A 111859-nucleotide genomic window follows, 5' to 3' on the forward strand; every position below is an offset into this window, starting at 1 on the left:
TTTTCATCTCTCTATAAAGAACTATTTAAATCATTAGAACGATCAAAAGTGATGCATTTCAAAATTAGGTGAATTATCAGTTTGGTATTTAAAAATGTAATTCATTGTCACATGAGTTTTTGAAAGTATTTAAAACTTCAAAAACATTCTTAAAAGTGTAATTTGTCTATTATTTTAGTTTAATTAAAAGACTTTCATTAAAGTTAACCCTTGTGCCTATGCGCCATACATGATAATTGATGATACACACTTGAATGACAAGTTTCATTCCAATGCATATGTGATAAGTAATAGTATACATGTGACAATCCAAGTTAATGACCAAAATGACAATAACTAAATCATTATATGTCATCCATGTGTATATTATTGGCTACCACATATGCACTAGATTACTACATGTCATCCAGACTATAGTGTCAACCGTCATGTAGGCACAAATATTAACTTTAATAAAAATATTTTAATAATAAGATTGAAGCAACAAACAAATTAAACTTTTAAGGATCTTTTTGAAATTTTAATACTTATATGGACATAAGTGACAATGAATTATACTTTTAGGATAAAAATGACGATCGACTCTTTTAAAATTAGAGGAATAAAACATGAATAATTTTTTTTAAAGAGATTAAAACCAAACTTCAAAATTTTTATAAGGATAAAAAAGAAATTTTACCTTATATTTAATAAGTATAATATTTAATACTATTTTGCAGTCGATCTAATTACTTATAATATAATAACTATGATTTTTTAAATATAACGTGTTTATTAATTTAAATAAAATGTAATTACTATAAAGGATACCTATATGTGTGTGTGATATTATAAATATATAAAAAATTAAATACATATTAATACAATATTATAAAAATATAAATTAAAGATATTGTGCAGAAAACTTTAAATACATATTTAATATAATATTATTATAAATATATAAACATATATAATAGTATGTCTTTTAATTTAATTACTTAATAATTTGACTACATATTATTATATTTAATAAACATAGTATTTAGTTTTATTGGGCAATCAATTTTACCTATAATATATTTATTAAATTTAATAAATGTTATTTAGTGTTTGTGAAAAGTCTTCGAAAATGCACCATACATAATTCAGCCTTCATTTCTTGTGTGTTTGTTTGTTATTTTATACTCATAAAAGAATAATAGTCTAAGTTGTGCAGGGACATTTTTTGTCAAATTTGAATAGCTTGAGATTTAATTTTCATAAATCTTTTGGATCACAAGTCTTCTCGAGCAGTACAACAAGCTTCTGATGGTTTAAATCTTCCTTTTAAATTTTCTTTTGACCTTTTGAAACACTGACTTTACTAAAGCAAATGGGAAGTGGGTGGGATTGATGTTATATTATGAATGCTATCATATTTATTACCTTCCTTTTATGCAACATTATATATAGGTTATTTTGGTATTACTATCATATTTATAACCTTCCTTTTATGCAACATTATATATATATATATATATATATATATATATATATATATATATATATATATATATATGTTATTTTTGGCATTACATTTCAGTTATTTTTTAATTTCTTTTATTATTTAAAAAACTCATTTGATTATTCAGTGAATAAATTTTTTTAAATAATTTTTATCATTTTTTGGAACACTACTTTAAATAGAGTTTTTTAAAATATTAACTTTTAGTTTTTTATATTTTTTTTTCTTTTTTTTATCCTTAATGTATGTATCAATTTTAGACTTGCTCTTTTGTTATTATATTTTTTATTTTTTTTATGTTACGATATTTATTTTAATCATTATACTATTTATAATATTTAATTTATTATTTTAACACTATATTTTATCTATTATTTTTTGAATAATTTTATATTAGATAATTTATTTTAACTATTACACTAATTAACATAATAAAATTATAATATTTAGTTAAGTGTATTTTCTTATATTATTTTAAACTTGATTAATATATTTTAAGATATAATATAAAATTAATAGTAGAATACTTAATATGAAAGAAATGTAACATAAAATAATAGAATAGAAATATGTTTATTTTTGTTAATTTATACTTTTTAACTAGTTTAACAATTAATTTTATTGAAAATTTTTAATTTAATAAATTAATTTTTCAATTTTCAATTTTTAAGCTTTCGGTTAATTTTTTACTTTCCGTTAACTTTTCTTTACTTTTCATTAACTTTTCCGTTAGTTTTATCTAGAATGTAATTTAAACGTTGTATGTAGATTTGGTACCCCTGGTACCTGATTAGTGATATATATATTTATCTGCTTGATCAATGATATATATTTATCTGCTCAGATAAAAAAAATTACTACTGTCATGTTTGGTATCTTATTTGAAATGCACATAGGCCTTTTTTTTTTTTTTTGTCAAAGTAAAAATAGACTAAAAATTGTAAACAGTAGCTTTGTCATTGACATGATTTTTCATGCCCTAAACATTTTACCAAGAATGTTCTGTGTTTTTATTCTCAAAAAATTTTATTTAGTCAAGAATAGATTTGACTCTTTATATTCTCATCCTCACAAGAGGTGAAAGGTGAAAGATATTTGAGTTCGTTTAGAAGAAACAGTTTAAGATTTTAAAATTTATCCTTATCCACATCAAATTTTATCAAGTTTGAATAAATTAGAGAAAATCCGTCACATTTTCTTAATTTTAATTTATTTATAAAATTTTAAATAAATCATATATTAAATATTTTTTATATTTTGATTCAAATAATATAAAACACTAATAAATAACAAACAAATTAAAAATAAAAAATACTTTTAGTTAAATGTATTGTTTGAGATAGTAGATTTTTGTCACAATTTCTCAAATAAGTAATTAGTGAGTTTAAATTCAATTCAATTTTAATGTAAATTTACTGTATTACTTTCTAACAATACATTGTTTACTTTTTTCAGAAAATCATACTTATCAAAAAGTCGTCGTATAATTAAAAAGCTTGAAGAAAATTTATAGTATACAATTAAATAACATAATAAAACAAAATAACACAATGGTTCCTAGAATTGTAATAATAGTCAAATTGGTTCCTATAATTAAAAATTGTCTTCTAACTTTTTAAATTTCACAAGTATTGTCACTAATTTTTTTTTCACATGATCCTAAATTTATATAATTTTGAGAATTTTGTCCAAACGTTCGTTGACTATCCTTTACTTTCAAAATTATGTGTATTTTCAATTAAATCTTTAAAAAATGATAAAAGTGTTGGAGGTGAGGTTTAAACCCTATATCCAATTAAATCATTTGACTTTTTTAAATTTATATTTAATATATATATATATATATATATATATATATCATTATTGTATTTGTTAATTATATTTTTGGTTCTTCAAGTATATATGTTTATATTTATTATATAAAAAATAAATATTTAAGATGATAAAAACTATTCATTAAATATTTTATTTGAATTATATAAATTTATAAATTATACATACTCATTTATTAAATCATATAAAATTTTTATTAGTTAAATTATATAATATATTATAAATTTATATATTAAATATCTTTATCTCTGAATAACTACATGCAAATAAAAGGGTGAAACATGCATAAATAATTTATAAATAATAAATAGTTTTTATAAGAATAAATAAATTTGAATAATTAAGATCAAAATATTTAATATATAAATCTATCATCTTTATTTTTAATATTTTTTCACACAAATATAAACATACGCTTAAGGAATCACCAACATGTCATTGGTCCGAAAGAAACTAAGTCAAGATCTCTTTAAGTAATATCTCAGGTTTAAATCTTGCGAATTAAAAAAATACAATTAGTAGAAAAGATCACATTAAAAGTGTGAGAATAAGTCAAATGTGTTAGATTGAGATTATTGTTGATAAATTAAATTTAATGAATATTTCATATGAATAACATAATTAATGACAAAAAGCACACTTAGGACAATCAAAATCATGATTAACAAACGTAATAATGATATATATAATATATTTTTACATGTAAAGTAAACAAACCAATGATTTAGAGGCTTTGGTGACAATCAAGAAGAAACGGTCAAGGATTCAAATTTTACCTCCAACATATTTTATCTTTCTAAAGGTTTTTTTTTCTTTTTTACTGAAATATACTCATTGCATTTCTATATCAAGAAGAACTTCAATACACATGATGGAATATACTCAAAAGTATGGTGACTAATAGATAAATATATTGTCCTGGTTAAAGAATCAGCAACGTAATTTGTTTCTCTTCTAATAAAACTTAACTGAAAGTTTGGATAGTAAGAAGTAACTAAGACTAAGCCTACATGCCAATTAATTTGACTCACCATTGCAATTGAAAGGATTAAATTAGTTTGCAATTTGTAATTATCTTTTAAAAAATGTTATTTTATTTATTTTAGAGACTAATTTGACTCTTGTTACAATGTCAAAAACTATGATTGATAATGCTTTACACTATTTTATTAAATAATTTTAGAGACTAATTTCACTGAGAAGTATACAATTTTGTGGAATGATTTGGTGATACCTCGCATCATTGTTTTATATTAGATTAGATTTATGTACCTATTGAACCTAAGCTATGAACCAGACTATATATAATTAGTGACTAAAGAAAAATCACATTAGGTTTACTTGGTTAAAAAAAAAAAAAGAGTTTATTCTCACTCACCCGCACACATAAAATTTTGAATTGACTATTCATATGCATTAACAAGTAAGGTAGTGGAGGATATAAGGTTCTTAATTATGAATTTGCTAGGTGATGAGAACGTGGCTTTTATAAAGTTCCTATGGGTTCAAGACAACAACATTGTTTAATGGTTGTAGTACTTCCTTTTCCTGTTAGAGCTGAGTATTAATTCAATGTTATCCTTATATTTCAAAATGCCTTATCTTTTCTGTGCAAAGTGAACTTAGGCAGAGTTGAGATAAAGGAACCATGATTGTACGATTTGTGGGGAAGGCAACAATGTATTTACAATATATTTGGTGGTGGTGCTGGCTTGTTAAGTCTTTGGTCTCTATGGTCCCTTATGCTATTGACCTAGTAGCTTTTTGCTGTTCCAATTCTAAGGAGTGGTGGACCAAGTGTCTCCTAGGATCTGGTGACAAATTGTTTTTTGATAACATGGAGAATTCGAAGGAACAAAAATGTATGGGTTGTTTGAAAATAGGGAGCAATTGCATGAGTTTGTTTTAGTTATTTCCATTTTTTTCTTCTCTTTTTTTGGCCTAGGGGATATTCGAGTAAGAGGTTAATCTCTTGAAATATTAATATCTATTTACCAAGTTAATGTTTCTTAATAAATATTTCTTCATACTCAGATTAGAAACCAAATTCTTAACTACATATTTATAATAAATACATCTTTGTTTTTACTTTAGTAGCTGTATCCTAAAATGGACAGTGGCTCTGGAGATATTATAATTTAGTTATCTTCACATAATAGTATATGTATATGCAGGGGGTAGTTTGACTCCTGTGTTTTATTTTATGTTGATTTTTATATGTAGTGCATGTGCTTTCTAATTAATTTTATAATTTGATTAATAAATATTACGATATATGATTCCTAAGTAAAAAAAAAACCACCATTCACACTTTTGAAGTCTAAAGTATTGTATAAAAAATTCAATTGATATCTATCTCAAATATGTAGAGACAATTAATGTTTAAAGAAATTGAAATGATAATAATCAATGGGCTTGTTTTCATGCAGTAAATTATCGAAGAAGGTGTCACGTGGAATTGGCATTCACATGCAATAGCTACCAAATTCATGTGTGTTGCTAGGAAAGGTTAGCAACTCAAGCCCCTTGAATTAAAGTTTATTAATGAAAAAGGCGTAGGGCATGTGATATAAAGGTTACAACACACGAGAATTAAGGAAAGTGCTTAATATTGCTTTTACTTGAATTTGTAATAATGATGCACTACCAGTAAATAAGACCAAACACGCAGAAAGCTAGCTAGCTAGCTGGAAGAAACAAAACCACACCGAAGAATACAAAGAACCTTTTCTTTCCCTATTTTGATAAAGAAGAAGATGGAAGAAAGGAAAAAGAAGCAAGTTAACATGTATTGGCCCAACATGTCGTGGTCATGACCATCCCATGGAAATGCATAAGGTGATCTTAATTATACTACCATGATCTAACATTGATCCTCTCATTGGATGCAATCATGGGATATTTTCAAGTATATATAAAATATATAAATAGATATTTTATATTATCAACTAAATATAAATCACGGGTAATCTAAATATAATTTTAATTATACTACATGATAATCTATAATTAAAAGATATAGCTAGAATTAAAAATATTTTTTGCCTAAAAGATGAATGATAAAAAATATATGCTATTAGTGCATTTTATTTAAATTTGAATAAATATTAAAATAGTTCACTTGACTAATAAAGTGAGTGCATAATAGATCGATATGGTACATAATTCAGGTAAACCATCTTATAAACAGCACATCAACTAATTAAAACATCTATGAATTATGATGTAAATTACTAAGAGCTATCTTTCATGTGCCAGTATAGAATTTGGAACTCTCAGTTCTCATTACGTATTTGGAGGGGACCAAGTCGACATCTCACTTAAATTTTCATTTCAAGACTGATAATCAGCTCAAGAACTCGTCCAAGAAGACAAGACAAAATGCCAACCTATATCACCTCACTCAGGCACTAAAAAGTGTTACTTAAAATTTTCTTTTTGAGTGCATGATGATGATGATGATGGTTTTCACTTAATTTGCATGGTCAACATTTTAGTCTGCCAATCATATCATATGTTTTTACATCTTACTAGTACTTGTACGTAAGAAAGAATGTGAATAATGTTGTAATTTATAAAAATAATTAATAAATAAAACTTGAATTTTCCATTAAATAACAAGTTCTGTTTAAGGTAGGTTGACGAACCAGTAAATTACTAAAAACTATAGTGAAGTTATATTAAAAATCATAGAAGTGTGTTGATAACACGTTTTTTATATACATGTAAAACAATAACACTTTCGTAACACTTGTCCTAAATATAATTTTTTATCCCTACATATGCATAAAAATTAAGTTTTCGCTATTGTTATTAACATCAGAGAAGACTTTCTAGCGGTATAAAATCGCTATAAAAACTTTCTAACGTTGACATATTGCTAAAAAAATTGTGTACGTAGGAACTAGAACTTACAGTTTTCTCATGTAGAAATTAGAACTTAAGATAGAGACAACTATAGGATCCAACTGTCCAAGAAGTGAATGGTTTAACCATTTTAAAAACTATATTGTTTGATCTATAATTAGTAATTTTATAATTTTTTAGCTTAAAAATTAGTTTTAAGTTAAAAAATTTAGTAATGCATTATTGGATTTTGTGATTTGGAATAAAAAGAAAGAAAATTTCCTAAAATTAACTTATTTAAAATATTTTTAATTATTTTCTTCATTGAATAAAAATACACTTTATTTTTAGAACTTTCCTAGCTAGAACTGTACGTAACTTTTTTAAAAAAAGAAAAGAAATTTTTAAAATAAATTAAGCAAAGTACTATATATCATAATATAGAATGAAGGGCCTTATTTTAAGAACAAAATGATTATTCTTAATAGGTTAATATATTATATTAAAAAAAACAATAAGAAGTAAATAATTATTCTAATTAATAGGTTAATGCATGACTACCATCGTCGTTGGCAAGGAGTGGTCTTGGCTCATCTCCAAAGCAAAATATAATCCTTAATTGGTAATTCTCCAAATCGTCCCAAACCTTTTCATTTCTTCAATGCCACAAACCCCAAAGGATCAAGATGAAATTAAATTACCCCGAAGAAGATGCATTCACGTGTAGATTTGTTATCAACAAGAGTTTTTTTTTTCTTTTCTTTTATTAATAAATATTAATTGTTAATTTATTATTATTTTTTTTTGTTAGCAAGATGTTTGCGTTTATATACCTTCACAGCATTGTTACAGCCAAAGAAAGTGTGCCAAGTGTGTTACAAACAAAAGTACATGTAGTAGGAGCATTAGTATGGGACTTATTTATGCCTACAAAATGTACCTTGTTTTTGAAGTCCATTGCAAACAAGTCTACGACAACATCAAAAATCTGACTCGTAGAAGACAAGTCAATCTAGTCACTCATTCTTAAATTTGAACGTCCCAAATCTATGTTAGCCCGCATTTTCATAAATGTTTCTAACTTTATTTATGTTGTTCTTCTTAATTAAATGAGATAACCATTTATCTTCACTTTAAGATAAAAATTAAACTAGTTATAATTAAAAAAAAAGTGTATAAAACTGAGTAAACTTTTAATTTTTATTAAAAAACATTTATCTTCGCTTGTGAATTTGCTTAGATTATTATTATAAATATAAATAAAATCTATTATGGCATGCTGGAACCCAGATTCAAAGCCCAACATTTACAGTCCAGAGCTCAAACCTGATTTTACGTAGCCTGTCCTCAGATTTTCTTTCCTTCTTCGTTAGATAAAAATTAAAATTTTAATATAGATTGTAGGTTTATAATAACATTATGTAATAATATATTACATTAGTAAACCATTTTATTAGTATAAAATAAATTTATATTATTAGTATATTAAATATTATTAATATATTACATTATATTGATATGTTTATATTTTTATATTAGCAATGCCAACTTTGTTAAATAAAAGTTACATGATAATATATATTGGTTTTTAAAGTTACGCGGTCTTAAAAAAATAGATTAAAAGCAATTTTAGAAGAGAAGGGATAACTTTATGGAGATAAGTAAAAGAGAAGGCAAGATAGCTTTATATATGGAGATGCAAATTTTGACACCAACATTATAATTAGGAGTAAATCTGGAACTTTTTATTAGTCACATTTGTGAATACAAATTCTTCTAGAACTTTTGACATGAATATCGTTCAAGATGCAACCAAAGAATTGTGATACAAATTATATAATATATTGCAGTTTATTTTATTAGTTCATCGATCGATCTCTTTCAAAACTTTTAAATGAAGAGATGTCAAGTGAAGTATGGTCTGAAAATAAAGTCTCTAATGGTCAATTGAAAAGGGTAAAGAGGAAACAACAAGACTTAATGTTGAGACAAAGGAATGCATATACCTTAGTTAAGCAAGAAATGAAATTTGGCTTCAAACTATGAGATCATGCAAAGAAGAAAATTGTTCCAAGCAGTGGTATTTTACAACAACAACAAAAATGTGACTGGTGTCTGTTTTAATACTGATATTTTTTTACTATATCTATTATTTTTATGACTAGTATTATTTGTCCATATATAAATAATTTCACCAAGATTAGATACCTAAATTATTAAATGGGACAGATGTCTTAGTGATTCGTTGGTTCTTCATGCAATCAATCAACTCACCATAAGTACATAAAGCTACCAGGCATCATCTAACTTATTTCTGCAAATTGACAATGTCTTTAGAGGGAATCGGTCAACAAAATAAATTATCTAGAGACGTTTCATCCAATTCATCATTAAACAAAAAGAAAAGATTTCAAAGATTTTCACCGATTATAAAAGCATGTCTCACCAACTATTGTTACACATATCCATTTTCAATAAATAAAAAATATTTTACAAAGTTTTTCAATGTTTGTTTGATTTATTTTTATCGTATTTCATATTTTACAATGAAGAAAATTTATTTCCAACAATTTTTTTTTCAATCGAAATCTGTTCTACACTCTTTTTTTTTTCTTTCAAGTTTATCATTGCAAAATATTATAAATACAAAATATAATCAAATATGTGCAACACAGATATCATATCTACAACTCTTTGTATTCCTAACTCTGTTTCTACAATATCTATGCAATTTCACAACAAATTCTACTAATATTTTTTTAAGGGCGGTCTCAATTAAAAAGAATTTGGTGAGTTTTAAGTAAATTTGAAACAAAAATAAAATAACACAATTGTGAGATGAAAACAAACAAATAATACTGTAAAGGATAAAAAGTACATTTTAAGTAGACACCTCACCCAAGTACAACACAGATATCATATCTACAACTCTTTGTATTCCTAACTCTGTTTCTACAATATCTATGCAATTTCACAACAAATTCTACTAATATTTTTTTAAGGGCGGTCTCAATTAAAAAGAATTTGGTGAGTTTTAAGTAAATTTGAAACAAAAATAAAATAACACAATTGTGAGATGAAAACAAACAAATAATACTGTAAAGGATAAAAAGTACATTTTAAGTAGACACCTCACCCAAGTACATGACACTATCCTTAAGCTTTTATGAACCAATTCAATTTATTGATGTCATTATGATAATGAAAATGATAATATTTTTTCTCTGACTGGTCACAGACTTGTAAATTCAGAATCTTTGAATCCTTCTTACGTGAGACATAACATACCATTAAAAACACCAAAATAATATTTTAACTTGGAATTCAAAATTCACCAGTAATCAGACTTTTTCATAGGCATAACAACTTTGCCAAAAGAAAAGACACAGTCAGTCACATAAGAAAGAGCAAGGTTTTGCTGACGTATTTGGCCACGCCAACACATTGTTTTCTTCTGATGAAACTTGTGAAAGAATCCATGATAAGAATAATGGCGAGTTTTACGTTGGCTGTCAAAAAGCCTAACACAACCCAAATCGTTTGACTACAGAGAAGTAAGAGGTAAGAACAAAAAACCATGTGAAGATCAAAAGAAATAAAGAAACATTGCTTATCAGAGCTATAAATAGTTTGAAATTTCTGCTTGATGATAAAATCCAAATAGAGTTTCAAATCAAGAGCCAGCTGTGCTCTTTAAGAATCAATCAAATGAAAGGGTAATGGCACAAGCAACAAGTTTAACGTTATCAAGCAAGGTTTAGCTCAGGTGAAAATATAAATTTCTCAACTACACAAGCAAGTTGATCCACCCAACTACAACAAAGGGGCTACAAAAGTAGTGTGTGTAAAGAGAGGAAAAAAAAGAAGGAAAAAGAAACAGAGTTTTGCAAGTTTATCACTCAAACAAGCATATGAGTGTGCCGGTACTGGCTGAAAAAGACCAATAGTCCATTTTTTATATGGGTTGAGGTTTCAAAACTACCAAACATACAATGCTTTTAGTATTGGTTTAGGACTTAAAAATTAAAATGCAGTTCTCTTATGCCTTTTACTAACCTTGATAGCAAGGTTATTAATAGCATATTCATTCCTTTGTTTCATGATGGAGAGATTAGCATAAACTGCAAAGATTCTAAGATTGAATTCAGACTTACTTTTCACTTTGCTATACTAGCCTTGATTTCTAGGCAGAGACAATCACAATCTCACTCAGTATACATGGAAAAATACTCAACAACATATACTCACTTTCTCTTCCATCTCACTTTTAATACATTTTCTTATCCCTTTCTTCTTTTCCTATAACATCACCAATCACACCTATCATTTTCTCTATCTACCTTTCTTCTTCCTATCTCTCTCTCTCTCTCTCTCTCTCTCGCTCTTCTTTGCACCTCAATCCAGCCCATTTTGGGGGGACATTTATCATTGCTCTTCGGTCAAGCCAAATGTCTTCAATGATCAGCAATTTACAGTTAACTGCTAAATGTCTTCAATGATCAGCAATTTACAGTTAACTGCTAAAGCATATTTCATAGCCTTTAATAGAGGAGCTCCTTGTACAGTGGATAGATAAACAAGGAGTAACTCTTTCTACTCTTTTTTTTTTGCAGAAGAAAAATGCTACCAACACACTTCCTAATACTCTTTTAAAGGCACTCCTTACTATTAGGCAAAACTTATATAGAATTCACTAAATGATGTGGAACATGCTTATCTTGAATAATTCCTTGTTTGCAAATATTATTTCAAAATTCACATAGCTACATTTCTATGGTATACTTAATGATCTATAATTCTACATACTTTCTTTTAACTTCCAATGTATGGTTTTTGGATCTCCAAACTCAATTACTTATTGAGACATATACCTTAAAAGTATATATTTTATGAGCAACAATATCTAAGCTATAAAAGGTGGTCAAAACATACCTAAAGAATTTCGGTGGCATAATTATTCTGCATATACAACTTGAGATTTGAGAATATTGGTCATCTCTATATTAGAAAATAATTATCTACTTAAAAAAAACTATAGAAACAGGTGAATCAAGAACCTTTAAAATCTTCCCAAAATTCATATACAAGTACAGATGTCTAAGAGTAATGAAACTGTACAGTAGACTTTATAAAGTAAAATGCCTATATATGGGTGACAAGAAGCACGTGCCTGCAAATAGCACTAAAGATCTAATCAACATGACCGGTTTGTAACTTCAATCTACATGCCCCATCGAAGAAACTAATTTCTGTTGCTGATCAGATCAGACCATGCATGGAAAATCTCAAGTTCCAATATGATAGTGATTCAAATTCAGAGTCACACAAGAAGTTTGAATTCTATCGAATGCAGGATATACCACGACATATTACTAACCAGATGATAAATAATAATATACACACAGCTGCATCAATAGCTAGGACAATGCGTACTTGGCGCCACCATTTCTTACGAATGTTTTGAGGGGCTGATCTCATCCTCATTGAACCCATATCCTTTTGCAAAGAGACTGATGCACCTGCACCACCTTGGCTTACACCATCCAGATTGCCTGAATCGACCCTTGCTCCTCTATCTGTAGATTTCCGATGCTCCTCCAACTCAACGTCTCTCATAGCAATCACATGATCTTTTACTTTCTTCTTATCTGGCTTGTTAGATTTTCCCAATAACGGGGCTTTTGTTGAACTAGCACCTTCAATTTGTCCATTCAAATTACTTGGTGACGGAGACAGATCCACTTGAAAAGACAAGGAAGTTTCATCTCTCCAATTACTACTACCATGTGAAACACTCTCCAATGAAGTGATCAGGCCGCGGATGACAGGAACCAGTTTTTCCTGAATGTAAATTGAATTCATGTTTGGCAAAATTCCTCTTGAACCTTTTCTAGACAGCTTTTTAAACTCGTCTCTAACATGCTCCAGAAACTGAAGAACAACCGGGTTACCAAGACCTTTATCAACAATTGTGAAGTAAACATACCCATCTTCCATAAAAAAACCAAAAGTCCTTTTACCTATTGTCTCAAAATACCACCTGTGGAAAGGAGGAGCCCTCTCCAAGCACAAGGCTGCGACATTCTCATCTTCTTGGTCTCCACCACTATACACATACATGACATTGTTACCCTTAGAAACACAGCAGTAATAAACTTTATTTTGAATTGAATCCATCGAAAATCAGTAAACAATAACCCTGATCAGATTTCAACCAAACTCCTCTACAATACCAGGCCAAAAAATCAGAAAAAGTTACATCAAATTTGCTTTTCTCTTGTTCTGTATCTCAAATGTTAACTTCACTTCACTGAATACCAATATCCCTTTATTGTAAAATCGAGCCGAAGTCTTCATCATGTTTCATCCCAACTGAAGAACATAGCAGTCAAGATTTGGCAAAGGAAGAATCCGATAACCCTCAAGGAAAGAGACAAAAACCAAGCAAAGTGCAAGGAATTCTGCAGCTATGAAGTAAAAAACCTGCAGGGAACACCAAAACGAATCTTCAGCACCTGATTAGTGAGATGAACACGGATCTTCTTTTATTCAAGGAATAACTGCCGGTAAAGCAATAAAACTCAATCAACAAAACAAAACCCATCAATTAAATTCTCAGATAACCCCATTAAATCTTTGAACCGAAGAATATCACAAAGTCTACCACACCAATAATCCAAACACAAAAATGAATAAAAATAAAGGGAGAAACTTTAAATCTACTCTGACAAAAACAGAGGTTTTGTACCTTAAAGGGTATCTGGATTATCTCAGAACAACATCTGAAAAGAGGGTTAAAAAAAAAACTCAAAATCTCCAACTGAAGTCAAAGATCCACAGCATAAGAAAGTTGAAAATTTCAAAAGAATAATAATAAAATGGGCAACCCTATTTGTTTGGCCAAAAATGGGGTTATAAATCAAGCTGAACTAGCACCAGTTCCAATTAGTTTTTATGAAAGTGTTACAAAATTTTAAGCTTTTTTCCAAAATTGAAAGCATGGAAAGAACATGCCTGATGGTGGTGCGTGCATGTGTGGTTGTTAGGGATGAGATGAGATTGATTCAAAAGAGAAGTGAGAGAAAGAAAGAAGAAGAAATTAGAGAAAGACGAAAATGCCACGGACAGGGCAGGCACAACACAACACAAACCGTGTAATGTGGGTGAATCTTAACATGCAATGTTTTCTGCTTTTGGTTTTACTTTGAAAATTTATTTATATACAGTGTATTGGTAGCTGGCAATGAATGATAATATATTGATATTCTTTTTGGATTTGGTTTCCATAACAACAGTTTATTCAAAATTTAATAATTTAAACTGGACGAAGATTAGCGTGGACCACTTTTATAAACCATAAGATTCATCACATTCACACAGCCATGTCGGAGAGGGAGGGAGGGTTCAGCGAAGAAGGAAGAAAGACAGTTTTTATGTGGGAAGGTGCACAATAAAATTATACATCTAAATTAATCTCAAGACTGATGATAGTGCTCTTCCTAAATATAATGTTTGTTTTGGTCCCATGTATCTCTCTCTGTGGTCATGATTTTAGTTACTTTTAATCAATGATTATTTATTAAAATTCTATGTATCTTCAATAAAGAATTTCAAATTAAGATTCAACATCTCTAAACTAGAAGTTTAACCCCAATCTCAATAGCCTTGAGCTCAAGCATGGTGATCTAGCAAGGAAGAAGGTTGATTGAGCCTCCCACAGTGATCTCTAAGCACACCGCCCCAACCAGTCAGCTGCATCACAATTCAACTTAAGAAGACCCTCTTAGGGAGAATTCAATGCATCAATGAATATAGCCACAAGAAGAGTTGGAGGGAGAAGAAAGAATTCAAACAAATGCAAATTTTCAAATCAAAAGATAAGGTTCATGTATGGTGGGAATTGAAATTTTATCACTAAGATTTGGATGATTTCAATGTAACGTAGAAGATTGCATTCTACTAAATAAAAATTATTTGAATAGATGTATTGAAAGTTATTTTTGTTTCAACTTTCAAAAAAATTTATTTATTATAGTTGGTGACAATCTTTGTTATAAATAGGAAAAAAAAATAGTGGAGAAACAACACACATGTAGACATAGTGTGTGAGAAGAGAACCTATAAAACAAGATCACTTTGTTGAGATAAATATATCTTTATGTGAGAATATTATCATTTCTTTTAACCATTGAATGAAAAATATTTGGGTTTATAGAGTGATACATTGTTTGCGATGAGTTACAATCTTATAATCATTTTTATGATAGTAAAATATAATACATTTTTAAACGATTCCGTGGACTTAGATAAGAGATATCAAATCATGTTAAATTCTTGTATTGTTATTAATTTTTTATGATGTAATATTTGTTATTAACTCACCAATAATAAATAAACTTTTAGTTGCTATTGTTTATTTACACAGTTTGTTTTGAATCAGTTTATTTACACATTTAGAAAACCAAAATTAAGAGTTATAATGCAACAATATTGGTTATGCTTAATTTTAATTTACACTTATTGATATTGAGTCGTTTATTTAAACTTATTTAAAAAATATTTTTTAAATAAAATGAGCATTTTTTTTAGTTTTCTAAAGTGTTTGTCTAAATTATTTTTATTTAAAATAAACAGTTTTCTACTATTTTTTAAACAAACAAATCTTGTTTGCATCTTTAAAAATTGCTTTTATAAAAATCATTTTTTTAATTTTTTTAAAACAAACAGGCCTAGTTATGTTGTGCGTTTTATTTTCATTATTTTTAAGTTTAAATATATTTTGGTGATGTGATAATAATTAACACCCTTTTTAATTGATATTTATTTTACGATTTTTTAAAATTAATTATGAAAAAATAATTTTGAAATGAGAAGTTTTAGATAATGTATATATACTTAAATATATTATTTGTCAAGAATGAAAAATTAAAATAAATAAATATTAATCCAATGTTTTTCCATTAAATAAAAGAGTCTTCCTAATTAGTACCCTTAGTGTATTACTTAAGGAATTATAAAGAGAAAGTGCTTAATATAAACGTGAGTTTTCCTTCATCTGCACTTTGAAATTATAACTTTATAATTTCTTCCTTTGTGGTGTCTAGCATGACATAGAAAGAATGAAAGATAGGTGGTCATAAGTAGTGTGTTGGTTAAGCTGTCTAATTCTTTCCTTATTCTTCTTGAAAAAATTATAAATTATACCTCAATTAAAGTACTCAACAGCCATTGAAGCCTAAATCATTGACATAGACTTCAATTAAAAAATGAATGAACGCACTTAAAGGAAAAAAATTAAAGGAAAAAAATCATCGCAAAAAATTTTGCTTTATAATTAATGTGTATAATGATAATCCTACCTTGAAACATAGTGCAACATGAAAGAAAATACAAAATATTGTATACTATTGATGAAGACATAATATTATATGATGAATATATTGTGAAGATGGTTTATAATTAGGGTTTAAAGAATAATAAGATACGATGAAAATAAGATTTTAGATAGGATTTAAAGAACAACAATAATAAGATGAAAAATAAGATTAACAAATATGAGTATAAAATAAGTGTTTATCTTGTTAATGATTTTTTTTTTTGTATTTCTTGACAACTATCTTAATTCCTAAATGATATTTTATTGAAAAACATATTCTTATTCTAGAAGTATATCTCCAAAATTATAAATCATAGTTCTAGAGTTACATTTTTAGAATAAATATATGTAATTCCGGAAATACATTTTCAAAAATCAAAAGGGGTGTACATCTTTAAGGAAAAATTGTATAATGGATAGTTGAGAGGTAGAAAGGGGTATTGGATTGTACTTAGGAAACAAGTATGTAAATAAAAAGAGCCTTACTGAAATTTAAAGGCCGTGTAGCGTTGAAAAGGCATTGAAGCAAATAGACTATTACTAGTTGCGGCCCCACTATTTATTAATGCACTCCATTTTTTATTTTTCTTCCAAAATAACCCCAAAAATAGACTCCTCTAATTCCCTATCCCTTTGTCAATCTGCAACGAAATCATTGAAGGAGAAGGCTTTTCTACCATCGATCCCAACAGCCATCAGTAACAGGGTAATGGGTATGCTATCTTCCTTGCAAATGATTCGAATTTCTAACATTCGGGAAAAATTGTCTCTTACATGTATGTAGGCTTAGATTGGTTAATTGTTATTAGTATTATTGCAGTTTTGTTTTTAATTGGATTGCTCATTTATTTATTGAAAAGTGATTTTGAAAACATGTGTGAGAACATTACCTCATTTTGCTGCTACAGAATGCTAAGTCTGCAAGCGTGGTTTGGTTGGTTGTTTTGTTTCATTACTAAAGATTTCTTCTTCTTGTATTCATTAATCACTCTTATAATAACCAATTAATACAGAGAAAAAAGTTGTACCGTTTTGTTTTGTTCATATATTTTAGATTGATTACTGAAAATCATATCCTATATTGTTATATTTTCAGTAATCAGTAGTAATACAGAATGAGTGCAAGCAGTTTGGTAGCAGAGGCAGTATGGAAGGAAATTGAGTCTACACACTCAGGTAAGTAACTTCATTACTTTCTATCGCTTTGAACTAAAGGTTTTAAATTATGGTCGCGGTTGTGGTTTCGTAGCAACCCTAGATAGATGTTACAGAAAATTGAGTATAAATGCTGCTAATGTGGTCTCAATTGCACTAATGCAGTTGTGAAAATCCAATAAACCTTTATGTGTGTTGTGGTTGCAATTGTGGTTTTGTAGCAATCCTGGATGTTACCGAAAAGTGCATACAAATGCTGCTAATGCAGCCACAATTGCAATCACAATGTGGTTGCAGAAACCCAATGTTCCTTCATGTTCTGGTTGCAATTATGGGTGTGGCCTGTTTTTTAAAACCTTGCTTTAAATTATTGACTCATGACCCAAGACCCTCTTACTTTCATGTCACAGTGAATGATGATCAACTTTGGACGTAAGTCAATTGATTCCTATTCCCTTGTGTTTGTTTCCTAATCATTATTATCATGCATTGTGTTTCAATTGAAGTTCTGTGTTTTGGTCTCCGTGCAAAATGAAACCAGTTTGCATTTCTTGTTTGGCAAGAACTTTGAGGGAGCCACTAGAATTGTCGACCAAAGAGGTGTTAGCAAGATATCTGCTCACCCCAGTGGAAGGTTTATCTTTCAGGTTTCACCTTTTGATCTCTCTTCCATTGCATTGAATAGGTGGAATGTTGCTTAAAAATCTGATATATGATTTCAAAAATCATTTTTTACCACCCTGGCTCAGAAAAGAGATATAGGAAGATAAAAAGGGATAAATCTGATGGTTGATGTTAGTACATGGGAAGGGAGAAATATCGAAAGATGCAAGATGGTTGTAAAATTTTAGCTGTGAAAAAATTTAGAGTTGAGATTATTTATATAAGCTAAAAGTTGACATTTTTAAAAAACATATAAAATTTTTAGGGTTTGCATTACAACATTGAGAGGGTAAAAGGTTGTTGGACAACTTTGGTTGTCCTCTTTGATTCTAGGAGAATATTTGAGATAAATGTATATGAAAAAGATAAGAAGAGATCATTGGATACAGTGCCAATTATTTGATGTTCAAATAATGAATGCTTTGACTTTTGAGAATCTAAGGAACCATTCATTTGCTTGATGTGGATTATGTTTTCATTCTCCACTTGTTTAGGTTACAGGGGAATCCCGAAGAAAAGACCAGTATCTGTGTTTTCCTGAAAATTTTTGCGCTTGTTATTCGTTCTTCTATGATGTTGTCAACAGAGGAGAACAACTTTGTGTAAGGCTACATACTTGTTTCATCATATTCAGTTGATTATTAACATTCTTATTACTCTAGTACTCAAGTATAAAATGTGCACTGTGTGGGTTTGCTCCAGTGTAAACATCAACTAGCTGCAAGACTTGCTGCATCTTTGGGATCTTATGTTGAAGTTAAGGTGTCTGATGAGGAGCTAGCTGTGCTACTGTCCAAAGTATAGCCCTTGCTATGAAGAACAATTTGTAATTTTTTTAGTATTGGTTTTATGGAGCAAAGAACATATCATTCTTAGATTTAGTTAACAGTGAAGATCTCAGGTCAAATAACATAAAGAAAATAATGCTTTTCGCTAATTTAACTTTTTGTCATCAACTCATCATCAATATTATTATTAGTTTTTTAATAAAGGAAATTCTAACAGGTTTAAATTATATAGGAAGAATTTGAACCAGCAAACTGAGCATTATCAACAAGGACAAGAATAAAAAATAAAATTAATTCAAATAAACACATCTTAAGACTAATTAAAGTAAAGTAAAACAAATTAGAGCAAACTAAAATAAACTATATGTGGGATGTAAATAAAATAGACACATGTCCTAATAAACTATCCTACATGGGAAATTAGAATTGGAGAATAGACTTTTGTTGGTTGGAGATGGAAGTGAAATTGGAGGCGCAGGTTTTATAGTTGTGAGGAAGATGAGTTGCATCAGTTACGGCTTATTTGATCTGGGGCAACATTGACCAGAGAAGTACCAGATTCTTGGACTTGGAATAAAACTGCAGATGGGAAATTTTCGGTAGCATCAACATATGTTTTGGTTAGTGAAGGCATGACTGTTAATACATATCAGCATGAGTTCATATCAAATAGCTTTTGGAAATGTGTTCTTCCTTCCAAAGTTCTGGTTTTTTAATGGAAGCTTTTGTGGGGAAGACTACCAACTTGTGAGGCTTTACAAAATAGAGGAGGGGTGTTTCTTGAACGACCTGGTTGTGAGTTCGATCTTGACACTTTAAATCACATTTTTGTGCAGTGTCAGTTTTCTCAGCAGGTTTGGAATTCTATTTTTTATGGTTCAAATTAATTTGGTGCAACATCATTACATTCAATTTGAATCTTTGTTTAGAGGAAAGAAGCTGCGAAGGGTTAGATTACTTGTATGGCATGCTACATGTTGGTGTTTATGGTTGTATCGAAATTCTGTAATTTTCAAGGATAATTTCTTTCCTGATGTGCAGAATGTGGTTTATCATATTCAGAGAATTTCTTGGACCTGGATGAAATATAAGGGACATGGTTCTAGTTCTCTTTCTTTTGCAAATTGGTGTACAAGTCCTTTATTATGCTTTTAGCATTTGCTAAGCTGGTGGATTGTACTGTTTTTCTTTTTTTTTTAGATGCTTTACCTTGTAATTTGCTGTTATTGGGAATCACACATCGTGCACTATTAATAAAATTCTTGATTTGACTTTAAAAAAAAAACTATCCTACATAAAACAAAAACAAACTAAAATAAAAATAAACTAAAAAGTAACAACAGACCCTATGCGTGAGTTTTGAATTTAAATACACTTTATAAACTTTATTGAAGACAAGGCCAGTGCAAAAAACATATTTTCCGGAAAAAGATTATGAATGATAGTAGATACCACCTGATAGACCCTCTTCCAGTCACATTCGGTATATGACAAGAGATGCTGAGATGCTGAAGCTCATAATGTCCAATGTCAGGAGCCTCTTTGGTTAACTTTTTCTTAGATAGAGAACAATTTATCCATAAAAAGTGAGTTCGGATGGACAAAAGTAAAAACAGATGAAACACTAAAGCCCATTTGTGTGGATGCTTTAACATAATATGGATTTTTTTTTTGGACTCTATTAAGATTTTAAAAAATTATTTTTAAAGATTATGATTATTTTTATTGGACATTTACCATAATTTGAATTTTAATGAATTAACATAAAAGATTTAAAAAGATTTAGATTTATAATATTTGAAAAAATTATGTGAATTTTTAAAGCATTCAAGTTAGAAAAAAAAAATAAAATGATAAGATTTGAATAAAATAAATATAAAATCAATAAAGAGAATAGTGAAGGTAAGTATTGTTTGACTAGAACATTTGCAGTTGCAGGTCATTCCTAAATTCCAATGACCCGAATGTTTGCAAGATTTATTGGAAATTATTATTAAGAGTTTTAGACTAAATATAAATATAAATGATAATATTTGTTTTAATAAAGTATAAAAGGTTAAAATTAGTAAAATAAAATATTTCAGAAAGAGAGTGAGCATCAACGTGGTGCTTGGTGCACTTTTTCTGGTATTTGATGATTCGAAAATGATCATTACTCCTGTATTTATTATGCCTGTATCTTAGAGAGGAGTATTTTTCGCTGGATTGAGGAAAAATATTTAGCTATATCGGGCCCTCGCAAGTAAAATGTTTTGCACATGCTTCTTATTTGGTTGCAAAGAAAACTAAGAAAATTGCCAAGCATAATTGCATAACGAGGGGGGTGCACGAGTTCTTCGTAATAAAAGTGCCGTTTAATCAGGGCTAATGTTAATCCATATGCTTCATGACGAAACTGAAATGATAAACATTGATTCAAAACCTGCCTCAAAATTAACATACTATCACAGAAAGATTGAGCTATAGTTGACGAAACTGATAACACAATCCTACAGCGAACTCAATCTAACTAAACAATTGCCTGGGACTTGTTAAGGATCACTCCCTCATATTTCACCTGGAACCACTTCATAGCATCCTCCTTTGTGACACGGTGCTGAATTCCAACCCGGGACTTGCACCTGCGGCGACGTCCAACACGATAGCCAGGACGCTCCAGAACAACAAAGAAATCCATTCCATAAATACCAGTTGAAGGATCATACCTGAAGCAGAGTCAATTGGTCAACGAACTAATGTGTAAATTGAAATCTTCATAATCAAAGAAATTGAAAACATAATCAAATATATATGAAGGGAAATTACACAAAAGTAAGTTGACATTACAAGGGAATGAATCCAAGAGGGAAAGACTTGACAATGTCATTTAAAGACAACATGTAATTTGCAAAACCAGTTAATCAATTATACATAACATCACGCCTAAAAACTAATTAAGAAATCAACCTAACTAATGCAATTCCTGCTTTCTCAAAATCATCAAGCCATAGAAAACATATTTCATATAAGCACCAAAGTCCAAAACAACAAAAGGAAAATTCTTAAACTCCCATTATTTATAAACCAGTTAGCATTTGGTTCAAGTCAAAACTGGAATACAACATAAAGGGGAAGAGATATGTTATGTCATATCCAAAATTTTGAAAATGCATTGTGCACACCACAACCCATATCAAATAATCAGCTTCCCTTAAGTCCTAAAATGTTTACCTCAGGCAAAAGTCAAAACACCAGCATAAAAATCCAAGAGTTCTTCAACTTACTTGATTCCCAAATCGATATGCTCCTGAATACCAAAGCCGAAGCAACCAGTATCACTGAAATTCCTTCTGAGAAGTTCATATTCCTTAACCTTCAAACCACTCTCCAAAAGTTGCATTGCCTTGTCACCTCTGACAGTGACATAGCATGCAATCTTCTCATTTCTTCTAATCCCAAAGGAACGAACAGTGTACCTTGCTGTCAAAACCAAGCAGAGGAAAAACAATTCTTACCAATCAAGAGTGAAAAACAGCCAAATATATCCAACATACAATAACCATTACTATAAACTAGTGGTAAAGCAAGTAGTACAATTTAAAATTCTTCAAACAGAGCAATAGACAATGCTTTCCGTATTCTGGACTTGCATACAAGGTTTAAATTAAATTAAGCAGGAAAAAAGCCATACAATCAAGATATATCAGAATCCTCATTTTCAGATCTTCCATGAACCTCTGAATCAAGTTTCTGAAGAAAAATCAACATTTAAATGCACTTTCATTAAGCCCACCACTACTGTGACTATAACCACAGAACAGGTACACTTAATCATTATAATCTATGAAGCACCGACACGGACACGGACACTGGACACGTGGACACCTGTAATGTCCAAAATATAGAACGTAGTTCGGGTGTAGTTCGGGTGTCGGACACTGACACGGACGCGTGTCGGACACCGGACACGGCAAGGGGCTGGGGTGTCCATGCTTCATAGATTATAAGTAGCAAAAAATTCAAAACTCAAACTACCATTTCCACCCTATTACCAGACCTTTGAGTGTTGACAATGCAATTAAGAAAACAAAACGATCTTTCCATTGAAAACCCTAAAATAAACTACCCTAAACCTTGGGGATTCTTCAAAATCACTTCACCAGCAATCTATATTTTAAGAAAGTGATAGAATCACAAAAATGATCAACAAAACCAATGAACACAGATGTGAGATCTATGGCCATTACCAGCATCACTGAACTACCCATTTAGAAAATTATTGAGAACTAACCTTTGGAAAACACTGGGGTTTGGCCACTAAGTTGTTCCAACACCTGCAAGAAGAAAAACAGAAATTAAAAATTAAAAAAAAAAAAGCGGGAGCAATGAGTGAAGTGAACCTTGGCGGCTCTGGTGAGACGATCTCCACTCTCGCCAACAGAGATATTGAGAACGAGCTTCTGCACTTTTATCTCCCTCATTGGGTTCGAAAGTTTCTTCTCTGAAGCCTGAAATCAAGTTCAATCCAATTCATAACAAAACAATAAATTAAGAAAACAAAATGTAAAGATAATTAGAGTTTGTGAAAAGAGTTAATTTTTTAATTTCGGAAGGAAAGGGAGAAGGGTTTACCATTGTTGCAGCGGCAGTGTGAAAAGAAGAAGTGCTAATGACAAACCCTAATCAAACAAAGAGAGGTGAGGGAGTTTATGATTATAAAGGAGAACCAAAACCGTTGATGGGCTTTTGTGCACACCCTGTCAATATGGTTGCAAAGGGCCCAATAAGTTTTGGAAATATCATTTCCCTTTCTTTCTAAGTCCATTCCCCTTTTATTTTATTTCTAACCAAAATATCCTTACCTTAGGTTTGGAAGATGTCAAGAGAATTTGAATTGTCTAGAATTTGATTTCCTTCATTTTTCAAATGTTTTGTTATAAAATCAATTCAAATTTCTTAAATTTTAAATTCTTTATTTGGATAAGACAATTCAATTTTTTTTATATGCAAAATTTCATTTTTATATTCTAAATAGATGAAATTTTGATATTAAACTTTTAGAAAATAAACACTATCTAATTTTCAAATATTCAATTAAAAAATATTTTTAAATGCTTAACAATTTAAAAATAGAAATATTGATAAATTTTGACAAAGGTTTTTTTTTCGACTAGCCACAACCAACGATATTTTTAGGCCGACATCAATCAAGATTATTTTTTTACTGACATTGGCCAAAATTATTTTTTATCCAACGTTGACTATGGTTTTTTGACCAACATTGGTTAGAACTATTTTTAATCAACATCGGCTAGTATTTTTTTGGCCGATGTGTGCTAGCATTTTTTTGCCAATGTCAAAAAAATTATTTTGGCCAACATTGATTAGGATTTTTTTTTTTCTAATATCAGTCAAAACTATTTTTTTCGATATTGACTAAGGTTTTTAGGCTATCGTTGGTTAGGATTTTGCGGTCGAGATTGACCATGACTATTTTTTAGGTGACATTGGTTATAATTTTTTTTGTCAACATCAATCATAACTATTTTTTAGTCGACATTAACTAGGATTGTTTGGGTCAACATTGACCATATCTATTTTTTAGCCAAGAAAACAAAAATTACTTCATAAACTTTGCTGAATGAGAGTAGATGCCACCTATAGACCCTCCTCTTCCGGTCACATTCAGTATATGACAAGAGAAGCTGAGATGCTAAGGTTCATAATGTCCAATGTCAGGAGCCTCTTTGGTTGACTTTTTCTTACATTATCCATAAAAAAGTGTGTTCGAATGGGCAAAAGTAAAAACAGATGAAGCACTAAAAGCCATTTGTGGTGGATGCTTTAATATTGTTTGGATTTTTTTTAAAATCTTTTATGAAAGAACTTGTAGTAGCTGTCACAATATCTTTGGACGAGATTCTAAAGAACTAAATAATTTCCGAAGTGGAAGTGAGTATTTATTTTTTGACTGAAACATTTGCAGTTGCAGGTTATTCCTAATTTCCAATGAACTGAATGTATGCAAGTTTTATTGGGAATCATTATTCAGAGTTTTAGACTAAATATAAATATAAATAATAATATAACTTGTTTTAATAAAGTGCAAAAGGTTGAAAATAGTAAAATAAAATATTTCAGAAAGAGAGTGAGCATCTACGTGGTGCTTGGTGCACTTTTTCTGGTATTTTATGATTAGAAAATTATCATAATTCCTGTATTTGTTATGCATGTATCTTAGAAATTTTTTCTTCAAAAAAGAAGACGAAACTTTCAATTTCTTTTTTCCTTAACTGTTGTTAACTTCTCTCTCCATCTTTAAATTTATTATTTCTTCTTCCATGGGCTGTTATCAACTTTGCACATTAGTCGTTAAAAGGATCTGATTTTAGCAGCATAATTTTAAGCATCTCAATTAAAATATATATTTTTAATTTCTTAAAAAATATTCTAAGAGCACTAGTTAACAATACCCTTAGCTTCAGATAATAAAGAGTGAAGGGTAGGTGGGATGATAAAGTTGTCTTGCTGTTATATGAGATGACATAAAACTTTTAGGTCAGTGTGATGTACCATGTAGCGTAAAGCACAGTAAATATATTGGATACTAATTACAATAAGTTACATTTTTGAGTGAAAGGGCTAGAATTATAAATGATGCACCACTAACTTAGTTGGGTGCAGATAAAATGACATCTAGACTTAACCTTGTAATTTAGGTGAATGAAACATTAGCGGATACCGGCAAAGTATGCCAAAGGTCCAACAAAAGCAGCATTGATGTAAGTTGCAGGCTCAGAATGACTGTAATCACTGCGGTCATCTGGAAATCCGTCATTTTGGTTTGGACCTCCGACTATGGCTCCAACCAATATGTTAGGATTAGGATTCATCGAATGGAAAAATGGGTTGAAACCTCCATCACACCCTATGCTTTGTGGATGAGCTGCTATTGAAGGCAAGGAAGATCCTCTGTGGTGAATTCTCTTGGGAAAGTATGGACCATAGCCTACCATGTAAGACATTCTTATTGGGTTTGCACCTAATATGTAGTCAACCTGAAATTTTACAATATTTTTTTTTTTTGTCAACCATGGAATAGACAATATTCAGCTTACAGTGGTACAAGTAATGAGACTTACCTGTCTCTTAGCAATGCTCCTTAAGGTGTTTGGAGTGACCAAGACATTGCCGCAGTTAAATGTGTGCTTTTTAGCTGACATATACTTTGAATAGGTTGTGAGCAAGAATGTTATAGATGTCACATACTGGAGGTTGCTTTCAGGAAGCTTGTACATGAGTCCCCCTGCCCATAAATAAAAGTACCACATACAATTAGTGCCTTTTATAATACTTTAAAGCACTTCAAAGTAAATTTATTGATCGTGGATGCAAATATTTGTCATGTTTTCTTGTATATCAGTAATGCATGACTTTGATTGACCCAGCTGTGTTTTGAAAATTCAGTAGTGATGTTGCCTTTACCTTGTGTATATTGTGTACTTGAAGAGGGAGAGTTGGGAAGGATCTTGCACATAAAATTCTCAGCTTCTTGCTTGTATTGATCAAAATTCTTATCACCATTCAGCAATGCTCTCTGTAGTAGCAATAAACAAATAAACCCACTGAGTCAGATTAACATCATGCAAACAACTTGACTCTTAATATTTTTCAATGCTGGCACATGAACAATATGATAGATATACCCTGGAGAGAAGGACGTGTGCACCAGCATATTTGTTGTCCCAGCTGAAGATATCTGGTTGATCATCAGCTCCCAAGGACTTCACCAAATTATAGTAGGAAACAGCATTTGTTGCTCTGAAAAGCCATGCAGCTCCCCACAACAGCTCATCCTGAAAATTAATTAAGCTTATTAAGACAACACATTATATTTTAGTAAATAGTCTTATGCATTGTTATTTTCCCCTCAACACTAGAAAACACATAGTAGAAAATGGATTTTACCTTGAAACCGGAATATGAGCAATAAAATGGGCAAACAGCTGATCCAAGTGAATGACTATAAGAACCTTGATACTGCAAAGCAAAGTGGTAGACCTGTTGGGCAGTTCTTAACAACTTGTTAGAGTATGTTGGGTCAAGCCTTCTGAAAACAATAGATGCAGCAGCAAGTGCAGCAGCGGTTTCAGCAGCCACATCAGAGCCAGGGTTATTGGGAGAGACCCAATAGACAGTTCTGACAGTGTCCATGTCCTCTGGCCTCTCCCAGCATTTGTGGTCCACATTTGGGTCTCCAACACCAACATAGAGCCTACCAGGTGTGGATGTGGCACACTTTAGGAGGTAGTCTGTGGCCCAACGAATTGCAGCTCTTGCCTCTTTTATTTGGGGTCCCATTCTCTTCCCATATTCAATTGTGGCCCATGACAGCATGCTGGTGGTGTAGGCCATTGGAAAGTTGAATTTCACATTGTCTCCTGCATCATAGTACCCTCCACTTAAATCCACCTGCCATACAAAGTTTCGATATGTTGTATGTAAGACACTTCCTTGTTCAATTGGATGGAATGTAAGTGATGATTTCTTTTATAAAAAGTTTTAGAATTTTTTTTTTATCTGTAAAAATCAAACATAGATATGAAATTTATAATAACTCACATATCATGTTGAAATGAATAACAAAACATCATGATAAGTAACATCATAAATAAATGTTAAGATAATAATTAGAAGTATGATATATTGTCCATATAAGAAATTTTATAATATCAACTAATTAGAAATTCTTTTGGATATAACTTTTTGAAGTAATTATAAAAGTCAATAATTTCAATTATATTGAATATTCACATATAATGGAATTAACATTAAATTCTAATAATTATTGACTAATTTCTTAGTACACCTTTGACAAGATAATTATAACCATGTGACTCACTTAGACACTATTGAGAATTTGAGAAATTCACCACAAGGTTAAAAAAAAACAAGTGAGAAGATAGTTTTTGTTTGCCTCACCCAATTAATCAACTGATTTCATTCAAGCATTTTAGTGTTTATGACTTACTTATATAGCATTAGTTGATAAAATAGACTCAATAAACTTCTAATCAAACAAAAAGAAGAAGAAGAAAAAGACTAAGTGCATGCTTGAAAAAACATTGAATGGAATGTAACGAACGTTCATTCTAAAGCTTTCCTCATATAGCGTGGCCTTGGAAAGCATGAAATCGTTGACGGACGTTGAAATGCTTTATACAAACAAGCTTTAAAGAAACTAGCATCAAAGCAGAGTAGAAGAGTTTATAAAGGAACAAGGAGATGCCCTTTTACTAAAACCTTAATTAAAATTTCACTACTAAAACCTACAAGTAGTACCAAATTCAGCAAAAGCAAGACCATTCTAATGGCCCCTTTCACCATGCATAAACTGAACCAACAAAGAAGATAAGCACGAATATGAAAACTATACTAAATACAAATACTCTTAATTCACTTAGATAAAGAAAAATGGTTAAGATGGTATGCTCCCTCATTTTGTTGAGTTAAAGCAAACAAACATAACAAGAAAAAAAAATGAAAAATGATAAAATTAAGAAATGAAAGGGAGAAAAAGAGATTGTTACATTGGCAAGGCGACCATCAAAGAGACCAGAATTGGATCTCCATTTGATTTGTTGGTCAGAAGGAAGCCTTCCTGACCTCTGCCCTTGGAAAAACAATAAGGATTTAGCCAATGCTTCTCTGTAGTTTGGGTTGCATTGAACATTGCCCACAAACAACAATGTGATGAGGAACAATAAGAAGACCAAGGAATTTCCCATGCTCACTTTTTGTTACTTTTTTGCAATAAAGTGCTTTGCTATGGAATTTGTTGGTTGAAGCAAATGAGTTATATGCTGCCCTTTTTATAATAAGCTAAGGAGAGAATCAATCACTTGGCGTAATTCAAGGCTTTTCAATGATCAAACTAAAGAGACATATATAATATAATAAAATAATAACACTGTTTTATTGACTTTCTTAACCGTTTCAATTGGGAATTTGAAAAATCTTTTGCATGGAGATTTTAAAAGGGCGAGTAAGATGCAAGCATTGTTGCCACATTTACTATAAGACAGTTTGAAACGGTTTTTGTAACTATCCCTGTATTGTCACAAATTTTGTCGTGCTTTATTGGGGTTGGGTCATTAATCTTTGTTTTTGAAGTTATGATAACAAAATTTTAGCTGAAAATTGAATGAATATCTAGTAAATTTTAATTATTCAAGGCTAACTATCATTTCCCTCTTTGTGTTGTTTTCTTCCTTTTGGATTGAAGAAACAAAAGAGAATCAGCTATTTGGTTTTGCTCACGTGATTTATTATAATGGTATTGGTATAGATGCACGCACAAAATAGTGTAACGGGAATGCTTAAGAGTACAAAAACTAGTTTCGTGTTTTGTTGTCAAAATTCGTATCAAAATGTAGTTCGTAAAAAATTACAATGTTTTTGCTAAAGAATTTAAAAACCTTGAGTGTAAACTTTTTATATATAATATCAACTAATTAAAAACTGCAATGTGTGTTTGGTTTTATGTTGCTTACGTCGTCTTTAATGTAGATCCGATCCATTTTAAAGCTAGTTTCATTAAGTTTCACTTTGATGAATATTGGACAGAAATTTAAATGAGATTCAAAACATGTTATAAATATAATTTTTAAAGTAAGTATCATAAAAGTTAAACAATGACATTGAAAATAATAAGTGAAATAATTCATTTTTAATAAATATTAAAAATAAATTTCTAAAGACTTCTAATGATTAAAATTTATTAGCATTAAATATTTAGTGTTAAAAATAGAATGCATTAATTACAATAACAAAGACTTTTCAATGAGTCATTAAACAATACATGTAGATTATGAAAAGTCTCCCATTTAAAAAACACATTAAATAATTGTTGAAAATAAAATACATTAATCTATAACTATTAATAAAAGTAATTATTATATACACATTTTTTATTCTTAAATTACCCTTTAATATATATAATTGTTTTTATTTTCTTCATAAATTTTTAAGATATAATTGCTATCACTTCCTATAAAAAATTGCTACCGGTGCTTTCTTTAAGTCCTTTTTTTAAGATAGAGGCAAGAAGTATTTCTTTTTTAACTAGTTATAATAATAAAGACTTTTCAATTATCTACTAAACATTTTATCTCTCCACCCCAAAATGATGTTTAAGGTTTTTTTGTTACATATCAAGAAAGTAAGTATTAGAAGAGAATTACTATTTATTAGGGAATAATTTTAGTAAAACATCTTTGTTCTATTTTTAAATAGATATATTATTAAGTATTTGAAGACCAAAACATTTATTAGAGAATAAAATTAAAATAAATGTTTGAATATCTCATTAAAAGTGAAAATATTATTCAATTTAATTTTTTTAAAGACTAAAACTCCAGTCAATTACACAAAAACGTCCTTTTTTATTTTATAAAAGCTTAATAAAACCAAAATAACAATACTAACAGTAAAATACCACTTGCCAAGTACTGTACCTTTTAGCATTACTTTTGAAAAATAAAATACAAAGATGAAGAAACCATTATATCACACCTTAACCATGATAGGGCCACATAACAACGTAGGGCCATTAGTTTCAAAGTTTTCAAAACAGACATGACCTAATCCTCTCATTATGTTCCTCATGTGATTAGCTCATGCTCCATCATAACAAACGCATGTGTCCTCAAATGGCTAAAACCTGTTTGGGAAAACAGTTTCTAAAAGTTTAAGTCAATCCCAAAAATTAAAAGACCAAAGTCCCTAATATTCCTCTCATCGGTTTAATGTTTTTCTCTTTTTTTTTTTTTTTTGTCAAAATTGACATGAAAAGAAGAGGCGTGAATGGCGCCATTTGGAGGGTTACACCAAAATGGGCCTCGAATCGCGCTAAGCAAACGGCGCCGAATTATGGATCCAAAAGGGATTAATTAGCATAATCACATTATCTAATTTCTTGCTTTTGTGTTTTGCTTTCAAATGTTATTGTGCTTTACTTGGTATTACCCAAACCCTATCTTCTTTCTTCCTATCCTTTTGGACCAAGACTTTGAATCTCCTCTTTCCACGATTTTAAGTTACTTAGTTCAATAAATATTTTGTGGGGCATGAATAAAAATAAAAAGCAACCCTTGCAAAATGGGATGAACCATCTCCCAGACCAATATGTAGGTAGTTTAAAAAATATGTTGTATTTTGTACCAAAGAAGCATTGTACTTCATGCATATTACTTAAATTCTTCATCACTAATCCTATATTTTAGTGGCTTACAAGGAAATAAGTTTTGAATAATAACTTCTATCAAAATCAATATTTCTTCGTTAAAGAATTTTGAAGTATAAATTAATTTGTAATACTTTGAAGGAAAAAAAACGAAAGCTAGTTTGTAATAAAAACGAAGCTAATTCATATTAAAAAGGGAAATCCTTAACATACTTCTGAATATTTTAACTTTGATAAGAACTTCTGTTTTAGATTTTTTTTTTCCCGTTTTTGATATAACGCTTTCAGTCCACGTTTAAAAAAAAAAAAAAAAAAACCTTCAAATCTCTGCAAAAAATTGTTAAGTAAACCTTCTAGTCAAATTAGATGTAAAGCAATGTACATACTTCAATCAAAGAATAAAAACAAATATTTAAGTTAAAAGCGATTGGCATACAGACAACAAATAGATAAAGGGAATTTGATGTAGTTTTCAAAATTCAAACATAGATGTGACTTGTGAGTTAAAATTTGAAAATTAATTTCGTTTTCAATTTATAAAAGACTTGAAATTAGAGAGTATTGCATACGTTTTTGGGAACAGAAACGTGTATTTTGTTCATTCACAAGACAAGATTGAGTATTGATGCATGAATATTGTGAAAATGATGTCTCCTACGTACTAACAAAAATCAAAAACTGTTATCAAGAGTTGAATATATGCGTGTAATTCGGATATCCCATGCATCTGGGCAAAGTGGGTCGTGCAGGGAGATTGCATAAAGAAAGGCTTTTGAGTTTGCTTTCACCAGTGTTCTACGCTAACATTTCTTCGCCATAAAAATATATAGGTGATTGATGGTAATAATGTTATAAAGAATAATTGTTTTTATTGAAAAGATACTTCACACTTAAACATACCCGCAACACTATAATGATCTTCTAAATATTTTATACATCAATTATGTTCTTTGATAGATGTGAAAAGAAATGTTGTAAGATAAGTTTGATATTTTGCGAGGTTAAGGTATATTATTAAGTAATACTCGCGAGTAATTTCTTGTTTTAATCCTTTAATTTAGAAATTAAGGAGAATCTTGGAGGACTTTATTCCTTTATCCCTTAACACGAGAGATATGGTTGTGATATTTATTGGCTTTTAAAAGAATCAGGCATTTGGACCAGCGTTTACTTTCTGCTTCACTTTTGGGAGTAATCAATCAGGCTTCACAGGAGCTACTTCAGGGAGTAATCAGCTCTCATTTTCTGCTCCATAGTTTGGTTAAGGAAACCTGAACTTCATATAGTGCAGGTTCCTTTGTAGTAGTAGCATACACAACCTTCTTAATTGCTAGACATCTGCATAGAAAAAGACGTAACAGATGCGTAAGTTTATTTAGTTCATCTTAACTGAATGCTCACTATACATTTTAACAACCACCTCCTATGTCCAAATACTTTACGATTGATCACAATCCTGAGCTATTTTGGAACTATCCCAGGTTTAGGAATGGATTTTTTGTAAATATTAAAAAAACTGTAAGCATTTTCAAATACCAATACATAAATCTTTCAGTTATAATCCAAGGTCCAAACATAATTCAAGTCAAGGCAGAGTTCAATCGAAAAGAATAAAAAATTGTAAGATTGAATCAGGAACATGAATAGAAAAAGAAAATTTAAATGGAAAACTGAATCGAACCCAAATCAGGAACTCTGGTAAGCAAGATTAATCATTGCCAGCAGGTTCAGCAAAAGTTGAATAGAAGTCATGGTTGGGAAGCTATGGAAGTTGAGGACATACAGCTGTGGAGGGCTGGAGGCTGATAAACCCTACCAAATGCACAAAATGAAATGTGGATAGAGAAATCAGAGTTATTTGGGGATAAGTTATTTTAAATGCTCTGAAAAATCATCACCCCGCCTTACAAATTACCTTTTGTCAAAACTGCTTAAGATAATTTTGAAATTTTAGAACAATCTGATAGGCATGACCACAAAAGAGCGTCAAACTGGATATGAGAAAAGGTAAATGCAGCAACTAAAAGAGAAAAAATGGCTTGAAATATATGACATGCAGTAAAAAGATTCATTAGGAAGATCTAACATAACTACGCAATTTGTTAGATAGAACATAACATAAAGTAGAAAACATGGTATAGTACCCCACAAAGAGAGAGAGAGACCTGAATCTCTTAGAGCCGTGCAGTTGCTCTTCCACTGTTATATGGGTCTGCAATACTAGACAAAGTTGGATTATCTTCACTTTCACTTTTTCGGTTGGCTGCATTTTGATTTGTAGCTTTTGTGCAAAGGTAAGATAATGACTGCAGCCATGAAACCAGTGTGGGTTTGCGGACAACATCATCAGAATCAGCCACTTGTGAATATAACTCATTTAAAACAATGTTTTGTGCATCTCGTGGTAATTTAGTTATCAGCTGTGCCAACAGTTTCATCAAGTCGGGCAAGACCTAAAAAGTAGTAAAAGAGGCTTGCATAGTCAAGTTTTTAAAGACTATTTAATGCATATGGAATGATACAGTTTCCAAAACATCAATTTTAAGCACTTACACATTAAATGGATTATACTTTTTAACAGACAGCCCAACTTAAAGGCACATACCATCTTTGGGTTTTGGAAGGTATATATTGCTTAACATTAAATGATGTTGCAAAAATCATGGTACAATTCAAAGCAGTCGATCATAATTAACAACTTACTTGTATATCAATGAGGAAAACTAAGCGTAAAAGCAAGTCCAATAATTTCTTGCTTGGTTCTGGCTCTCCTTGCCACTTCTTCCACGCATCAGCCTCATTAGTGAAAACTTCAGAACAGAGCTGGTTGGCTTTTTCAACAAGACTGTGAACGCAATAAAAAATGGCAGGGCTTCCAGCAGGAAGATGTTGGACCATTCCTACAACCCCAGAAGCCATACCCTCAAAAGGAGTAATGCCAGGATATCCCTATATTCACATGACACAATAATATAAAAATGCATTCAAAACCATCAGTCTCAGATTTAGGATTGAGGTTTTTAGCATAACCAAGTACCAATAAGGATCTTTGCATGTAATGGAAAACAAGTTGCTCCTTCAATGAAACTTCATCGTTCTTTTCAGAATCCTTCCCCATAGTCATAAATGCCATGAACACAGAATGAGAGGCTCGGGCTACTTTTCCATTAGGGTGTTCCATATATCTAGTTTAGTTAAAGAAGGAAAAAAAAATTGTGCATGATAATGAGGCCAGGAACTGGAAAATATTATTGCATGCATGTTTGGATTAGCTTATCTCATGTACAAAATAGATCATAAATAAAATAGTTGGAGCAAAAACCAAGCAAAACCAAAAATTACTTATTTCATATAGGATACAAGAACATAGTTGGAGCTACCATGTTTCTGAACACAAGGCTGGGCAAACATTCAATGGAAGTTGGAATCACTCGTAGGTAAAACAAAATGCGAGCCGTTTGCACTTCATCCTTCGACCATAAGTAATTGGTTTTCTGGTCTAGAAGACATACACAATCTAAAAAATACAAAACAATAAAAAAATAAAAGAGCAATTCACATTGAACCACATAAATCACACCTGGGCTGCTTGTCAAGTCGGCATAAGAGGGCATGGAGTTCACAAAAGAAGTACAAGCATCCTCGTTCTTAATACCCGCAACCACCTTGCGAATGGTCTCCATATACTCTGGCAAGCGAACATGGCGAAAATACTCCACGCAAGAAAACGAAACTAGTATCTTCAACAAGACGTCCATCTGTATTTCTTGAGCAAAATTGGAGTTCAACTTGTGTTTTGTCACAGCCAACGCAAATACCACAACCATGAGGAAAGCAGATTCTGCAAGTTTTTCCAAACCCTCAAGCAACTCATCCTTCTTGCCCTTAAGCATCACAGCCACTCGCCTATGTCCAAAGTAGACATCCCGACAATATTCCCACATAAGATTCTCCACCACATTCTTACTTTCCTCATCAGCCAAAACATATTGACTGCACAACACCCCTGTCACACCTCCTGCTTCCTTGAACAGTACACCATCCAGATGTTCCCTGATCTCCCTAAGTTCCACTCCACCCGAATCACATGAACTCTCAAACACCGATCGATACAAACGTGGCAACGGAAATATCTCAGTCAACAACGCCAAACCAAGACAGACAAACAAAGACGAATGCCCTGAAAATGCAACAGTCCGGGCCAACCCTATCGACACACACTGAAGCAATATCCTATCTTCTTCAGCACCATTGCTCTCTTTATCGTCATAACCAAACCTCAACCTCCTCGAAACCAAATCACCAACTATACCTTCGATCCTACCAACCACACAATCCTTTATCCTCATTCCAGACACAAGCTCTGACGACCTCACACCGCGTCTCTCCAAAGCCCGCAACACTCCAACCCCAGCCATGAAAACCACAAACAACGAAGCATGACTCTTCTCCTTAAAACTCCCGAAACCTTCTTGGACCAAAACACGATTCTTATCCGAATACCCGAAACCAATCAAATTGGACACAACCCAATCAAACAGGTAAAGCACCATGAGTCCATGAGCAACACACCCGTCTCCCTTCCCCCAAATTCGAAACAACAAATCCAACATCTCCACGCAACAAACAGTGACGGAACACGACAGAGCGTAACCAATTCCAGCGAGAACACGCGGCAGTTCACCGAGCAATTTACCCTTCTCCGCCGCCAACAGTACTTTCAGCATCATGTCCAGACAGCGCGTCTTGGTCTTTTCAGAAACGGAAGGCACGAAGGAAAACGCGCCCAAGAGAAGAACACCTTCGGGGAAAAAGGTATCATCTGGATGGAAGTGCGAGAGAATCTCGACCGCGGAATCGATTATATTGGAATTAGGGTTTGGGGATTTTCGGAGCCACGTGTAGAGGAGTGTGAAGAGGGGAGGGAAGGAGGAGGTGGGAGAAGATTGGAGAAGGGTGAGGAGGAGCTTTGCTTGGGGTTCTGCCACGTGGAGGGAGGATTGGGAATTGACTAGGGTTTGAAGGTGCTGCTGCTGCTGGGATTGGAGAGAGTCTCGGAGTGCGGTCCATGCTTGAACGATGGCTCGCGCGGTGGGTTTTGTGATGGTGGCGGCGGCGGCGGCGGCGTTAATGCCGCACCTAATGCTTAGCCATTCTTCGAGGAACGGTGTCTCAGTTTGCCTTGACATGGTTGTTAGTGAATTTGGTTGTGCTATTTACTAATAATAATACATTTGATTTTGATATGATTTCAGTTGCTTCCGATAATTTTGAAGTGAAACTCTGCGAATCGGAGAGTGAAAATGGCGCGTACCTGTGGCGGTTGTTGCTGTCTTGACTGTAAGTAGAATAGAAAGGGACTACGGAGGAGCAAAGTGAAAGAGACGAAACAGAATGAACAAGTTCTCAAGCAATTCCCTTCCAAGTTCTGACTTTAGTTTAGAATTGTGAAATATAGTGATATATATCAATCTTATTAGTTATTAGAGCAAAGGCTACGGTGGAGCACTCAATGGTCTATTATTATGTACCATAATTTTTAATAGTGGGATGAATTTAATTATTATAGGTCTTTTCACATTGCATCATCAATTCCTTATATTTATATTTGTTCTTTATTATAGGAGATGATTTTCAACGATGGAGTTTCATTTTTAATTTTCTTTCTCACTCTCCATTGCCTCCAATCCAATGACGACCAGACCTTTTGTTAATGGCTTCAATCTGAAAAGTGTGTGAAGAATCATTGTCATGAGGTAACATGACGTGAAAGACTTAAGGCTCTCACCGACAACATGGCGCATATCACCTACATAGAGGAAGCGTTTTGGGATCTCGCCTGTGACCACACTGACAATATAATTCAGTTCTCAGATCTCAATGGTTTTGTTTCCAGAACTAAACAACGGATGCTAGATCTGAAGGGAGGGAAACTCTTACTGTGTTGAAAGAAAGACTAAGGGTATGGAGCGCGTCAGTGACGAGATTCCTGTAGGTGGCGTCGTTGAGGTAGATTGGGCACATGATCTTGTTTTCATTGGAAACCTCAAGGGTGTTTTCACCGTTTTCGTCGTCCTGGTAGACTTTGATGATCCAAGCTTGAAAAAAATGATAATTCTTCAAACAATCCTAAATGGTAAACCCAACTTCCACACAAATATACTTAACTTATCTAGCAAATAACACTTTTAGAGAGGAAGATGTTTCAAATTACTTAAGGTTATTACTCTTGAAAGTTGTTTAACTTTAGGTTTGATTGCAAATGGGTCAATAATTCAGAATGCATAGTTTGACACAAGTATAATTTTGGTTTTTAATTCTATTGTTGAAAAAAGTATGGTTCAATCCAAGACGTGAGGATCTCATACCAATAGAAGTTGCATTTAATTTATTTTATTATTATTATCATCATCTTGAGTTTGTTTTGAATGTGCTAGTGTCTCTTGTGATTTGTTGATAGCAGTATCAACAACCAACAAGTAGAATGATGAGTTTCATATGAGCATGTGGATCTGGAGGTGGAGGAGGATAAGAAGAATAAGATTAGGAGGAGAAAGAATAATTCAATATGTAAGGTGTATGGTATAAATGTGTGGACCAAATAAATTCTAACATTAATAAAAAAAAATGGTTCATAATAGACCATTGAGTGGTCCACTGTAGTCTTTGCCAGTTATTAGTGCTTTTTTAAAATTTATTTGAACAAAAAATTATATATAAACATATTTTTAATTCAACATATGTTGCAATTTGGGCAAAATTCAATCTCTATCTACAATGAAGTGGACAAAAAGTGTAGAAATTTCTTGTGGGGGGACACAAATTGATGCAATCCTCCTAAGGAGAGGACCCATCGCTAGAGCCATGGCTAGGAGACTCTAGGAAGATTGGGTTAGGAATACACGAAAATGCTCTAGGGTTCTCATGAACCTTAGGATAGATCTTGGGCCCATGGACTAAGTATGAATCCACTTATCTTTGTCTATATTAGATTAGAGTTTAATTATTTTTGGGGTCTTGTATTTAGGGCTCTATAATGTAGAGAGGATGCCCCTCAAGTTTAAGGTATCCTAGTAATGTAAGATTTTTTAACTCTTGTATTTTAAGGCATTTAGACTAAATTTTTTTGTATTAGGGATAGTTTTATAATTTCACATGCATTAAGTGTACTATTTGATGTTGTGTTGGGTGGAAGATGTCAAATCCAATTAAATCTCAGATGAGCCTAAAGGAGAGGTGAACATTTGCTTGCTACACCCCATTGTCACATCATGTAGTCACACTTCATGCATATCCTTCATGTTTTACATGTCTCATAACACCAAAGCACACTTGGTTAAGAATCTTGGATTTGATCTTGGATTAGTGGGCTAAATCATAACTGAAATTCACTAATCATAATTAGTGAAATTTTAGCTTCACAGATACAAATTCAAGTGAAATTTGAATTTTATTCAAATTTCTCTCTAATTTTGTGTGATACTTAGGCTATAAATAGAGATCTTGTGTGCACATTTTGCAACTTTGATGATTTAAGAAATTAGACTTCAAAGTTTAGACCTCATTTTTCCTCTTCTCTCTCTCAAAATTTTGTTCCCCTCTCTCCTTCTTCCTCCACTCATCTTTTCCTACCTTCAAGCTCTTATTCATAATTTCCTATGGTAGTAAGTTTGTTCTTGACTCATCTTCTCCTTGAAGTAGCGTCTTCAATCATCGTTCCTCCTCTATTCCACTGTCATTGATCTTCAAGAAGTAAATGACTCCATTGATGAAAAAGATCTAAAGCTTACAAGCTTTACATAGAGCTACATTACAGATGATCATAGGAAAATTCACACTATGGCTTGGAAGCGGATTTGTCAGCCCAAGTGTAATGGGGGTTTGGGTCTGCAAACATCCAAGGAAGCTAATCAAGCCTACTTAATGAAAGGTGGTTGGGAGTTATCCAGCAGGAAGAATGATCTCTGGGTGCAAATTATTCGATCAAAATATAGGTGTGGTAACTCTACCATTCCTAACATGGATTTGAATAGGACAGGTTCTAACTTGTGGAGTGGGTTATGTAACACTTAGCCTCAAGTACATAATCAATTAGATTGGAATATACGAGATGGAGCTTTGGTTAATTTCTGGAATAGCTCGTGGGTACCTGGAGTTAGGAGTCTACTGAATGTGACTATAGGTACTGTCCCTCTATTCGAGCCATTCCTCCTCCCAATGTGATAAGAGGGGAGGATCAGTTATGTTGGAAAGGAAATGCTAATGGACAATTCTCTGTAGCTTCAGCTTATGAGTCCATTACTGAGCCTTTGCTTGTTGAGATTTGGAAGTGGAGGGGCCCTGAAAGGATCAAAATCCTACTTTGGAAATTTGCATCCAATGCATTATTAACGAATGAGAGAAGAGTTAATAGACGTATAGCTTCTGATCCATCTTGTCCTCGGTGTGGACAGAATGTTGAGAATGATGATCATGTCTTCAGATGGAATGGAAACAGTAAAGCTATTTGGTACTTAGATTCAAGGAGATCAGCAGCAGGTGGGGTCTTTAGAAATTAGGTTGGTGCGATTGTCTTTGCTTTCGCTGCTAATATTGTTTTCTGCTCTTTGATGCTGGCTGAGTTATGGACAATTTATATTGGTATTTCTATTGCTTGGACTAAAGGATTTCGTAAGTTTATAGTCGAATCAGATTCCAAGTTAGCCATGTATATCTTGATTAAAGGGTGTACTCCACCATCATCCTTGCTTTAGTATAGTCCAGTGCATTCAATCTTTTGTTGCAAATGGTGTTCTGAGTTGGAAGCATGTCTTGAGGGAGGGGAGCCAAGTAGCAGATAAGTTGGCTAACCATGGAATGTCTCTTGTTGAGAATCTTAGAGATTATGATTCTGTTTTACTTTTCCAGCAGCTGTTATAGCTGATGTAAATTCTACGATTTTCCCGAGAGGGTATTAGTCTAGTGCTTGGGGCGGTTGGCCCTTGCATTCACACAAAAAAAACAAAAAGCCTTTGTACTTTTATATGGATAAAATTTCTTATGTTTCCAAAAATCCCCCTACCCACAAAAATATACATACATATATATATATATATAAGAATTCTAACTGTATATAGTTTATGATGTAAAAATATGAAATTATCAATGATACAGGTATTTACTTTATATCAAATAAAGTAATAGTTGAAATTAGTAATTGATCTTCACAAAACTTTAATATAGATGAAAATTTAAAGCATTAAGGCTCTTTATTTTTATATTAGAGCCTTCAAGGGCTCTAATATCGTTCTATATATTTTATCAGCGGTCTCTTGAATCATATCTAATTTAATTATTTATCACATCAATATGACGTCACCAACTTGTTTTTTGTTAAAAACAGGCTCCATAAAGCTATCAAACAATAAACTACTAAGATTTATGATGTTTTAAATTTTTTCTAAAGTATTGACAAATATATAAAAAGAAAAGTTATAGGATCGATTACATTACACAGTAGTTTCTCGCGTGATAAAACATTCCAACACATTTCTCCTATAAACAATAATATTTAGCTGACAGCAGTTTCAAACTAAGCAAGTTACAATATTATTGTTGTTTACATTTTGTTCTGTAAAATTAGGGGAGTACAATAATGATACAAGATTACATCGTACCCTTAGGCTTAAAGGGGCGTAACTAGTTTGTGTCAGTTGCCAAAATGTCATAAAAACCTCTTTTAGCTTTTAAGCACTATGACAACCTATATAACTTCACAGTTTATATGTGTGTGTGTGTGTGTGGTGGCCTTCTCTTTGTGGCAAAGCTAGCCTTATCAGTTCTCCGAAAAAATAGGCTAGCCTTACCAAAGTATTCACTGAATCAGCATATGCAATTCATGAAGGATTAAAGGATCATTCTTTGAACATGACACGTTTTAGTGGTCACACCGCGACCTGCATTTTATGCGTAACACATTAATGCTAAGATCACCATTTGCATAAATCTAAAGCCATAATAATAAAATAAAAAAATAATAGATGCTAGAGCAACAGTCATTACATTTTTACAAATGTTTAGCTTCATAACCTTAAAGCAATCCAATCATTGAATGATTGAAACATAGTAACATACAGTTGAATTGGTTACAATGAACATAAATTGATTATAAGTCTGTTTGCAATCAGAAGGTGCAGGAAAATAGCAGAACTATGTACCTTAAAAACATAATGTTCTCGATTTTTTTTTAAGAAATAAATCTTCAAGATATATAACCAAGATTTTATTTTTTAATGTAAAAGTAAATGAGTCTAGTTTGAACAGATACAAATATAAATAGTTAGACAATCGACATGCAAATAGACCCAGAAGCCTGAAACGATAAGGTTAGCACCCCAACTATATACATACATTAAATCAATACATCATACAGTATTATGAAATGGAAATCTACTTCCCAAACAACATTGAAATTATGCAAGACCAACTATAGACATCATTAACTGTTGCTAGGATACATGTACAGTTGGATACAGTTTTAGACTGAAGAAAAAAGTCTCGTTAACAACTTCATCAGAATTTTAGGTGAGAGAGAAAATTCTTTTCTTCAAGAGTATAGGAATGTTATAAGATAATATGTAAATGCTAAAAGTAAAAACTCACATGATGCACTGCTATGTCTGGTGCAAAAGCTCTTCTATGGATTCAAATTCTTTAAGATTATTAACTACATGATGAATTTTGGCAGATAGCTTTTCATTGTGCTCTTCAACAATTTTCATAAAAGAAGTCAACTGTTCTTGATATGTTGCACACAACCGTTTTTTATGCCGAAGCTCTGCTGTTAATTCCTGAATTTTCTTATCCTTTTCATCCTAAAACCAGAAAGCAACGGAAAGTGACAAGGAAATGTTAGCGACCATATCATTTTGAATCATAAAACAGGAAGTTACATAAAATATCCCAAAAGCAATACATTTTTCAACAGTAGAGTATACAGCTAGATAAGAAATATGAACTTACCATTGTTTGGCGTGCTTCACGTGGAGAGACTACTAATGGATGATTATGATCCTTCACAAACTTTGTTATCACCCATTTTCCAGACTTATTATATTTGATATGAATCATTGCCTTACAACCTTCCCTTGTGCTGGCCCTAGGTTTACGAACTGATGCAAATTTCCCTCGGATGCTGACACAATAACCCTCTTTATTACATCCAAGTCTGCGGGCAAGAATCCTACCATCCCTTTCTGAGCGTCGACAAGACATCACACGCATAACAAATCCTAAACGCCGGGCATATTCATCATAGAATATCTTAGCAGCATCTTCAGATTCAAATTCCATGCCTTCATATGGTTCCTGAATAGCATGATCATCGCAGATACCCACCTCTCCCCCAGAAGAACTCTCTAGTACTCTACACTCCTCATTTGGATCCACTGCCATGAAAATAAATCTTTTGAACCCATCAAAATGTTTTCTGATAATGAAAATAAATATTGCAGGAGATAACATTTTTGTCATTTGCTAAGAGTGAAATGTCAACTGTGTAGAAAGAACTTTAAATTCAAAGAGTGCAGTCATTCAATTTTAGAGAACAATTCAAGAATTCTATAGGTAATCAGAAGGTCTGTTTGTCATTTGAGATTTGACTCAATTCTCCCAATGTAGAACCCTTACCTGTCAGATGAATGCACACACACGCAGACAGGCATAAATCTTATTTTTGTTCATTTCATTTCCCTGCCCCCAATAAAAAGAAAATAAATAAATAAATAAAGGAGTCCAGTGGAAGGATGCCATCCAAGAAATCACCGCAACCCATGTGAATCCCCGGCTTTGTGTCTCTCTCAAATCAATGCTATGTTTCTTTGAGACAGAGTAACATACAACTGGTTTCTTTGGGTTTGGGTCATGGATCTTGTATGAGGTTTTAAAAGGCCATTTTCTCAGGGAATATTTCTCTGTTTTAGGAGGGTATGAGCAAAAAAAGCATAGAAAATGCAGAAAAATTAAGTAGAAAATGCATCATTGATGAACTGCATGAAGTTATGCACAGTATTTAAGGCATTTGGGAGGGGTTGCATGTTTTAGGATTAAGCAATGATGTTGAAATGTTGAATAACTAATTAACTATATCAAATTCAGACATATTGCAAAGATATAAACTATACACACCACAACAATCAACAGAAAATTAACTATGTAGCATGCAACAAACTGTAAATTAGAAGTGTAACTCCATCAGTACTGTAAAGCGGGCTTTAGAGGGTAGGTAACTGCTGATACAAACTTTCTTTGATTCATGTGTATCAATGGACTTTCCCCATATGCGATTCTGTTTTTACCGTAGTTTTTACTTTTTAGACTTTTTTTCTGTTATGTAAAAAAATATTTGAAAGCTGAAAAGTGGCAACTATGTTTGAGGAGTACCATAATCAAATACTATTATTTGAGCTAGTAAAATGGATATTGAGAAATGGAAACTAGGTAAACCACTTTTTTATTAAACTGGAGCCTCCTGCTCACTCCAAGGGGAAGGGTGCAAGAACTCCGGTTTACTACCTTAAAAGCCATAAACCTTCTGTATCTATTGTTTGTTTATATCGACAAATGCTAGTTGTTAGTATTATCAGTCTTTGTTACCGGGGGATTCAAACCAGTGACCTCGCCCCTCTTTCCTTCTACATCAATTGTGACTTTATGCAAAGACCAGGATAAAGTCATAAACAGGATGCAAAGCTTTATAATTGACATGCCTAATTTTTTTATTCATTCAGAATTCCATATAAAAAATTAAATGATTAGAATAGCACACCTTCATATGTTTCTTGATGCATCTGAACTTCATACGTACTCAAACCCACATCCCCAGAAACTCCCATATCATCATTACCATCAACTAATTGGGATTCCATATAGATGTAGCCTTATAGAACCTGTCCAGAATTAACAGATTGATATAATTATGAAGCTTGAACTTTTTGTCTTTAATAAAAGATTAGTAATTTTCATACAAAGGAGTATGAAACTGATAACAACCATACTCAAATCTGAAGTTTAAATGGAAGTACATTAAGAAAATTACCACACAAATTCAAATTAGCAGGTGCGGTTCCTTTTCTCAGCAGAACAAATATATTATTGTTATTATTATTATGGGCCTGTTTGGATACAAGCCAGAAGTGCTTTTGAGAGCTTCTCTCTACTGGAACCCTAAATCAGAATTGCAGATACAACTATGATAGTTACCCAATTGCACAAATCATGGATTAAACAATATAAGGAGCAAAAAAAATAAAAAATTACTTGATACAAGTCATGTCCTGAAAGTCGAAACCCAAACAAATTCAAAATAAAACCCAAACCCTTTAAAAAAAACTGCACGTTTAACATCGAAATATGGAAGAAAAGAAACTCAATTTAATGATATAGAAGGAAAAAAGTGAAATGATGGTGATTTTGAGCTAAGTAACAAACCACCGGTGTGGTCCTGGCTCGGTGCCAGCCGTTGAAGTGCGGTGTTTGTCGCCACTTCACTTGAGTTCAGTGCCCTAAACCTTTGTGCGTTTACTGATTTTCATAAAACGTGATTTCAATTTCCAAGCATTTTCAACAACAATGCTATATGTTTTTTTTCCCTCAAGGAATAGTGTTGATTTAATTACACATTATTATTTTGAATTATTTTAAATAATATTATTTCAAAAGTTAATAAATTTATTATATATAATAGATTATAATATTATTGAATGAGTATGTAAAATTTTATAATCATTATATAACCTTTTTTCTTTATTTTTAATTTAAAAAATAAGAGGTTTCCTTTTAAAAAATAAAAAATGAAAGGCTTAAATGCACTATTTTTGCATAAACGAGCATTGACCTGTATATTACACGGATTTTCAAAGAAAATAAACAATAACAAATTGAGTAATTAAATAAAATAAATAAATAAATTTAAAAAACTGTCTCGTCAACACATGTAATGACCGGACACTTTTAATAATATTAATGATAACTAAATTTATTCATGAAAGTGCGAGATACTGATAAATTATATAACCTTTTTTCTTTATTATATAACCCTTTTTCTTTATTTTTAATTTAAAAACTAAGAGGTTTCCTTTTAAAAAATAAAAAATGAAAGGCTTAAATGCACTATTTTTGCATAAAGGAGCATTGACCTGTATATTACACGGATTTTCAAAGAAAATAAACAATAACAAATTGAGTAATTAAATAAAATAAATAAATAAATTTAAAAAACTGTCTCGTCAACACATGTAATGACCGGACACTTTTAATAATATTAATGATAACTAAATTTATTCATGAAAGTGCGAGATACTGATAAATTATATAACCTTTTTTCTTTATTATATAACCCTTTTTCTTTATTTTTAATTTAAAAACTAAGAGGTTTCCTTTTAAAAAATAAAAAATGAAAGGCTTAAATGCACTATTTTTGCATAAACGAGCATTGACCTGTATATTACATGGATTTTCAAAGAAAATAAACAATAACAAATTGAGTAATTAAATAAAATAAATAAATAAATTTAAAAAACTGTCTCGTCAACACATGTAATGACCGGACACTTTTAATAATATTAATGATAACTAAATTTATTCATGAAAGTGCGAGATACTGATAAATTAGTTTAAAAAGATAAAAAATTTAAATTTAATTATATAATATGTAAAATGTGTAATAAATTAATTATGTAAATTTAATAATAAATTAGTCTCTAAATTTTATAATTTAATGTCAAATTGATTACTGAAAAAATATAATTTATTATCAAAATATTTATTGAATGTTATAACTTAATGATAAAATTATCTCACATAACAAAAATAATTTATCGCATTTTTTTTTACATTTTTATGAATTAAATTTATATTTTTTGTCTTTCAAGGATCATTTATCATCACATCACACTTTTGTAGACAAATTTGGTTATTTAGTATTTACTCTTTTTTTTTTTTTCTTAAATGCATGTTTTATAGTTTTCCTTTTGCATATGTAGACCCTATACTACACTACAAGTCGAATTTTCACTTCCTCCTCTTCTTCTCCCTTCCTCCTCCTTCTTCATATTCACCATCTTCATCTCCAACTCAACAACATACAACAAAAATCTTCAACTCCAAATTACCAATCACACCCACAATCCAAAACACAAGAATGAATGGTTTCAAAATTGTGGGAAACTAACTCAAAACAAAACCTCCAATTTCCTCAATTAGGATTCAATCTAATTCCCAGCCTCCTCCTCTGTCACGGCCACCACATCGTCGACGGGATCCAATTCCCGTTGTGCCATTGCATCCTTATGTTCCTTGACATTTGCAAGGAGTTCCTCAAGTGTGTGATATCGCATTCGAGTTTGTCGTTGCGACAACTTTCACAACATGACAACAATAGCAAGCACACGTGTAGTTGAGCTCTATGGTTTTGTTGGTACAAATTTGCCTTGCCTCCTCAACCAAAGCCACTCATCGACATGGTAGTTGCTATATTTATGTGTTGTCGCTCCAAATCTGAACTTATTGCGATGTGTGTTTCAACTGTGTCAACAAACCACCACCAAGCCAAGTTACGTAACTTGTGAGATCTAGTTGTGTTGTTGAAAGACATGGATGGGGGAGGATGGTTGTGAATATGGGAAATATAGTTTTTTTTTAAAAAAATTTGTAAATGTTTGATAGTGATGACTAAAAATCATCATCATCTTAATTTCCCAAATGGTGTTAAGTGTGCATTGATGAAATGACCATTTTGGTAAAACATAGAGGATTAAAATTAACTTTTTAAAAGATAAAAGACTAAAATAAATAAATAAATAAAATAAGATAAATGACCAAATAAGAAATTTGGCCTAAAATTAAAATAAAACTTATAAGTTTCATAACAATAAATAAAATAAATATGTCATGTACCATATAGTTTTTCTTAATTATTTTTGCAATATTAGAACAGGTAAACAGATTTTTAAGTTGAATATTTAAATTTTAGAAGGTTGATTAATAAATTAAAAGGAGAAAATATTTATTATAAAAATTATAGGAGAATATAATAAAAATATTTTTCAGTGAAGCTTAATAAAAATTATGAATAATATAATTATACACATCTAATAATTTTTTATTAACATTTACCATAAAAATTTGAGTATCAAACACATTTCTTGTCCTTATTTATACTACGTATTATTTATTTCCAATTTGACTGTTGTATGAATATTTTAGTTAATCTTTATATATTAAATTATTTTAAAATTCACTTCCGCCTTTTATTGTTTCATATTTTGTTTTTATTAATGTAACCAAAACATATATTTTATTCTATTAAATAAAAGACCTAACGGCAAACAAATAACAACAAAGTTAACGATAAAATACGGTGGTTGAATGATTAGCAAGCAAGGAAATAAACAGAAAATCAATTAAGGGGAAACTAAAAAAAATAATTCTACATCCCATGTCAGCCGGTTATTATTGCTGTCATGACACTAAAAATTTGATGCTATTATGTTCAAAAAGGTATAACCCGATTCCTTCAACAAAATATTGAGTTATTATAAATGACATAATATCTGTTTCTTACTTTTATGGATAGAAAAAATAATTCTTACAATTATATGAATAGATTTTGAAAGTAGTTAAAGAATAAAACAGTTAGAAAATAATTTATATAACAAATGAGTATTACTAGTATTTTTGCAATGAATAGTAATTTATAGTTAATAAGTGTAGGAAGAGGCAAAATGTTGGAGATTTGAGATGTAGTGGTGAAAAATTGAAGAGTGGATATTAATAAATAGGTTTAATTATTAATTTAGTTTTTATAGTTTTTAAATTTAATGCAAGTGAATTTTTTTATTTTAAAAATTTAATAAGAAATTTTTGTAGTTTCTGAAATTTATATTTTAATTTTCAAAATTTTTTACTGTTAAATTATTTAACTTTGTTAATTAAAAAAATTTAACTGTAAACATGAGAAAGTGAACCCATCCAATAATAATAAAAACTAAAAGAATAAGTTTGGTTTGGTTTGTAAATTTAATAAATAACAGTAAATTGCATCTAAGATCCGTAGGGTTAATAGCATACTAGAGATTGTTTTCTTGGTGGAATCAAATCCATGGACGACGCAAAACGCGAAGTGGAAGAGTGGGAATTGCTCCATCCAAACAACGACGACGATTCAATCGTGTTCGCTGGGCCACCACTGGACTCTATCCGCCCCGATCACTTCTCTCTCCTACACGACAACCTTAACCCCAATTCCAGTTGCAGCTCCAATTCCTCCTCCGAGGTCGATCGCAACTTCGACGATTCCTATGTCGCCAATCAGATATTCCCCAATCAGAGCCTCTGGAACGGAGATTCCGATTCCGATTCCGATATTCCCCGATCAGAGCCTGTGGTGGAAGAAGCTCAAGAAGAGAAAATACAACAAGTGGTTGAGAAAGACAAGAGATTGGTGTGGTGGAAGGTTCCTTTTGAGGTTTTGAGGTATTGGGTTAACCCTCTTCCTCTGTCTCTGCCTCTCTCTGTCGCTGCCGCTGCTGCTTTTCTGGGACTGTTCTTGCTTGGACGGACCTTGTACAGAATGAAGCGCAAGACTCAAACTTTTAACCTCAACCTCGCTCTCGATGATAAGGTCCCTCACTTCTTATCAATAACCTTTTCAGAATACATGCATGCGACCTTATTTTATATCCAAGTCTTAATCTTTCCTAAAATTTAATGTTATGAATTGGACGGGAGTATCTGTGTGGTAGCTTAACCTGCCTTAAAGTTAAAGCCTCTTTTCTCGAATGCTCATTAGTATATATATACTTTTATTCCTCAAGATGTTACTCGACAGGGTTGCTTTGATTCCTCAAAGGTTTTGTATTGCAACTTCAGGGATTGCCTTGTATTGTATACGTGGAGACTTTAGAGGACGAATGCAACACAAATAACTTCTTTTTGGAATAAATTGTATGTTTACTCAATAGTTGTTTTCTGGTTTTTGTTATTAATTATAACAAAAAGACAATACAAGAACTCAGTTGGCTACCAGTATCCATAAGAAAATGAATTGGAAACTCTAGACTCTTGTCTGTGTTTCGAATTATTGAGTTTTATGCCGGGCAAAGACAACTTAGTGATTGGATTGTGTATTATGCAATAATTTCTTGCGGTAACTACTGAGTTTTGTGGATTGGAACATGATTAGATTGAGATTTTCAGTGATATGAAAAGGGTGTGCTTAATCTGCTATTGTGTCGAGGGTGTGTTTAATCTTCTGTTGTGCCGGTCCTTACTTCTACCTACGGAGCAGTTTTGGATGGTTGGTTCTTAAAAGTTTTGGTAAAGATAAGAAACGAAAGGGGGATGGAGTTTAGTGTTGGAGTGTGCTTTGTGTTGTCCTTTGGTGCATTTAGTTCAAGAGGCAGACCGATCTTATATTTAAGGGTGTTACTATGTCCTCAACCTTGTTACAGGATACAGCTATGCTTATGGCTTTGATATTACGTTTTAGCTTTTCTACATTCCTGAGATTTTGTTCTTCTCTGTTGTATCTAGAATTTTCATGACCATGTGAGGGGAAGACCAATAGAAGCTGTTGATTCAATAGGGTTGATCAGATGAATGATAGCCAATAAATAGAGGTAGACGAAGACTTATGAAAACTGAGAGAAATCCAATTCCAAAAGGTTTTATAGAGTGATGGAACAAAATGATAGCATCCATGTAGGATGTAGCTTTTCCCACCTTGTAGAAATGGCTTTTTCTGTTGTTGTACTTGGAGATTTTTTTTCTTCTTTTTTTCCATTTTCAGTGTATCTGATCATTTCCTAAACTGCATTTTATGCATTTTGCCTCTAATGCTAATTCTTATCTAATAAATACTTTATTTGTTGGTGGTTGCTATATAATATTAAAGGATACATTATGTATTCATGTAAACATGTACACCAAATAATTCTGCTCTAATTAATGGAAAAAACATGAATTTATTAGCTTGATATCCTATCTAGCTTTGTCATATCTTCTTATATTACCCTTTTTGTATGTCTCCTTTCTGGTGCAATACCTATGAAGTCTAAATGATTTACTTGTTTCAGTAAATCAAAAGATTGTTAGTGGACCACAAATTCAAGAGAACTAAGCTAAGACAAATGAGAATATGCTTGATTACCCTGTATATGTTTGATATTTGACTTGGATAAATTCTTTTTGACTTCTGCCCTGCATATTGAGGGTCAATTCTTTGTGTCTCTTTTAGTATGCAGACCATGTTTAGTGTGTGGAGCAATTTGTGCTTGTTTCACTGCATTACATCAGTTAAGAAAAGCTCATAGAGATCATAAATTCAAATGCATGGCTTCAATTAGTGGTTCTGCATGCCTGTGGATTTATTAAAATGATTGGTAGAAAAAAAATGAAGAGCAGTATTTAGTTGAAATTTTTTTCTGAGTGATGATATTTTGAACTGTGACTCACTATAATGACTATATGTTTATAGTTGTTTTTTATCTTCCAAGTATTATGGTTTCACGTTGTTGAGGATTGGCCATGCATCCATATCCACTTCACTTGCATCATGCATATGATGGTTTTGTTGGTGTTTATCTATCTTCTTACATTCTTTGAAAAATCTCATGACATTGTCAATCTTGTGGCACTCTCAAAACAATTTTTTCAGAAGGTGTCTCAGCTCATGGGTCGTGTTGCTCGTCTTAATGAAGCATTTTCAGTAGTGAGACGTGTTCCCATAGTGCGACCACCATCTCTGCCAGCTTCAAGTGTGACTCTGAGGCCTGTGATAAGTATGAGATGAAGGATTTGACAAATTACTTGATTGAAAGTAGTGTGAAATGCAATAATTGTTTAATACTATAAGAATCCTTTTGTATGAATACATGTATGTATGTATCTATTATGTGTGTGGGAGTTGGATTTTATGAAGCTTTTCAGTGGCTTCTTGTATATGATATCCTATCATACTCTTACTTTTTATGTCTTGTCAATATGTTTGTGCTGTGAAATTAACTGTTTGTTTCGGTGTAATATTGAAAAAAGAAAAGAAAAAATTACAGACTTGGAATGTGTAATTTATATAGTTTAGAATTATGATCTTTAACTAAAAGATTGCCAGAATTATATATTGTAATAATAATAATTCGGTTTTCCATAAAATAATAATAATAATTTGGTTTTACATTTGTGATAATATTTAAATATTCTAGATTGAGAATGTAACAAGGAAACAAAGCAATGGGTTGACTTTTTGCATTGTCACCGTTCAATCTTGTTATCTTGCTAGTATAGTCTTGCATTATTTTCCAATAACCAATATCAGGACTACTTGTTTCTTCAAATTAGAGATATTTTTTTTGCGTTGTTTTTAATAAGGGAAGCGTTTTTAAGAGTTTTAAGATAACTATAATGTTTTTTAGAAAGTTACAAAGAAAATAGATTTAGAAAGTGTACTAGTAGCTTCTGAAGTCTATGTTACATGGAGTATATAAAAAAATTATTTTTTTTTCATGTGGATTTTGACTTTTGTCATGATTTTTATGAGTACTCATTAAAGTATATTCGAGAATTGTACACCTTTTCTTTTTAGATGGAGAATTGTACACTTATTCGGGAATTGTACACTCATTAAATGTAATGTATTTATGTTAACTACAAAATTAACTATACTTACCAATGGGTTTTGAAAGAGACTAATTTTTCACAATATGGGAAACCAATGTTTAAATTTCTGCTGAAACTAGTTGCCCCCAAAAGGAAGAGATATGTGAGAAAAAAAAAAGTTTAGGTATAACGTTAGATTATAATTTCTGGTTGGATCTTCTTCTTTTTCCTTTTGATTGTCATTTGACATTAATTGACGTACTTTAAGTTTAGGCCAAATTGTAACTTTAGTCATCTTTTAATTTTATATACCATTTTGGCCAACATATTCTTTCATGTGGTTTTTTTACAAGCTTTTCCTGAGATTTTAGTTCCCACATTTTAGAAACTTCATTATTTTGATCCAAATCGCAATATTGCATATATATTTTTTTAATTTTATTTTGGTCCAATTAAACCTAAAATAGTTTAATCAATTAAAATGTAAAACATAAAATAAACAAATGTATGGAAAATTGATGATTAAAAAAAAATTACAATTTAACCTTAATTTTATTATGACTTAAATATATTTTTCATTCATGTAATTTAGCACCTTCTTCATTTTTGTCCTTACAAAAGAAATAAATTTGTAAGAACGAAAATGAAAAAAAAATACTAATATACAGGAATAAAAAATATATTTAAGTATTTTATTATTAATATTTTAAAATTTTCATATACATTATTCACTATATCTCATTTATTTTTAAATACTTTTCCAAATTTATCTTTTCCTTTCTTCTCATCACATTATTCAACTAAAATTTAATCTGAACTATTTTTATTCATCGGAAATTGATAGTTATGTTTACTTATATAATAATATTAAATTTATATTCAAACAGTTAAAACATAATTTAAGAATTTAATAAAATATTTTTATTACATTAAAAAATAATGACGACGCAAAAAAATGGTTTTCAATTTATTAAATGTATAAATTGGATACATTAGTTTATTTCCAAAATATTTAATTAGTTTTCAAAAAAATTATTAAGTTAAATTATAAAATAATTAAATAATATATTCATGTGGTAAGTATTTAAAAAATGTCATAATATTCTTTAAATAATTGATATATATATATGGTAATCCTACTTGGCTTTTACTTCTGTGTTCAATCTATGCATGTATGCTGTGGTATGCAATGCAGTTTAGAATCAGTAACCTTTTTCTAATTTTGACACCAAGTAAATCATGTTTGTATTAGACTTTAACTCCACAGTTACAAGTAAAATGCGGTCTTGAATCTTATGATGACATTTTGTATGTGTGATATATTGGCATGCATGTTCATAAGCGAAGTAAATTATAAGCAGCACTCGATCTTCTTGTATTAGAAATTTAAAATACAATGAAGAGAGAATTAATTGGTATCAGAAACTTTTGACAAAAAAGATTTCTTGTGAAGTAAGTTGACTGAATATATTCCATTCAATCTTTTGGTGAATTAAATTTGGAGGATGTCCTATCTTGTGGATGGTTACTTTTATTTGATGCACGTTGATAAAATTCCTAACCACATTTCCCCTCCTGCAGGTATGATATATATGGAAGAAACATTTCGATCTGATATAAAAAAAGGTTCCCTACATGCATTAGTTGATAACCCTCATTTTGGTTGAATGAATTTCTAGTTTTTTTAGATAATTAAACATCACCAAAGCAACGTGGAGCATGTAATGAGTTTGTGTTAAGCTTCCAACACTCAAGAAAAAGGCAAAAAAATAATAAGTTAAGAGAAAAAGGATTATACAACAGTGCAAGAGACCCTTGTCGTGAGATCTTGAAATGTAAAATGCACGTATGTACGTGATCTTGCTTTTCAAGTTTTGCGTCTTTTAAAAAAAAAATTACACTTCCTAGGATTCAATTACCTTTGTCCTGACTTGCCTGTGTGATGCTTAACCACTATACATCGATTCAAATAGGGTAAAACATTAGTTGTCTTTAAAATTAATACTACCGTTAATTTCCTCATTAATGTTATTAAACAGAAATTTTAATTTTTTACTTTAACAACCATCAATTAAATTGGTCCATATAACTTATAAGTAACGCTACCGGTCGATCTGATCATTAATATTATTAAGTTAATTAATTAATTTTTTATGAACCAAAATTCAAACTAGACTGATTAATTAGTTTAACTTAATTTGGTTTATTAATTTAGGGGGGCTTGTTTCATAGGTAGATTTTTTAGATCCGAGAGAAAAAAAATAATCTCCTCTTGACTTTAATAGGTATAACTCTTGACTTTACCATTTTCTTTTTTTCTTTATTGATATTATTGACTTTACCATTTTCAATGAGCCAATTTGATCATACAATAACTTCATTTTTGTTTTAAACTTTTAAATTTTACATTTTATACTTTAGTATTTAGTCTTTTTTTCAGCGAATATCACAAATATTTTTCAGGTCTAGGGAAGAAAATTCTAATCAACTTGAGTATGACTATTATGAAACAATATTTAGCCTTTTCTTTTTCTCTTGTTCTTTTCTTTTCATTCATTTTAATATTATTATATAGAGTTATTAAGTGATTTATAATTATTTTCTTATTTACCATATATTTAGAAATATGTAGTGAGAGAGAGAATGGTTTTGAATTCAAAAGGAGTGGACAAAACAAGACAACCTGGATGCAGTTTCCACGCGTTGTGTTCCTTCTCTTACAAACCCAATTCCCTCTTCTCCATGATTATTCCCAATTAGTACTAGTGTAGAACTGAACACTTCACTTTCCCAACACCCAATTCCACTGCTTTTCAATCCCAAAGGTCACACTCTTCATTCAATTTACGTTCTTTCTGATTTGGATCCCACATCTGATTTGATTTCTTGTGTTTCACCTCAAATTCTTGCTTGATATCATGACCCTTTGAGATTTCATGCCCGTTCTGTTCTTGATATGACCCCTTTCAGCATAGTTTTAGTACTGACCAGTGAGTGCTTATTGTTTTTGTTTGGCTTAAAACAGTTCTTGTTGTGTTGCATCCATCTGACAGTCCTTCTTAGAGAGATCTCTTATATAAGATATCTAAGGACTAGTTGAGTAGTTGCGATCGGATAAAATAGTTGAGGACAATAATTCTCTGCTGACAATCTCAACATGTCATTGGTACTTTGACTAGTATCAGGGGTTCCTCCATGTTCTACTACTTTTTCCAAATAAAAAATAATATTTGAATTGGGGTAAATTTTCTATGATGGGTCTTGTACTCTTGTTTTTGCTGATTGGATTTGGAATAGAGTCTTGTCACTATCGTTCTTGGTGGCATGTTATTCCTTTTCCTATAAAAAGGGTATTCTTTTGCTTTACCATTAAGATGGATTTCTGATCTTGATTGGAAATTTTCACTCCTTGTAATGGCGAGATGGTTGTCCTTGGAGCTTTGCTTAGAATTGAACTTTTCATCTTTTATTGGTGGGAATAGGGTTTTTGTATTTTACTGCATTCACCTTTCAGAGTTTATAAGAAACTTCAATTTATATCTCACTCCATGTGCATGTGCTCTTGCATTGTTGTGATCCCTCTTAGATTTTAGAGCCTTATTTTATGTGTGGCACTTTGCTGATCTCAAAAGTTAATTGATACATTAACATACCCTTTTGCTTTTGCATCTTATTGATGAGCTTTGAATGAGGGAAAAAGATGTGTTGCCTGTTGTTGCAGGGGTGTAGCAGTGAATTGGGTTGATGTGCAATGCAGAGATCACGGAAAGCTCTTCTGGAAAGAAGGGCTATACAGAAGGCTACAAGTGGGAGGAACTATGTCTATCTGTATAAAGTTTCTCTGTCGTTGGTTTTTGTTTTGTGGGGTCTGGTCTTCCTCTTCAGCTTATGGACAAGCCATGGCCATGGTTATGGAGGTATTGTTTATTTTGTTTTTGTTCTCCTGGCTTTGTTTTTAGCTATTGAGGTATGCCGTGTGTGAATGAGATTCCATCTCTACTTGGCACTGTTTTCGCTTGTAGATTGCTTTTCCATCATAAATAATGGTTGTGGCAGATGGATACACAGCCTTGTTTTATGATTGAGCGGTGAGTTTTGCATCAGTTGGTCTATGTGTTCTTTGATGGAATAGATCTAGTAATTGTAAAGCAGTGTTATCAATGGTGGAAGGATGAAATTCTGCCATATAAACACGCTAATGCGCCTTATGGCACTGCCATGGCGGGCTTCCCTTCACAAATTGCCTATGGCGGTTGGCAAAAAATCCGCCGAGCCATTCCGCCGTGGCTGCTATTTAACAACACTGTTGTAAAGAATTCATTTCTTATCTTGGAATACAGATATTGATCACCTTTACCCCTATGTTTCCTAATAATTCCATTGCTGTAGAAGCTTTATGTGTCCAATTTATTTACCTGATGGGCTTTGTGTTGTTAAAGAATTTTGTTTTGGTTTATAGGTTGAGTTTGGTCAAAATGATTATAAGTTTTTGGCTTAAATCTCAAAATAATTTCTTCCAGCAGTGTCTTAATTATCAGAGGGTATGACTTACTATGAGATCTGTTGTTTAAATCAGGAGTGGAACTAAAAAAAGAAAAATTAAATTAAGTATGAATGCCACACTCTATTCCCCCTCTGCTAAAATGTAAATTCATAGAAAGTAGATAAGCATCACATATTATCACAAGAGTGAGTGACAGATCTAAAAAATAAAAGTTTCGTGTCTCTTACAATCTTTTTCTTACTTTTCTCACTCCTTTGAGAAATTTCAACTATATTGATTGGGAGAAGAAGCCTTCCCATTGAGATATGTAAGTAGTTGAATACTTAAATAAAATCTGACAATTTCATTACTAGATTGACAAGCACTTTCCATGTTTCACAATATAAACAGAGGTTCCACAATGCCATATATTGCTACATTTCCTTCATTCTCTTGGATGAAAATTTGCTTCTTGAGGACAAAACAAACACATATGATATTTTTTTTGAAAAAAAAAAGAATCCCCTTTCCTTGTAGATGTATGCAGCTTATTCTTATTTAGTTGGTTTATTGTCTATATGTAGATCATGAATCTAGAGAAGTTCCAGTTGGTGTATCAAATTGGAATGAAGATGAACACAGACAATGTAAAAAATCTAATTCTGCTGATGAATATTTAACTAAAGAGACTGATGATGTCTACATTCCTTCTGAGACTTTCTGCTCTGATGGTGCTAAAACTGATGGCTTAATCGGTGAGTCACTTTCCAGTGGAGAAAGCATAAACCGTGTAGAAACGGGTTATAAAGAAAATTATATTTCTCCTGATACAGAGGAGCATGAAGTTGAGAGATCTAAATCTGCTGCGAAGCATCAAAATGATGTGCAGAAGTATAATCACTTGTCTCAGGCAATGCCTCTTGGTCTTGATGAATTCAAGAGCAGGGCAATTGGTTCTAAAATTAAGTCAGGCACTAATCCATCTGGAAGTGTAATACATAGATTAGAGCCTGGTGGTGCTGAATACAATTATGCTTCAGCATCAAAGGGAGCCAAAGTGTTAGCTTCTAACAAAGAAGCCAGAGGTGCCTCTGACATTCTAAGCAGAAACAAAGACAAATATCTTAGAAATCCGTGTTCTTCAGAGGAGAAATTTGTCGTTATAGAACTTTCAGAAGAAACCTTGGTAAAAACAATAGAAATAGCTAATTTTGAGCACCACTCTTCCAATTTCAAAGAGTTTGAATTATATGGCAGTTTGGTATATCCAACAGATGCTTGGATTTTCCTTGGGAATTTCACGGCCTCAAATGTGAAGCAGGCTCAAAGGTTTGTTCTTGAGGAGCAAAAATGGATGCGATATATAAAATTGAATCTTCAAAGCCACTATGGTTCAGAATTTTATTGCACACTGAGCATAGTTGAAGTTTATGGGGTGGATGCCATTGAGAGAATGCTGGAGGATTTGATATATGCCCAAGATAAGCCATTTGCATCTGGGGAAGGTAATGGTGAGAAGAGGGTAGCATCTCCCCTTTCTAACGCTGCCAAGGCTGACAATGTTAGGCCAAATACTATCACAGGGATCAATTCTGATCCTGCTTCAGAAATCTCTTCTGAAAACCAAGAAGCTATAATTGTGAAAAGAAATGTTCCTGATCCAGTTGAAGAAATCCGTCAACAAGTTGGTCGGATGCCGGGGGATACCGTTCTCAAGATTCTGATGCAGAAAGCTCGTTATCTGGACTTAAATTTGTCTGTTTTGGAGCAGTATATGGAGGACTTAAATTCTAGATATATCAACATTTTCAAAGAGTACAGCAAAGACATGGGAGAAAAAGATCTACTTCTAGAGAAGATCAAAGAAGAAATTAGTAGATTCCTTGAACGACAAGATGTTATGGTATGATATGTTTCTTCTGGTATATTTTTGGCAATATTTGTCTATAATGATAAAACATCACTATAGTTTTACTTTCTATTCACCTAAAAATAATGTTACCCTTGCAGATGAAAGAATTTAGTGATCTTGACTCTTGGAGGTCCCATTTTTCTGTGCAACTGGATCATGTACTAAGGGACAATGCTGTTTTAAGGTGAGATTTTACAAGCTTTCTTTGATTTTCCTCAATAAGGGGCTAGTTCAGATCTAATAACTAGGCTTTTTTGGATTACCATAATGACAATGAGGTTCAAATCTAACACCTCATGCAAACTAGACTAAGGGCACATTCGTTTAAGGTTTTAAAAAAGTGATCTATTTTTAGAGGTTTTATAAAAAAACAGAAGCTATTTTTTTATTTTTGTTGCTGCTTTTAATTTTGAAAGTTTTAATTATAGCTTTTTTCAGAAGCTACACAAATCTCAAAACAATTTCTCAAAATAATCGAAGATCTATTATTTTTTCTGATTCTAATTTTTGTTTTTGAAAAGCTTAAAACACTCTCAATTTTTTAAATTTATTTTTCAAAATAGAAGTGTTTTTTCATGAAAAATAAAAAATGAAACCGAGGACCTCTAATATGAGAGGACCTTAGTAGCATAAGCAGAGGATTAATTTCCATGCATTTCCCTGTCTTGGTATTTTCTATCGTTTTCCTTTGACAAGTAATTTCTTATCAAGAAGTATGAGTGAAGAATTTTTTTTTCTGGTCCTCTTAATTTTTTTTTCTCTATTTTGCTTCTTTTATATATACATGCATATATATATATATATATATATATATATATATATATATATATTTTTTTTTTTCTTCATTTTAGTCCTTGTTCCTATTAAGTGGTGACATATCTAGTAGAGATTGGAAAACAGGTGTGCTGTTTCCTAATTAAAATGAGAAATTTTCAACACTAGAGAAACCTATATGAAATGTCTATAATTTTATTGGAACATAAACAATAAGATCAAGGTTTAAAATGAAACAATTTTTTTTATAGGGATCAATAAAGGAAATTTTTTAATAGGGATAAAACACCCAATTTATAAGGTCCATAAAGTTATTGGATTATACAGTGTCTTTTTTAAATTAATTATTTTTGTCTTGGGATATGATTATTCATTTGTTTCGTTGGTAATGCAGGTCTGAGGTTGAAAAAGTCCGGGAAAATCAAGTGTCTTTGGAAAACAAGGTTGTAGTTGTGTTTTCTGTGTGTGTTATTTTTTCATTGCTTGCTATTTTTCGGCTATCTTTGGATATGATTATGAACCTCTATAGAGTCCTAAGTTTAGATAGAACAATAACCTCCAGGAGATTTTGGCAAGGGAGCTCTTCCTGGTTTTTCCTATTATTGAGTTGTAGCATTATTATTTTCACATTAACTTTATGAAAATCCATTTTTAAGCAAAGGGGTTATTATCTTCTGCATGATTCTTGGTAATTGTGTTGGTTTCATACTTTCATTCTGTATGGATCTCAAAACTTCTTTCTAGTGTATAGTTTTATTACATTATTATTTGAAATTCCTGTATGGATTTCAAATTGCACTTGTTTCATACTTTTATTCTGTATGGATTTTAAATTTTTAATTGCTGAAAGTTTATAGTTTTATTACATTAGTATTTGAAATTAGAGAAATTTAACTAAGTTTCTAAAAGTGCAATTTGTCAATTATAAGTCCAATTTTTTTTAAAAATAAAAAACTGTATGATTTAAGTAATAATATTAATATATGTTTAAGGTTTAGACGAAACAATTGAAAAATTTGGAGACTTATTTTTTTTTAATTATAGAGACCAATATAATACGATAAAAATGATTATAACCAATAGCCTAAAATATTTTACATTATTATTCTATCATATATCTTATTATTTATGATAAGATTGTTGATTTTTATGATAATTATTTTAAAAATTATATTAATGATAATTTATGATTGAATGATGATGTAAAATTATTTTATATTATAGATAATACATGATGATTAAACTCATAATACTATCGAGGCTTCCTCTCAAAAAATATATATAAAAATGTCAACGCTATACATTTTGAAGGATGAAAATGATGGCTCCATTCTACTAAACTAAACGTATTATTTCCGCTAGCGTGAGGAAGTTCTATTACTTACACAGCCATTAATTAATGAAAGAAAAACAAGCCACGCATCTCAAGTGCATGGCCATAAAAAGTGTGAAGAACAATAATCAAATTGCACTTATCACACGTCATTGACATCAACTAGTATCTTGAAATTATTCTCGATTGAAACCATCGAACGTGGCATGGAGATTTATTGATATTTGATTGTTTTAACTATTTAAAAATCTTGAGTTTGAGTTATAAATATGTAATTAACTTTTTAGATGATTCTTTTGATTAACTCAACTCTTGATGTTTTTCTATTTCCCTACCCCAAATACAAAAAGGTAGAGAAGAAGGAAAAACATAAATATTACTCTTCATCATGTGGATTTCAATGATGTGGAGCAGTTCCTATATGATTATTAGTGCACCTTGTTAAAAAAAAAATAAAAATTAGTGAGTGCACACCGTCATGTCTCCCAGTTTCTTATTTGGGCAATTTTTTACACAACCTTTTGTTTTATAAAAGTAACACGTAACGAAACCCTACAAACAACTGAGTTTATAATAGCTTAAATGCATTGTTATGTCAGTTTATCTAAGTAGCTAGATGTGTGACACTCTATTACACTGTTGAATTAGTATTGTTTTGTTAGTATATTGATGCGTTGCATTTTACATAATTCATGTAGCATTTCACTTAGGAAATATTGCATACTCTTAACTTTAGGACTCATTTACCTTGTATTTGCTTTGTTTTTCATTTTTTTTTTTAACTGGTTACGCTTTTGGTATTTTCATGTTTCAAGGTTGTCTCTTAAACTCTAAGATATCAAACCAAGGAGAAAGATGCATGGTGACTCTAAGGGTCAGATTGAAGCTAGGAGCATAGAAACACTTGAAAATTAGAAGAAAATCACAATCGGACCACCTGATAGAAGTCATTGCCATGACATTCAGAGTCATGGTCGTGATTATGTTAATTTTCATGTTTTGGACTCCTGAAAAATCTACACTAGATTTTAAAAAAATTCTTTGATTTTTTTATTATAATAGTCCCTATAAAATTACTAAACACCTCATGGTATAATTTGAAAAATAGTGAATTAGTTCATGTAAATTTCAAATAAAGCCTTTATTCGTTGCTAATAGGTACTTGGCATTTGGATACCAATGGTCTAAATTAAGAAAGAGTTGAGTGGCTAGTTGACTACAAATGCGAAAGCCCTCATATGATGCATTTGGATATTCCTTGAAATATTCTTTTGGTTTGTTTTTTATTTTTTTATTTTTTCATTCCTAATTCCTAAGTGTTGAGCTCCATATATCTTTAATTAATTCACGCCTGCCCACTAAATACCTATCTCCCACCTTTTGACGTAACCTCCACACATTTCATGTCCATACGATATATCTCTTTTCCACAACCTTTGGTTTATGTTTCGTTTGTTTCTGTTTCCATTCCTCTAGTGTACACTACTTCTTCCCTTTTAATTCGTCACTTTATCCTCTCAATTTGATTCCATCTTTTTCGTTAGATTCTTATCAGGATGTGCAATAGTCACCCTTTGGGTGTTCTTAATTTGATGCCATCTTCAATAATTTAAGTTATCAAACGCACCAAAATATGATGCTTCGTTTGCATGGTCAATTGGTCTCATGTAATAGCAAATCTAATGTTTGGACTGATCGTTGAAACAATAATAAAGAAAAAAAGTAAAAAAGACAAGCCATAGCAATGCCCTGAAGTATGCAAGCCAATTAGATGATTTTTCTTGTCGAATATATCTTGCTTATTCTTCTGCAATGAGCTATATATACATAGCACCATAGCTTTCTCTAGAACTACATTTTGCATCTAATTCTTTAAAGCAAAAAAAAAAAAAAAAAAACTATAGGTACGCTCTTAACACCTTTTATAGGGGGTAGTTTGCGACAAACACGTGAATATTAGGTATAACAATTGAAAGAACTCCATCAATTGCATGTAAGGCATTAGTGTATTCCATTAAATAAAACCAGTAAGGGAATTGGCCAGTAACAGATGTCTTGGAAAAAATATATTCATAAACAACTTTAATCAGGTATACCTGTTGATGGATTCAACGGAAATAAATTACATAATCTCGTAGCATATGTTACATTTTATCTTAACCCACGATTAGAATATGAACTATATCCCGATAATGAAGGCAAGAGACGCGGGACTTCTCAAATTATAAAAATACTAAAAAATTGATATGCATAAAAAAAATACTCAAAAAATTAATACATCTAGTTGCTTTATATATTAAGACTATAGAAAGAATAAATTTATCATCGTAGTTTTATCCGGTTCTAATAAAACTAAAAAATTGATTACATTTAGGTTAAATTAATCAATTACAAAATTTTTGCTATACCAAGGATTTAATTGCCTTTTCCTTTTTAGCTTAAAGATCTAATTAAGAATTCCTAAATAATTTAGGAGTCTAGAATTAATTTAATCAAATATTTAAATTGATATAGAGAAATTCTTTACAATTTTTTTTTTTACATTTTTTTCTTTTTTATATACCTGACGGTAGTGAAAGACTGATATTGACTTGGTACACTACAAATATATAGATCCTTCAAGTAGGTAATAATTGAATAAATTATGAAGGCAAATGGAGAATATAACAAAAGATCGATCGAATACGGATATTTGGTTCATGTAATAACTTTTTAAACTTTTTTCAAGCAAGGAATACCAGATAGAGAATCAAATCAAAGACACCCATTTCTTATATATATTCTCACAAGCTTTAAAAAACAGATATACATATTCCCTTTTTCTATTTTTTTTAAAAAAATGAAAGGCTATATATAGAGAGCTAGCGGGTGCTATACGAGTCCAACCCAGCTTTAAAATCAAAGTACATTAATACCTTCTATCTATCTATTTCCCCAACAAAATTTCAATTTGTCTATATATGCAAATATACATTCAGCAATGATATTGAGTTACAAAGCATATACAAAAGGATACAAAGATGTCATTGAAGCTGTGACTCTCACGTGAAACAAAGTATAGAGAGGTTTCCTTGTTTAATTTTTCATTGAAAGAAATGGCTGCTGTGAACGAATGGCTAAATGGTTATTTGGAGGCCATATTGGACGTGGGAAGCAGTGTAAAGGAGAAGAAAAATGATGGGAAGGTCAAGAATTTTGCAAAGTTTGAACAAGAGAAACATCAGAGAGAAGAAAAGTTGTTTAATCCCACCACCAAGTACTTTGTTGAAGAAGTTGTTAATAGCTTTAATGAACATGATCTTTACAGAACTTGGGTTAAGGTTCGTCTAAAATTGCCTCCCTCACTCTACCTTGCTTCTTTGAATTTTTTATTCAGAAATACCAGAAAATTAATTAGTTTTAATCTTTGTTCTTTGCCTTTTTTATTCTATATGCTAATATTTAGAGGGATTAATATATTAGATCATCTAGTTATTGATTAGGTTCCCGAATCATTGAGTGAATAAGGATCAATATATGTTGATTTTTTTTTAATGAAATTATACCCAAATTTCGTGTGGCATAAAATTTGGATGTTTTATAATAAAATAAAGAAGAATATATATTTACGTTTAGATCGGGACCACTTTACAGAAAGGAAGAAATTGTAGCTTCTGCATACTTGGTGGGAGATAGTAACTATGTTGTTCACCGATTGTGCTTATCATTGAATCATTTAACTAACTTTTCTATTTAACTTAATTAGTTTTTAAAATTTAATATCATCTAAACATGTTTTTATTAGAGTAAAACACTGTATTTACTACCTGTAGTCCAATCACAAATTAATATTAAATAAGAAATTTATTAACTTTTAGAGTTAAATATATTTTTTATTCCTGTAATTTAGTATTTTTTTATTCATTTTCGTTCTTATAAATTTATTTTTTTATTTTAGTTTTTACCAAATATATTTATTTTATTTTTCATCCTTAAGATATTTTACATAATATTTTAAACAATAAAAAAATATTTTGAACCGTTAAAAAAATATTATTTAAAGTGTTTTAAGAAAAAAAAACATATTTTACACAAAGACTAAAATGAAAAAGATAAATTTGTAAGGATAAAAATAAAATAAAAACACTAATTAATTTTCAGGAACGAAAAATATATTTAAACTTTTATAATAATTACACTTTTAAAAATCATATCAATTAATATAATTTCTGAGTGGTTGGTATATACTAGAATTTTTTTATTGCAGTAAACCTTTTTTTTACATATATTTTCGGAACGGAGAAAATAAATATTTAAACTCTTTCTTTTAAACCATGTTTCCTATATTTACAAATATACAATTAATAGCCTGTGCAGCACAGTCCCTATAGATAAAAATAGCTAGGATTTGTTTTCTCACATGTATCCTGCACAGTGTTAACAACGGGAAGAAAAAGAACATGAAATCACAGAATTGCGTGACTTCGTATGTAATTTCAACCATATATATGCATGAATGGACAAAAAGAAAGAGTTTTCAACTTGGCTACTTGCAAGTAAATAACCTTTATGATAAATGCAAAGGTTTGAAATGCGATTTTCCAAAGAAAAATAACAGGGTTGCATCTACACACATTCACATGAACCAATGGGGGTTGGGTTTAGCTGAAGGAACTAGTCTCCCACATGATGAATCAAGGTTTGAATTTCTATTAGGAGAGATATCCACGTTTAATACCTGATTGTATTGAACAAAATTGCCTCCAAAAGAAGAGACATGTGGGAAAAAAAATACACACATCCACGCGAATTTACTCAGATGTAAAATAGAGTTAATAATGTAAATAAATATTTAGAATATAATCCTGACTTTATCTTTTTTTATCCGGCTTAAATTTACATACAAGATGATTTTCTAAAGAACGATTCATCAACCCATTTTTGGGATTCTGTGAGTAGGAAGCATAGTATCACCATTAATGAATTGGTAACATTCACAGTTAAAGTGAAAAATGGTTGGATATAAAGAAAAGGAATTAATAAGTTTATTATAATTAGTAAGTTGTAAGCCTAAAATGGATGCATGATATATAATGGACATGATGCAGGTAACAGCTAGAAGGAATACCCGTGAACGTAGTAATAGGTTGGAGAATATGTGCTGGCGTATATGGCATCTAACTCGCAAAAAGAAACAGGTCAGTGTCCTTCTCACAACCTGAATAAGTTCTCTGCTATCAATTCTCTTAATTAACCCTGAGAAATTGTTATATATTATATGGTTCAAAACTATCACACGTGCATGTGAGAAATTGTTATATATTATATGGTTCAAAACTATCACACGTGCATATATGTCTATGATACTGACTAATTTTTCATTTTAATTTAAGATTAAGAATTAAATAAACTTGACTATATATATATATATGTCACAAATAAATTGGCCCGGGATCATGTGCATGTGATTCGGAGCATGTAATAATTTCTTCTTAATCACTCATTTTACAGTACTTTATTACCTGCCAAATAGTAAAAATGGAGGGAGGGGGAAATAATTAAAATAAAGATGAATGAATGAATTGTTGCATGCAGATTGCATGGGATGATGCTCAAAGGCTTGCAAGAAAGCGTCTTGATCGTGAACAAGGCCGTAACGATGCTGCAAATGACCTTTCTGAGCTCTCGGAAGGTGAGAAAGAAAAAGCAGATGCTAATGCTAATGCTAATGCTTTGGAACCTTTCAAGGATAATAATATTTCCAGAATCACTTCTGAAATGCAACTTTGGTCGGAGGAGGATGATAACTCTAGGAACCTTTATGTTGTCCTAATCAGGTAAAACATACCTAATGGCTAATATCATCATGTGACCTTGTCAAAATTCCTTTTATGTTAAAGATATATCAAAGTAGCTTATAAGCATACCTAATATCATCCTGATTTTTTTTTCTCGCATTCCATTTTCTCATACTTAGTTTACACTTTATGCTAAAGATGCCCTTTTAATTGTTAAGTTAATTTAGAGATAGATTTAGTTTGGGGTCCACAATGATCCAAAATTTAATCATACTTAATTTTTGTTACTTTAACATAAGTAGTTATTTCGGCTCCAACATTCTAACGATAATTCAATAACCAACTTTTTGGTATAAAAAAATTGTGTAGAGTAATTGAAATGAATGTAAAAATTCATAGGGTAAATACCTTAATTTCTAGATGGTGCTCTTAGTCACATTGTTACATAAGTAATTGAAATGCATGTAAGAATTCATAGTGGTAAAAACCTGATTCTGTATAAAAATTTAGATTTGAAATGTATACCACGAATCTTGATCCCATTTATTTACTTGTAAGATGAATTTTATTTGTATGTTTGTAAGGATTTAATTTAACTTTATTCTAATTAAAACTGTTTTATAAATTTAAAGATTTAATTACAAACTTTTGAAATATAGAGACTTATTTAATACTTTTCAAAACAATAGGTTAGTTTAACTAATTTTTAAATATATGGAAGACTTAATAAGAAATAATTATTTAGCGACCTATGAAAAGCTAAACCACGTAAGATATTTTTGAACTTTGTCTATTTTACTAAATAAAAAAATTATTATTTATTCAAGAGTTTAATATTCATGTGATGACGATATTAGATATTTAGTTTTATACTGTCCTCTAATTACAAATAATAATTAATATAAATTTTAAAATAATTATCATAAAATTTAATAACTTTTCATAGTTGTAATTAGATAACCATGTAACACTTTTTAAAGTATTAGTGCATAAATCTTTTTCTCTTTATTTAAAGCTTTTACCTACCATAATTTAATGAGTTTAATGATCATAAATTAAGAAAGTAAAATAATTTTATATTATCATTTAATAAAAAATTAGCATTGGTATTACACATTACATAGACAACTTTTTAGTTATTATTTTTACAGTTTTAATGTTGTCACTGTAGTGTTCATGGTTTGGTACGAGGAGAAAATATGGAACTTGGGAGAGATTCTGATACTGGTGGTCAGGTATTTGTATTTCATGGTCAATTTTTATTTTGGGTACAGGAAATTGTCCAGAGGGCTAACAACACCCTATGTAACACACTTCTTCTGATGTTTTTTTTTTATTGATTAAAATTTATTGATAAGTATAAACTAGTATAAAATTTTGAGTGAAATTCATTAAATAAAAAATGATACTTACAAAAATTAATGATTTTTAATAAATTTTAACCAATAATAATAAAAAGCCTGTTGATGATGTAACAAAAAGAAAAGCAAGTGCTGAAAAGAGTCTGTTAGAGAAGTATTGCTGGCATTTCTCTTTGTCCTATAACATTATGCCTGTTAAGAACCAAACTTAAGCATAATAAACTGTTCCTGCTATTATTTTTCTCTACACACATATTAGCAAATTGTGACATAGGAGAATTATGTTCTCACAGGCCAATGGCCATGACAGATCAATTATACTGCATTACCCTCATTCAGTTTGCTTCAATTTCAGGTGAAATATGTAGTGGAACTTGCTCGTGCTCTAGCCAACACAAAAGGAATTTACCGTGTTGACCTATTGACTAGACAAATAGCTTCACCAGTAGAAGTGGACTCTGGCTACGGAGAGCCTATTGAGATGTTGTCATGCCCCTCTGATGGCAGTGACTGTGGCGGAGCATACATCATTCGTCTTCCATGCGGACCTCGTGATAGGTAATTACCATGTGAGAGTTTCCATTCGGGCTCGTGGGTTCAAACCCTCTTGCTAACAAAAACTAACAACCTAACAAGTAACATTTTCTGATAAAAAAGAAAAAAAAAAGGTCATAAAATGGATCTTGATTAGTAAGTACAACACATTTGATTCTTGCAGGTACATACCAAAAGAATCACTTTGGCCTCACTTGCCTGAATTTGTGGATGGTGCTCTAGGTCACATTGTTAACATGGCAAGAGTTTTAGGGGAGCAAGTGAATGGTGGGAAGCCAACATGGCCTTATGTTATCCATGGTCACTATGCTGATGCTGGGGAGGTAGCAGCACACTTATCTGGGGCCTTGAATGTGCCTATGGTGCTCACGGGGCACTCGTTAGGCCGGAACAAGTTTGAGCAGTTGTTGAAGCAAGGGAGGCTCTCTAGGGAGGCCATAAATGCAACCTACAAGATCATGAGGAGGATTGAGGCTGAGGAGTTGGGTGTGGATGCTGCTGAAATGGTTGTCACTAGCACAAGGCAGGAGATTGAAGAGCAATGGGGACTGTATGATGGGTTTGATCTCAAGTTGGAGAGGAAGCTTAGGGTGAGGAGAAGACGCGGAGTGAGTTGCCTTGGAAGACGCACGCCAAGGATGGTGGTATGCACAATGTCATTACTATCTTCTTGATGGTGTTATCTTGTCAAACAATGTTCACAGACGCTTAAGTGTGTGTGTCCTGCTGAATCTTGTCATCAGGTAATTCCTCCAGGCATGGACTTCAGCTATGTCACAACACAAGACTCAGTGGAAGGTGAGGGGGACCTCAACTCATTCATTGGATCTGACAGAGCTCAAAGCAAAAGGAACTTGCCTCCAATTTGGTCTGAGGTCTTAAAATCTTCCCTACAACTACCATCTTTTCACCAGCGCAATTCTTGCATTGCATAAACACATTGCTTATAAAGCACAACCAATGAAAAATTCTAGATTACTTTAATATATTTTGAGTTTTAGATTGGTTGTACTCTTGTAAATATTGTGATCATACAAGAATTACTTTTTTTACGAATGCTTTTGAGAATAAAAACATGAAGGGATTGTTTAATAAATGAAGAATTATAACCTTTTTCTCCTTAATATTGATACCTGTATCTCAAGATGAGTTGTGATGTGCCATGCAGATAATGAGATTTTTCACAAATCCTCACAAACCAACAATACTAGCCTTGTCCCGTCCTGACCCGAAGAAAAATGTCACGACTTTGCTCAAGGCTTTTGGGGAATGCCAGGCCCTAAGAAAACTAGCTAACTTGGTGAATTTTCTATTTATATTTTGAAAACACGCAGATTTTCCGTATCATATGATTATCAGCTTGTGATCAAGCAATATCTTTCTGCTTTTATGGCAGACCCTCATACTTGGCAACAGAGATGACATTGAAGAAATGTCTAGCAGCAGCTCTACTGTTCTTACCATGGTGCTCAAACTCATTGACAAGTATGATTTGTATGGTCAAGTGGCTTATCCCAAGCATCATAAGCAATCTGAAGTTCCAGAAATATATCGTCTGGCTGCAAAGACTAAGGTTCATTCTTTGAAGAAAAATTGATTACACCTGATTTTGTATTGACTTTTTTATGATGTGAAATCTAGTCTATTCTTTGTTCGAAGTCATTAGATGATAAATACAATCTTTCAACTTGGTAGACAAAGCAAAGAAACTAGGTTAATATACATTGATGTAAGTATAAAAATTTGAATGCAAAATAGGTGGAGCTTAGTTCTCAATCCTATTAAACTCATTTGTTATATAATCAAATCTACAAGTATTAATTATTGTATTAACAGTTTATCTTTTATCTGACTTTAACTGCCTTGTCTTTTTTGAACATTGTATTCGCTAACAGTAACACATGGGGGTTTTGTCTCTTGAAGGGAGTTTTTATCAACCCAGCCCTGGTGGAACCATTTGGTCTCACACTAATCGAAGTAAACACTAAACCACAAGCTGTTATTATTTCAGATAGATAATAGGCTCGGTGGCATTCAACTTATGAAATATGATTTACAGAATTCAGTTATGTGGAAAATAGGAAAATTACATGACCTTCCTTGTTCCTCCCACACTACAGGCTGCAGCTTATGGTTTACCTGTTGTTGCAACAAAAAATGGAGGGCCAGTGGATATTCTGAAGGTATACTATAATTCCTTTGTGCGCTATTTTTGCATTTCATTTGCTACATCTTTCAGATTTTCAGACAAGTAGTCAATTCATAGTCAAGGTAATCATTAATTAACAAAACTTTTGCAACCTCCTATTTAATTTAATCATACTTCTTTACTATCATGTTTTGCATCTCATCATTGCAGGCACTCAACAATGGACTCTTGATTGATCCACATGACCAGAAAGCCATAGAAGATGCACTGCTAAAGCTTGTTGCAGACAAAAATCTTTGGCTAGAATGCCGCAAAAATGGCCTAAAAAACATCCATCGGTTTTCTTGGCCTGAACACTGCCGCAACTACCTCTCCCATGTTGAGTATGGCAGGAACCGCCACTCCACATCCCGCTTGGAAATTACACCAATGACTGAAGAATCAATAAGTGACTCATTGAGAGATGTAGAAGACATTTCTTTTAGATTCTCCACAGAAGGAGACTCCAAGCAGAATGGAGAGATGGACACTGCAGCAAGGCAGAAGCAAATTATTGAAGCAATCATGTGCAGGGTCTCTTCCACTGGCAAGTCTAATGCCAGTTACTTTCCTGGTAGGAGGCAAAGGCTTGTTGTGGTAGGTGCTGATTGTTATGATAGTGATGGAAATATAGCTGAGGAGGATTTTCAGGCAGTTATCATGAATGTGATGAAATCCGTGCGACCAGGCATCAGATCAGGCAAGGTTGGTGTGGTGTTGCTAACTGGTTTGAGTTTTCAGGAGACAACTAAAGCATTGAACAGCTTCCAAGTGAACATAGAAGAATTTGATGCTGTGGTTTGCAACAGTGGAAGTGAAATGTATTATCCATGGAAAGATTTAATGGCTGATGCTGATTATGAGGCCCATGTTGAGTATGCATGGCCTGGTGAGAATATTAGATCAACAATAACCAGGCTTGCTAAAGTTGATGATGGAGAGGAGAATGACATCATAGAGTATGCTAGTGCTTGCAGTTCAAGGTGCTACTCCTATAGTGTGAAACCAGGAGCCATGGTAAGATAACTTGTTCCTAAAGAAACCTGAATCTGTCTTGTTTGTTGAAAAAGGTACCTCTTCGATGAACATTTTTGAAAGTTAAACTATTCACTTGGTCTTTATAGTTGTTCGGTTGTTCCTATTTTAAGTTTTAGTCCCTACACAATTTTTTGTAGCGATTTATCACCATCACAAAGTTTTGTAGAGGTTTTATATTGCCAAAAATTCTTCTCTGGTATTAGTGCTAAGGAGTAAGGACCAAAACATAACTTTTATCAGTTTATGTATCCATGTATAGGGACTAAAACATACAGTTTTCTCATGCAGGGGTTAAAACTTAAAATAAAGACAACTTAAAATAAAGACAACTATAAGAATCAAGTGAATAGTTTAACTTTTTTAAATGTTGTAAACTTATATGATGACAAATCGCAGATCCGGAAGATAGACGAGCTTCGCCAAAGGTTGCGAATGAGAGGCTTACGCTGTAATCTGGTCTATACACATGCAGGATTGAGATTAAATGTGATACCATTATTTGCTTCAAGAAAACAAGCACTAAGGTCAGGAACATAATTGACTCTTCCCAACACATTATATGTAGGAACTTCAAATGTACATAAAACTAGATGTAAAATAACCTTATTGTTCTTGTCTATGAATTTAGGTATCTGTCAGTCAAGTGGGGAATTGATCTATCCAAAGTGGTTGTATTTGTGGGAGAAAAAGGTGACACGGATTATGAAGAACTAGTGGCTGGCATACAGAAGACACTTGTTTTAAAGGGGGCTGTTGAATATGGCAGTGAAAGGCTTCTTCGCAGTGAAGACAGTTACAAAAGAGAAGATGTGTTCTCCCAAGATAGCCCCAACATTATTTATGCAGAGAAGAGCTATGAGGACTGTGATATTTCAGCAATTTTGGAGCATCTCAAAGTATCATGATTTCTGTTTTGGTCACTATTTCTAAGTGTCATTATCCATGAACATAGAAATAACTACAAGCCAAGAGAGGGAAAAAAAAACCATATACTAGAATGTATACCCCAACTTCAATAATATACAACAAATACATCTCCAACTTGATTTGTCTCTCCAGGATGCTATAGAAACTGCAAGGGAATTGCAAGCTGCATTATATAAAATATCATTAGCAAAAGTGGCATCAATAATACTCTCGTTGCTTACTCATTCTTGTGAAGTTTAATCACTGATCACCTAAGGTAACAACTTTGAACTCTTCCATGATCCACTCTTCGTAACTGTGACTACTAAAACGTCAGAAATCTAAGCCCGTGAAGCATTGGAATTTAAATTGAAAGGGAAAACGAATAATTGCAGAGGAAGGTGGCATTGTATATAGAAGTTGAGATTTGAGAACAAACAACCCTAGCAAATAGGATTCAAGTATTGGATGAACATAAATTTAGTAGGCAAGTAAATAATATAATTCATATTCAATTTATTAAAATCATTGTTGTTAACAGAATCAATGTTTATGTGTGAGTATATTGTATACAAAAAAAGTTCAAATTTAATATATTGCAAGTAACAACAAAAAGACAGACATGATAAACTATTTTACATGTAATAATATGATGCTTAAATATTCTTATTCTTGAATCTCTCATAAATTAACAAATTTTATTTTGAATCTCTAATAATTTTTTTTATGTTGAGTATATAATAAAACAAAATTTTTGAGTTTGATCCTTATTATTTTATTTTAGTCCTTCGTACCAGTGATGATTATGCACAAGGAACAGAAGATTTAGTTTACAATTTAATTTATTTGATAAATATATAATCATGCAATGATTGTCTTAAAATTAAAATATAATTATCTAGAATTGAAATTGGAATAACTTTATATTATATGATTCTTTTCTTTAAAACATATAATTTTATTGCAAATTAAAAAAAATATTTTGAAATTAACTTTATTTTATAGTTATTTTTAATTTTTAAAACATATGACATATAATATCATTACAAATCCTATATAAAGAAATGTAAACTTGCTCGTCCCTGTTAACAAGAGTGTGGATCGAAGCAATAGAAATAGAGAGATTGAGATGATGCAGAGTTCAAGATCACGAAAAGCAGCGTTGAGAGTCAGAGTTCCTTCGCGGAAGCTGATGATTCTCTCTCTGGCCATTTTCGCCATTCTCCCTCCCATTTTCTTCCACTTCCGCCTCCGACGCCTCCAACAGCTGCAATTCACAAAGTGCCGTTGGCTCAACGATCCTCCTCTGGTCTGCGCCCACGGTGGCGATTCTTCCAAGGCTTCTCCAAACACCGTGAGCGAAGATCTCTCTCTCTCTCTCTCTCTCTCTCTCTCTCTCTCTCTCTCTGTTTTCATTTCATGTTATTATGGTTGGTTCCTAATTTCTTCTTTCCAGATGGCGTCCTATTTCCACGCTCTTCAGTCTCGCGTCGACTGCATTGAGATCGACGTTTCTCGTTCTTCTGACGGAGTTCTCTTTGCTCTCCATGACAGGTAAAATACTACTACTTATGCACTCGGTTTTATTTTTAATTATGAGAGATAGCGTTATAATCACTTTGAGATTATTTCTCACACGATGCAGGCAGGGATTTGCAGCGCTTAACTGGAAGCGCTACTTCTAAAGTTGGTTACTTGAACTCAAAAGAGGTGAGACTGGCACATTTCATTTTCTCACCACTCGCTCATTTTTATAGATGGATGCTTGTTTTTGTAATGAGAGATTTCATTTGACATAATCCCTCAATGCTATTTGAAATTTGCATTTAATAAAATAGAGAAAAAAAAAACTATCACGTGTGACTAAGATTGTGTTCAGTGTATTTCTCTAGATTAGAGAGCTTAGTGCTTCACGTCAGTCTACCTCCAAGTTTACTGATCAAAGTATACTTACAATCCAAGATGCTCTGATGGTATGATCCCAAGATTCAGGAAATGCTCTTTCTTTTCTTCCCTGTTGGTTTTCTTGAACAATTTTGGATCTATTCCTTTCTCCACTTTTTTGGTATACTTGCTTTCTTTGCTTGTCTTTTTCATGTTCTTTCCATGTTATCTTTTGACTGTGGCTCCACTGTACTTTATTTAGTTGACTGCAAATTCAGTACGCCAGATAGTTCTAGATGTTAAGGTTGGGCCCCCATTTTATGAGAAAGAGCTTGCCAAAGATGTTCTCTCTATTGTAAGTATAATACTTCTTTGCCTTACTGTCCATCTACTGGTGACGTTCAGTCCCTTTTTTCTTTACTGTCTCTCACGGTTACTGTATAAAAGCTTTAGCTTGCCCTTGAGTTGTCCGCCTTCTGAAAAGTATGTATAAGTGGCATGATAAAAAATTCCCCTTGCTATTGCCCTTGTGGGCTTTAGAGTTGACTTTTGGGATCATATTTATTTAACCTTTTTCAATGTTTAATTTTGAAGGCTTGTATAATTGTGTTTGTTGTAGACTTCTTTCCTATAAATATGACAATACGCTTGAGGCCTGAGGGTAAAATACAGTTTTTCCTCCTGATCTTAAGGAGTATTACCATAAACTTAACACACCAACTTTAAAACCCTACACCAAACCCGGTTATGTTTTGTTGTATTTAAGTGGAAATGTTTGTTTCTCTTGTATGATGGGTTGAACTCCTAACTTCCTCTTTGAACATCCACCCCCCCCCCCCCCAATTTCATGGATTAGAAGCAAAACAGCATGCATTAATTGAGCAACACACTTGCCGAAACCTCCACTACCTTCTTCCTTGTCTTTCTACTGTCCTAACTACAATGACTCCCCATCAGTTGTCCTAGACTACTATTGGTAAGGTTGAGTTAGGTTCAAACCCATTTTTTGACATGGTATTAGAGTCTATCCTAGACCCATTAATGGGCCTCCCTGTGTTTGTCACGCTACAAGTGGATAGTCTTGAGCGTGAAGGAGGGTGTTGGAAAAAGTCACCTATATTGTGGTCACCCACCCCTAGATATAGGGACTTGTTGAAAGTCCCACATGGTGGGTAGCCGTGGGCAAAAGGGAGATATGTTGAAGTCCCACATTGCCTAAAAATAGTGCCGAGATAGACTATATAAGTGGGAAACAATTCTCACCTTACAGATCAGTTTTGTAGGGTTGAGTTAGGCTCATAACTCAATTCCTGACAACTACCATGACTTTAATCTCTAAAATATTCCTTTGGGTCAGTGTTATCGATGGCAGATGGTGGATGGCCAAACTTCCTCCATATAAACACACCATTGCAACCTATGGCACCGCCGTAGTGGGCCTCCCTTCACAAATTGCCTATGGCGGTTGGCAAAAAATCACCATGCCATTTAACAACATTGTTGTGGGGCTTCATTATTCTGGGCCTTCTATGGCTTTAGAATAGAGAAAGAAAGAAAATAATAAGACAGATGTTGATGAACCTGTTTCTTAGATTTCAGCTTAAAACCAATTGACACTAAGTGATGTTGCCATCAACCCTAATCCTGTTAGCACTCATCGTTCTCCATTACATCTCTTCTGCTCCTGCAGCAAGTCCTTAGTTTTTCTTCAAAATATTTTCTTCTTTTGCAGCCATGTAATTTCCATGTGTCAAAACAACATATCTATTTCAGGTGGAGAAGACGGAGTGCAGCAATTGCCTCATATGGGCTAAAAGTGACATTTTAGCAAGAGATGTAATTAAACTCTCATCAGAAATTACAGTAAGAAGTAGTTTATTTAGCTTTGTTTGCATGTCTTTTTCATGTTTTGATGTCACTATTTTGCATATGAAAATCTTCTGTTGTCTTGTATGATAGCTTTTCATTTATTATTTTTTTTAGGCTTCATTTCAATCTAAAATGGAAAGGGAAAAATGATTTCTTTTCCTAAACAATTGATTGGCAGGGGAACATGGAACAAAAGATTGTACAGCTTTTGGCTGTATTAACTTATACGCCTAGTTACTTAAGCATTGAATTTATGGCTGTTGCAAGTGATTTAATATAAACAGTGAATGATAATTAATGCTTAATAATAAGATAGTGCTTCTGAGAGTTGGTGTAAAAGTGGTGTGCAAATAACAGAACTCTTTCTAAAGGCCCACCAGGGCTGGTCTCAGATATCTATGCTGATTCAATGCATTTTGAGTCTTTATTGGGAAAACAAAGCCATCATGGCCATCTATGCATTCTGATAGTGATAGTTTCACTGCAGCTGAAGCACTAAAGTATACTAGTTTTGATTCTTTCAGAGAATGGAAAATTTTAATATACCTAGGAAGCTACCTTTCTTTTTTTCTGGATTAGAGAAGAAATATTATTAGAGAAGGGAGAGGATAAGAATGGAAATCCTCCTAGGATGAACCAAAGAATTGAAAAAAATAAAACCAAACAGACAACTGAACTGGTATAGCACATCTCTGCAAAGCCCGACAGTCTTTCCACATGTCCATCAAAGGAACCTTACTAAAAATAGCCATGAGCCGAGCACCTCCAAAAACCTAACCATAAAAATTCATGCATTACTTAACACCTTATAACAGTACACATTGCACACTTTGACAGAGTTTCCTTCTTTAGTCATCTCAAAACCTCTTAAATAGCATATGACATGAGAAAGTGGTCAGAACTAAGTCTAGAACAATACAACATTTACCAAAAGTACTAGTCTCTACTCCGCAAGTAAATGACTAGCTGCATGAATATAGAAGAGCTGGAGAAGGGTAAAACATCAGGAGACAGTTATCACGATTTAGGCTGATTTTGGTGGTAATCTTATTAAATATTTCAGTACAAATGAAGACTTAAACTTAGTTAACAAAATGGAGGTTATTCTTGTTTGGAGAATAGTTACGGAAGTGGAAATAAGATTTACGCTAACTGACTGTAAGTCTTTACGTTAGTTGTGCCTAATTAATTTTTTTGTATGATTATGTCTATTAATGACAAGAAGTTGTTTGCATCATTACGAAGCTGAAAGCCCTAGGATTGTATTATAGATGTGTTAATTTTACGTGCTTTAATGTCCACTTCAGCATCCACTCAGTTCAGTCGGGGATGATGCAGGTTGGCTACATTGTTATGAGAGAACCTTCTACTGGAGCTAGGACAAATTTGTTGAGAATGAAAGGTGCTGAGGTTGTTGGTGTCTATCATCCACTGATTGATGAAAATCTTGTGAAAGTTTTGCACAGGTAGTATTTTTAAAGCATCTAGACTCTGGCAGCTTCCAGCATGAACATGTGGTGTATTTACTACTTACCATATTTTGCATTGTGGTGAACAGGAGGAACAAAAAGGTGTATGCCTGGACAGTTGATGATGTAGAATCCATGCAAAAGGTGTTGTTTGAACATGTTGATGCTATTGTTACGAGCAACCCGACTTTTCTTCAACGCCTAATGCAAGATATCAAAACACAATGTCTTGAAGAGGGTTATTCATTACCACGCTAAAATTTGTTTCGAGAATTTTAGAAATGTCTTCTATGTTGTCATTATTAAAACACTAATCCTTTGTATAACCTCCATTCTTCTCTGAGCGGGAAAAAAGGATGAATATCATGCAGGGTTGGACCCTTGCCTTTAGGATGTTTAATGTATCATTAGGTATCACAAAAATCATTTTGTTCTTAAATTTTAGTGCTATTTGTCAATGACACTACTGGCAGCATAGTGGAGGAGACACAAAGGTTTCTTGGCATGAAAGTATGGTAGATATGAAACCTACGTCATTTTATTTTTTTTGCTGAATTTGTGAAACCTACGACATAACGTATACAGAGCGATACAGTAAATTTGAAAAATTATGATAGCTATAATATGAATAATAAAGTTAGTACGAAATTAATATTAATATAACATACAAATCATAGAAGAGAAAATTGAAATTTTAAAAATGAGCGAGTTATCATTATATATAATAGAAGTCCTAAGAAGACTTAAAACAATTGAATATAGATTTGGATTGAAATGAATCAATACAAATTCTTGGATGATTCTTTTATTCTCTTAACTTTTAACTAGTAATTCATTTTGGTATTGGAAGGATACGCCCATTGCTAAGGTTTAAAATTCTTTCAATCATATCAATTCTTATTTTACAAATAAAAATGAGTGTTTAAAAAAATATAAAGAATTTTTTAAAAAAAATACTATTATTAATAAAGTATTTAAATGTTAAAAAAATTAATTCTAATAAAGTTTATTTAATTCAATTTTAGTTTTCCAAACAAAATGAAAAATTAATTTTACCATTTATTTATAATGCAAAATTTAAAAATTTATAATTTGTACGTTATAAACTTTCCACTAACCTATGAGTTAGTTTTATCAAAATATAATCTTTTTTTTTGTTTTCCTTGGTTCAGCTTGGGAGTGGAGATTCAGCACCGCGTGGTAGTGTAGCCCAGATCTAAACTCCGTTGGTGAATTAAATGTTTTTTTATTCAATACAAAATTTGCTACGTCTTATCAATTTGTATATTAGGTGTGGAATCCAATCCATGCATCCAAATTGATAGCACGTGGATTGATTACAAGATGCCAACGTCTAAACCTCTTTTCCCCAAAGAGAAGAAAACATAATAGATATCTCATTCTCATCTTCATCTGCATCTGCCCATGTTTCTTGTTTCTGTCTGCAATTTTCAATTCCAACTCTCTCTCACATGCAATTCTCCATCCAACAAAAGTTTCTCATCATTTCTGTTTCCCATAAGCAATTAATTAAAATACTGAATTTGGTATAATTTCTTTCTCAAATATAATTAGTTTTACAATTATTTTATTTCTTTTTCCTTGGATTGTAGCCGGGGTTTCTTGTTGTGAGAGAAAAACCTTTATTCTCTGTTTTGGGAACATCTGGGGTCTCAATTTAGTGGAAGTTAAATTTTGAAACTTTGGACGAAGATGGCGAATTGGGTCCAAAAGAAGATCACTGATCCCCTTCTTTCCATTATCCGAAGGTACTCTTCAAACTTTTTCGCTTTTTCCTCTCTCTCTTTCTCTGATCTACTATTCATTTGTTCTGAATCTCTGCTACATGTGATTTGATGCATCTTCAAGTTATTTATTTTTTTTAAAAAAAAATTGGTTTTCCAATGCAATGGTAGTGTGTGATAATTGATATAATTTGTTCTTCATTTTAATTATTCCCTGTCGAAAACAAATTAGGAGTGAACGTATAATTTCCTGGGTATATCTTATTGAAAAAGGAAAATTTTAAGGGAAGCCATGTGAGAATGTGTTTTATGCTGAAAAATGAAACATCACATGCTTTTATGGAACTGAAATTGTTGTCAAGTTTAGCCTTTGGAAATCTTTGAATATGTATTAATTTGTTATGACAAGTAGGCTTCTGAATACAGCTTTAGTTTGATGATTTTTGGTACTTATTTTTCAGAGGAGCTGAACCAAACCACTTGGCTTTCTCTGCTGCTCTTGGTGTTACATTGGGACTATTTCCTATATGTGGTATGTTGTAATTAACCCACCTGGATTTATATTGTCATTTATGTTGGATTTGTTTATTATACTTGCCACTGAACACTCAAAATCATGCTTGTAACTAAGATCTTATTGCTTGCACGATTGGTGATTGAATAGGATAGCAACTTTACAGATTTAAATGATTTTCCTGCTTATTTAAAATGTTACATGTGTCACAATAGTGGAGTGGAGATCCTTCTCCCTGTTAAAATGAAGAATTGAAGGAACTGTGATATAAATTTGGGGGTGGAGGGGTGGGGGAATAAATGTAGAATGTTTCCATGTAGTATGTAGAATGTCTATTGCTGACAAGAAAAATAGCTTCAGATTTGTGATTAGGCTCATTGTTTTCTAACTCAGTAGGCATCTTAGAGGGGTGATGACATTTAATATGTTAGATATAGAACCAACTAAAGAGAAACTTCATGCTGCACTAACTTTTGAATTAGTGAAAAATGAAAGGAGAAATGACCAACTTAGTCAGGGGCATGGAATATTTGAGATTTTGCGCTGGATATCAGCATATTTTCAATTGACAGATGGAGACTACGTATTCTTTATTACAACCTCTTTTTTTTTTTTTTCATAATACCTTTTCTTAACAAGTACATTCAGGATTCTGATTAAGAAAAGAAAGAGAATTACTTTTTTATATCATGTCAACCAGTATATATTGTCCCAGTGTATTAGATAATTTGACCAAACAGAGATTAAGATAATTTGATCAAATGTAAAAATTTAATAACCATTGATACTGACACCACATACACAACAAAGTTGTATCCACTACATTGAAAAGAATGTGCATAATTTCTTTCCAGTTTGATCAACATGCTTGAACATTACATTGGTTATCATAATATATAATAATTGTTAACATGGTAAAAGGGGATTTTTGGGAACAATTAATTCCTAATGATAAACATGTTGATAAGTTGAAATTTTTGGCCTTTCCGAAAAAAATGAAATTTGGTTGTTGCATAAAGTACTGATTTTCTTTGTCAGAATATTTTAAAGTGGTTTCCATCAGAAAAGGTAAGTAGCTGTTCATCCAGGTTAATGACTGATAGGATTTCAGTTGGCTCTCTATTATCATTCATCTCTTTGCCATGAGGTTTGAACAATCAATTTTAAATTAATCAGTCTTTCCTCACAACCTCTAGATAACCACAGTTCAGAATTGGTAGCCATCTAGCATAAGTTTAGTCTCTCTCTCTCTCTAGTTTCCAAAACTATGTCTTTCCATTAACTCTACAGATGCAACTCATGGAAAATGCAGATTTGACTAACATAATCCCAAAACTGAATCTGATTTCAAGATTGTGAAGCAACTGCATATTTAAATTAAGTATAAACTGATTCAACCTAGCAAATGCATCACAAAACAATCAAAAGAAGAAAAATAGGCTCTTAATTAGATATCTGAGAAATTATAATGATGTGAAATGTGGCAGTTCGTCTATATTTTGTTAGACATGCTAATGTTTTTCAAATAGGTGTCACTGTGTTCCTCTGTGGAATGGCTATTGCATTGCTTGGATCATTTTGCCATGCTCCAACTGTGATGCTTGCAAACTTTATTGCTACTCCAATAGAGTTGAGGTAATATGCATTTCGTGCTGTCATCACATTTACTTTCCTTCTCTATGGCGAATCATTGTACTTTTATTTTGTTAGTCATGTTACAATCAAGATATTCATGAAAATATATTGTAAACAACTTCTTTATGACTTTAAATTTTGTTAGAAGGGGTTTTTTTTATCTTACTTTAATTGCATCCTAGGAGGACAAATAGAGGTTCTTGTGATAACTGAATCAAATTAAAGACTGTCAAATTAGGAAAACCTAACAAAACTTAATGATACACCTATTAGAAAAGATTTTACTCTAGTTTTATTGAAAATTTTGTTTTTTGTAGAGACCAACAGTGTTAATTGATCCATATAGCATCCCAGTGGAATATGGTCTAGTTGTTGTTGCATCCTAAGAGTTAAAAGTTACGAAGGGTTGGACTATATATATGGTGTAAATCATGGTAATACAGAACCATGCTTTTATTTTCAGAGAAAGGGTTCCGAATAGGAAATTCACTTTGTATTAAAATTGTTCTGTAGAGAGCCCTTAGAAACAATGAAAGTGTCCAGATGTTCTTAATTATAACCCCCATTATGTTATGTATTGGACACGTAGGTTCTCTCTTATTCCCGGATCAATATTGTTTTGTTTCATAGAGCATGTTTGGAAACACATTGCTGATCCACGTTAAGGCAAGAAAACCAAGTCAAAACATTAAAATGACGCAGAAGCAGCAATATGTTGCTTCAATCCAGACTTGACGCGATTTTTTTTCAAACACGCACATAATTGATTTTATTCTTGTCTGTACATTGATATTTGCTTTTATTCGGCATTTCAGTCTGGTTGTACCCTTTCTACGCTTTGGTGAGGTTATCTCTGGTGGATCTCATTTCCCTTTAACATCTGATGCTTTAAAGAAAGTTCTTACTGGCCAAGCTTCACGTGAAGTCTTATTAAGTGTTGCCCATGCGGTAGGTGCCACCATCCCATAATATTTTCTTGTGGATTTGTCTTAAATATAGAGATATCTACATGAAACAGACATTATTTATGTATATACAAGTGTTTTCTTCTGAACTTATTTGAATTAAGTATTAGATAACAGAGATGCACAATGGAATTGATTTTCACCACTCAAGTCTTCTTTGTGATACAAACAGAAAATCTTTCTATGCTTTATTTACCTAGTAATGCTGAAACCTTTTAAATTTCCCTTTGGGTGGGAAGGGCAGTTTCCTTGTATAGGATCTGACATTTTCTTATATGCTTGAATTACTCAAAGTTTCTAATCCTCACTAATTTCTTGCTGCTTGAATCACTTTGCTTTTAGAAGTGTCCATGCTTGATGATGTCCTTTCAAAAATGTGTAATTATCGATTTTGAAAATTTCTTGTTTATCAATCTTTTGCAGTTATTAGGGTGGCTGGTTGCATCACCATTTATTTTGGGAACTCTATACATAGTTCTTTTACCATGCTTCAAAATTCTAGTTCATAAATTCTCAAGTGTTCCTTTAAGTCCAAAGAAGCCGCTCAATCCACACTCAGAAGTAAAGCTGAAGGTAAGGGATGTTTGACAAAGTAGCAACGAGATCATAGTGTCAAAATCTGCTTTGTCACAGTGATCAGTCATTGATTCATGTTCTTGTGTGACACAAATTGTACATAATTAACAAAAACTTGTCACTGTTTATATTGCTGAGATTGATGTATCCTATTTGTAAACTATGTATTTGTAAAGCATGCCATGAGTATGTGATGTGATGTTATTACCAAAAATAGTATATTGTTATTGGCCATGGGACATTTGAAGATCATAAGGAACATGGAGATCAAAATTTTCAAATAGGCTAAATTAAAAGTGCCAATAATGCAGCCGATATTTTGTTGCTTTCATCAATATCTGGCATAACGTTCTTAGAATTTCAGCAGGATGCTTTACTCATGTTCCACACAATCACTATTTATTCGTGAAGGTTCTCGTTCGTCTACCACAACTATTTTTCAGAAGTTGCATGTAGTACTTATCAAAAAAGAAAGAAAGAGAAAAGATTATTTTTCAGATTCTTATTTGAAAAAGAAAAAGAAAAACATTGATCAATCTGCTTAAAATTTGACAAGTGATTTCTTATATTAAAAAATTGCGCAAATTAAGCTCAAAGAAAATCTTAATTTGCAGCATGTATTATTAGGTTCTCTCACCTGCACAGTCCTTTTAAGTTTATCACATTTATCGTGAGGATAATGGTTATGTGGATAGTCTTGCTAACTATGCTATGCTCTTCAAGTGGATGATTTTTCTTGGCGGAATTCTCCTCCAAACTTTATTGGAGAGTGTCTCTATTGAGGAATAGATTTTTATATATAGATTTTGTTGATTTTTTTTAAATGTAGGATATGAAAAAAAACAACAAAAAAAGATCGAGAAGCCTAAGGCCTAAGATGAACTACTCGCTCTCCCATTCCATTAGTTAACACAAAAGCAGACAGCTGCGGAGGGCATGGTTGATTTTAAACTTGGCATGGGTTTTGATTTTATGTCCGGCAAATTTCTCAAAAGGGGTTTGTTTTACAAACTATTTTTACAAATGAGACTTTTTTCAAACTATTTCTTGCATGGTGTCATTTTTTACGTAAAAGCTATGCAAATCGCTAAAGGCATTGGCGAGTTCGGACTCAGGGTGAAACATGACACTGGTCTCGCCAGTGTGACTGGCGATTTGAGCTCCATGGGACTCGCCAGTTTGACTGGCGAGTTGAGGCTTTTCCGAATTGGAAATTGCAAGTGGGACTGGCGAGTTACAGTTCCATGGGATTGCAGTGCTGAAGCATGTCACGTGATCACCGCCTCCAGTTGCCATGCCGGCACTTGTGCACCTGCATGCATGTGAAACACTAAAAAAACTCTGCATCTAGAGATTCAGGTAGCAAAAAAACAATCAAGGAACTCGTATGCTTAATTATATTATACACATGCAACTTACTTTATCAAAAGATTAATAAAATATATTTTTAATTCCTATAAAGTCAATAAAATTTATTAGTATCATTCTTCATATTTTGGATTTGATTAATTTACTCTCTAAATTTTGGAAAAATAATAATTTCTGCGTTCTTTAATTATCACAAACAATTTTTATCGTGAGGATAAATGAAAACTACTCTATTTTATAAACTTCTAATACTTAAATTGATTAAAATTAAAGTTTGAAGACTAAAACTAAATTTTAACGAAAGTTCCGAAATTGGAAACATGCTTTATCCTTATTAAAATTATGAACTTAATAAAGAGACCTGCAAGTGGAACCAGCAATGCATGGAACTGTGCAGCCACAACTCGTCAGTTGCATGGAACTTAATAAAGAGACCAAGCTCAACTCGTCAGTGAAACTGACGAGTCCCATGGAGCTCAAATCCACTGGTCTCCCCCAGTCCGAACTCGTCAATGTCTTCTGCGATTTGCATGACTTTTACGTAAAAAATGACATCATGCAGGAAATAGTTTGAAAAGAGTCTTATTTATGAAAATAGTTTGTGAAACAAACCCCTTTTCGAAAATTTGCCTTTTATGTCCCCTATGTTTATGCTTGTAAGAAAATATTATATATTAAAATCTAATATACAAGAACTATCTCAAAAGCTTAACTTGTTAGACCTTTATATATATATATATATATATATATATATAAAAGGAGAAAGATGCCTTAGTTGTGAAAATATATTTTTAGCTAGTAAATGAAAAAAACATATTTAATTTTATTTAGTGATTTAAACATTTTTAAATTTGTAAGACCGGACCTTTAAGGCCAATCCTAACATTTTATGGGTCCGGTTTAAAATAATTAATAAAGGACATTGATGACCTAAGGTAAGTTTTTATTAATTTTAACTTTGAAAAAATTTTCTCAACTAATGCTACCGTCACAAGTATACATTTGTCAAATTATTAGGTTTAATTGAATCATTAACTTCATCATTCTCAACCTCACTTACATGATTTTCATTATTCAAATATTTAATTGATTGATCTAAATTTTCATGAGAACCTACACTTTTTAGAACAAATTTATCAATAACTCTTCCTCTTGTTTTTTCTTTTTTCTTTTTTTCACTTCCAAATAAATGTTTTTTAGGCAACATCTTATGACAAAACAAATAGTCAATTAAAAAAAAAAACAATAGCACCTGGATGGAAGTAGAAGCCAAAACTGAATATTCTCTCAGGACAATTAACAATATTAATGTGATAAAAATTATAAATGGACTTGAAAGAAAAAAAAAAAAAAGTCCCACACAAGTAGTATTCTTATTTCAACCATTGAGTGTTATGTTTTGCATAGGCTCCCCCAATTATATATTCACAAGACAAGAATATCACGTTCGCAAATATTCTCTTAGACTACAACTATGAAAAAGTGAAAGAAAAACAAAGGTTGGTCATTCTGACTTATTTTTTTTATTCTTAAATTCTTAATTAAGGTAAAACAAACTTTATTTCACTTTAAATATTAAGTTGCAACCACAATACCAAATCACGACAAACAGCAAGTAAAACAATACTAATGCATCATTTGATCAATCCAACACCAATTATCCAAGTATATATATATATATATATATATTGAGAGAGAGAGAGAGAGAGAGAGAGAGAGAGAGAGACTGGAATAATATTATAGAGTGAATGAATGGAAAATAACCTTTGAATTTCAAGCCTTGCAAGTTCAATAATTCACTCAGTAATATGAAATCGTCATGTGTGGCACAAGTATGTCATTGTCGACCTTCTCCATTATTTGGTCCTTCCTTGCTTGACTTGTTGGCTTATGTTCATAAAGGAAACCACAATCCAATTGTCATTGACAATGATAATCACTATTTAGATTCAATATGATATTAATAATCAGTGTATTATTCTTCCTTCTTTTTTTCTAGGTTCTCCCTTCCGTAGTTCCTTGCTTTCCATACATTTTATCAGGAAAAATATTATCGATTCCACAAAGCTAGAAATTGGTGCAAGCTATTGAATAATTTGTTGGAAATTCAATGTTCAATTGCTTGTAACTTTTAAATTTGAGATTGGAATTTGAGGACTCTTGTTGGGGGCGCTATATCGAGAAGTGGTGAAGAAACTAAAAGGGTGAGTGATGCGTGAACTATTTATTATTATTATTATTTTTTTGCTGATTCATTAGTGTGTCAGTTGGTAAGCCATATCAAAATGATTTTTTTTAAATACTGCAGCAAATAAAAATTTGGCCCCCTGGGCCCAGTGCAAGTGCACCTTTGAACATAGTCTAGGGTCGGGCCTCCAGACTTTCAATGTATTTAATAGTAATGACTACTAAATATATGCTTGATGATAGAATGTCTATAGAGTACCTATAAATAATAGTTTTTGATCTCTAAGTTTCACACCTAAAACAAAAATCTAATACACCATTTATAATGAGAGCTTGGAAGAATCAAGTTTTGCACTTCTTCACAATTGCAATGGTTGGAGGTAATTTCACACTTTTGCAATTCATGAAGTTTAGTCTCTACATAAATTTTTTTAGTAGATAAAGATTTCATGGTTTCTCCATTTCACACTTTCATGACCACATGATTTCGATTGTAACATGATTTTGAGTATAGCTAAATGATTTTTGGTGAATTAGGTTTTAATGAACTTTCTTATTTGTGTTATCTTCTCACCTTTTTTTCTATTTTGTTTTTCTTTTAATTGTATTTGTAGAAATGCTACTTTAGTTACAAATTCATGTGAGTTTATTTTTCTTCCAATTATAATTGTCGGGTTAGAATACATTGATTTGTATTTCTTATTATTAATTTCTCCTAGATTTTTTGTCATATATATTATTTGATATCACTTTCTTAGACAAATATTTAATCTCTTATTTATTTATTTCTAATAATTTTATTTTTATTACGCTATTTTTTTCATTAGATATGCATTTGTTTTGTTTGCTTGAATCACTTTTAAAATTATGATTATTTTTTTTGCTGAAGTGTATATTTCGATATTTCTTCCATTTTATTATAATCAATCTTTTTTTTAAAAAAAGTAATAAAATATATTACCAAACAAAGTTTTTTAAAATATCAATTATTTAGTATTTGATTATTTTCTTCAAATCATATGTGTATTACTTGTCAAAATATCCTGATTCGATTCTTATCTTATTTAACTAATTTAGTTTTGTTTAATAAAGAATTAAATTCCTCATAGTATAAAATTTGTATATTTTTAATTAAGTTAATAATATATATTTTAAATAAGATTTATGCACATTAGTTAATCGATGTTAATATGATCGATTAAATTGACTTAATTATATTAAACTTCATTAACTTTAATCTTCAACATGTTCATATATATATATATATATATATATATATATATATATATAATTATTAACCAAATCTCCAAATAAGGTAGAAAAAAGCTAAACGATACATCTTAATTTTATTTTAATATCATATACAAAATTTTATCATTTATTTACAATTTTATAAATCATAACATTAATTAAGAATCTCCTCTGCGCTGGGACAGATTTGCTACAGCCACACAGTTTATATAAATGAACTCTATTTTACTATTAGAAGAACAAAAATCATCCATTCATAAAATTAGGAAACCAAATGTTATAATTAAAAGTTAAGAAAAATAAAATCATAAATTTGAGAAATTATGGAGATCAAAATTATAATTTAGTCTATCATATTATATTTGTGGGTGTATTTTTTTTTCTTTTCTATTTTTTTCCAATTTGAATAGTAATTTTATACAAATAGTGCTCAATCTATATGACTATAGAAAAGGCTTGTGTTAGATAAGTGAAAAGCAAAACATGTGAGGCTCCGTGAATATATATATATATATATATATATATATATATATATATATATATATATATATATATATATATATATATATGACTATAAAAAAGCAAAACATGTGAGAATTAATGATGATAATGTTAATTTTGTAACATTGTTCTTTTTTTATCTATTTATTATTATTTTTATTTGTGTAAAAAGACTTAGGATCACAAATATTATGAGTGGGAGGGAGTAGTTGATATGATTTGGATGCCATATAGGAAGGGCAAATATACACAATCCTTCCTTGACATCTTTTTGTTCTCTAACTTTCTTTGTTATTGCTCATAGTTATGCCCTCATCTCCTTGAGAAAGTATTGTAGTAGTTTCAACACATGCAAAGGATTCCTTGATCACTACCTAACCATTATCCCACCATGCCTTGGGTTTCTCCTTGAACTTGCATGGACAACTACTTGGACTAGTTCCACCTAGGATAGAAATTCATTTTTGTTGTGGTAAAAAAAATCAATAAAAGGTTAGGGGTGAACTTAGAAATACAAGGTTGCGGGTGAGACTAGCCCTAACCTAGTGGAGAGTAAAACCCAATTGGAGCACAGAAATGATGGTGCTGTGAGTGATAATATATCTACTCTCAGTCACCAAACAAGGCACTCACTCAAACTCAACACAGAGAGAGATATGGCAGATTACGACGAGAGATACGAAGGGAACGGAGAAGAAGAGGAACTTCACAATTCTCTTCCTCATCCTCATCCCCAGCCTGATTCCTCTCCTCACCCCACCCACGACGATCTCACCGATTCCAAATCTCACGTATGCACTCTCTCAATCTCCCTTTCTGCTTCACTAATTAATTACTTTTCTCTTTCCCTCCCCTTTTTTGTGTTTATTTCTGCGCCGTTTCATGTCGATGCGCAATTAGGGTTTTTCTGGCTTTCTCCCTTTCCCTAAGCTCTGGGGTTTCGGTTCAGGGTTTTTCTGTTTCCCCTGTTTTTGAATCTTAACACCACTGTTGCGTGTAAAACTGACTAGAGCTGTGTAGTTTATTGGGAGATTTGGGGTTAGATTTTGTTCTCTGATTTCCCCCTTTCTGTGTAATTAGAGATACTTAGGTTCTGATAAGGTCTGTGCTTTGTGTACTATGCTGCTGTGTCTTTTCTTGCCAAGCTATCACTAAAAGTTGATGCTTTATCATATGATTTTAAATATAATATCAAATATAAATCATTAAAAATTGGGAACATTGGATTTGGCTGCTTTTCAGGTATTTTATGAGCGATTGTGATGTATTCTTTGCAGATTGGTTTGTGACTGTGGCTTGTGTGGTGCCTGTTGTTTGGTTCTTGTATGCTCAGTGTGATGCTGATTGTGAAGCATATGCTTGTTTTTCACTCTACTTTTGTATGCATCATTGCTATTATCAAGTTTGAAAGATAAGGGTTTGTTTACTCTCTGTTAATCTTTTGATTTTCTTTTGGAAGCATGGGTCTCGCGATTATGACAGAGACTCTTCCAGAAGCAGAGATAAGGAACGGGAGAAAGGGAGAGACAGGGAAAAAAAAAGAGAGAAGGGAAGGGACAGGGAAAGGGATAGAAGTAGGGATAGGGATTCAGAGAGAAGTAGGGACAAGGACAGAGATAGGGAGAAGAGCAAGGACAGGGAGAGGGACCGGGATCGTGATGGTGGTGAGAAGGAAAGGGATCGTGACAGGGACCGCCATCATAGAGATCGACACAGGGATCGTGGTGAGAGAAGGGAAAGGACAAGGGATAGAGATGACGATGATCATCACAGAAGTCGTGACTTTGACAGGTAAAAGTTTGTTTGGGATCTTATCTGAGTTGGAGCTTGAGGGTTTTCATCAGCATCAGTTTTTCAGTAGATATTCTTATTGCATGCAATGTATTGTATTGTCTTGCATCTGAATTCACACTTGTATTCCCAAAACTTCAGTGGCATTTTTATTTCCAATTAATTGTTTATCATTCACATTCATATTCTCTTTTCAATTGTTTTCTGACGTTATTTGATAGTACAGAAGAAGGGATTATGATAGAGAGGATAGGCATAGGCACAGGTCTCGGTCTCAGTCTCAATCCCGGTCAGGGGGTCGATCTGAGCATAGATCAAGGTCGCGTTCTCGTTCACGCTCAAAGAGGTAAATTCTTGGAAAGATCCTTAACATACAGTATATAAATGTCTGCTTAACATATCATGCATGTGACTGCCATTTGGGAATTCTGTTTTGTTTTATAAAATAAAATAGTTGGTGGATGTGCAAATGGAATGGAACTAGTATAATGTTGTGAAAGCATGTGGAAAAATGAAATAGTTTAAATAGATAACTGAAAATCCATTTTATTTCAGTTCAGGTACATCCTTAATCCTTAAATAATTTAAATTTCCGGAAATAATTCAATCAGAATACCTTAATATGGCCAAATGATGGGGACCTCTATCATTATTGCAAATATTATAGGTGACAGGGCACCCCTTTATGTTCCTTGATCATTTCAAAACATCTTGTTTTAAGAATTTTGTTAGATGTGGTTGTGTTTTACTTTAATTATCGATTGACCCAGGTTCTTGGCTTGAATAGTAGCATCCATTGTTGGAATAACTAATTTAATTTACTTGCAGCAAAAGGACTAGTGGTTTTGATATGGCTCCCCCTGCCTCTGCTATGTTGGCTGGTGCTTCTGCTGTTGCAGGTACATTTACTCATGTATATATTATGCAATTTGTAATCTTAACTGCTTTTTCTCTTTGTTTGTCCTAGTATGGAAAATTCATATCAAATTGCATGGTGTTAACTTGGTAAGCTTTGTTCAGTTATTATATGAATATATAGCTTTTGAGGACTGGTTTCCCATGGTGTGTAATTTTGTCTTTCTTTTTACTTAGTGATATAATTCTGGAACTAAAAGATGCTTTGGTTTTTTGTTTTGTGTTTGGTGTTTGTTTGTTTTGTTTCTATGTCTTGTCATATGTTCTAAGAAGGCAATGTTGGGCTACTAGCCCCACTCTGCTGACAATTGGCGTGAGCCGACATCTGTAGCTTTTATGTCCACGGAGGAATCAATGCACCTGTTTTTGGTGGGTCTTGTTCGTCTTCAACTGGAAACTATTACCTACTTTGGTAGACACAAATATTATCTCTAAAGCTTGTTTACAATGCTCCTTTAATCTTATTGATACAATATATGCAACAAGGTTTAATTATGCTTAAGCTCGTGCCTATTGGAGCAAAAGGATCCATTTGATTCTTATGTACTAGGATTGCAGAAAGTGAAAGTAGTGAGTTTGTTCTGAGATGCAATTTTCCTTCGTTTGCAGGTCAGATCACTGGGGCTAACCCTACAATTCCTGGAATGTTTCCAAATATGTTTCCGTTGGCTACAAATCAGGTATTTTTTGTTTCTTTATTCCCAGCTATGGTTATTTAGTTTGATTTCTTATTAATTTCACTTTATTCTTGTTTCTTTCTTTTTAAAGATGCAACAATTTAGTGCTCTCCCTGTCATGCCAGTGCAGGCTATGACTCAACAGGTAAAAATGCTTTTCAGTGAGATGGGATTTAGTGATTTATCTTTTTTTCCCTTTTATCATATGACTTTCCCTGATTATGGCCTGTTTTTGATGTACTGAATTTACAGGCTACTCGACATGCTAGGCGGGTGTATGTTGGAGGCCTCCCTCCTACAGCTAATGAGCAGGTAATATAGAATATTCGAATTTCTAACTGGAAATAGTTAAGTTGGTTTGGCTATCTGCTACATATCCTTTTTGCCAATTAATTTAGTCATTTGATCAAAGCTTGTTAGAGTATCTTACCACACTCTTTACTTCTGATTCTTGTGATATTTGAGTTGAGGAAACAATGCTTAGTGTCCCAGTCCCACTATATGTGTGGGTTTTTTGTTTTAATTCGAACTTTGTCTTCAAATCTTTCAAACATTTAAAAAATTAAGAATCAATATCTACTCAGATTTCTAAATTTAACAATCCTACTTGAGAGACCATTTGTTTGTGACAATTTGGCTTTTTTTTTTTAAAATCTTTTTCTGATCTTATTATTCTGCAGTCAGTTGCAACTTTCTTCAGTCAAGTTATGGCTAAGATTGGTGGAAACACTGCTGGCCCAGGTACATAATAAACTTCAATGAATTGTGTGCCAGTTTGCTGACTTTGTAATGTGACTAATTGATTTAATTTGTGTGCAGGTGATGCTGTGGTCAATGTTTACATTAATCATGACAAGAAGTTTGCCTTTGTGGAGATGAGGTCTGTTGAGGAAGCTAGCAATGCGATGGCTCTGGATGGGATTATTTTTGAGGTATCTTTTTGACTGTAATCCAAAGCTTGGGTTCCTTTTTTCATTTTGTTATGCAAGAATGCAAGTATATCCATTGGTGCTAATCCAAATTTCTTTTTTAATTCAGGGGGCACCTGTTAAGGTCAGGAGACCTACTGATTATAATCCTTCCTTAGCTGCTACCCTAGGCCCAAGCCAACCTAACCCAAACCTTAATCTGGGTGCTGTTGGCTTAACACCTGGGTCGGCCGGTGGACTTGATGGTCCTGATCGGATTTTTGTTGGTGGACTTCCATATTACTTTACTGAAACACAGATCAGGGAGCTTTTAGAGACTTTTGGTCCTCTACGGGGATTTGATCTAGTGAAAGATAGAGAAACGGGTAACTCAAAGGGTTATGCATTTTGTGTTTACCAGGATCTTGCAGTTACAGATATTGCGTGTGCTGCTCTAAATGGAATAAAGATGGGAGATAAGACTCTTACAGTTAGACGAGCTAATCAAGGTGCAAACCCACAGCAGCCTAAACCTGAGCAAGAGAGCATTTTAATGCACGCACAGCAGCAGATTGCACTGCAGGTTTGATGGGATTGTCCATTAAATTGTATTTGTTACCAGGATCACTTGTACATGTGTTTAAAATTCTAACTGCTTTATACTTTTGATTTCTGTAGAAACTTATGTTGCAGCCAGCCTTAGTGGCAACAAAAGTGGTGTGTTTAACTCATGCAGTTTCTTCTGATGAGCTCAAAGATGATGAAGACTATGATGAGATTCTTGATGATATGAGACAGGAGTGCTCCAAATTTGGTAATTTCTGATTTAGTTTGCTTGTCTCACTGTGAAGTGTGAACTAATATTAATTTTCTGTGTTATTTGTTTTACAGCCAATTTGTAGTCCCACATTCTCATAGAGAATCAGGCCTAACTTACAGACTGAAGCCTCTATAACCTTTGTCTTCACATGCTTGTTCATTGCATGTCTATGAAAATTTATTTGCATATTTCACTGTTTTTTGTTTTCACTTTATGCAGGTACTTTGGTGAATGTGGTGATCCCACGACCACCGCCTGATGGTGAACCTGCCGCAGGAGTTGGAAAGGTGTGTTGTTGACCTATTCTGGAAATTCAGTCTCCTAGTGTCAATTATAGAAATTAAGAGCACATAATTTGTTTGTCTTATTTTTCCCCCCTTTCCTAATGCTGGGTTGATGTGGTTGTGGAATCAAAATAATAGTTAATGTGAGGGACCGAGGATTTACCAGAAATTACTGTTGGAAAATGAATATTATGTATAATTGCTTTTCAAGGTGTTTTGCTTTAGGAATAGACATGCTATAAACTGCAAGTAACTTTGTATTTGCAGGTGTTTTTGGAGTACGTTGATATTGATGGTGCTACAAAAGCCCGTGCTGGATTAAATGGGCGAAAATTTGATGGAAATCAAGTAGTAGCTGTTTTCTATCCAGAGAACAAATTTGCTCAGGGAGATTATGAAGGCTAATTGTATGTTATTTGGATTCTATCTTGATTAGTAAGGATAATCTTTTGTATTATTATCATAAACTTGTAAGCTAGAGTTGTGGTCATAGTACATAAACTTAGATGCGAGTAGTAAGAAAGTCATGATGGACAATTTATTAAAAATAGTTTTATCGGTCTACATGGATCCTGTCTGGTCCCTTGAGAAATTATCGATTTGCTTGAGTGAGGTTTGTTTTAAAGTAGACTTCTGCATTAGTCAAATTAAAGTTTGTTGCTGGTGATTCTACTGATTTTTCCATTACTCAATGTATTGGCTAAAATATATGTCTCTTCTATTTTCAATATATTTATTGGGAATAAAAAAATATATTTAAATATATAGTTTTATCTTAAAAATGTATTTTTTTAGAAGACAGGTTCAAATCGATCTCTGCATCGGTTTTAGACCGGTTGAACTGGTTCTAAAATTTCCTGTTTTTGAGTGTCCGGAACCAGTCAGGTGACTGGATCCTAGTTGGGCTGATTTTAACTAGTCCAGTTTGATATTCAAAACAATGATTTTTTTAAGGACATATGCATAAGTGTATATATATATATATATATATATATATATATATATATATATAAAATTATAACTGTAACTTCGATCAATTATTATACTGTTGGATTAAAATTGATGTAATATTTGATTTTTTTATCATTTAATTTTTACAAAATTTAATATAAACATGTAATATAATTTACCAGTCAGATTGATAAAGTCATATCATAAGAAATTATTGAATGGTGTAATTGTTCATTAGGATAATTTGATTCTTATATATATATATATATATATATATTGTTTTAATTATTTATTATTTATTTATGTTTACTTAAAGACTGATAATATTACGCTTTCTTGATTTGTTCTTTTCCTATCATTTCAAACCAAAATCTTGCTTAAAATTCAAAATAACACAATTAATAGCTATTGTATTTTACTATTTTTCATAAAATAATAGAATCATATAATGAATTCAAGAGAATATATAGACAGTTCAAAAATTTATGACACCTCATCGCAAAGTCAAATGATTGTAAGTAGTGGATTGCATATCGCTTAAGTTTTTTTTTTTTATTAACAAATGTTGGTTGTTATTTGTTAATTTTTTATTAATAAAAAGAATTAAAGATAACCTAAACGCTAAACTCTAATACTATAGTAAGTGCAATGCAGGGGATAAATATTTATTTTTATATAACTAAAATTATTATTTTCATTCTTATCTTCTTTAGACGTACATTTCACAAATTATTCCCAAGGAAAAAATTTCTCTCAACTAACCTCAAAGCACCATTCTTTTATCTATATTTATACACTGTATTTAATTTTCTTTAACTACTTATCCCTTCTAATTTATCTTTTTTATCTATATAAAAAAATATTTATTCTATACAATATATACTAAAGGATTGGATACCAACATGATAAGACATAGTTGGTAGATAACTTTATCCTTTAAATTAGGGTGGACCTATATGTGTTTGGCAAATGCATTTTCTTATTTTAATAATAAATTAACATGTATTTATCTTAAAAATTATAATTTGCATCCTTTAATTTTATATGTTTGAATTCCCTAACCTATTTTTATCTGAGAATAAATAAATACGCCCTCTTATTTTAATAAAATATAAGTATTTATATTAAAGTTTTATATATATACTTCTTATTTTTATGTGTTTGAATCTATTATTTTTTTTCTTACTCTTTTATATTATTAAACTTATTTTTCTAAATAGGTTGTTCTTGCTAATTCTGGGTCCTAGATTTGTCATTTTTTTAAAAATAATATGAGGTGACATAATTAATAGATAACTTACATAATTTTAAAATACTATAGCTTTTCATATTTTTTAGAGTATATAAATAAGCTTATAAAAAAATGACAACAAGTATTGGTTTGGTCTATGAAAGTTATCTAATTTTAAAATTATCACAGTTTTTTAATTGCTTCAATAGTTATCAATTGAGTATATATGGTGGAAGCAAAGTTCAGAATGGGAGAAATGTATGTTTTATATGATTTTTATCAACAAAAGATAAGGCCAAAGCAACTTACATGTTGCAACTACTTCATTATTAACTTGCCAAAAAAATTGTCTACACGACTTGGTAAACTAACTGTAACTCATGCATATATTTCTGGAAAGTTGTCTAGTACGTTCCAATAAGTATGTGGAGGAGATCCAGTTCTTGGTCACGAGATGGAACTTCAATCACCGATTGAAAAGAGAATATGAGGTAAGAACCCATTAAATACTCCACCAAAAAGCTAGCTTCTTCTCTCATTATCTCACTTACCCAACCAATCATCAAATAGGCTAGCTAGACTTATCACATGAATGTCATAAATATGAATCATGATCATGTAACTGTCTAAGGAGAATATATAAGAATGCATGTCCATGACCAACATTTGTGTCAAAAAATAATTAGCCATTAAGATGAAGCATTTGAGAGACATGACTTTGACATTCACATTGACATGGATCTTCTGGCTAAGCCTAATAAGTGGCAGATGCTTGTCTCAGGTGGTGCAGCCGCGGGTTCCGCCGGGGCAACAGGTGCCATGCTTCTACATATTTGGTGACTCATTGGTTGACAATGGAAATAACAATGGGATCCTAACCCTTGCCAGAGCAAACTACAGGCCTTATGGCATTGACTTCCCAGGGGGTGCAACTGGACGCTTCACCAATGGTCGAACTTATGTTGATGCCTTAGGTACAATTCTATACCATTTCTTTGTATATGATATCTTCATTGCATGCTTAAGCTAGTGATGAATAATATCAATACTTGGCCACTGGCCAGCGTTTAATCATCATGCTGAATAGCACTTGAGTTATTACTAATAAGAAATATGTTGATATTCAAGTTACATAATATTAGCTCTCTTGATGTCACACTCACTAGGGGGACAAGATTTTAAATTGCTATCAGGGTCGCAGTTTCGTCACATTTCTTGATATTGTAGGAAATTGCAGACAAATGCAGCCAATGTACATGGCCACATAACGTGATCGCAAGCACTAAAAAAACCTTGACGTTATAGGTTTATACCTCATTTCACCGTTTTACGAATAGAAAAGAAAAAATCTCTTTGATGTTACATAGCTAAAAATTTTATTAATAGTACAAAGAAAATGTTCCATACTTGTCTGATATGCTTACCCCCACCATATGGATTTATTTTGTAGTTAACAACTACCGAACAGCAATAACATGCCAAGTTTTTCTTATAACGTGTTTGTTTCTGAGTTATATTTCATTTGACTAGCGTTGCAGCAAAAACTACAATAGTAACTTCTGTATTATTTGCACCATTTTACGTAGTTTTACCCTTGTTGAAAGACGTACGTATCACTTACCAATAAGAGCCTACATGTACATAGCTTAGCTATTATTACTTAAGACTACTAAAATGTCGACAATTGCAGCTCAGCTTCTGGGTTTCCCAACATATATTGCTCCGTACTCAAGAGCAAGGGGTTTGGAACTATTAAGAGGAGCTAACTATGCATCTGGAGCAGCAGGCATTAGAGAAGAAACAGGAAGTAACCTTGTATGCAAATTCATATTCATGAGTATTTTGAGAAATTAAGCACATATTAATTTACATATCTTTCTGTGAGGCACAATAATTCCTGAGCCACCTTCTCTGATTTTCTTATGTAATTGTTTGCAGGGGGCTCATACATCATTGAATGAACAAGTGGCTAACTTTGGCAACACAGTGCAGCAGTTGAGAAGGTTCTTCAGAGGAGACAATGAATCACTTAATAGCTACCTCAACAAATGTCTATTCTTTTCAGGGATGGGAAGCAATGATTACCTGAATAACTACTTTATGTCAGATTTTTATTCAACTAGCTCAGATTATACTGTTAAAGCTTTTGCAACTGTCCTTCTTCAAGATTACTCTCGCCACCTATCTGTAAGTTATTGACATTTAATTCTAAATTACTCTACATATATTAGCATTCAGGGTCATGTTAGCAATCATTTCATTCCTATGAACACAATGTAGTTATCTTAGTTAAATTAAAATGTGTGTGCAATAGCTAATTACTGATTCCATGATCACTTGCATTAACATTTAGTACTATGTGGTTTCTCTTATTAGTCCACAGTCTAGTTGGTCTACTTTGGCTATTTGCTTTGAATTTTTAATCCTATAAATTAAGAAGGATTCAATTTGTCTTGCATGTCCTTATGATAGATTATTACTGATGTGTTCACTTAAAATTGTCCAGCAACTATATTCGCTAGGAGCACGAAAAGTGATGGTTACAGCAGTTGGCCAAATTGGCTGCATTCCATATCAACTAGCCCGTTTTCACGGTAACAACAGCAGATGCAATGAAAAAATCAACAATGCCATCTCGTTATTTAACTCAGGCCTTAAGAAAATGGTTCAGAACTTCAATGGAGGGCAGCTTCCAGGAGCGAAGTTTGTGTATCTGGATTTTTATGAAAGCAGTCAAGATTTATCTTCAAATGGAACATCATATGGTAATTCTCTTTTTCTTAAACATGCCTTCTAAATTGTAATCATGTTAAAGCACATGCTCTCTCAAAAGCTGATTTTGCACTCTATATATATTATTTTACACAGGGTTTGATGTGATAGACAAAGGGTGCTGTGGAGTTGGCAGGAACAATGGGCAAATTACTTGCCTTCCTCTGCAACAACCATGTGAAAATCGTCAGAAGTACTTGTTCTGGGATGCTTTCCACCCCACTGAACTGGCCAATATTTTACTAGCAAAGGCAACATACAGTTCACAATCATACACCTATCCCATTAATATTCAACAGTTGGCAATGCTGTAAAAGTTTTGTTTATGTTTGATATTGTCTGTTTGTGTGGTGGATAGATTTATAGTATTCATGATATTATGTTGTAAGAATGTGTTCTTGGTGCTTAAACCATTTGATTTCCTTTGTACACGTTGTGATGCCATTGTGAAGGAATAATAGTAATAATACGATAAGGATGCTTCAGTCTAATCATATATGAATCACTTCAGGCAGCCTTGGATTTTATTTTATCTTGCTCCCTTTTCCTTCTCCAGTATTTAATTTGTGCCACTCATAGTTCACAAATTCATTATTGCTTCAGTAGAAATTAGTTGATAACGTGTACGATTATATATATAGGAGGCTGACAGTTAAATTGGAATACACTATCATTGTAAATATTTTTACCAATTTGGTAATTAAACTCTCATTTTCCAAACATATCCTTACTGATTGACAGTGTAAAAATCTTTATATTGATAGTGTATAAAAAATGAAACTCTGATTTTAAAGCATTTTTAATGAGTTAAATTACCAAATATATTAATGGAATCTTATACATTTCTCTAGGCAGTCAATTGCAAATCTGGTTAAAATATCTGCAGAAAAGTGCATAGTCCAATTATATTATAAGAAAAGTAGAAAAAGAGGTTATGTAACCACTAGTTCATATGAAAGTTGTAATTGTAAATGTAGGTAGCAGTACATGAGAGCCATTCTGACCATTAATAGATTCCTATACTAAATTTGTTACTCCACACACTTCTAATTACTAAATGTAAACTGATCATTCAAGCTGACACCACAAGATTCCACTTATTAGCAGGCTCAATTTATAGCTCAGCAAGTTGCCTTATGTTTATAGGATAAACAAAATTGGGGTTCCCATTAAAAGCCATTCTTCCCATGAGAATGTTCACTGCTTCTGTTGGGTGGAATGCATCCCAGAACACGTACTGACGCCTATTGGGGCATGGTGTTTGGAATGGAAGACATGTAATTTGGCCTCTGTTTCTTCCAATGCCACAGCACCCTCTATTTACCACAGCGAACCCTACACAGAAAAAAATTAAACTATTAAGAGCTAAACCATAAGTTTAAAATAATGTAACACTAAGTTTTGTTAGTGTTATTTTGAGGGGAATGCAATAGTATTTTTTGATTCATAGTACCATAAGATCTAGCATTGAGAAGGATGTCTTGAAACATTCGGGAACTATCAGCGAATATGAATCTGGCACCAGGTAGATTATTATTGAAATTTCCCAACATGGTCTTCACATTTTCATTGAAGGGTTGCACTAGCAAGTTCACTTCTTCAGAGCAGGTTCCGGTCGTGCTTTGAGCCAGTATGCTTGGAATACATCCCATTTCTCCCAGTCCAGCAATCACAAATTTCCTTGCTCCAAGATTGTAAAGCCTCTATAACACATCATGAACCATTAGTTTTTCCTTTTTTGACTCCTACACTATCCCATTAATTAATTGTTTGCAAAACATTACATTAAAACCTTCCATACATTTTTATTTTTTTATAAGCAAAAGATTCCATTATATGAAGGAAAACTAGCTTAAGCACAAGGTGTGCAAAAGCAAGGAATACAAAGTATATTCTCAATACAAAAACAGCACCTTTTATACATTACATTAAGCTCCCCTAATTGTTTAAAAAACATTACACCATGTACACCTATAAGGGAGTTAATGTAAACGTTAAAAAAGTAAGGGATTGTGTGCAATCTCAAGAAACTAAGAAATCTTACCGTGAGCTGCTGGCTATATGTTTGAACCAAAAGATCAGCATACTGTTGTCCATTGTACTGATTTCTAGTGGGGTAATTAGGCATAAGGTAGTTGTTTAGGTAGTCATTGCTGCCCATTCCAACAAAGAATATGCACCGTGCAAGCGCTGTGGCCATATAGTCTGCTCCAAGATTCCCAGTAATTTGATTTAATGTGTTCTCAAAGTTCCTAAGTTGCTGATCAAATGGTATGCGTCCAACCTGCCCAAAATAGAACCAATTAAGATATAATCTACATATTTTATTTCAATCAATGAGTTGGAAATAGAAGCCAACTAATAAATTGAGGTTTTGTTGTGTATCTTTAAAATACAAAAATAGTAACTGAACGTTTCCTAATAAGCAAAATAATAAAATGATCATACAAAAACAATAATTAAGAGTTGCTTAAAGTAATGTACAGGTCAAAATCTAAAATGATAAATGGATGTTACACACAAAGTTTCTGCCAGTGGCATCAAGGATTCCAGCAGCAGCTGAAGCATAGTTTACTCCATGAAGCACTTGATTCCCTGAGGCTTCTGTGTATGCAGGAATCAAGGGAAGTCCAAGCAGTTCAGCTGCATTAATATAAACACACCATTTTCAATTCAGGGAAATGATACATTATTCAAAGCATGAGATTTTAACTAGTTAATGATTACTAGGAATAAAATAAAAAGCACCGAAGTAATAATGTTACTGAAAACATGCCTACAAAGAAAGTTTGAGCTTAACATGAATGATCTTTATGGCATTATTTTTAGAAAGCATTTGACGTTACATATTTTATTAGCAACTACTAAGATGCAACTCAATGCATGATTTTTTCTGGTGGGTAATTTCATAGGACCAATATTATCTTTATGTATTTGGTCACTACAGTCTAGTGAGAAACACTTGTGTAGGTTCTGTCCACACACAAATTAGGTGAGAGGATATATTCCCCAATTTAGTTTTAATAAATTAATCGACAATAAATAAGTTATCATGTGACAAAAACCAAGATTTGTATTATTATTAAGCATTAGGTGACAATGAGTTACTTATTGATTGGTTTAATCTACCCAACTTGGGCAGGCAGAGTCTGTCTACCCAAGTATTTTTCTGGTTCAAGGGCTGTGTAGTGTAGCTAAATATGCAGGAAGAGCCCATATCCTCTTTAATGCACCATTTACTGCAAGAAATTGCAATGACAGAAATTTATCTACCCTTTTTGCCACATACACCAATCACATATACAAAGCAGCATGGCCATTGAACCAGAAAAGAGAAATTTACAGTAAGCAATTACTTCAGAAAATCGCCTGCAGCTAAGAGTTAGGCCGTTAGGTGTAACAGTTGTTCACCTCATTAATGGTATTGGTAGCCTTGGCAGGCTTCCTATGTAAGAGATACTACACTTTTGACCCAAAAAGCTAAATGTTAAGAAAATGAACAATTCGACTACTTTACTTTATATTTCTAAATCTGTGAGGACAATCAATCATAAAGCTAGAAATCTGAATTTTTGTGACTAACTAGTCAAATTACATAAACTAGAAGAATGTTGTACGTTATATTTTCCTTCTAGCAAGGTATGTCATATGTGTCAAGTGGTCAATGTTGCTACTAAAAAGTATACCCTTATGACTCTCAATCAAGCTATGCTTGCAATAACAATGTATGCTAAGAGAAGGGTGTAATAATTACTGAATAGTTAATAATCTCGATATATATAGGCTTTTTTAATTAATGTGATTGATTAGAACTAGAAAAAAGAGAAAAAGAATTGATAAGGGAGAGAAAGGTACCTATTTCATCAACCATAGTGTAGCCATTAGAGAAGCGACCAGTAGGGCCTCCATTGAAGTCGATGCCATAAGGGTAATAGTTGGCCTTAGCAAAGGAAGGAAGGTTGTTGTTGTTGCCATTGTCAATGAGAGAGTCACCAAATATGAACATGGCAGGCACCATTTCTCTTTGGCCTCTCACTGCACCACCACTCATGATCAGCAACAATATGGAAAGCACCAAGAGTGGAGATAATCCAAACTTTGCCATCGAAGTGTGATCAGAGCCTGATGAGAGCCACAAGGAGCAAAGAACCTGTTGTTTTTATTAATTTGTATTTGTATGAATGAAACAAAAATAGAGTTTGACACACACACACACACACACACACACACATATATATATATATATATGGTTTTGAAAGGAGAGGGAAGAGGGTTTAGTAGAAGAAAGAATGGTAGTATATGGCGGTGGTTGAAATGCAATCAATACATTCACCCGTTCTCTACCTTGCAGTAATTATACATACTGAAGAATTCAACATTTGTGCAGGCAAGTATTTATTTACTTACTTCCCTTGTCCATTTTCAAGAATTTTTCCACACACTTTCACGCATGCACCCTCTCTCATTAATTTTAATTTCGTGACCGAACCGTGTCTGTGGGGACTTGAGGATAATGTATGTTAAGTACTTCACTTAGCATAGCTTGCCATGCCTGCTGCAATCTGCATGTTGCAGCAGAGAAAGTCAAACGAGTTATTATTACTGCATTTAACGGGACCCTTTAATCACTTCAAATATTACTAAATTCGTCACTAGTTTATTCATACTCATTTTCTTAATCTCTTTTTATTCTAGTAATCAATGTAAAAACACTTTAACTAGAAAAATTGAATGGGAGATTTCCAATATGTAAGAAATTATTTGTTACACTCATTATATACTCGTTACACCGCTTGAAATCTATAAAACTTGTGTCTTTAAATTCAGACCAGGGGGTAAAGCTAGTGATTTAAGAGAGCGATTCAACACTATTAAACCAAGTGTATTAGTATTTAGTAAAACGTTTTTCCATAAGAAAACAGAATCTCTTTTGATTTCTTCAGACACTTGTTAGCATGTTTGTATGAACATTTCTCAAACATAAAAGATTTTTGAAAATGTTAACTTGTGAATAAGTAAGAATATAATTAAACACTTTTGTATAAGTGGGATTAGAACTTTTTTTTTTTCATGGAGAATGATTGTAAAGTTACTAAACTTTTTTTTGTAAACATAAAATTGTTAGGAATAAATCATGTTATTCTTAAAAAAAATTGAGTAATTATAAAATATGTATTGGAAATGAAAGATTTTTTCTATATCAAATGTTATTTTAGCTAGTAATCAAAATTACGTTGTTGTCGGAGTATAATTGAGTTTCAAAGCAAAAGTAAAGTTTGATTAGAGGTTGTAGCATGTGGTTAGGTTTAATTTTTCTTTTAAAAATCATATGAATCAAACATAAAAATTATATACGATTCGGTTTAATTCATTTTAATTTAATATCAAATATGAATCAAATCAATTTTTTATGATTTAATTTAGATTGATTTTTTTATTTTACTAAAATAATTATTTCATTAAAATTTCTTTACTTTTCATCTTTTAAATCAAATTATTTAAAAAACTATTAATTGAAGTTTATAAAACTTGTTAATATGGTAAAGACTCTATAATAAACATTTGTCAACCTAATATTCAAAGTTGAAAATAAGTATTATATTTTAATTATATGTAATTAATAATATTTTTTTTTTATCAATATCATGTTTAGTACTTTTTAGTACTCAACCTTAATTGGAGTTAGTATCGTCATTCTAGTTTTTATTTTCAAAATAAAAAACATTAAAATAAATAATACAAATATTATATATTATTGTATTAACTATAAATATTATAATATAAATAAATAATTGTAATTTATTTGAATTTGATTGAGTTTCATAAACATTAACTACAAATCAAACTAAACCACATAATTTGATTTTTTTTTAAAAAGTATTATAATTTTAACGTAGTTCTCAATTTTATGTGTTTTATCTCTTTTATTTAGGTTTAATTAAATCTTAGATCTAATATATTTATTTTAGATACTATAAAAAATTAATTAAAATGTGAAATGAAAAACGCAGATAAAAGTTAATTTTGTCAATAATTTACGCAATATGGGATATGCGCGTAGACTTCGGAGTTCAAACCCAACGTACAATAAATGAGTAGATAATTTATCATTTTTAAATTTGTTTAAAATTATATTTCTTATCATTCCATTTTCATTTTATTTAGAATAAAATTTCTGATTTTAATTTTATTGTTTTCAATTTTTGATTCATTTTAAAAAATATTTTCACTGAAAATAAAAATAGAAATCCAACCAAATATATTTTTATTATTATTTTTTATTTTTAGTGAAAATAAAAACAGAATTTTTCTATCCTGTTCTGAGTTCTGGGTTGACTTCTGACAAAACGTGGCTTTGTTTTCTTACCCTCCAATGTTGAACGGGTCAACACTCATAGGACTAATTCATTTTTATGATTGTGCTTAACTTTTTATTTTTTGAAAATTTTATTTTAACTTATTAATTTGATATATTTTATCCTAAATTTTTATAAAACTTGTAAATTTTACCTTCTATCCTTAAATTGGCGTGACATGCTCCCATAACAATAAAATTAAGGATAAAAATGATCAGAAAGTGAAAAAATTAACATTAAAATTTGTCAAAAAAAAGTAAAAAATTCTGAATAAAAGTGTAATTATTATAGTATATTATGTCAACTCAAATAGGAAGATAAAATTGGCAAGTTTTTTTAAAAGTTAAAGATAAAATACATCAAATTTATTTGTTGAGAGTAAACTATAAAAAAATTAAAAAATAATAAAAAGTACAATTAAATCAAAAGAAAATGATACGATACAATATAAAAAACATAAAAGAAAACTAAATTAAAAGTTATCGGTGATCTTATTTGATATTATTAAATATAAAATAACATATTTTTTAGACAAATTATACCTCTAATATAAAAATACTTAATTACACCATTTTTCTTTTATTTTAAAAAATTAGCTTGTTCCATAAAAAAATATTGTGTTACACTTTGAATTCATTTTAATGTCTTAAAATCAAAATTCCTTTTCCATTGACTTTTAACATTATTCACAGCTATTTTTGAACCCTTCTTTTTCATCTTAAAACTTTAGAAGATAATTCGAAGTTTCAATGAATTCCAAATTAATAGAAAAATGTCAAAAACGATTTTTAGAAATTAAAAATAAAAGGTTTTTATTAAAAAAAACTACAATTTTTGTATTTCAATGTAATAAATACATTTTTTCAATAAAAAATATTTTTTTGGATGTTTTTGTTTAATTCATAAGAATAAAAAAAAGGTATGAAAAGATTTATAATAATTCACACACCTTGTTCAATTAATTGAGTTTCACTCCCTCTTTCCTATTTTAGGTTTTTAAAATAAAGTGTTTTACTCATTTTTTAAAATCTTCTTAAGCCTTTGGACTAAATGTTCCCACAACATATGCTATAGTTACAAAATATTTCTTTTTTCAATTACTTTTATCTCACTTTCTTCTTTGTTTCTAGTCTCTCCCTCCTTTTGATATCCATTATTTGATTCTTTTAATTTCTATTTATTCTAATTCTTAACAATTTAATTATCTATTATTGATTGCATCTCATCTTATCTTATTTTATTTATCTTATACATAAATATAAGATAAACTAATATGCTTAAAAAAATAGAAGATAAAACAAATTTTCTATTTTAATTTGTCTAATCTAAACTATATATATATATATATATATATATATATATATATATATTCTATCTTGTCGATTTTGTTTTTATAATAAATATTATTATTATTTTGGGATGTTACACTCTATGTATCCCTTCTGTGAAATCTAATATAAATTCAGTAATTTGACTCTCCAAATTACTGTGGCTATTCTTGGTTTTGTTATTTTGACCGCTACAAATCGTTGCTTGGCTATGGTTCATTTCTTGGCTAACAAATAGTATTGATGGTCAAGATACATATCTTTTATCCTTAAATAAAAATCATGTCGATAAAGCTTTTTAACAAAATGATTTAAAAAATAATTAAAGTCAATTCAATAGTAGAATTTAATTTTCTTCGTAACAATCCCTGGAGTTCGATTTATTATAGAAAAAGGCTTACATGTACTACTAATACGTAGGGTAACTAAGAAATGCTCAATCTTCTAATCAATTTGTAAAAAAAAAAAAAACGGAGTAATAAAATAATCAAGAGGAGAGACTTCATTGTGTGCAAGGAAACTATTAGATTAATCTAAACAGAGCGAACAAGATGGCATTAAGCATTTCCATCTCAAGATTAAAAAGCAATTTAGACTCTTGAATGAGCCTGATTATTTATGACCAAATTTCACTATCCACTTTTGCTTTTCATTGTTACTATGGCCTCAAGAATGGGATAACTAAGAAGCATTACATAGGTGACTAGGAAAAGTTGACCAAACATTTCTTCAAAATCCTTCACATTGAAATTGAATAGTCTCCATATACCAACAAAGAAGCTAACAATGTTGGCTATGAGTAATAGGACCAATGGAGCCATGAACACAGCTGCACCTTGGAAATCGAACCTACCTTGCTCATATTTCTTGAGCTTCTCTTTGTCAATGGCTTTGTTTGACAAGTTGAATTTCACCTTGTTCAACCCCAGCCACTTCTTGATTCCATCTATAATTGCAAATATGCTGGTAACTGACTTCAGAATCCAAATTCTTTGTTCATCCCACCACATAGCCACAGAGCCATCCCCAGATAGAACCTCAATCAAATGTTGAATTTGAGTAGATACATACACAAATGCAAACACTGCAAACCAAGGGTCCGTGGCCTGTGACATCATAAATAAATCAAAGCATGTCAAATTCAAGTCAGTGAAAAAGTTAACTTGATTATATTTCAATGCTAAATAACAGAAATATAGTATAAGGTTAAATTATTTCCAATTTTTTTAATTAGGTTCCTAAATTTTTAATTGGATCCTTATTCTTTTAAATTTTTTTATATTCGAGTCCCTAAGATTTTTAAAACCACTATAAATTGTCCTTTTCTAGCCGTTTCAAGCCGGTATAAATTACATCTAGGGACCTAATTATAAAAAATTTACTTGATCAAAAGACCTACTTACTCTTTTTTCTTTTTAATTTAGGAACCTAATTAAAAAAATTTATATAGTTTTAGACATCTATTGATTAATATAACCCAAAAGTAAATTAATTGAAGATTGGTCAAATATTTGAAAAGAAAATTTACCTTTGGAAACACAGTGATTCCTTTGAGGAGGCACACTTGAGGTACAATGCCATAGAGGATGAAGACAACAGCATAAAGGGATGACATTGTCATGAAGCAATAAGTGAAGGTGTGAATTATGGACATTCTTGAAAATCCATAAGTGAATGGGCTGTATTTGGAGGAGACACCAAGCAACAAAAGTTCAGACAACCACTTAACCAACTGAAGCATGCCTTCCTTGATGTCAGTGGGAGCACAACCTAAGAAACATGGTGTTTTGGGGTAAAGATATGCTGATTTCCATCCTCTGCTGTGAAGAAGATAGCCAGTAATAGTACTCTCTAGTAATATGCCATATGAGAATCCCACCTGTGGGGGGTACCAACCAAATTTACATTAATTGAATACCAAATATGGTATATATGTTGTTATATGCATATTATATATAAACACTTGCCTCTGTGCCCCAATTTGTGTTATTTTCGTAGGAACAAGAGGCCACTACTTGAGCTTCTCTTAACATTTCATCTCTTGAAATATTCTTTTTGCTACTTTTCTGTCCACGGATGGCCTTCAGTGATTCAATGTATGCGGTAGACTTGCCAAAGTACTTTTGTGCATCCTTCAGATAGTCGTCTACAACCATAGATTAAAAATAAAAAAATAAAACACAAACCGGTAAATCACATACTCTCTCGCCATAAAATAGAATAATAGAGAAAACAAATTTTTTTGAGGGAAGACCAAACTTTATGTCATACCCCATTTTATTAAAAGTATGTGAAATATATTACAAGAGAAAAGCAGGTAGATGTGGGGTAATATCAGATATAAAATTGAGGTTAATTATATTTTTCCTTAAAGATATTTCTTTTTTTAGTTTACTACCTAGTTTTTTTTTTTGTTACTTGAAGTTTTCAAACTTTTACTTTTAGTATAAGTTATTAGGCTAAGTACATTAAATAATGTTACACTTTTTTTAACATATCACATCATTAATGACATGACATTCTATTAACTTGTTACATTATCATTGACTAATGACAGATATTAAAAATAAAAATTTAAAAATATCATATAATAAAAAGATATTTTTTAGATAATAAATAAAAAAAATGTTTTACATACAATAAAAAAATATATTTAAGCCATAAAATTATATTGAGGCCATATGTACCTTTTTGGTTTGGACTTCCAAATAGTAAAGCACTTCTACTTAAGTAATTGCCGCTGCCTGAAAGACCTGGACCTCTTAGTCCATCCATGCCTTGCCACATAGTCTAAAAGAAATTAAGTACTACATGTCATTAGACGAACGATCAAATAAAACAGACAAGCAGTAGTGAAAGGAAATTACAAAAGGGCACATAATGCTTACCTTAAAAGCAGTTCTAGATTGATTATCATAGATGTCTTTTTTGCTAAGGTTGTGAAACATTTGAGGGAATTGAACAAATGCAATATATTTGGACGTTTCAGGATCAAGAAAGAAGCACATGGCTTGTTTGGCAGAGGTTGGATCATTGCTATACATATCACAATCCACTGCTAGAACATAAGGTCCATTACTGATTAAACCTGAGACTCTGAGCTGCAACCACAGTTGAAGTGCTGCATTAATTAAGCAAGAAACTCATAAAAGTGGGGGAAAGAAAGAGCAGTATAAATTAAATTCCAAAGGTACACACCAATGCGTTGAGGGCTCCTCCTTTGAATTTGTGAGGAAGGGATGGCCTTCTTTCGCGAGACACATAAACAACAAGTGGCATTCCCGGTTGGTCATTTATAATCTAAATGCACAGAACAGAGAGACATTACCAACTAGATTTCCTGGTTTCTCTTCAACCAACAACAAAAATTGGCTATTTAGTTGAAGAAGTATGAACTCCCGCTGCTTTTATTGTTAAATAGTCATTGGCACAGAAATCAACGTTCATGACTTTGGTTTAACCATTAAATAGTTTATTTATAAGTTTAACTGATTCATTCTATCAATCAAATCATAACTTAGAGATCTTGTTGATTCAATCTTTAATTCAAATTTTAAAATGTTGACAAAATAAGAACTAAGAACTATCAGTTTAGTACAGAAAACGTACAACAACTGAGATTATCTTTTAAATAATTTACATTGGAATTTAATAATCCAATAAATCTTTGTTTGTTATTTTTGCATCTAGTTTCGCACGTTTTTATGTATTGACAAAACATATCATTTAAATAGGAGAGTCTAAATCTCATGTTTATTAGATCTCGTATTATAAATAAAGGATTAGAAAATGGATACCAATGTAATGAATTGAACTTATTTGATGGACCACAAATGCTTAATTACTGAAAGCTCCATTGTACAATATAAAAACATTGAATTGATTTGAGGACACAAAGAAGTTGGTCTGTCAGTCAAGTGAGTCAATGATGCACATACCTCAATACGAGGAGGTCTGTCACTCACAATACGACGATTTTTAGGGTCTGAGCCAAATTTCTCGATATTTTTCTGCATCTTCTCGTATTTAGCCTGTAAAATTGATGAAAAGGAGAAACACCCACGTGAGCTCAAAATTTTCTTATTTTTAATCTTTAATTTTTATCATGTGATAAAAAAATTCATTTTATTTATTAATTATGTCATTTTAAATATTCAATTGAATGTTATGACCTGAACTAATTAACCTGATGATGATTAATTAGTGCTTAATAATTAGCAGAGAAAAATATAATATAGTACCTTGATGAGGTCTCGTTGTGTACTGAATCCATCGTGGCGAAGAGTGTGTTGATCCTCCTCCCCAAAGGGAGAGAAGAAGACCTTGGGACACCTTGACTTGACCCCATAAATGTTACAGAACGGAACCCACTCCTTGGCGAACTCAGCAGCCTCTCTGATCCCATAGAGAGTAACGTCACAGCCGCCGTCGTCGGAGAGATACACGGCAAGCTTGTCGGAGGGGTAATCCATGGCCACCGCGGAGATGATGGTGTCCATGACCTCCACGGTGGGCTCCTTCTCGGGATCCAGCGTGCACACGAAGATGTCAAGCCCCGGCAGCTTCTCATCCCTCGGCAGCTTCTCCGTCATGACGCTCCGCGACACCGGCCGCCACCGGAAGGCTTGGTTGAAGAACCAGAGCACCGAGAGAAGAAGCTCCGCTACGGTCATCAGAAGCCATGGCGCTGTTGGAGGTTCCAGTAACAAGTGAGTTATGCGGTAGTAACACAGCGACAACACTGCCACTAAGTGGATCAGTATGTGAAGTCTGCTCAGTGCCAACCATGATTGAACCGTTTCAACGTGGTACGTGAACATTGCCATATCTTATGTTTTCTTCTAATTTTCTATATCATATGCTCATTCATTTATATATACATAAGGTAGCTCTACAAAACCAACACTGGACTGTGTTACTGGCACAAATTTTGTGATGTGAACTATTCCCATTTTTAATCGTTTTTTCTCTCGTGGCCTCACCAAAAACATTTTTTAAGCTCATCGCATGGACCTCGCCATAGCATTATTTTATGTCACTCATAAATGAGATTGCCTCGTGGGTGCCTTTGTTTTTATATGTTTTATTATACGTTACTTTTTTAACCACTATTTATAAACGTTGTCATATTAGTAAAGTCTAGAGGTGTAAAGAGCACCAGTTTTGGGCTGAACCATAGTTTTTAAAACCCAATAAATTCTCAAACACTTTTTATAAGGCTGTTGCTTGGGGCACCCAACAACCCGGATAAAAGGGTGAAAATGCTCTTCACCCTTTCCTATAAAAGCCAAATAGTGACTCATTTGTACGAGTTACTATTCAACCTTTTTTTTCTCTTCCTCCTTCCTCCGATCTCCTTCCTCATTCCTTAGTTTCGTGTCTCTGTGACCATGTCGTTCGTGGTTTCACTGTTGTTGCTGATGTTCGTGCTGTTGTTGTCGTCGTGATCGTGTTGTGTTGTTGCTGCTTCTTCCTTCTTCTTCTCCTTCGAGGTAAGTTATCCTTCTTCTTCTGTTGTTGTTGTTGTTGTTTGT

At 31.9% G+C, this 111859-nt stretch overlaps 15 protein-coding genes across 43 annotated transcripts; 8 read left to right on the forward strand and 7 right to left on the reverse strand.

The window, feature by feature from the left end:
* Positions 1 to 12202: 12202 nt before the first annotated feature.
* On the reverse strand, positions 12203 to 14554 carry LOC114417460 (phytolongin Phyl1.1-like). Its single transcript, XM_028382679.1, has 2 exons — positions 13914 to 14554; positions 12203 to 13648 (listed from the first exon to the last, which is right to left on the reverse strand). The coding sequence occupies exon 2, from the start codon at positions 13340 to 13342 to the stop codon at positions 12506 to 12508; it is 837 nt and encodes a 278-aa protein (XP_028238480.1). The 5' UTR covers positions 13343 to 13648; positions 13914 to 14554; the 3' UTR covers positions 12203 to 12505.
* A 2531-nt stretch (positions 14555 to 17085) lies between these two features.
* On the forward strand, positions 17086 to 20256 carry LOC114417461 (zinc finger SWIM domain-containing protein 7-like). 9 transcript variants are annotated; one of them, XM_028382681.1, is made up of 6 exons: positions 17086 to 17247; positions 17638 to 17717; positions 17918 to 18128; positions 18238 to 18343; positions 18854 to 18961; positions 19062 to 20256. In XM_028382681.1, the coding sequence occupies exons 2-6, from the start codon at positions 17657 to 17659 to the stop codon at positions 19161 to 19163; spliced, it is 588 nt and encodes a 195-aa protein (XP_028238482.1). In that variant the 5' UTR covers positions 17086 to 17247; positions 17638 to 17656; the 3' UTR covers positions 19164 to 20256. The 9 variants fall into 9 exon arrangements, with proteins under 9 accessions (XP_028238482.1, XP_028238481.1, XP_028238487.1 ...); XM_028382680.1 differs by having other exon boundaries at positions 17088 to 17254; XM_028382686.1 differs by having other exon boundaries at positions 17095 to 17254; positions 18107 to 18128.
* Positions 20257 to 21433: 1177 nt separating this feature from the next.
* Positions 21434 to 23895, reverse strand: LOC114417462 (60S ribosomal protein L11). Its single transcript, XM_028382690.1, has 5 exons — positions 23759 to 23895; positions 23527 to 23634; positions 23418 to 23460; positions 22411 to 22606; positions 21434 to 21852 (listed from the first exon to the last, which is right to left on the reverse strand). The coding sequence occupies exons 1-5, from the start codon at positions 23759 to 23761 to the stop codon at positions 21657 to 21659; spliced, it is 546 nt and encodes a 181-aa protein (XP_028238491.1). The 5' UTR covers positions 23762 to 23895; the 3' UTR covers positions 21434 to 21656.
* Positions 23896 to 25665: 1770 nt separating this feature from the next.
* LOC114417463 (endoglucanase 9-like) lies at positions 25666 to 28956 on the reverse strand. The gene is made up of 6 exons (XM_028382691.1): positions 28717 to 28956; positions 27095 to 27598; positions 26833 to 26982; positions 26612 to 26723; positions 26269 to 26432; positions 25666 to 26184 (listed from the first exon to the last, which is right to left on the reverse strand). Exons 1-6 carry the CDS (start codon positions 28912 to 28914, stop codon positions 25858 to 25860), a joined length of 1455 nt encoding a protein of 484 aa, XP_028238492.1. The 5' UTR covers positions 28915 to 28956; the 3' UTR covers positions 25666 to 25857.
* A 3263-nt stretch (positions 28957 to 32219) lies between these two features.
* LOC114417464 lies at positions 32220 to 37461 on the reverse strand. 7 transcript variants are annotated; one of them, XR_003667740.1, is made up of 9 exons: positions 37311 to 37461; positions 34951 to 37220; positions 34731 to 34869; positions 34408 to 34555; positions 34074 to 34319; positions 33536 to 33823; positions 33286 to 33330; positions 33052 to 33182; positions 32220 to 32708 (listed from the first exon to the last, which is right to left on the reverse strand). XR_003667740.1 is itself a non-coding variant. In XM_028382694.1 (6 exons), exons 1-5 carry the CDS (start codon positions 36557 to 36559, stop codon positions 33545 to 33547), a joined length of 2421 nt encoding a protein of 806 aa, XP_028238495.1. In that variant the 5' UTR covers positions 36560 to 36811; the 3' UTR covers positions 32220 to 32708; positions 33515 to 33544. The 7 variants fall into 7 exon arrangements, 2 of the variants coding, with proteins under 2 accessions (XP_028238495.1, XP_028238494.1); XR_003667744.1 differs by lacking the exon at positions 37311 to 37461 and having other exon boundaries at positions 33536 to 33676; positions 34951 to 36813; XR_003667741.1 differs by lacking the exon at positions 37311 to 37461 and having other exon boundaries at positions 33515 to 33823; positions 34951 to 36811.
* Positions 37462 to 40869: 3408 nt separating this feature from the next.
* Positions 40870 to 44977, reverse strand: LOC114417465 (protein FAR1-RELATED SEQUENCE 5-like). 3 transcript variants are annotated; one of them, XM_028382696.1, is made up of 6 exons: positions 44838 to 44969; positions 44446 to 44573; positions 44176 to 44296; positions 42372 to 42796; positions 42012 to 42223; positions 40870 to 41305 (listed from the first exon to the last, which is right to left on the reverse strand). In XM_028382696.1, the coding sequence occupies exons 3-5, from the start codon at positions 44273 to 44275 to the stop codon at positions 42023 to 42025; spliced, it is 726 nt and encodes a 241-aa protein (XP_028238497.1). In that variant the 5' UTR covers positions 44276 to 44296; positions 44446 to 44573; positions 44838 to 44969; the 3' UTR covers positions 40870 to 41305; positions 42012 to 42022. The 3 variants fall into 3 exon arrangements, with proteins under 3 accessions (XP_028238497.1, XP_028238496.1, XP_028238498.1); XM_028382695.1 differs by lacking the exon at positions 44446 to 44573 and having other exon boundaries at positions 44838 to 44977; XM_028382697.1 differs by lacking the exons at positions 44446 to 44573; positions 44838 to 44969 and adding an exon at positions 44667 to 44800.
* Positions 44978 to 48438: 3461 nt separating this feature from the next.
* On the forward strand, positions 48439 to 51459 carry LOC114417466. Of its 2 annotated transcripts, none has more exons than XM_028382699.1 (2): positions 48439 to 49029; positions 49278 to 51018. In XM_028382699.1, exons 1-2 carry the CDS (start codon positions 48508 to 48510, stop codon positions 49347 to 49349), a joined length of 594 nt encoding a protein of 197 aa, XP_028238500.1. In that variant the 5' UTR covers positions 48439 to 48507; the 3' UTR covers positions 49350 to 51018. The 2 variants fall into 2 exon arrangements, with proteins under 2 accessions (XP_028238500.1, XP_028238499.1); XM_028382698.1 differs by lacking the exon at positions 49278 to 51018 and adding an exon at positions 51064 to 51459 and having other exon boundaries at positions 48441 to 49029.
* A 3184-nt stretch (positions 51460 to 54643) lies between these two features.
* Positions 54644 to 59853, forward strand: LOC114417467 (SUN domain-containing protein 4-like). Of its 3 annotated transcripts, none has more exons than XM_028382702.1 (5): positions 54644 to 54991; positions 55723 to 55918; positions 57069 to 58387; positions 58495 to 58580; positions 59565 to 59853. In XM_028382702.1, the coding sequence occupies exons 2-5, from the start codon at positions 55753 to 55755 to the stop codon at positions 59809 to 59811; spliced, it is 1818 nt and encodes a 605-aa protein (XP_028238503.1). In that variant the 5' UTR covers positions 54644 to 54991; positions 55723 to 55752; the 3' UTR covers positions 59812 to 59853. The 3 variants fall into 3 exon arrangements, with proteins under 3 accessions (XP_028238503.1, XP_028238501.1, XP_028238504.1); XM_028382700.1 differs by having other exon boundaries at positions 54644 to 54826; XM_028382703.1 differs by lacking the exon at positions 54644 to 54991 and adding an exon at positions 55028 to 55473.
* A 3360-nt stretch (positions 59854 to 63213) lies between these two features.
* LOC114417471 (probable sucrose-phosphate synthase 4) lies at positions 63214 to 72480 on the forward strand. Its single transcript, XM_028382704.1, has 14 exons — positions 63214 to 63823; positions 65591 to 65680; positions 66078 to 66319; positions 67452 to 67515; positions 67997 to 68199; positions 68360 to 68840; positions 68940 to 69071; positions 69365 to 69496; positions 69593 to 69769; positions 70120 to 70173; positions 70317 to 70379; positions 70556 to 71401; positions 71819 to 71946; positions 72051 to 72480. Exons 1-14 carry the CDS (start codon positions 63599 to 63601, stop codon positions 72325 to 72327), a joined length of 3114 nt encoding a protein of 1037 aa, XP_028238505.1. The 5' UTR covers positions 63214 to 63598; the 3' UTR covers positions 72328 to 72480.
* A 16-nt stretch (positions 72481 to 72496) lies between these two features.
* LOC114417472 (glycerophosphodiester phosphodiesterase GDPD4-like) lies at positions 72497 to 78086 on the forward strand. 6 transcript variants are annotated; one of them, XM_028382705.1, is made up of 9 exons: positions 72497 to 72605; positions 73422 to 73682; positions 73785 to 73882; positions 73978 to 74038; positions 74221 to 74301; positions 74475 to 74567; positions 75986 to 76075; positions 77420 to 77547; positions 77640 to 78055. In XM_028382705.1, exons 2-9 carry the CDS (start codon positions 73458 to 73460, stop codon positions 77806 to 77808), a joined length of 945 nt encoding a protein of 314 aa, XP_028238506.1. In that variant the 5' UTR covers positions 72497 to 72605; positions 73422 to 73457; the 3' UTR covers positions 77809 to 78055. The 6 variants fall into 6 exon arrangements, with proteins under 6 accessions (XP_028238506.1, XP_028238509.1, XP_028238508.1 ...); XM_028382708.1 differs by having other exon boundaries at positions 75986 to 76048; XM_028382707.1 differs by having other exon boundaries at positions 73812 to 73882.
* A 599-nt stretch (positions 78087 to 78685) lies between these two features.
* LOC114417473 lies at positions 78686 to 83316 on the forward strand. The gene is made up of 6 exons (XM_028382712.1): positions 78686 to 78750; positions 79164 to 79319; positions 79757 to 79827; positions 81339 to 81444; positions 82260 to 82392; positions 82833 to 83316. Exons 2-6 carry the CDS (start codon positions 79264 to 79266, stop codon positions 82995 to 82997), a joined length of 531 nt encoding a protein of 176 aa, XP_028238513.1. The 5' UTR covers positions 78686 to 78750; positions 79164 to 79263; the 3' UTR covers positions 82998 to 83316.
* Positions 83317 to 88806: 5490 nt separating this feature from the next.
* Positions 88807 to 94363, forward strand: LOC114417474 (splicing factor U2af large subunit B-like). 5 transcript variants are annotated; one of them, XM_028382713.1, is made up of 13 exons: positions 88807 to 89083; positions 89752 to 90083; positions 90310 to 90429; positions 90912 to 90982; positions 91608 to 91678; positions 91767 to 91820; positions 91928 to 91987; positions 92356 to 92416; positions 92495 to 92607; positions 92714 to 93166; positions 93262 to 93397; positions 93623 to 93690; positions 93955 to 94363. In XM_028382713.1, exons 1-13 carry the CDS (start codon positions 88949 to 88951, stop codon positions 94090 to 94092), a joined length of 1812 nt encoding a protein of 603 aa, XP_028238514.1. In that variant the 5' UTR covers positions 88807 to 88948; the 3' UTR covers positions 94093 to 94363. The 5 variants fall into 5 exon arrangements, 4 of the variants coding, with proteins under 4 accessions (XP_028238514.1, XP_028238515.1, XP_028238516.1 ...); XR_003667745.1 differs by having other exon boundaries at positions 88826 to 89083; positions 93475 to 93690; positions 93955 to 94116; XM_028382714.1 differs by lacking the exons at positions 88807 to 89083; positions 89752 to 90083; positions 90310 to 90429 and adding an exon at positions 91272 to 91410 and having other exon boundaries at positions 90910 to 90982.
* A 2164-nt stretch (positions 94364 to 96527) lies between these two features.
* Positions 96528 to 99135, forward strand: LOC114417475 (GDSL esterase/lipase At1g33811-like). Its single transcript, XM_028382717.1, has 5 exons — positions 96528 to 96843; positions 97560 to 97684; positions 97808 to 98056; positions 98376 to 98634; positions 98738 to 99135. The coding sequence occupies exons 1-5, from the start codon at positions 96564 to 96566 to the stop codon at positions 98953 to 98955; spliced, it is 1131 nt and encodes a 376-aa protein (XP_028238518.1). The 5' UTR covers positions 96528 to 96563; the 3' UTR covers positions 98956 to 99135.
* Positions 99136 to 99522: 387 nt separating this feature from the next.
* On the reverse strand, positions 99523 to 102860 carry LOC114417477 (GDSL esterase/lipase At1g71691-like). The gene is made up of 5 exons (XM_028382720.1): positions 102497 to 102860; positions 101163 to 101284; positions 100686 to 100925; positions 100095 to 100344; positions 99523 to 99976 (listed from the first exon to the last, which is right to left on the reverse strand). Exons 1-5 carry the CDS (start codon positions 102744 to 102746, stop codon positions 99756 to 99758), a joined length of 1083 nt encoding a protein of 360 aa, XP_028238521.1. The 5' UTR covers positions 102747 to 102860; the 3' UTR covers positions 99523 to 99755.
* A 3951-nt stretch (positions 102861 to 106811) lies between these two features.
* LOC114417476 (cellulose synthase-like protein G1) lies at positions 106812 to 111168 on the reverse strand. Its single transcript, XM_028382718.1, has 8 exons — positions 110567 to 111168; positions 110264 to 110356; positions 109524 to 109625; positions 109214 to 109426; positions 109013 to 109115; positions 108293 to 108471; positions 107854 to 108204; positions 106812 to 107431 (listed from the first exon to the last, which is right to left on the reverse strand). The coding sequence occupies exons 1-8, from the start codon at positions 111149 to 111151 to the stop codon at positions 106958 to 106960; spliced, it is 2100 nt and encodes a 699-aa protein (XP_028238519.1). The 5' UTR covers positions 111152 to 111168; the 3' UTR covers positions 106812 to 106957.
* Between the last annotated feature and the right edge of the window lie 691 nt (positions 111169 to 111859).

The sequence above is a fragment of the Glycine soja genome, chromosome 6 (genome assembly GCF_004193775.1).
Source record: "Glycine soja cultivar W05 chromosome 6, ASM419377v2, whole genome shotgun sequence".
Taxonomy (NCBI): Eukaryota; Viridiplantae; Streptophyta; class Magnoliopsida; order Fabales; family Fabaceae; genus Glycine; species Glycine soja.

Excerpts from the sequence above, each read along its gene's own strand:
- LOC114417474 (XM_028382713.1), top strand. The coding sequence starts at position 88,949 with ATGGCAGATTACGACGAGAGATACGAAGGGAACGGAGAAGAAGAGGAA. Across the intron at positions 89,084-89,751 it reads TCACCGATTCCAAATCTCAC|CATGGGTCTCGCGATTATGA; the intron begins GTATGCACTCTC and ends TTCTTTTGGAAG. Across the intron at positions 90,430-90,911 it reads TCTCGTTCACGCTCAAAGAG|CAAAAGGACTAGTGGTTTTG; the intron begins GTAAATTCTTGG and ends ATTTACTTGCAG.
- LOC114417460 (XM_028382679.1), bottom strand. The coding sequence starts at position 13,342 with ATGGATTCAATTCAAAATAAAGTTTATTACTGCTGTGTTTCTAAGGGT.
- LOC114417467 (XM_028382702.1), top strand. The coding sequence starts at position 55,753 with ATGCAGAGATCACGGAAAGCTCTTCTGGAAAGAAGGGCTATACAGAAG. Across the intron at positions 55,919-57,068 it reads CCATGGCCATGGTTATGGAG|ATCATGAATCTAGAGAAGTT; the intron begins GTATTGTTTATT and ends GTCTATATGTAG. Across the intron at positions 58,388-58,494 it reads TTGAACGACAAGATGTTATG|ATGAAAGAATTTAGTGATCT; the intron begins GTATGATATGTT and ends TTACCCTTGCAG.
- LOC114417466 (XM_028382698.1), top strand. The coding sequence starts at position 48,508 with ATGGACGACGCAAAACGCGAAGTGGAAGAGTGGGAATTGCTCCATCCA. Across the intron at positions 49,030-51,063 it reads ACCTCGCTCTCGATGATAAG|AAGGTGTCTCAGCTCATGGG; the intron begins GTCCCTCACTTC and ends CAATTTTTTCAG.
- LOC114417463 (XM_028382691.1), bottom strand. The coding sequence starts at position 28,914 with ATGGGAAATTCCTTGGTCTTCTTATTGTTCCTCATCACATTGTTGTTT. Across the intron at positions 27,599-28,716 it reads TTGATGGTCGCCTTGCCAAT|GTGGATTTAAGTGGAGGGTA; the intron begins GTAACAATCTCT and ends TTTGTATGGCAG. Across the intron at positions 26,724-26,832 it reads CACACGTCCTTCTCTCCAGG|AGAGCATTGCTGAATGGTGA; the intron begins GTATATCTATCA and ends TTGCTACTACAG.
- LOC114417462 (XM_028382690.1), bottom strand. Across the intron at positions 22,607-23,417 it reads AACCCCAGTGTTTTCCAAAG|CAAGGTACACTGTTCGTTCC; the intron begins GTTAGTTCTCAA and ends TGGTTTTGACAG. Across the intron at positions 21,853-22,410 it reads CATATCGATTTGGGAATCAA|GTATGATCCTTCAACTGGTA; the intron begins GTAAGTTGAAGA and ends ACTCTGCTTCAG.
- LOC114417464 (XM_028382694.1), bottom strand. The coding sequence starts at position 36,559 with ATGTCAAGGCAAACTGAGACACCGTTCCTCGAAGAATGGCTAAGCATT. Across the intron at positions 34,556-34,730 it reads GTAGCTCCAACTATGTTCTT|ATATATGGAACACCCTAATG; the intron begins GTATCCTATATG and ends TAACTAAACTAG. Across the intron at positions 33,824-34,073 it reads TTTTCCTCATTGATATACAA|GTCTTGCCCGACTTGATGAA; the intron begins GTAAGTTGTTAA and ends ACTACTTTTTAG.
- LOC114417477 (XM_028382720.1), bottom strand. The coding sequence starts at position 102,746 with ATGGCAAAGTTTGGATTATCTCCACTCTTGGTGCTTTCCATATTGTTG. Across the intron at positions 100,345-100,685 it reads CATATAGCCAGCAGCTCACG|AGGCTTTACAATCTTGGAGC; the intron begins GTAAGATTTCTT and ends GATGTGTTATAG. Across the intron at positions 99,977-100,094 it reads TCTCAATGCTAGATCTTATG|GGTTCGCTGTGGTAAATAGA; the intron begins GTACTATGAATC and ends TTTTCTGTGTAG.
- LOC114417461 (XM_028382681.1), top strand. The coding sequence starts at position 17,657 with ATGAGTGCAAGCAGTTTGGTAGCAGAGGCAGTATGGAAGGAAATTGAG. Across the intron at positions 17,718-17,917 it reads AATTGAGTCTACACACTCAG|CAATCCTGGATGTTACCGAA; the intron begins GTAAGTAACTTC and ends GTGGTTTTGTAG. Across the intron at positions 18,962-19,061 it reads ACAGAGGAGAACAACTTTGT|TGTAAACATCAACTAGCTGC; the intron begins GTAAGGCTACAT and ends GGTTTGCTCCAG.
- LOC114417465 (XM_028382695.1), bottom strand. The coding sequence starts at position 44,275 with ATGGAATCCCAATTAGTTGATGGTAATGATGATATGGGAGTTTCTGGG. Across the intron at positions 42,797-44,175 it reads GCATCAAGAAACATATGAAG|TGGATCCAAATGAGGAGTGT; the intron begins GTGTGCTATTCT and ends TTTTCATGGCAG. Across the intron at positions 42,224-42,371 it reads GTGAAGCACGCCAAACAATG|GATGAAAAGGATAAGAAAAT; the intron begins GTAAGTTCATAT and ends TTCTGGTTTTAG.
- LOC114417476 (XM_028382718.1), bottom strand. The coding sequence starts at position 111,151 with ATGGCAATGTTCACGTACCACGTTGAAACGGTTCAATCATGGTTGGCA. Across the intron at positions 110,357-110,566 it reads CACAACGAGACCTCATCAAG|GCTAAATACGAGAAGATGCA; the intron begins GTACTATATTAT and ends TCAATTTTACAG. Across the intron at positions 108,205-108,292 it reads ACACAAATTGGGGCACAGAG|GTGGGATTCTCATATGGCAT; the intron begins GCAAGTGTTTAT and ends TACCCCCCACAG.
- LOC114417473 (XM_028382712.1), top strand. The coding sequence starts at position 79,264 with ATGGCGAATTGGGTCCAAAAGAAGATCACTGATCCCCTTCTTTCCATT. Across the intron at positions 81,445-82,259 it reads GCTACTCCAATAGAGTTGAG|TCTGGTTGTACCCTTTCTAC; the intron begins GTAATATGCATT and ends TCGGCATTTCAG. Across the intron at positions 82,393-82,832 it reads TATTAAGTGTTGCCCATGCG|TTATTAGGGTGGCTGGTTGC; the intron begins GTAGGTGCCACC and ends AATCTTTTGCAG.
- LOC114417472 (XM_028382705.1), top strand. The coding sequence starts at position 73,458 with ATGATGCAGAGTTCAAGATCACGAAAAGCAGCGTTGAGAGTCAGAGTT. Across the intron at positions 73,683-73,784 it reads CCAAGGCTTCTCCAAACACC|ATGGCGTCCTATTTCCACGC; the intron begins GTGAGCGAAGAT and ends TCTTCTTTCCAG. Across the intron at positions 73,883-73,977 it reads CTCTTTGCTCTCCATGACAG|GGATTTGCAGCGCTTAACTG; the intron begins GTAAAATACTAC and ends CGATGCAGGCAG.
- LOC114417471 (XM_028382704.1), top strand. The coding sequence starts at position 63,599 with ATGGCTGCTGTGAACGAATGGCTAAATGGTTATTTGGAGGCCATATTG. Across the intron at positions 70,380-70,555 it reads GGCCAGTGGATATTCTGAAG|GCACTCAACAATGGACTCTT; the intron begins GTATACTATAAT and ends TCATCATTGCAG. Across the intron at positions 71,402-71,818 it reads GTGTGAAACCAGGAGCCATG|ATCCGGAAGATAGACGAGCT; the intron begins GTAAGATAACTT and ends GACAAATCGCAG.
- LOC114417475 (XM_028382717.1), top strand. The coding sequence starts at position 96,564 with ATGAAGCATTTGAGAGACATGACTTTGACATTCACATTGACATGGATC. Across the intron at positions 97,685-97,807 it reads AAGAAACAGGAAGTAACCTT|GGGGCTCATACATCATTGAA; the intron begins GTATGCAAATTC and ends AATTGTTTGCAG. Across the intron at positions 98,057-98,375 it reads ATTACTCTCGCCACCTATCT|CAACTATATTCGCTAGGAGC; the intron begins GTAAGTTATTGA and ends AAAATTGTCCAG.